Source organism: Zingiber officinale, chromosome 3B (genome assembly GCF_018446385.1).
Source record: "Zingiber officinale cultivar Zhangliang chromosome 3B, Zo_v1.1, whole genome shotgun sequence".
In the NCBI taxonomy this organism is placed as follows: Eukaryota; Viridiplantae; Streptophyta; class Magnoliopsida; order Zingiberales; family Zingiberaceae; genus Zingiber; species Zingiber officinale.
In genome coordinates this window covers 42,950,662-43,094,840 of record NC_055991.1, presented here as the reverse complement: position 1 = coordinate 43,094,840, position 144,179 = coordinate 42,950,662, and the positions used below count along the sequence as shown (strand labels likewise).

The 144,179-nt window shown below is 40.8% G+C and overlaps 4 protein-coding genes across 7 annotated transcripts; 1 reads left to right on the top strand and 3 right to left on the bottom strand.

The window, feature by feature from the left end:
- Positions 1-3,042: 3,042 nt before the first annotated feature.
- Positions 3,043-3,843, bottom strand: LOC121968243 (glutaredoxin-C7-like). The gene has a single exon (XM_042518704.1). The coding sequence runs from the start codon at positions 3,739-3,741 to the stop codon at positions 3,361-3,363; it is 381 nt and encodes a 126-aa protein (XP_042374638.1). The 5' UTR covers positions 3,742-3,843; the 3' UTR covers positions 3,043-3,360.
- A 70,890-nt stretch (positions 3,844-74,733) lies between these two features.
- Positions 74,734-77,387, bottom strand: LOC122056438 (cytochrome P450 711A1-like). Of its 2 annotated transcripts, XM_042618389.1 has the most exons (5): positions 77,054-77,363; positions 76,836-76,988; positions 75,415-76,183; positions 75,226-75,321; positions 74,734-75,121 (listed from the first exon to the last, which is right to left on the bottom strand). In XM_042618389.1, the coding sequence occupies exons 1-5, from the start codon at positions 77,278-77,280 to the stop codon at positions 74,786-74,788; spliced, it is 1,581 nt and encodes a 526-aa protein (XP_042474323.1). In that variant the 5' UTR covers positions 77,281-77,363; the 3' UTR covers positions 74,734-74,785. The 2 variants fall into 2 exon arrangements, with proteins under 2 accessions (XP_042474323.1, XP_042474325.1); XM_042618391.1 differs by lacking the exon at positions 76,836-76,988 and having other exon boundaries at positions 77,054-77,387.
- Positions 77,388-77,627: 240 nt separating this feature from the next.
- LOC122056439 (casein kinase 1-like protein 1) lies at positions 77,628-112,269 on the bottom strand. Of its 2 annotated transcripts, none has more exons than XM_042618393.1 (15): positions 112,075-112,269; positions 111,902-111,979; positions 111,776-111,816; positions 110,680-110,749; positions 110,448-110,596; positions 110,276-110,371; positions 110,125-110,195; positions 106,643-106,704; positions 106,466-106,529; positions 106,295-106,379; positions 99,232-99,358; positions 99,081-99,163; positions 98,935-98,998; positions 84,259-84,398; positions 77,628-78,220 (listed from the first exon to the last, which is right to left on the bottom strand). In XM_042618393.1, exons 2-15 carry the CDS (start codon positions 111,975-111,977, stop codon positions 77,933-77,935), a joined length of 1,416 nt encoding a protein of 471 aa, XP_042474327.1. In that variant the 5' UTR covers positions 111,978-111,979; positions 112,075-112,269; the 3' UTR covers positions 77,628-77,932. The 2 variants fall into 2 exon arrangements, with proteins under 2 accessions (XP_042474327.1, XP_042474326.1); XM_042618392.1 differs by having other exon boundaries at positions 112,112-112,269.
- Positions 112,270-115,641: 3,372 nt separating this feature from the next.
- Positions 115,642-126,075, top strand: LOC122056437 (F-box/LRR-repeat protein At4g29420-like). 2 transcript variants are annotated; one of them, XR_006133160.1, is made up of 3 exons: positions 115,642-116,204; positions 124,421-125,357; positions 125,649-126,075. XR_006133160.1 is itself a non-coding variant. In XM_042618388.1 (2 exons), exons 1-2 carry the CDS (start codon positions 115,742-115,744, stop codon positions 125,263-125,265), a joined length of 1,308 nt encoding a protein of 435 aa, XP_042474322.1. In that variant the 5' UTR covers positions 115,642-115,741; the 3' UTR covers positions 125,266-125,608. The 2 variants fall into 2 exon arrangements, 1 of the variants encoding a protein (XP_042474322.1); XM_042618388.1 differs by lacking the exon at positions 125,649-126,075 and having other exon boundaries at positions 124,421-125,608.
- Positions 126,076-144,179: the final 18,104 nt, after the last annotated feature.

Genomic DNA, 144,179 nt, shown 5'->3' with positions numbered 1-144,179 from the left:
TTCTTCGCTCCGCATTCACCCCATCACCCGATCGACATTCGCTCGATCGCCTACTTAGCATCCGTTCGGTATTCGTCGTTCGGCATTCACCAGTTCAGTATTCACCCATTCAACATTCGCCCATTTGACATTCGCTCGTTCGGCATTCGCCCGCTAGGCATTATCCCAATCGATCGCTCTGCATCTGCTGCTCGCCTGGTTGTTCGCTTGGCCATTCATTTTTGTCGCTTGACATTCCTATGTCTACTTGATCGACATTCTCCCGATTTACCGGTCGATATTTTCTCGGTCATGCGCTTGACATCGCTCGCGCATTATCTTTTTGATCGGTCGCTTGACTCAGCGTCGCTCGATCACTCGCTCGATCTCTCGGTAATCGACTGATTGTTTGCTTAGCATACTCTCAGTACTATTTTTCGTCGCTCGGAGGCACTTGTCTTTTTCATCCTTTTTGCCAGGCTATCGTCATTCGTCGCTATTCATTTGACGTTATGAGAAGCCTAGCAATCTGACTTTGTATTCAGAAGTGATTCCGCTTTACGTTGGGCTTGGTCTAGTCAGTCGGACTTACGCCTCCTTCGACTAGATTTGAAGGGGAGACTTGTGATATGGATATAGGCCATAGGGACATAAGAGGAATTGGAGAGAAAGAGAGGGGCAAATTGATCATTATATATTAGGGCTTTTAGTAGGGAGGAGGGGGGGTGTCTTCTCGTCTCTAGATTTTTCACGCCGTCGTTGCAGGGGGGACAAGGGGATCCACACCTCCACCTCCTCCTCACGCCGACCGCCACTACCTCTCTCCTTCACGCCGAGCGCTGCCTCCTTTGCCCCTTCATGCAAGCTGTCGCCACACCATAAGAAGGAGGGTTGTCTTCCCCGCCGCCACGACGAAGGGAGGAGGAGGAGAGATTTCTTCTTCTTCTCTAGCCATGACCAATGCCATGAGGTCATGACTGGTTCCGACGCCAATGGGAGCCCATCGCTCTCACGCATGCTGTCGGACTCTCCTTCCTCTTCCTTGTGCCCGCTGCGTCATCCAGCCACCAGCACTGACACCGCCTATCCACCAGTGCTTCTGGATTAGTGTCGCTCTTCTCCAATCCGACCACCGCCACCATCATCCCACGCCGGCAGCTACCACGCGTCGCAGCCCCTTCCGTCGCCTATCCACCGACGCCTTTGGATTAGTGTCACTCTTCTCCGATCCGGTCGCTACCGCCATCATCCCATGCATGCAGCCACCACGCGTCGCAACCCCTTTTGTCGGCAGCCCCTACGCGTCGCAACCCCCTTTTCCGGTAGCCCCCACGCGTCACAGCCCCTTCCACCGAAAGCTACCACGCGTTGCATCCCCTTCCGCCGCCTATCCACCAGCGCCTCTGGATTAGTGGCTCTCTTCTCCGATCCGACCGCTACCGCCATCATCCCATGTCTGCAGCTACCACGCGTCGTAACCCCTTCCCCCGCCTATCCACCAGCGCCTCTGGATTAGTGTCGCTCTTCTCCGATCCGGCAGCTACTGCCATCATCCCACGCAAGCAGCTACCAAGCATTGCAGCCCCTTCCGTAGGCAGCCACTATGCGCCGCAGCACCTTTCGCCAACAGCCACTACGCGGCATTGCCCCGTGTCAGTTATCGCCGCAATCCGATCTGATTATACCTCGCTATCATGTTTCGGCTTTCGTGCCGTTGTTGTATTTCGACTTATGTACTTATGTTGTATTCTTGTCTGTGTACTGACGCTGTATTCAGACCTGCGTGTCGATATCTTGTCCAAGGTATGCATGCCGATATCTTATCCCGACTTACGTGCCAATGTCATAACCCGGACTGCGTGTCGAGGTTATATCCGGTTCCGAACCACCGCATTCATCCAGCTCTTCAGCCTGCTCATGGTCGTCTGCTCTTCCAAGGCATAACAACTCGAGCAACGTCCCATCCGAGGGCGCCCCCTGAGTCAGGATACGTTCTCTGTACTCACTCTACATTCATTTCATTATTATGCGTCTTAACTTGTACTTATATGCTCGTTGGATCTGCCTCGAGTCTCGAGACACCAAGGACCGGGACAACTTAGTCGCTGATTGCAGATAGCGTTGACTAGAGGATTTCTGACAACTTAATCAACATAAAAGTCATCTCAATATACCCTTCCTCCAGGACGTCGCGATTCGATCAACATTCCATCTACGTCATCATTCCGACAGTTCCGTATTCTTAGTTTCCAGACATGATCACGTACTCTGAGGACGTCTAGACTTAACATAATCACTTTTTTTTTTATAATTAATTATTAAATTAAAAATCAAATTTATTCATTTACTATCCGAATTAACCTCTTCGTCTAGCATACGTTGGCCTCGTCGACCTTAGAGTTAAGGTCGATGTCTCTGGATCAAAGCAAGCAAATCTGGCTGAAGTTTAAGCCAAACGGGGTTTCTCGTGCATGCAGCCATGCAGGAAATAAGGGCACATGGAATCATCAAGGTGCAATATGTGTGTATCGCAAGTTTTAACAGTACAAACGTTAATTAGCTATCTCCTTCAAGTACATAAAATTGAATACTCAAACTATGCAGTACTCCAAACGCAAAGCACACAGAAAACAAGGGCATCGTGTCTCTACAGTCAACAACTGTAGCTTCGTTTGCCTACAGAACTACAGAAGGCCAGAAGTACTCCGAACGTCATGTTGTAAAGACGCGGCTCAGTTATTAAATAATAAATAAATAATTAAAACTTGATCACAACTCACGAACTCATCGAATCAAACGCCCGTCGTCGTCCATTCCCAACCCATCATTATTTCTCCTATAAACAAGTCAATAATTGCCCCAACTACATCAATTATTAATTGCCGAAAATTAAGCCCCCCGCACCCTCCCCCCACTTCTTCCAAACTCAGCGATATGAGATGACGTTTCCCGCATTATGCTCAGACAGCCAGTGAAAGACAGATAGAACCACGAAGGAAGGCAAGCCAATTGAGGAGCTTAAAGGGATTAACACAACACAAAGTTATGCTGCTTATCGTACTGTAAAAAGAAAAAAGGAGGGTCCTGTCTTTTTCTTGACATGGTCCTTATCTACAATAGAGTTTCCCTTTCGATCCGTGAGTGAGAAGCATGTAGAATTCCTCACCCAAATTAAGCCTAAATTCAAATTCTAGCTTGTAAGAAGTTACATAAAACAGAGACCGAGAGAGAGAGAGAGAGTGAGAAGAAGAGGAAAAAGGTGAAGCGCTCACCCAGCGCCCCGCCAGTCCGCAAAAGAGTGTGAGAAGGAGGATGGAGGAGGCAAATTAACTCTGCATGCATTAATTCAGGTCGCAGGAGAAGCAGGACACGAGTTGGCATCTAGCGCAGGGCGCCGGCCTCCCACAGCATCGGCACGAGGCGGTCCCGGAGATGGAGGCCCATGAGGCCCTCGAGGCCTCCCACGGCGACGCCGCTGACGAAGAGGGCCGGAAGGCCGGAGCTCCCTGCGGCGAGGGCCGCCGCCGTCTCCTCCTCCGCCTCCTGCAGCTCGATGGACGTCGGGTGGGTCCCCACCGCGGCCAGCAACCGCTTCATCACGTGGCTCATGCAGCATCCCTGCCGGCTGAAGATCACGACGGGGTTCTCGCGGATCAGCCGCCCCACCCGCGCCTCCGCCGACTCCTCCTCCGGCCCGTCGATCGACAGCGCCGTCGACCCGCGCCGCTTGCCCCCTCCCGAAACCGCCGCCACCGCCGCCATCCGATCGATCACTCGCCCGCTCCGCTATCCGCTATCCGCTATCCGCTTTACGCCTAGAGAACTGCCGCCAATATAATGAAGCCGATCGATACAAAGACACAGAGAAGGCAGGCCCTTATAAAGACAACCACAGCTCCAGAGCTGCTTCTTTCACATTGCGGTGACGTCACCCTGAAGGCGACCGTAGACGGTGTCGTCACGACCCAGGACACGTGCCGAAGCCAACGTCACACGACTCCAAACTGCCGCGCGGACGGGTCGGATCGCTCGGCGATAAACCTCCCGGGCCCTCTGACGACGCTGCGTTACACGTGGCACCCTCCGCCACCGTTGACGTCGAATTAGTGCCCGGCGCATTTGAGAGACGGAGAGAGTCCTTTTTTCTTCTGGGTTGTGACGTTACCTCGTCACGGGCAGGTGACTGACGGGACCCACGCGAGCGGACGGACAGGATCCGACCCGGCCAGTGCCATTGGCGCAATATATATATAGATTAAAACCTCATATAAAATTTTGGCCTTTTATGCCATTTAGGGTGCACGGGATGTGCGGACCTGAGACGGCAGTTTATTTTATATATATATTTTTTAATATGTCATCCTTCACCTTTAATATTTTAAGATTGGATTATAATATTAACTATAAAAAAATTAAATCAAAATAAAATTTTAGATGTATACGAAATATGCGACGTGAGGTCCATGGTATATCAAACTTCAAATATATTTTGATATGCTGCGCGTCATTTTCATCCGTGAACTCCAATTGATAAATAGTAGTTTTTTTTAAAAAAAATAATTTTAGCTCATGATTAAACTAATAAAATTTTTACCTCTACAATTCAAGGACTATAGTATTCAAATTAAAATAAATTTAAAATGAAAAACATTTAGGTGCTTAAGGAGTGTATAACATTTTGGTATAATATTTAGGATTTAAGAAATTTTTATTAAAAAAAATAACGTACCTAAATAGTGAGTTACTTGGATCACTTTCAAACACCTCAAGCACCCGTCACACATAAGCGTGTAAAAATGAGTCATGCACGTATCACTATTATATATATATATATATATATATATATATATATATATATATATATATTTTGATACGGTACATATTTTGTGGGGTCAGTAGGATGATGGGGTCATGAGTCAAGGCCACGAGAGGGTCAGAAGTCAAGCAGACTTGACGGACAGAAAAGTCAAAAGTTAAGCCTTCGTGGCCGGTCAGAAATTAAGCTGACCTAGCGGACAGGAGAGTCAAAAGTCAAGCCCACGTGGCAGGTCAACAATCATGCCGATGTGGAGATCAAGGGGGTCAAAAGTCCATAGTACGTGGCCAAAGTCAAAGTCACAGCAGACATATGTAGGTCGACGGACAGACCCAGCGTGCAGGTCGGGACGCTCATGCCATGGATAATAGCAGACAGATGTGGGTCGGCGGACAGACTCAGCGTGTAGGTCAAGACGCTCATGTCTTGGATAACAGCAGACAGATGTGGGTCGGCGGACAGACCCAGCGTGCAGGTCGGGACGCTCATGCCATGGATAACAGCAGAAAGAAGTAGGTAAGCAAATGGACCCAGCGTGCAGGTCGGAACATACATGCCCTAGATAGCCATAAGTAAATATGGGTCGGGAATCAGACCTAACGTGCAGGTCGGGACGTACATGCCTTGGATAGCCATAAGTAAATGTAGGACGGGAATCAGACCCAGCGCGCAGGTCGGGACGTACATGCCTTAGATAGCCATAGGTAAATGTGGGTTGGGAATCAGATCCAGCGTGCAGGTCAGGACGTACATGCCTTGGATAGCAAATAAGCGAATATGAGTCGGGAATCAAACCCAGCGTGCAAGTCGGGATATACATGCTTCGGATGACGCAGACGAAGGTGGGTCAGGAGGTCAGATACTACATGACAAATATACCTGCATGGAATCGTAACTATCTATCAGAGAATAATCATCACATGTCAGGGAATATTCTAATAGGGGGAGGCTCACACTCCTCTTGATTCCTCCGCCAGCTTATAAGAGAAAGCTACGTGTCAACCACCGCCAGACAAAGTCTGACATCCAACATTCCCTGACATTCGCCAGGTTCCAGAAGCCTCAGTTGCAGTATAAAAAGGGATGCTTTGTCCCTTACGGAGGGACGCTCACTCGTCATTTCTTACCAGTCTTTTACTTTTCGTCCTTTTTCTGGGTGATTTCTGGGGAAAAAGTACCTGTCTTGAGCGTCGAAGGGCTTGATCCGGGGACTTTTTCCCTGGTTTCTGGTCTCTAACGACTGGTGGACTCGTCTGCGTGTGTGTAGAGCGATAGCGTCAGCATCCTGATCGTTTCGCTCTGTAGGATCGCACGTGCGAACCTTTCCAAGGGGCACTTCGCTTATTAGGCGTCTCAACGATTCTCCGTCAACTTTTCGCACAACAAGGTCCGCCTCCATCCGACTCAGCTTCCGGACGAGATCAAATTTGGCTGCTCGGTCGACTGTCCCAGACTCTTGCCCCAGTCCAAGTTATAAGTGAGCTATGCTCTCACGCCCAACGACCGAGCTACTCGGTCGGCTGTCCCAGACTCTTGCCCCAGTGCAAGTTATAAGTGAGCTCTGCTGTCACGCCCAACGACCGAGTTGTTCGGTCAGATGTCCCAGACTCTTGCCCTAGTGCAAGTTATAAGTGAGCTCTGCTCTCACGCCCAACGACCGAGCTGCTTGGTCGGCTGTCGAGTTATAAGTGAGCTCTGCTCTCACGCCCAACGACTGAGCTGCTCGGTCGGCTATCCCAGACTCTTGCCCCAGTGCAAGTTATAAGTGAGCATGACTCTCACGCCCAACGACCTTCCAGGTCGGCTGTCCCAGACTCTTGCCCCAGTGCAAGTTATAAGTGAACTCTGCTCTCACGCCCAACGACCGAGCTGCTCGGTCGGCTGTCCCAGACTCTTGCCCCAGTGCAAGTTATAAGTGAGCTCTGCTGTCACGCCCAACGACCGAGTTGTTCGGTCAGATGTCCCAGACTCTTGCCCTAGTGCAAGTTATAAGTGAGCTCTGCTCTCACGCCCAACGACCGAGCTGCTCGGTCGGCTGTCCCAGACTCTTGCCCCAGTGCAAGTTATAAGTGAGCTCTGCTCTCACGCCCAACGACCTTTCAGGTCCCAGACTCTTGCCCATTGCAAGTTATAAGTGAGCTCTGCTCTCACGCCCAACGACCGAGCTGCTCGGTCGGCTGTCCCAGACTCTTGCCCCAGTGCAAGTTATAAGTGAGCTCTGCTCTCACGCCCAACGACCGAGCTGCTCGGTCGGCTGTCCCAGACTCTTGCCCCAGTGCAAGTTATAAGTGAGCTCTGCTCTCACGCCCAACGACCGAGCTGCTCGGTCGGCTGTCCCAAACTCTTGCCCTAGTGTAAGTTATAAGTGAGCTCTGCTCTCCCGCCCAACGACCGAGCTGCTCGGTCAGCTGTCCCAGATTCTTGCCTCAGTGAGAGTTATAAGTGAGCAAGGCTCTCACACCCAACGACTTCACCGGTCAATTCAACAAGTGTCTTGATCGGGATCTTCCACATGTATGTGTGGCAAAATACAACGCAACTTATTCTTATGCCTCACTGCTTACTACTATGTTGATGAAGGGTAAGGAGGAAATGAGGTACGCAAGCCGTTTTGTTATTTTTTGCTTTTTCGCTCGGCATGTTAAGAGTTTGCAGGTGTTTTAATGATAAAGACGTACACGAGAATAAAGGAGCGCAGCCACAGAACAGAAAGCGTGTTTTATTTCATTTGAAAAAAGAGCATACAACAGCAGCCTCAATTACTACCAGACTCAGACATTTGATGTGCTCCTTCTAGATGAGTTCTCGCCTGAGCCAGCTCTCTCTGGACATGGTTAAGGGTGGCTCATAGTTGATCAATGGTGGCACCTTCTATTCGATTTTCTTCCTTCAGGGAAGACACCTCATCCTCAGGTTTCAGCTTCAAGTAGAGGATATGGTGGAGTTGAGCGTGAAAGTCTGCCTGCGCTTTCATCTTCAGAGCCACTTCCACTCGAGTCCTGCATTTAGCTGCTTGCGACAGTTCTTCTAGTTCCCTACGAAGGGAGATCTGTAGATCCCGGCTCAGAGTCATGTCATGTAAGGCTTTTTCGGCAATAGCCAACCGATGACGTAGAGCAAACCACTCGGGGGATTCCGTAAGTAAGTTAAGGAGCAGGTACAAAGAGAAAGTGCTAATAAAGGAGTAAAATGACTAAGCCGTTTATAAAGAAGAGGAAGGTGAAAGGACTTCCTCGGAGCCTGAGGAGTTGCTTGGGAACTAGTGTGGCAGTTAAAGACTAACCGAACTCAGAAGTCGAAGAGTCAATGGAAACAGAAAGCGAGCTTGGCTACCTCCCAAGATGGTCGGATATCCTATAGAAATTAGGAGGATGGGTCGACAAAGGAGTTAAGAGCTAGATCAGGTGTTCAGAACCCGTGGGTCTAGTCAGTCGGACTAGAGCCTCCTTCGACTAGACTTGAGGGGGAGGCTTGTGATACGGTGCGTATTTTGTGGGGTCAGTAGGATGATGGGGTCATGAGTCAAGGCCACGAGAGGGTCAGAAGTCAAACCGACTTGGCGGACAGGAAAGTCAAAATTCAAGCCTTCGTGGCCGGTCAGAAGTCAAGCTGACCTGGCGGACAGGAGAGTCAAAAGTCAAGCCCACTTGGCAGGTCAACAGTCATGTCGATGTGAAGATCAAGGGGGTCAAAAGTCCAGACTACGTGGCCAAAGTCAAAGTCACAACAGACATATATAGGTCGGCGGACAGACCCAGCGTGCAGGTCGGGACGCTCATGCCATGGATAACAGCACACAGATGTGGGTCGGCGGACAGACTCAGCGTGCAGGTCGAGACGCTCATGCCTTGGATAACAGCAGACAGATGTGGGTCGGCGGACAGACCCAGCGTACAGGTCGGGATGCTTATGCCATGGATAACCGCAGACAGATGTGGGTCGGCAGACAGACTCAGCGTGCAGGTCGAGACACTCATGCCATGGATAACAGCAGACAGATGTGGGTCGGCGGATAGACCCAGCGTGCAGGTCGGGACGCTCATGCCGTGGATAACAGCAGACAGAAGTAGGTAAGCAAACAGACCCAGCGTGCAGGTCGGAACATACATGCCATGGATAGCCATAAGTAAATATGGGTCGGGAATCAGACCTAACGTGCAAGTCGGGACGTACATGCCTTGGATAGCCATAAGTAAATGTGGGACGGGAATTAGACTAAGCGCGTAGGTCGGGACGTACATTCCTTAGATAGCCATAGATAAATGTGGGTCGGAAATCAGACCCAGCGTGTAGGTCAGGACGTACATGCCTTGGATAGCAAATAAGCGAATATAGGTCGGGAATCAGACCCAACGTGCAAGTCAGGATATACATGTTTCGGATGACGTAGACGAAGGTGGGTCAGGAGGTCAGACACTACATGACAAATATACCTGCAAGGAATTGTAACCACCTGTCAGAGAATAATCATCACATGTCAGGGAATATTCTAACAGGGGGAGGCTCACACTCCTCTTGATTCCTCCGCCAGCTTATAAGAGAAGGCACATGTCAACCACCGCCAGACAAAGCCTGACATCCAACATTCCCTGACATTTGCCAGGTTCCAGAAGCCTCAGTTGCAGTATAAAAAGGGATGCTTTGTCCCTTACGGAGGGACGTTCACTCATCATTTCTTACCCGTCTTTTACTTTTCGTCCTTTTTCTGGGTGATTTCTGTGGAAAAAGTACCTGACTTGAGCGTCGGAGGGCCTAACCCGGGGACTTTTCCCTGGTTTCTGGTCTCTAACGACTGGTGGACTCGTCTGCGTGTGTGCAGAGCGATAGCGTCAGCATCCTGATTGTTTCGCTCTGTAGGATCGCCCGTGCGAACCTTTCCAGGGGGCACTTCGCTGATTAGGCGTCTCAACGACTCTCCGTCAACTTTTCGCACAACAAGGTCCGCCTCCATCCGACTCAGCTTCCGGACGGGATCATATATATATATTGATCCTGTCGAGAATCTGAGAAGACGGACCTGTCGAGGTGTCGTGTCTGGAATGTTGACCGCATCTCCATGACCCGGATGGTGAGCTATCTCCTGTGTTGACCAAGTCATCAGAGGTCCTCTGGTCAATAATCCCTGCAGCCAGCGACCGGGTTGCCCCGGTCTCTGGTACCTCGATGCTCGAGGCGAATCCCGTAAATATATGAGCAGTCGAATAATAGGAAAGTAGTGCAATAAATATAAAATGAATACGATGACATACCCTCAGATGGATCGGTGAGCTGGTCGCAATGCGGGTCGAGCCGTCACAACCCTGATGAGTGGATGTATGCGAGCCAGCTGAGAAGCCGGACCTGAAAGTGACGACAGGGAGTCTACTGCAGCAAGAATCCAAGAAGATGGCACGCATGCCTGATATGATAGAGGCTCGCAGGCCGGCACACGTCACACAGGCCAGATAATACTAGTAACGCCCGAGCATAATAACGGTGCGAATCGTGAAGCACATCGGCTTGATGGTCGGAACCACATCGGCTTGTCGGCCGAACACCCTCTCGGCTCGAAGGTTGGCGTAGAAAATTAGTATGAAGGCTGCGGTGACTTGGAAGGCGACGACATCCACTAGAGACGCAGTCGTGGCCGCAGGAGGAGGCAACGGCGGCTGTCGGCGGCCACTGTGGCAGCAGGAGAAGGCAGTAGCGGCTGCCAGTGGTGAATGTGTCCGTAAGAGGGGGCAGCGGCGGCTGCTAGCGCGAGGAGGTGGCTGCCACACACATAGGCAGTTGGCCCGTGGGCTGCGGCATGAATGGGATGCGGCGGGATGGGCATGCAGGTGTCGGAGTCGGGTGGCTGTCGAAGGATGAAGTCAAGGAGGTCGAGACGACTATGGAGAACACGAGGGAATGCAACAAGAACCTGCTTGGCCCGTCGATGAGGGGAAAGGGGAGGCCACTACGGTCGGTGGTCTCTGTCAGCGAGGGGAGAGGAAGAAGGCCCTATTGGCGGCGGACCAAAAATTCACCCTTTTTGTGCTACAGTGCCCCCTCTTTTAACACCAAACTCTACTCACGCTCAAAAGACTGAAATGCCCCTCTCCTTTCCATTAATTACCTCTGGGCCCCTCAACATATCCGCATCACAAGCCTTCCCTTCAAGTCTAGTCGAAGGAGGCGCAAGTCCGACTGACTAGACCAAGCCCAAAACAAAATCGCTACCGACCGCGAAGTTAGACAATTGGGCTCGTCTTATCACGTCGAACGAGTAGCTGTGGCGATGTCGAGCAAACTACGAGAAATAATACCAAGTCGACAACCGGACCGATGCCGAGCGGGCGACGGAACATCAAGCGAGTGATGAATAAAATGATAGTAGATCGAGCGATACGCGGGATAACGAGCAGACCGAGCGAACGAGCAATGCCGAGTGATGCCGAGCGTGCGACTGCGAAGATGTCAACCGGGCAATCGGAAGGATGTCGATTGGGTGGATAGACGTCGGGCAGACGATGCCGAGCGCATGACAGAGAAAATGTCGGCCAGTCGACCATGAGATGCTGACCAGACCATCGAGAGAATGCCGAGCATTCGATCGAGTAGTTTAAGTGTATGACCGAACGGGCGGCTGAGTGGTACTGGTCGGACAATCATGAGCATGCTAAACGAGTGACCCGGAGAATACCGACAGGGTGATCGTAAAATGTCGATCGGATTGCCGTAAACTGCGATCGGGTGACCTGAAAATGTCAACCAGGTGACCATAAAATGCCGACCTGACGACCACCAGGAAACACAAGCGTGTGGCTAAGTGGACGATCAAGTGGCTACCAAAGTGTCGGCCGAGCGACGAAAAATAGTGCCGAGCGACTGCCAGGCAAGCTCTCGGTCGAACGCCAAGTGAGTGCATAAGCGAATACCGATCGAGAGACGAAGCAGCGCTGGGCAGGAGTGGAGCCCAAAAATTGAGCGAGAGCATAGCCCGTGAAATCGAGTGCGCAGAGAAGATAGTCGTGAGCCGAACGGGTGTATCACATGTGAACTGAACTGGAGTGTAGCTCGTGAGTCGAAGGCGCAAGGACGCGAAAGTCGTGAGCTGAACGGGTGCATAGCATATGAGATATTCTGGTCCGAAACCAGTGGAGATACACTTGTCCACGACCATCGAAGATATCTCGACCCCGAACAGGGGAGATAGATGCTCGTGATGACTGCTCGACCCCGAACGGGGGAGATAGAAGATCTGATATGACGTCGCTCGACCCCAAACGGGGGAGATAGAAGATCTGATAAGATGGTCGGTGAAGACACGGATTTAAGGTCGTCGCTCGACCGTCGGTGGAGACCTGGGTTTAACGTCGCCGCTCGACGGTCTTCAAGGCGGGGTTTTTATAGTCGCCGCTTCCACTCTGGGGTTTAATGTCGCCGCTCGATGGTCTTTAAGGCGGGGTTTTTATAGTCACCGCTTCGACTCTGAGGTTTAACGTCGCCGCTCGACGGTCTTTAAGGCGGGGTTTTTATAGTCGTCGCATCGACTCTGGGGTTTAACGTCGCTGCTCGACAGTCTTCAAGGCAGGGATTTTATAGTTGTCGCTTCGACTTTGGGGTTTAACGTCGCTGCTCGACGGTCTTCTAGCATAACTCAAACCCGGCCGATCGGCACGGGGTCTTCGACATCGAGCCCGTGGCTCCGATAATATATGCCCGGCCGATCGACACAGGGTCTTCCACATCGAGCCCGTGGCTCGGATAATATACGCCCAGGAAATCGGCACAGAGTCTTCGACATCGAGCCCATGGTTCGGATAATATACGCCCGGCCGATTGCCACGAGGTCTTCAACATCGAGCCCGTGGCTCGGATAATATACTCTCGGTTGATCAACACGGGGTCTTCGACATCGAGCCCATGGCTCAGATAATATACGCCTGGTCGATCGGCACGGGATCTTCGACATCGAGCCCGTGACTCAGATAATATAAGCTCCCGGCCGATCGGCACGGGGTCTTCGACATCGAGCCCATGGCTCAGATAATATACGTCCGGCCGATCGGCATGGGGGTCCTCGATCGAGGAACTAGGGCAGATCATATAACTGAAAGAAAAAAGATAACGCAAAAACTGACCGAGGTCATGAGAATGGTAGAATTTTCTGGCACCGTCCATCTTCACGTTCCAGATCAGGTGCGTTACCACAGACGACGCCAATATGATCCTGTCGGGAATCTAAGAAGACAGACCTGCCAGGGTGTTGTTGGTGCGGTTAGCACTAACGGTCTAACTCAGGTTTTGATGAATGATAAATCAGATTAAGTTAGGCTTGTCGTTGTCTAACACTCTGATTGAGTGTGCAGGTGAAATCCAAACAAGTCGACGGGTTGACCAGATGTTTGGCACGAAGACCGGCTAGGTCGACGGGCCGACCGGATAGCTGGCACGAAGTCCAAATGGGTCGAAGGGCTGACTGGACATTGGGAATGAAGTAAAGCTAGGTCGACGGGTTGACCGGATAGCTGGCACGAAGTCCACACGGGTCGAAGGGCTGACCGGACGTCTGGCAGGTAAGTAAAGGTAAGTCACTGGAAGGGAGTGACTGTGAGGACGTGTTCCCGGGAAGGGAACTTAGGCGCTGATCCGACTTAGAACCATTTCAGAATTCTAAGTCGAGATCGTGACAAGATTCCAGTCTCGGAAAGACGGAATCTAAGTCATACTCTTTTCTGTCAAATTATAAACTGTGCTAATACTTTGTTTTGCAGGATATACATTATATATTTGCCTCGGACTAACCTTGTCTTGCAAGAGAAGATGTTTTCTAGAGAAAGGTGGTCCGGGCGCCCGGAGGCAAGTTTTATCCTGATCGCGGCATCGACACGTGGAGCTCGCTGTTTGGGTCAACCACGTCATGATCGAGGCACCCTGAAGGTTCCAGGCGCCCCGAACCCTCCTATATAAGGAGGGTCAAGGCTGAAGCTTCAATACAACTCAGAACTCTTAGACTGCTCTCTTGTGCACTTGCAACGCCGCGAGGCTACTCCGACAAAGCACTGTCTTCATTTTATTTCCTTTCATTTTGTCGGTATTTATTTTCTTATTAGCATTCCTGTAATTCATTATTATAACATTCTTCGAATTGCTAGTGGATTGCCCAATGAAAGCACCCTTGTGTGCGGGCCTTGGAGTAGGAGTCGCCAAAGGCTCCGAACCAAGTAAAATTGGTTTATGTTAGCTTTGTTTCATTTTCATACTTTCCGATGCATACTCATTCGAAATTTTAGATCGATATTCACCCCCCCCCCCCCTCTATCGAAATTCACGATCCAACAAGTGGTATTAGAGCAGGTACCGCTCTGATTTGGTGCAACCACCAATCAGACAAGGGGGTGATCTGTTTTAAATCTTTTTTCTCTTCTTTCGACTTTCAGTTTTTCGTACAATTCCAAACTGGTATTATTACCTTTTTGAAAAAAAATTTCCCATTGCAGTTAATCTAAATTGGTGCGACACCAATTTAGTTTTCCTTATTAATTCTATTTCTTCCCACACTACTAAATCTAAGACCAAGTCTTGGGTTTTTTTTTGTCGCTACTCTCTTGTGTGCAGGATGTCTCAGATCGAAGGCTTCAGCACAGTGCGACCTCCCCTGTTCAAAGGGGATGATTTCCCATACTGGAAGAAGCAGATGGAGGTGTATCTCAAGACGGATTTCGACCAGTGGCTTAGCGTCACAAAAGCCTACAAAGCACCAGTTGACAACTCCGGGAATCTACTGGATCCTAAACAATGGACGTCAGACATAAAGAAGAAGGCATCAACGGAGAACAAAGCGATCAACACACTACAATGCGGATTGACAAGGGAAGAGCTGAACCGAGTCGGACTGCATCAGAACGCGAAAGAGCTATGGGATAAATTGATAGAACTGCATAAAGGAACTGGCGATGCTAAGCTAACAAAAAGGGATTTGTTGTTAAATAAAATTTTTAATATAAAAATACAGGAAGGAGAAACAGTAAGTCAGCTCCACGCGAGGATCAAAAACATCCTCAACGGGCTCCACGCGATAGGCCACTAGATGGACAACAGAGACCTAATTAGGTATGCATTAAACACGTTTCCACGCAACAATTTGTGGGCATCCATCGTGGATGCCTACAAATTTCTAAGAACCTCTCTAAACTTAAATTAGATGAATTATTCTGTGAATTATAGTTACATGAGCAGACTAACGCTGGAGCCGAGAAAGGTATTGCTTTATTTGCAGGTTCCTCCAAAGAAAAGAAGATCAAGCCTGAACCTGAAGAAGACTCTGACAAAGACTCCGAAAATGAAGAGTACCTGGTGAACTTGGTAAAAAAAATGTTCACCAGGAGAAAGAAAAGTTTCAGCAAGAAGGATCTACAAAAGATCAGTTCTCCAACCGAACCGAGGAACGTGACATGCTACGGATGCAACAAGAAGGGGCACTACAAGAATGAGTGTCCGAAATTGAAGATCGACAAAATGAAGCTTACCAAAAAGAAGGCCCTCAAAGCGACGTGGGATGACTCCTCCTCAGACAAATCGGAGGTTAAAGATCAGAAGCACCAGAGTCATCTTGCGCTAATAGCCTATGAAGCTGAGTCGGAAGACGAATCGGAAGATGGGTCCGAACCCGAATCTAGCCACGAGTCCATACTCATTTTTGAAGGTTCCGAAGAGGTATACCTAACTTTAAATCGAAAGTTTTTTAAAATTATTTCTTGCTTAAATAGTGAATTAGATAAATTAGAAAGTGAAAACAAATCACTCCTTGAGGAGAATCAAAACCTCAAGGAACAAATTGTGAATAATAATTGTGAGATCTCGGAAAATTTAATTAAAAGGGTTATTTGGGAAATAGCCTTATAGAATTTTTTCAGAATTTTTAGAAATTTTCTGGGAATTTTTCGGAGCTCGTACGACGGGTTTTGCGGGGACAAAATTATGGGTTCGGATAAAGCCTGTTTGGGATTCCCATTTAAGTGAGGAAAAGTTTTAATTATAAATTCTTTTTCTTATTTCTTTTCCCTAAACGCCGACTCTTCACCCAACCCGAACACCTTCCTCCCCCAATCTCCCCGACTCCTCTCGCTGCCTCTCGCCCGCGGATGAATCGGCGCCAACAGGAACGGAGCTTCGACCTCCGGCGATCTTCCTCTGCCGGCATCGACGCCTAGTAAGCCTAGATCCAGTTGAGGCCCTTCTCCTTCTAGCTCTGATCTCTTCTCCTCGCCACTAGTTCTCTCACGGGGATGAACCGATGCTACTGGATCGAGCCAGATCCACTTGATCGCCGGAGTGGAGGAGGCAGTTAGGGCTCCGGTGGTAAGTAACCGATCCTACTTCTTTCGGTTCTCTCCGACTCACACTGTCGCCAATCCTTTCTTCTTTATTCTCTTGCCTTTGCCCTAGGTCACTGACGCACCATTTCCAGTGATCACTTGAGTTGATCGCGACGGATCTATTTCCTTGGTTGTCTTTATCCCTCTGCCGATGCTAAACAGATCGATCCTTCTTGTAATCTGATCGTCGGGAGAAGGAAATTCAATCGAGGGAGTCAAGATGATGCTGTGGAATTGGCATTGGGGCTTCCAGTAGCAACATTGTCGGATCCTAGGTCATCACAGGTAGTAAGAGGGAGAGGTAAGGTGCACAAATGGTTTTCGGAATTAGGTTGTTGATTGATTAGTGATTTCCATTTCTTGATGTTGTTTTAATCTGGTTGATTCTAGTAGGTGATGAGGTTCTGTTCTGTGGTGTTCTTGATGTCACCTTGGATCGATTGAGTAGGGAGGGATTTTAGCAGGATTGTGTTATGTGAATTCTCTTTAGCTCCAGCAGCAGCTCAGGTTGGTTCGGCAGCCACCCATACCTCAGTGTTCTTTGTTCCGGCATCACTTTCTCCAGTAGCTGGGATTGAGGTAAGGAACAGGGAATTAATACATGATTAGTGTAATTAGTTGTTGATCATGTGTAGATTTGAATTAGGGTTTTGTTGATTGTGATTAGATTTAATTACTTAGATTAATCTAATGGAATAATTAGGGTTAAGACACTTAACCCTAGTCAACTATTAGATTTAATCTAAGTTTAGATTTCTAATCTATTGGTGATTAGGGATTAGGTAACTAACCCTAATTGACCGCTAGACTTAATTAGATAGGTTGAGATTGTATGGATTAGGGTTTTGCCCTAATTTAGTTTAGGGATTTTATTTAGCTATTCATTTGGATTTAGCTAAATAAAATATATATATTGTTTGATACAGGACTTTGATTCGAGACAGGCGTCTCGACGTTGGATTTGGCGTGATACTGTACCTTCTATTTGAGGCGGGTACCCTTTGACTTAGCTTTTGATACTGTCTTATGATATGTATAGTTTATATATAATTACTAGTGGTAGATGGTAGATTTATCTCTTACCTGGTCTTAGCTTAGTTGATACCTATCACATGCTTCTTCTGTTAGTTGCTTTACCTTAGAACTGGATGCTTTTATCTTTTGCCATGTGTATATATGTTTATGGAGATGGATAGGTACATTTAGTGTTACTTTCCACTGGACTAGTTGCTGTAGGTACTTGTTATATGTTGTTGGATTTATGTTGCTTATATCATTGTTATACATATGCGTTTGTTTTATTGGCACCTACGCATATGGAGGAGGATGTGTTCAGGTATGACATACTGTAGCCGCACGCACCATATCGCATGATTGCATGCTGGGTGATTGACGACTCCATTGTTGTTGAGCTCGTCGGTCGGCTACATGGGCCTGCACACAACGTGACCACTACATGGGTAGTGGCACAGCACTCAGGGTGTGTATGGAAGGTTGCTCGTGTAGGACCGTTAGATTCGATAGAGGGGGGGTGAATATCGATTCAAAAAAGACGAGTATAAACGCAGCGGAAAAAGATAAAGTAGACACAAATATTTTTACTTCGTTCGGAGCCTGTGACGACTCCTACTCGAAGGCCCGTGGTCCTTGACCACTTTTGTTGGGCAATCACTAGCAAGTCGAAATATGATTACAGAAAAAGTACAGGAGATGCTAGTAATAATAAAGCAATACCAACAAAGAGAAAATTAAGCAAAAACCGGAAGAGCACTTTTGTCGGAGCGTTGTTGACGTCGCACTTGAACGTCCAGCAGCAAGATCAGCAGAAGAGTTCTCAGTCAAAGTTGATTCTGAAGCTCCTGTCTGGGGCTTCTTTTATATGCTGTTCCAGGCGCCTGGATCCCTTCCGGGCGCCTGGAGTGTGACGTAACTGCTCAAATCAAGATGCTCCACATAGCGACGAGTCGTCTGGATAAAATTCGCCTTCCGGGCGCCCGGATCCCTTCCGGACGCCCGGACCTCCGGGCGCCCGGATCCCTTCCGGACGCCCGGACCTCCGGGCGCCCGGATCCCCTCCGGGCGCCCGGACCACCTTGTTCCAGAAAGACTCCTTTTTCCTGCAAAACAAGGTTAGTCCGAGGCAAATATATATCCTGTTAAACAAATGGTTAGCACAGTTAAAGTTCAACAGATAGATAAAGAGAGTATGACTTAGATTCCGTCTTTCCAAGACCGGAATCTAGTCACGATCTCGACTTAGACATCCGAAATGGATCTAAGCCGGATCGACGCCTAATGTCCCCTTCCCGGGAACGCGTCCTCACAGTCACTCCCCTCCAGTGACTTACCTCACTTACCTGCCAGACGTCCGGTCAGCCCGTCGACCCGTCTGGACTTCTCGCCAAGCGTCCGGTCAGCCCGTCGACCCGCTTGGACTTCTCGCTAGCTATCCGGTCAGCCCGTCGACCTAGCTGGACTTCTTGCCAAGTGTCCGGTCAGCCCGTCGACCCGCTTGGACTTCTCGCTAGCTATCCGGTCAGCCCGTCGACCTAGCTGGACTTTTCCTGCACACTTAATCAAAGTGTCAGACAACAACACAACTAACTTAACCTATTTGTCATTCATCAAAACCTGGGTTAGACCGTTAGTGCTACCCGCACCAACAATCTCCCCCTTTTTGATGGAATGACAACTTGGTTAAGTTAGTGAAAGCATATGTACGAAACAACATGCATTTGTGTGGTTTTAAAGTTAGTTTGTGCTTTCAGATTGGTTTAGCTAACTTAACCACCTAACCCTCCTCCCCCTTTGGCATTCATCAAAAAAAACAAGGGAGATAATCATAGTGTAGAGTTACTGAACACAATAACACTTAATCTTAAAAAAATAACTAAGTTTGGTTCAGAATTCAAGGAAAAAAAATACAATTTTTAAATCCAAGAAAAGATCAAGTTGACTTGGGGGAGTATAAAGTTTTGAAAACTTGTATAAAGCAGTAGCTTTTAGCGTTTAGAAAAATTGCTAAGTTTTAATTTTCAAACATAAGTGTATAAGGTCTAAATTTCAAGATTAAATATTCAAAACAAGTTTCAACTTTGAAACGCTTTTCAAACATAAGTTTTCAAAACCAAAATTCCAAAACTAAGTTTGAAAAAAAATCTATTGTTCAAAACTAATTGAAATTTATTTTTCAACACTAAGTTTGTAAAAGATTCAATTTTCAAAATCAAGGAAAATTAGTTTGAGAAGCTTAGTTTTTTTTTTGTTGTAAAATTTAACCTTCAAATCAAAATGTCAAAATTAAGTAAAATCAAATTTTAAGAACTAGATTCAGGACAATTTTCAAAGTAAAGTTAAATTAAATTTAAATTTTTACTTTTAGTTTTCAAAGGAGTTTGGTAAAAGTAAGATCATATTTTTAGAATGTTTTTGGAAAATTTGTTTTTCAAAATCAAAGTTTCAAAGTTTAAAAGTATTAGATTCAAAACCTTTCAAACTTTCAAATTTTTGTAAAAAATTTCACAATTTTAAACAAGTTGTTTTTAAACTTTGATTTTCAAAATTAAGTTTAAAATTCAATTTGGAAAACTAAAGTAGTTTTATTTCTCCCCCTGAATTTGATACTTAACTTTAACCAGCTGTCTAACCAATTAGGTACTAACTAACTATCAAAAGATAGTAGCTTTCACTTGGTTAGTCAGATTAAGTTAATTATAATCAGTCAGTGTTTGACTTGACTGATGAGCTTTAATCTGATTAATATCTGAATTGTATTTAACGTCCAGACTTATGCTGATGCACTGAAATAAGCATCTTAAGTCCAGACAGTTTGCCTATGCATCTCACCCCTTTCTATGTTTATCAAACACAAGCAAGGTAAACCTAAGGTGTTGGTGAGATGCTCAAAAAACTAGTCCTATGGGTACATGCTTTCTAAGGATGTAAAACTAGTCTAAGGCCAAAACTGTTTTCGAAAGTCTAAAAATGGAAAGTTTGAAAACAAACAAGTTTAGCCTATAAGTTGGTGAAATCAATTTTGAAAGTATTTTTGAAAGATCCTAGTCTATTAAGCACATCCCTAATTTTCGTCGTAAGTTGCTAAATTCACTTTCAGGGAGAGGTTTTGTAAAAATGTCAGCTAAATTTGATTTGGACTCAATGTACTTGAGTTCAATATCGCCTTTAGTAACATGATCCCTGATGAAGTGGTGTCTAATTTCAATATGTTTGGTTCTTGAATGATGCACAGGATTTTTGGTTAAGTTAATTGAACTTATATTGTCAATTAATACTTTTACATTTGTGATATTTAAGTTGAAATCTTTTAGAGTATGCATCATCCATAATATTTGTGCAACACATTCACCTATAGCTATGTATTCTAACTCAGTTGTAGACAGAGCAACACAATGTTGCTTTCTACTAAACCAGCTAACAAGTGATGAACCTAATAATTGGCATCCACCACTTGTGCTTTTGCGGTCTAATTTGCATCCAGCATAATCTGAGTCAGAATACCCTATTAGTTCAAAATTACTTGTCCTAGGATACCAGATTCCTACATTTGTTGTTCCTTTAAGATATCTAAAAATTCTTTTAACCTGTGTCAAATGGGATTCCTTAGCACAAGTTTGGTATCTAGCACACATACTAACTGCAAATAAAATATCAGGTCGGCTTGCAGTTAGGTACAGTAAGCTACCTATTGCACTTCTATAATATTTTAAGTCAACTGGTTTTCCATTTGGGTCACTATCTAAGATTGTGTTTACAGCCATCGGTGTTTTTATTTCTTTCGTATTTTCCATTCCGAATTTTTTAAGTAATTCTTTGGTGTATTTATGTTGAGAGATATAGTTTCCTTCATTTGTCTGTTTGATTTGTAATCCTAAGAAATAGGTTAGTTTTCCCACTAAGCTCATTTCAAACTCTTTTTCCATTAGATTAATAAATTCTTCTAAAAATTCTGAGTTTGTTGAGCCAAATATTATGTCATCCACGTATATTTGTGCAATAAATATGTTTGTATTTAATGATTTGACAAACAAGGTTGGGTCAATTTGACCTTGTTTGAATCCTTTAGATGTTAGGTAAGATGTTAGCCTCTCATACCACGCTCTGGGTGCTTGTTTAAGTCCATATAGGGCTTTCTTTAATTTAAAAACATAATCAGGGTGTTCTAAGCTTTCAAAACCAGGAGGCTGACCTACATAAACTTCTTCTCTGATTAGTCCATTAAGAAAGGCAGACTTAACATCCATTTGGTATAGTTTAAATCCCTTATGGGCTGCATAACTTAGTAACATTCTAATGGATTCTAATCTGGCTACTGGGGCATATGTTTCGTCATAGTCAAGTCCTTCAACTTGACTAAATCCTTTGGCAACCAGTCTAGCCTTATTTCTAGTAATTTCCCCAGTTTCACTTAGTTTGTTTCTGAATACCCATTTTGTTTCTATTATTTTCTTATTCTTAGGTGGTGGGACTAGGTCCCAGACCTCATTACGCTCAAATTGGGCTAGTTCTTCTTGCATAGCTATAATCCAATCTGGGTCTAGTAGGGATTCATCCACAGTTTTAGGTTCAAATTTTTAAATTAATGAGATTTGACTTAGGTTTCTAAAGGATGATCTGGTTTGAACTCTTAAGTCTGGGTCACCAATTATTTGATCAGTTGGATGATTTGGGTTTACCCTTATTGTTTTAGGAGGTTGATTCTCTTGATGTTGTTCCTCGTCTTCATGATTTAGAGTTTGGTTGGTTTCTGGAACAAACTCTGGGGGTTGTGTAGGTTCTAGGTCTTGTTTAGTTTCTTTAAATTTTACATTAGTAGTTTCTTCAATTTTTAAGGTAACTTTATTATAAATTCTGTAGCCTCTACTGTTTAGGGAATATCCTACAAAAATTCTATTTTCAATTTTAGAGGTGAATTTTCCTAAGTGTTCTCTTGTATTTAAGATAAAAATTGGGCACCCAAATACCTTAAAGTATTTTATGTTTGGTTGTTTATTATAAAATATTTCGAAGAAAGTTTTGTTATGAGTTTTATTTATTGTTGTTCTGTTCTGTACATAGCAGGCTGTACTAACGGCTTCTTCCCAAAAGTATTTAGGTAGGTTATACTCATTTAACATTGTTCTAGAAGCTTCAAGTAAGGTTCTATTTTTTCTTTCTACAATTCCATTTTGTTGGGGGGTTTTAGGGCATGAGAACTCATGATGGTAACCGTTTTCTAGACAAAAACTGTTAAAGTTATGATTTTTAAATTCTCCCCCATTGTCACTCCTGATTCTTTTAATTTTAATATCTTTTTCATTTTCAATCTGTTTGCAAAAATTTGTAAGAATTTCAAAAGTTTCATCTTTATGTTTTAAGAATTTTACCCAAGTAAACCTAGAGTAATCGTCTATAATTACTAAACAGTATAAGTTTCCATTAATGGATTTGACTCCATGGGAGTCAAAAAGATCTAAATGTAGAAGTTCTAAGATTGAGTTAGTTTGTGGTTGATTTGTTTGTTTGTGGGTTGATTTAGTTTGTTTTCCTTGTTGACAAGCATTACATATAGTTGAATCTAAGTTAGGTAACTTCGGTAAGCCTTTTACAAGTCCATTTAGTTTACTTATAGTTCTAAAGTTGGTGTGAGACATTCTCCTATGCCATAACCAAGTTTCTTCTTTTTGTGTTAAATAGCACTTAATGGAAGAAATGGTTAAGTTGATGACATAGATGTTGTCTTTTCTAAAACCTTTTAGGCTTATGGTAGGATTATCTAGGTGTTTGATTGAGCATTCTGTAGATAGAAACTTGACCTTATACCTAGTATCACACAATTGACTTATACTTAGAAGATTATATTTAAAGTTTTCAACAAGTAAGACATTTGTAATTATAAAATCTAATTTTAATTCAATATTACCTATACCAATTACCTTGAGCTTGCCATTGTTTCCAAAGGCAACTGTTCCTAGGCTTTTGTAAGTGAGTTGAGTGAACTTGGTGTGATCTCCAGTCATATGTTTGGAGCAACCACTGTCCAAAATCCACTTGGTTTCCTACAGTAAGTAGGATTTAAAGTTAATCTTTTGAGCATGCATTAATTTAAGTTTAAAATTAAGTTTAAAATTAATTTAAGTTTTAAAAATTTTGAAGTTAATTTTTAAGTTTAAAATTAAATTTTGAAATTAATTTAAGTTTTTAAAAATTAAAATTTTGAAGTTAATTTTTTAAGTTTAAAATTAAATTTTGAGATTAATTTAAGTTTTAAAATTAAGATTTTGAAGTTAATTTAAGTTTTAAAATTAAAATTTTGAAGTTAACTTTTTTAAGTTTAAAATTGAATTTAAGTTTTAAAATTAAAATTTTGAAGTTGAATTTTTTTTTTTTTTAAGTTTAAAATTAAATTTTGAAATTAATTTAAGTTTTAAAAATTAAAATGTTGAAATTAATTTAAGTTTTAACAATTAAAATTTTGAAGTTAATTTTAAAAGTTTAAAATTAAAATTTTAAAATTAATTTTTAAGCCTTATTCATCTCACCCGATCTATATTATCAATCAGGGAATCCTATGGTTTTGTGAGATGAAATTGGTTTGATTACAGAGTTTTGGTTTAACTAGTGTTAGATTCAGACTTAGCTTTGGTTTCCACAAATAGGCATTCTTCGGATAAACTTCTAAGCTTGGTGAGTCACAAGGACATCATTAGAAGTAACCAACCTTTCGAGGTTTTCCGAATAGTCCTATCCACGGAACTTAGTACTAAATCTTGGTCTAACTGGTTAGGATTCATTTAAGGGTAGCTTCGGTCAGTTCCTCTTGGCCAAATGCACCAGATCGAAACCATATCTTTCTAGACATGCGATGCCCAAGTTTCCCTAACGTACTATCATCCAAAAATTTCACCAATACCATTTTTCAAGTTAAACTTGGTCTCTTTTTACCTAATCCTAATTACCCTGTCGGGTTGGTAAATTTTGGGTTACCCTATCAGGTAAGTTAGTTTTGGAGGTGCCAGCTATTTTGGAGCCTCCCCCTGAATTATTGGCCATTAATTTAAGTTTTGATTTTAGGCTTGTGTCGATTCTTTTTATAGTTATAGTTAACTTGGTGATAATTCTGTTTAGATTTTGAATTTGATTTAGGTTTGTATTTTGGATTTTGGTTTGGTTTATTTAATTTTATATAATGTATTTTTTCTTTAGGTATATAATATTGATTAAGTCCTACTTGCGTGGTCAGACACGCTTTCGGAGCCCAAGCTAGATTGGTTGACTTGTATTGGGTTATTAATGATTTGAAGGTTTTATTTGAATTCGACTTATATCCTAGTCCGGTTTTATTATAACATGCTTTTTGATTATTTAGGATTAAATCTAAATTTTTTGATCTTGTTGTAAATTTTTCTAACATCTCTTTTAAGTTGTTTATTTCATTTTTTAATGATAAATTCTCCTCCTCAAGTGTTAGATCTTGAGTTGGATTTGAATTCTTTAATTGTTCCTTGAGGTTTTGATTTTCCTCAAGAAGTGATTTGTTTTCATTTTCTAATTTAGTTAATTTACTATTTAGACAGGAAATAATTCTAAAAAAATTTTGTTTAAATTAAAGTATACCTCATTCGGGCCTTCGGAAACGAGTACGGACTCGTGGCTTGTTTCGGGTTCAGACCCGTCATCATCTTCCGACTTGTTATCTGTTTCGGCTTCGCGGGCCATCAGTGCGAGGTGGCTTTGATGTTTCTGCTCTTCTTCCTCCGATTCGTCCGAGGAGTCGTCCCACGTTGCTTTGAGTGCCTTCTTTTTGGTTGGCTTTGGTTTGTCGAACTTTAGTTTTGGACATTCGTTCTTGTAATGTCCCTTTTTGTTGCAGCCGTAGCAAGTCACGTTCTTTTGTTCTGAGGGAGAGCTGATCTTTTGAAGATCCTTTTTGCTGAAGCTCCTCTTTTTCCTGGTGAACATTTTTCTTACCAAGTTCACCAGGTGTTCTTCGTCTTCGGAGTCTTCTTCAAGTTCAAGCTTGCCTTTCTTTTCTTTGGAGGAACCTGCAAATAGTGCTATACCTTTCTCGGCTCCGGCATTAGTTTGTTCGTGTAATTCTAATTCACAAAACAACTCGTCTAATTTTAAGTTAGAAAGATTCTTAGAAATTTTGTAGGCATCCACTATTGATGCCCACAAACTATTACGTGGAAAAGCGTTTAAAGCGTACCTTATTAGGTCTCTGTTCTCCATTTGGTGGCCTATTGCATGAAGCCCGTTGAGGATGTCCTTGATCCTCGCGTGTAGTTGATTCGCTGTTTCTCCTTCCTGCATTTTTATATTAAAGATTTTGTTTAGAAGCAGGTCTCGTTTTGTTACCTTAGCGTCGCTCGTTCCCTCGTGCAGTTCGATCAGCTTGTCCCATAGCTCTTTAGCGTTTTTGTGTGGACCGACTCTGTTCAGTTCTTCTCTTGTCAATCCACACTGTAGAGTGTTGATCGCTTTATTTTCTGTTGATGCTTTTTTCTTGAGATCTGCTGTCCAGTCTTCAGGATCCACTAGATTCCCGGCGTTGTCCACTGGAATTTTGTAAGGTTTCGTAATACTCATCCACTGGTCGAAGTCTGTTTTGAGGTAGACCTCCATGCGCTTCTTCCAGTAAGGGAAGTCGTCCCCGTTGAAGAGTGGAGGTCGCACTGTGCTGAATCCTTCTTGTTGGGACATTCTGTGCACAGGTAAATAACCAAAAAATATCCCAAGACTTGGTCTTGGATTAGTAGTGCGGGAAGAAAAAGATAGAAAAAGAAATCTAAATTCGTGTTGAACTAATTTAAATTGATTAGTGAAATATTAAGTTAACGAAACACCAGTTTTTAAAATTAATTAAAATAATTCACCCCCTGTCTGATTGGTGGTTGCACCAAATCAGAGCGGTACCTGCTCTGATACCACTTGTAGGACCGTTAGATTCGATAGAGGGGGGGTGAATATCGATTCGAAAAAGACGAGTATAAATGCAGCGGAAAAAGATAAAGTAGACACAAATATTTTTACTTCGTTCGGAGCCTGTGACGACTCCTACTCGAAGGCCCGTGGTCCTTGACCACTTTCGTTGGGCAATCACTAGCAAGTCGAAATATGATTACAGAAAAAGTACCGGAGATGCTAGTAATAATAAAGCAATACCGACAAAGAGAAAATTAAGCAAAAACCGGAAGAGCACTTTTGTCGGAGCGTTGTTGACGTCGCACTTGAACGTCGAGCAGCAAGATCAGCAGAAGAGTTCTTAGTCAAAGTTAATTCTGAAGCTCCTGTCTGGGGCTTCATAGGAGGTTTGGGGTGCCTGGAACCTTCATGGCGCCCTGGTGGTGACGTAGCCGAGCCAACCAGTGAGCTCCACGTACCTCTGTGACGTTGGAGATAAAAGTTCGCCTCCGGGCGCCTGGGTACCTCCCGAGCGCTCGGACCATGTTTTTCAGCAGACTTCTTCCTGCAAAAAAAATGTTAGTCCGAGGCACTTATATATCCTGCAAAATAGATTATTAGCATATTTTATAATTCTATAGAAAGAGTATGACTTAGATTCCGTCTTTCCGAGACTGGAATCTAGTCACGATCTCAACTTAGAGTTCTGAAATGGTTCTAAGTCGGATCAGCGCCTAAGTTCCCTTCCCGGAACGCGTCCTCTTACTTACCTGCCAGACGTCCGGTCAGCCCGTCGACCCGTCTGGACTTCTCGCCAAGCGTCCGGTCAGCCCGTCGACCCGCTTGGACTTCTCGCCAGCTATCCGATCAGCCCGTCGACCTAGCTGGACTTCTTGCCAAGCGTCCGGTCAGCCCGTCGACCCGCTTGGACTTCTCGCTAGCTATCCGGTCAGCCCGTCGACCTAGCTGGACTTTTCCTGCACACTTGATCAAAGTGTCAGACAACAACACAACTAACTTAACCTATTTGTCATTCATCAAAACCTGGGTTAGACCGTTAGTGCTACCCGCACCAACAGCTCGGTGGTGCACCGCCGGGGTGCTCATGGGTAGCACGATACAGCGGGGTTGCAGCCGGGATCCCTCCCCGTCATCGCGTACCGGGAGTTGAGAGCATTGCGCTCCCTCACTATGTCTGAGGTAGGAGGATAGGTGTACTCCGACAGCATCCCGTCCACTCGGTCACTCTTCAGGGGCAGTGATGGCAGAGTGCACGGTGTCACAGCCCTACCCACTCGGTCTCACCATTGTGTGTGAGATGGATGACTGGTTGACAGGGGTGACCATGTCATATTGCATCATATGCACGGATTGCATTTGTTATGATTGATGCATTTTGGTGATTGCATATGATTGACATGCATACAGGATACATGCTTTTGCTCTGACTATTTTTATCTCTGTATGTTGACAGTCAGTTGCCTAAGCCTCGCAGGTGAGTACAGTTTATTTCAGTTATGCAGTTTCTTATTATTCTTGCTATAGACTGTACTTTATTCCTATTGCTGGTTATTACAGTTTTTTCAGCTATGCATATCTGTTATACTGTTAGGAGACCGTACCGTTGGTTGTACTGTTAGGAGACTGTACTGTAGGCTCTATGGTTTAGTGTACTGTACCATAGGTGTTACTGGTGGTTATATGTTGCTGTACATATCTATTGGATTACCTGCTGAGTTCTTTGAACTCACCCCGTTGTTACTATTTTTCAGGTTGAGGCCGTCAGGAGAGATTCCAGTCGCTAGCCCCTTGGTCGCGAGGATTTCTAGATATCATTTTCTTTCTTCGCTTTTATTCGTATACTTGTGATGTGGGTTTGTATTGTGGACTTTATGACGCACATTGGGTTTACTACTTTTGTTTTCCGCTGCGAATATTTCATTACTTCGTGGATTTCATTTCTTCGTTGTAGTAGAGTAGGATGTGTACGTATATCTTCGTTGATTTCTATATCATCTTTTCTTTATATAACTGCGTGGATTGTTCATATTATATCTTTGTAGAAATGTTGAATATAACTGCGTGGATTGTTTACTATTTGTATGTATTGTTCCGGTCGAGTGTGGCCGAGGTATAGATATATGTATACTGAGTTTCATATTGTCACCCGTACAGGGGAGATGCTGCCGAAATTTCTTCGGACAGGGACTACCTGGGGCGTGACAATAATTCAACTCAAACACTTGAGAAGGAGAATCTAACACTAAAATCAGAAATTAATAATTTAAAAGAAATGTTAGAAAAATTTATAACAAGATCAAAAAACTTAGATCTAATTTTAAATAATCAAAAGACATGTTATAACAAAACTGGACTCGGATATAAGTCAAACTAAAACAAAACTTTTAAATCATTAATAACCCAACACAAACCAACAAGTAAAGCCTGGGTTCCGAAAGCATGTTTGATCACACAAGTAGGACTTAACCAATACTATATACCTAAAGAAAAAATATATTATATAAATTTGAATAAACCAAATCAAAACCCAAAATACAAACCTAAACCAAAAAATTCAAAATCTAAATATTTTAAAACTCACCAAAACTTAGACTATCACCAAGTAAAGTATAACTATAAAAGAAATAGACATAAACCTAAAATTAAAAATTAAATTAATGACCAATAATTCAGGGGGAGGCTCCATAATAGCTGGCACCTCCAAAACTAACCTACCCGGAAGGGTAACCCAAACTAATCTACCCGGCAGGGTACTTAGGATTAATTAGAAAAGAGGACTCAAGTTTAACTTGAAAAATGGTACTGGTGAAGTTTTGGATGATAGTACGTTAGGGAAGCTTAGTCTATGCATGTCTAGGAAGATATGACTTCGACCTGGTGCATTTGGCTAAGTGGAACTGACCGAAGCTACCCTTTATGGATCCTAACCAGTTAGATCAAGGTTTTGTACTAAGTCCAGTGGATAGGACTATTTGGAAAACCTCGAAGGCATGGTTACACTAATGATGTCCAAGTGACTCACCATAGCCCAGAAGTTTATCTAGAGAATGTCTATCTATTGAACCCAAAGCTAAACCCGAATCTAACACAAGTTAAAACCAAACCATAAAATTGAATCTAATTCATCTCACAAAATTATAGGATTCCCTGATTGAAAACATAGATCGGGTGAGATGACTAAGGATTTAAAATTAAAATTAAAACTAAATTCAACTTAAAAATTCATTTTAAAATTAAACTTAATTTTTTTAAAAAATCATTTTAAAATTAAACTTAATTTTTTTTCTTAAAAATTTATTTAAAAATTAAACATAATTTTTTTTAAAAAAAATCATCTTAAAATTAAACTTAAAAATTCATTTTAAAATTAAACTTAATTTTTTTAAAAATTCATTTTAAAATTAAACTATTTTTTTTTCTTCTTAAAAATTTATTTTAAAATTAAACTTATTTTTTTTTAAAAAATCATCTTAAAATTAAACTTAAAAATTCATTTTAAATTTAAACTTAATTTTTTTAAAAATTCATTTTAAAATTAAACTTAATTTTTTTCTTCTTAAAAATTTATTTTAAAATTAAACTTAATTTTTTAAAAAAAATCATTTTAAAATTAAACTTAATTTTTTTAAAAAAAAATTATTTTAAAATTAAACTTAATTCTTTTTAAAAATTCATTTTTTTTCTTAAAAATTTATTTTAAAATTAAACTTAATTTTTTTAAAAAATTCATCTTAAAATTAAACTTAAAAATTAATTTTAAAATTAAACTTAATTTTTAAAAAAAATCATTTTAAAATTAAACTTAATTTTTTTTTCTTCTTAAAAATTAATTTTAAATTTAAATTTAATTTGTTTTCTTCTTAAAAATTTATTTTAAAATTAAACTTATTTTTTTTAAAAAAATTCATTTTAAAATTAAACTCAATTTTTTTTAAAAAAAATTTTAAATTAAACTTTATTTTAAAAAAAAATTAATTTTAAAAATAAACTTTTTTAAAATTCATTTTAAAATTAAACTTAATTTTTTTTAAATTTATTTTAAAATTAAACCTTTTTTTTAAAAAAAACATTTCAACATTAAACTTAATTTTTTAAAAAAAATCATTTAAAAAAATCATTTTAAAATTAAACTTAATTTTTTAAAAAAATCTTTTAAAATCAAACTTAATTTCTTTTTTTAAAAAAAAAATTCACACTCTCACATAGAATGATCAACCTTAAAAATGACTTTAAAAGAATAAAATTAAACTAACTTTAACTCCTACCTATTGTAGGAAACCAGGTGGATTTTGGACAATGGGTGCTCCAAGCATATGATTGGAGATCACACCAAGTTCACCTAACTTACCTACAAGAGTCTAGGAACAGTTGCCTTTGGAAACTGATCCTATCTGAGAAGCTGGACAAAACGGAGAGCCGGGAGAAAAAACCTACTGCTGATGGAGAATAATACCTATAGAGCGCCGATCCGAGAAACCCAAAGCGGATCCAAGAAGATGAAGCCACCAGAGTGTCCTCTTGATGCAAGATACCAATGGCGATGAAGAGATCCGATCGAAGAACACCCAGATTCGGAGCTCCCAAGGCTTCCTGCGCACAAGAGACCAACCAACACTACCGTCAGTGACCTAAGACCGGGGTGAGAATCCCTGGCTAGGCCCTCCGACGCTCAAGTCAGTGATCTCTCTTGGTGTGGAAGAAGGAGAAAGAAGATGAACAGTAGTTGAAAAATTAGGATTATGAATGTGCGCAATGATGTGAACTTACCTAGCCAACGGAGAGGATTCCCCTTTTTATACCACTTCATATAACCTCCGTAGTCATGAAGTGGACCCCGGTTTGTTAAAGTTTTTTATGAGATGGCGTAAGCTGCGTACTTGTGGTAAATAACTTTTAAGGAATCTTTTTTGTACCCCAGATGTACCTTCTTTATCGTCTAGTACCTGCAAAATAGTCTAAAAACATATTTTCCGCCAAAGTATATAACACCTGTTATACAATCATGTACTGCAAATATCTTCATTAACTATTTTATTTAAAGTATTTACTTCTATACTGTTTCACAGGTCCTTTAAAGTGTTTCTATCGTTCTTACTTACCCCTCCTGTTTTTGCTATATCATGGATAGCTTAATGTACCAATGTTTCTTGTATCAGTCGGAACTGGACCTAGCTAGGTTTGATCAATTATTATCACCTCTCATGAGGCTCCTGGGGCAATACCCGTCCGAGCTCCTTTATTTATTATTCTAGCTAACATTGGGCTATATTTTATCAAATATCTTTTTCAAGGTATTAGTCAACCCGGCCGATATTGACCTTCCTTCTTGAAGGCATGTCTCGGTCGATACTAGTCTACTCACTCGAAAGTATATCCCGGTCGATATTGGCCTTCCTTCTTAAAGGTATGTTTCGATTGATACTAGTCTACTCATTCGGAAGTATATCCCGGCCGATATTGACCTTCCTTCTTAAAAGTATGTCTCGGTCGACACTGATCTACTCCCTCGGAAGTATATCCCAGCTGATATTGGTCTACTTCCTTTGAGACATATCCCGGCCGATATTGACCTGCCCCCTTTGAGGCATATGCTGATCGATATGGGTCTTCCTCCTTGGAGGCATATCTCGGCCGATATCGACCTACCTCTTTTGAGGTATATCCCGGTCGATATTGACCTTCCTTCTTAAAGGCATGTCTCGGTCGATACTAGTCTACTCACTCGAAAGTATATCCCGGTCGATATTGGCCTTCCTTCTTAAAGGTATGTTTCGATTGATACTAGTCTACTCATTCGAAAGTATATCCCGGCCGATATTGACCTATCTTCTCCGTTTGGTTATATCCTTTCCCTTTCTTATCGGGGACCCATGAAACTTAGCCCATATCAGAAACAATGGCAAACTCAAGGTAATCGGTATATGTAACATTGAATTAAAAATAGATTTCATTATTACAAATGTTTTACTTGTTGAAAATTTTGAATATAATCTTCTAAGTATAAGTCAATTGTGTGACACTAGGTATAAGGTTAAATTCTTATCAACAGAATACTTAATCAAACATTTAGATAATCCCACCATCAGTCTAAAAGGATTTAGAAAAGACAACATCTATGCAATCAACGTAACCACTTCTTCAGTTAAGTTTTATTTAACACAAAAAGAAGAAACTTAGTTATGGCATAGAAGAATGTCACACACAAATTTCAGAAACATAAACAAATTAAATGGATTAGTTAGAGGCTTACCAAAATTACCTAACTTAGACTCAACCATATGTAATGCTTGTCAACAAGGTAAACAAACAAAATCTACTCACAAACCAACTAATCAATCACAAACCAACTCAATTTTAGAACTTCTACACCTAGACCTATTTGACTCCGATGGAGTCAAATCAATAAATGGAAGTCTATACTGTCTAGTCATAATAGACGACTACTCTAGGTTCACATGGGTCAAATTCTTAAAAAAATAAAGATGAAACTTTTGAAATATTTACAAACTTCTGTAAACAAGTTGAAAATGAAAAAGACATTAAAATTAAAAGAATTAGAAGTGACAATGGGGGAGAATTTAAAAATCATAACTTTAATAAATTTTGCCTTGAAAATGGCTATCATCACGAATTTTCATGCCCTAAAACTCCCCAACAAAATGGAATTGTAGAAAGAAAAAATAGAACTCTACTTGAAGCATCTAGGATAATGCTAAATGAATACAACCTACCTAAATATTTCTGGGCAGAAGCTGTTAGTACAGCCTGCTACGTACAAAATAGAATAACATTAAATAGAACACATAATAAAACCCTCTTCGAGCTTTATTATAACAAACAACCCAATATAAAATATTTTAAAGTTTTGGATGCCCAGCCTTCATCCTAAACACAAGAGAACACTTAGGAAAGTTCACCTCTAAAGTAGAAAATGAAATCTTTGTAGGCTACTCCTTAAACAGTAGAGGTTACAGAGTGTATAATAAAGTGACATTAAGAACTGAAGAGACTACCAATGTGAAATTTGAAGAATCCAAACAAAACCTAGAACAAACTCAACTACAACCAATTGAATTTGTTCAAGAAAACAATAATTCTGAAGGAACCAACCAACCTCTAAGTCATGAAGAAGAAGAACAACCTCAAGAGAGTCAACCTCCTAGAACTATAAGAGGCAACCCTAATCATCCAACTGATCAAATAATTGGTGACCCAGACCTAAGGGTTGAAACTAGGTTATCTTTTAGAAATCTAAGTCAAATATCTTTAATCTCAAAAATTGAACCCAAAACCATAGTTGAATCCCTACTTGACCCAGACTGGGTCATAGCTATGTAAGAAGAACTAGCTCAATTTGAGCGTAATGAAGTCTGGAAATTAGTACCACCACCCAAAAACAAAAAGGTAATAGAAACAAAATGGGTATTTAGAAACAAATTAAGTGAAACTGGGGGAAATTATCAGAAATAAAGCCAGGCTAGTTGCTAAAGGATTTAGTCAAGTAGAAGAACTTGACTATGATGAGACTTACGCCTTGGTAGCCAGATTAGAGTCCATTAGAATGTTACTTAGTTATGCAACCCACAAAGGGTTCAGATTATATCAGATGGACGTTAAATCCGCATTCCTATGGACTAATAAAAGAAGAAGTCTACGTAGGATAACCACCTGGGTTTGAAAATCTAGAACGCCCTGACCATGTCTATAAATTAAAAAAGGCTTTATATGGACTTAAGTAAGCACCTAGGGCATGGTATGAAAGACTTACTTCGTACCTAATCTCTAAAGGGTTCAACCATGGTCAAATTGACTCAACCCTATTCATTAAGTTAATAAAAGAAGATATTGTTATAGCCCAAATCTACATAGATGATATAATCTTTGGTTCAACAAATTCAGAATTTTTAGATGAATTTACAAGTCTAATGGAGCACGAGTTTGAAATGAGTCTAGTAGGTAAATTAACCTATTTTTTAGGATTACAAATCAAACAAACGAATGAAGGAAATTATATTTATCAACAAAAATATACTAAGGAGCTACTTAAGAAATTTGGAATGGAAAACACTAAAGAGATAAAAACACCCATGGCAGTGAACACAATCTTAGATAATGACCCTAATGGAAAATCAGTTGATTTAAAATACTATCGGAGTGTCATAGGTAGCCTACTATACTTAACTGCAAGTCGACCAGATATTTTATTTGCAGTTAGTATGTGTGTTCGATACCAAATCTGTGCTAAAGAATCTCATTTGACTCAAGTCAAAAGAATCTTTAGATACCTTAAAGGAACAACAAATGTAGGAATTTGGTATCCTAGAACCAATAACTTTGAATTGATAGGGTATTCTGACTCAGATTATGTCGGGTACAAATTAGACCATAAAAGCACAAGTGGTGGATGTCAACTACTGGGTCCATCACTTGTCAGCTGGTTTAGTAGAGGCAACACTGTGTTGCTTTATCCACAACTGAGTCAAAATATATAGCTATAGGAGAGTGCGTTGCACAAATATTATGGATGATACACACCCTAAAAGATTTTAACTTGAACCTTACAAATGTAAAAGTTTTAATTGATAATATTAGTTCAATTAACATAACAAAAAATCTAGTGCATCATTCCCGAACCAAACATATTGAAATTAGGCATCACTTTATCAGGGATCATGTCACTAAAGGAGACATTGAGCTCAAGTACATTGAGTCAAAGTCTAATTTAACTAACATATTCACTAAACCACTCCCTGAAAGTGAATTTAGCAATCTACGTAGAAAGTTAGGGATGTGTCTAATAGATTAGAAATTTCAAAAATGTTTTCAAAATCGCCATTTTCAAAATTCTAAGGTAAAATACTTGCATGTTTTCAAAATTTATTATTTTTAGAATTTCAAAACAGTTTTTAGCCTTAGACTAGAAATATTCCCTAGAAATCATGTTCCCCTAGGACTAGTAATTGAGCATCTCACCAACACCCTAGGATTCCCTTGTTTGTGATTGTCAAACGTAGAAAGGGGTGAGATGCATAGGCAGATTGCCTGGACTTAAGATGCTTATTTCAGTGCATCGACATAAGTCTGGCCGTTAAATACCAAATAGACATTGATCAAGTTAAGTTATTCAGTTTAGTCAAACACTAACTGATTACAATGCACTTAACTTGACTAACCAAGTGAAAACTACTATCTTCTGATAGTTAGTAAGTAACTAACTGGTTAGATAGATTTTGAATATCAGGTTCAGGGGAGAATTAAATCAACCTATTCTCATACTTAGTGCCAAAACTATTTTCTCAGATTTAAATTATTTTTAAATCTGATCTTTGAAAATCTAATTTGGTAAAATCCATTTTTTATGACTAGCTTGTATAAAACTAAGCTTTTAAATTGGATCTTATAAACTAAGGATTTGAAAATAGAATCTTTTACAAACTTAGATTTGAAAAATATCCCTTAATTAGTTTTGAAAAGTATATTTTTCAAACTTAGTTTTGAAATTTTGGTTTTGAAAACTTATGCTTAAAAAGTGTTTCAAAGTTGAAACTTACTTTTAAAACTTGATCTTGAAATTTGGAACTTATACACTTATGCTTTGAAAATATGAAATTTTAAAAACTTGATTATGTTGCAAAAATTATCTTTTGAAAATAATCAATACTAAGTTATGTTGCTAAATTAGCTATCTTTCAAAAACTTAGTCATTTTACAAAAGTTAAGAAACAAAAATTAAATTCACTATGTTTTAAAATTTAAACTTCCCCAAGTCAACTTGACCTTATTTCGTGCAATGTTTACATTAGTTGTATTCTTTTATTTTGCATGTTCTCTCTATGTTCATGTTTGATGAATGCCAAAGGGGGAGGGATAGGTGGTTAAGTTAGTGCAACAAAAATATCAAATTTAAAATCTAACTTAAACCCTATAAATGCTTGTTTTACTTGCATATTTTCACTAACTTAACCAGGTTGTCATTCCATCAAAAAGGGGGAGATTGTTAGTGCGGTTAGCACTAACGGTCTAACTTAGGTTTTGATGAATGACAAATCAGGTTAAGTTAGGCTTGTCGTTGTCTAACACTCTGATTAAGTGTGCAGGAGAAGTCCAGACAGGTCGACGGGCTGACCGGATAGCTGGTACGAAGTCCAAATGGGTCGAAGGGCTGACCGAACATTTGGCACGAAGTCCAGCTAGGTCGACGGACTGACCGGATAGCTGGCACGAAGTCCAGACAGGTCGAAGGGCTGACCGGACGTCTGGCAGGAAAGTAAAGGTAAGTCACTGGAAGGGAGTGAATGCGAGGACGCATTCTCGAGAAGGGAACTTAGGCACCGATCCGACTTAGAACCATTTCGGAACTCTAAGTTAAGATCGTGACTAGATTTCGGTCTCGGAAGGACGGAATCTAAGTCATACTCTTTTTTGTCAAATTATAAACTGTGTTAATACTTTGTTTTGCAGGATATACATTATATATTTGCCTCGAACTAACCTTGTCTTGAAGGAGAAGATGTTTTCTGGAGAAAGGTTGTCTGGGCGCCCAGAGGGGATCCGAGCGCGCCCCAAGGTAAGTTTTATCCTGATCGCGGCGTCGACACGTGGAGCTCGCTGGTTGGGTCAGCCACATCATGATCGAGGCGCCCTGAAGGTTCCAGGTGCCCCGAACCCTCCTATATAAGGAGGGTCAAGGCTGAAGCTTCAATACAACTCAAAACTCTCAGACTGCTCTCTTGTGCTCTTGCGACGCCGCGAGGCTACTCCGACAAAGCACTGTCTTCAGTTTATTTCCTTTCATTTTGTCGATATTTATTTTCTTATTAGCATTCTTGTAATTCATTATTGTAACATTCTTCGAATTGCTAGTGGATTGCCCAACGAAAGCACCCTTGTATGCGGGCCTTGGAGTAGGAGTCGCCAAAGGCTCCGAACCAAGTAAAATTAGTTTGTGTTAGCTTTGTCTCATTTTTATACTTTCCGCTGCATACTCGTTCGAAATTTTAGATCGATATTCACCCCCCCCCCCCCTCTATCGAAATTCACGATCCAATAGGTGGCGTGTCTAAAATGTTGACCGCATCTCCATGACCTGGATGGTGAGCTGTCTCCTGTGTTGACCAAGTCATCAGAGGTCCTCTGGTCAACAATCCCTGCAGCCAGTGACCGGGTTGCCCTGGGGTCTGGTACCTCGGTGCTTGAGGCGAATCCCGTAAATATATGAGCAGTCGAATAATAGTAGAACAGTGCAATAAATATGAAATGAATACGGTGACATACCTTGGCCCCGGGGGGGCGCCCTCAGATGGATTGGTGACTTAGTCGCGATACGGGTCGAGCCGTCGCAACCCTGACGAGTGGATGTATGTGAGCTAGCTGAGAAGCCGAACCTAAAAGCGATGACAGGGAGTCTAGTGCAGCAAGAATCCAAGAAGACAGCACGCAGGCTTGATATGATAGCGACTCGCAGGCCGGCACACGGCACACAGGCCGGATAATACTAGTAATGGCCAAGCATAATAACGGTGCGAATCACGAAGCACAACGGCTCGATGGCCGGAACCACATCGGCTTGTCGGCCGAACACCCTCTCGACTCGAAGGCCAGCGTAGACAAATAGTATAAAGGCTGCGGCGACTCGGAAGGCGACGACATCCACTAGAGACGCGGCCGTGGCCGCAGGAGGAGGCAACGGTGGCTGCCGGCGACCACTGTGGCAGCGGGAGAAGGCAGTAGCAGTTGCCAACGGTGAATGTGGCTACGGGAGGGGGCAGCGGCGGCTGCCAACGCGAGGAGGTGGCTGCTACGCACATAGGCAGCTGGCCCGTGGGCTACGGCATGAATGGGATGCGGCGGGATGGACGTGCAGGTGTCGGAGCCGGGTGGCTATCGAAGGGTGAAGTCGACGAGGTCGGGACAACTATGGAGAACACGAGGGCGTGCAACAGGAACCTGCTCAGCCCGCCGATGAGGGGAAAGGGGAGGCCACTACGACCGGTGGTTTCTGCCGATGAGGGGAGAGGAAGAAGGTCCTATTGGCTGCGGACCAAAAATGCGTCCTTTTTGTGCTACAATGCCCCCTCTTTTAACATCAAACCGTACTCACGCCCAAAAGACTGAAATGCCCCTCTCCTTTCCATTAATTCCGTCTGGGCCCCTCAACATATCCGTGTATATATATATATATATATATACACACACGAACCACCCTTGTGGACTTGTCTACGGACCTAAGATGGCAGTTTTTTTATTTTTTTTTTAGTTTACGATTATGTCATTTAGAGTTTTATCTTTAGGGTTTAAATCTTGAATTATAGTATTAAATAAAAAAATCAAACCGAAACAAAATTTTAGATGTGTACTGGGTGTGTGGTCCGCAGCACAGAGCTGGTCCTTGTTTAAAGACTCTAGCTGAAACTATAAATAATGGTCCAATTTTATCTTTTGAGCACTACTTCTAAATAGAAACTTTTATATTATCCATCATAGAATATATGTACCTACAAAAAAAACACAAGGTAACTCACTTAAAGTATCTTGATGATGCACTTTTAAAGGCAAAATCATCAATATTAACATCATATTCAATATTTTCCAATAAAATTCTTTTCAATGCATAAAATTGCTAATCCATTTAGCTCATCTTGAGTCATTGTGGTACATAAATAAGATTTTATTAATTTAAATTTTGAAAAACTTCTTTCGGCATATGCCACTATTACGAATATTGTTAATAATATCCTATAAGCAATCATCACATTTAGAAATATATCTATTGTTTTTAAAAACTCTAATATTTGAATGGAAGATCATTTTTTATTTGTTTCATAAGATTCACTTGGTAACATTATTTACAAAACTTGTAGCTCTAAAAATATATACTTTACATCAGTATCAAAAGTGTCCCATTTCTTAAAGTGTTTTCAAGATTTACACAAGAACTCATCAATTCATCATCATCCAATGAAACTAATTTTGCAACATCATACAAGAACCCAAATATAGATTCTAAATATTACAATTATTCAAAATTATTCTTCAATTGTCCAAGAGCAATATCGATCACTAAGATAAAATAATCTATTCGAAAGGATTCTACTAGTGATTGATTTTCCCTTTTAGTGTTAGCAATCTCATCAAAATGCCTCTTTCAAAAACTTACTTTTTGGTTTTGAAATCAAAGTGCGCAGTGAAAAACTAAGTAAGAAAGTGAAATAGACAAGCAAGTAAAAGAGCACGCGTTCGGTTTTTACTTGGTTCAGAGTCTTCGGTGACTCTTACTCCAAGACCCAGGTCCCACGAACCTATTGATGGGTAATCCACTAAAAACCTCTTTTAAATCTTTGAAAGAAGGAATCAAATACAAAAATAGTCAGAGAAATATAACATGCTACACTTCCCATTTGCAGAAATTAAGTACAATAATTAACTTTGTTACCAAACACTGTTTGTAGTCGGTCAGCTCAAGCTCGGTGTTTGGAAGACTTCTTGGTGGCAGTTGGGCGTAGTAGAGTCGCAGCAGCAACAAGCTAGAGCAGTCAGAAAGTCAATTAGACGCGTATAAGCTCGTATGGAAGTTATATGTTTAATGCTCCTCGAGATACCCATTTAAAAGATATGGAAGGCACCTTCTATACCCTTGAAGGCGCCTTCCATAGGCCAAATCCTATCATGCGTTCACTGCTCCTTATCTATGACAAAGTCTGAATTTTATCCCTTAGAAGGTGCCTTCCATAATATCGAAGGCACCTTCCGTGAACAGTACGAAGGCACCTTCAGATGCTTGAAGGTGCCTCACCCGAGGCCTTGTTGTTTCTTTTGCCCTGGAAGTTAGGTTAGTCCAACACAATAATAATTTAACCTACAAAACAAAATTAGCATAACAATAATATGATTAATTTATGACTTAGACCCTATCTTCCAGACTACGATCTAGTCAGAATCTTAATTTAGGTTTTTGAAATGGACCTAAATTGGATCGACGCCTATAGTCCCCTCAATTGCGACCCATCCTCACTTAGTCATTCTCCTCTTGTGACTTACCTTTACTTATCGTATGTCAAATTACCTCCTTGATGTCAATCTAACCCACTAGGTCTTCCTTCCAGAATCGCACATCCGAACTTCACCACTCGAGAATCGCACATCCCTATCTCCTATCGGAATCACACATCCGGACTTCACCACTCAAGAATCGCACATCCTGACTAGACTTCCTGCCTGGTGTCAGGTCCTCTTGACTCATCAAGTTAATCAACACTGCACACTCAATAACAAGGTTAGATTATAATGACAACTTAACTCACTTGTCATTCATCAAAATTTGAGTTAGATTGTTAGTGCAAATTGTACCAACAAAAGCTTCTTTAAATAGAGAGGAAAGAGTTGATTCTAAATCAACTCATTTCCTACACCAGTCGACTGGTCCATGTATCAGTTGACTGGTGTAGCCATTAGACACAACTAACAGTACGCCGCAGAATCCGGGATTCTGCCAATGACTACCAATGACTTTCTACTAGTCAACTGGTGTCATTACCAGTCAATTGGTCTTTATAACAGCCTGACACAAAACCATTATATGCTCTCGTGAATTTGGACCAGTCGACTGGTCTTAGTACCAGTTGATTGATACTTTATATTCACTCACACTCATCCTCTCCAAAGTCATCCTTGAAGCCCTCTTCCTCAGCCTTCGTCACTTAGATACACTTGAGCCCGCCGCTCCTCTCCGTGCTATCCTTCGCGCTACCTTGAAGTTCCTTCAGTCCACTCCTTTGCTCCTTGTCTAGCAATCCCTTGAATGCACCAGCCTTTACTAATCTCAAGTACCTGAGCTATAGGATGAGATTTTGTTCATGTGTTTCACTAAGTCCTTCATGACTTAAACACATATCAAAATAATATGAAAACTTAACTTAAGCTCTTTAACACACACATCAAAACTATGATCATACCCGATCAAACCTTGGTTGATTGCACCCACACTTTCATTGTTCCTCTGGTGGTCTACCATCAAGGCTAATCCGACATACTCTTCTAACTCTAATTCTGATAACGATAATGCGTCCCATGTCACCTTCAAGATTTTGTGCTTTGATCTTGTTGGTCCTTTTGTCCTTATCTTTCTCTTTCTTCTTTAATTTAGGATAGTCATTCTTAATGTACCCTTCTTCTTGGCAGTTATAGCATCAAACTTTCATTTGCTCCGAAGGTGCGTCTTTACCCGCGACTTATTAAACTTATTAGCTTTAAGAAATTTACTAAAATTTCTTACCATTAAGGTTGCCTCGTCTTCGTCAATTGATGCTTCGTAGTCTGGATCATCCTTTCTTGCCTTCAGGGCAATTGTCTGACTTGGCTCCTTATTTAATTCTATACATCTAGATTCATGAAGTTCTAACGATGAAAATAAACTTTCTAATGAATTTACCTCTAGATCCTTATAAATATAGTAGGAGTCAACTATGGGCATCCATTCTTGTGTTCTAGGAAAAGTATTCAAAGTGTATCTTAGTGAATCTCAGTTTGTTACCTTTTCTTCAAAATTCATGAGTCTGGTGATCAGTTCCTTTAGTTTGGCGTGTAGTTGCTCTATTGACTCTCCTTTGGAGGTTCGTCGGTTGGTTTCTGAATAGGTCCCATCTCATGAGCTTTGCTTTGGATGTTCCTTCGTGTAGCTCCAGGAACTTCTCCCAAAGTTCCTTTGCTAATTCATAGGCGTTGATCCTGCTGACTTCTCGAGGTGATAACACACTTAGTAGGTGGAATTCCGTTCATCCATTTGTTACAAAGTTTGTTTGCTCCTTCTTTGTCCAAAGATACTATCCTTTTTCTTTGCCTTTTTAATTTTTTGGACCTACAAAACTATATTTAATTATTAATAAAATCTCAAAGTTGGTTTTAAAAAATACCTTCATTCGCTTTTTCTATAGGGAAAACTGTTGGGATGTATACTATAAGCCTAGCTTTTGTATGAACATCTGTTTTGAAATATTTTGAAATGAGAATCACTTTGGTCAAATGTTTGTATTTTATATTTATATATATATGTCAATGCAGTTGTCCATTTAATTTATATTTTAAATAACATGGTGTGTGGTGTCACACAGAAGATCATATTATCGGTTCCTTATAAATTATAAATAGTAGCTCACAACCAAGATGGATTGGGACAAACCATTGGAACAGTTGTAGTATAATTTGGTATTAGTCTGTCTTGACTATAAAAGTACACTAGTACACTATGTGTGTATTGAGCAGGACCATTTAAGGTTGTTCAATTTATACTGACTACATAAAAAAATAGAACCTCTGTTATTATGGGCATGCGTCCTCTTGATCCCTATATAATAACAAACATGTATACTTAGTATTTATTTCTTTAACTTATCAATGAGTGAGATTTATTCGTTAAATCAATAGGCCCGATGAGTTGAGAAATAGTACTACTTATATGGTGTATTGTTGATTATCGAAGGAATCTGTGTCCTAATTATTTAGGTTAATGATATCCCCTTGAGGAGCTCATAAGGATTATCATGTAAACCCTGCAAGTGGACTTAGTCCGACATGATAATAAAGTTGAGTGGTACTACTCTTGGAATCAGATGTTAATTAATTGAGTTGTCAGTAACTCAATTAATTAACGGGCATACGATATTTTAAACACGAGGAGATTAACACACTCATGATAAGAAGGAGCCCATTTGTAATATGGGATTGGTGCGGTAGTTCAATAATAACCCTTTAGTGGTATGAGTTATTATTGATGGACTTGGGTTGGATGTTCAGGCCGAACACAGGAAGCCCAAGCCCATCAGGAGGCCTAAACTAATTCCTCCTCTAGGTCCCTGTTATAGCCTCTATATAAAGCCTCGCATCCACCCATCCGGTTTGGTTTAACTTGGTTTGGTTTAACTTGGTTATAGAAAGGGAGATTTTTTTTCTAAACAGAATTCTATTATTTTTCTTTTTTTATAACCGACGATAAAGATTATAAAAAGAGTAGGTGGTGCCCCCTAAAACCCAATTTCCATAATTCTCTTCTCTCCTCCTAGGGTCGGCGACACACATCCTCCTCCTTATGGACGGCGCCCCTCACCTCCTCCCTCCTTGTGGCCGGCGACCCTCCCCTCCTCCTTGCTAGGATCTTTTGGTGGGCGACGGCTTGAAGAAGAGGAAGAAGAAGAGAAGGAAGAAGATTAGAAGGTGCCCCATCCTAGAGCCTCCTTTTGTAGTCGGCGGTTTGGAAACTGAGAAGAGAAGGAGGGTGGTGTTGTCTTGGTAGATCGTCGCCCACACGACATCCAAGAAGAGGAGAGGAATACGATAAAAGATCAAGAGGTCTTTAGCTACAAAGAAATGTACAACTAGTTCTTTAATTCCGCTGCGTAATTAGTTAGTTTTCTTTGTATCGATTTTGAAAACCAACACAAGAGGCCAGCGATCTTGTACTTCAATCAAGGTGTGCTTTGATCCGTTAAGAACTTGCTTGATTCATTAAACACATGTCTGATCGAACATGCGGGTTGCTAGAAAATGTTCTGTACTTGTACAATTTTTGTATAGGGAAATTTAAACAGAACGGAATTCCAGCGCTTTCATAAACTTCCCCTCAAACTTCGACAGGTAGATGCCTGATCTGGCCATCATCTTGTTTGCTCCAATTAGGGGGTAGTCCTTATGAATCATCCTTGCTCTGATATCACTCGTTGGTCTCGGTACAACCAGCAAGAAGGGGTGAATTCCCTGTAGAAATAAAATAATACTTTTTTCATTCTTTGGACTTTAATTAGTAAGTATACTTAATTTAAATAAAAATAACGTGAACAATTAAAATAAAGAAGAGATGAGGAATTACTTGGTTATGACCTAGGTGGTTGTTAATCCAAGGCTTTGAAAATGTTCTACTAGAAAAACTCCTTTGTTGAAGGTAAAGTACCCTCTCACAGATGTTGACAACTCACAAGAAAGACTAGAAAGTGATTATAAGACTTGTAGTTCAGTTGTTGTTTAATCTCTAGTTCGAGGGGTCTTTTTATAGGCCTTGAAAAAACCTATCTGTTGCTTGGAGGCTCCTCCAAGTGGATTCAGGGCGCTTCCAAGAGGATAAACTTTTATCCTCAACTCAATAGTCGCTACTAACAAATATGCTCGCTTGAAGGTGTTGGAACCCCAAGGTTGTTTTGATGTGATCAACAAGTTAAGTTAGGCAATGTGGTGTTTTAACCTTGTGTCTAAGTGTGTAGGAGCTTAGGAGCACAGGAAGTCGAGCGGAAGATGCAGCTAGCGAGAAGGACGGAATGGGAGAGTGCGTCTGAGGGACGAGGCGCTACGGAAGAGTACATCGGCGAACGAGAAGGAAGCGTGTGATGTTCCCGAGGGATGAGAAGCCGAAGCAGAAGATTGCTCAGGGAGCAAGAGACGCAACTAGCGAGAAGGTCGGCACGGGGTGCGACCATGGGACGAAGAGCTGCGGATGAGTACGCTAGAGGACGAGAAGGAAGCACGCAACGATTCCGAGGGACGAGAAGTCGAAGCGGAAGCCTGCTCGAGAAGGCCAAAATTAGGTTTGGGTGAGCCTTATTTCGGTTGACTGAAATCACCCAAGCGAGTGAAGCCGGACCGGAAGACCCAGACCGAGGCGAGCAACACTGGAGCAGAGGGCCCAGACCAAAAGTCAACTTGGTTGACTTTAGTGGTTCGGGCGCTCGGAGCCATTCCGAGTGCCCAGAGTCAAGTTTTGACCGAATCACGGTCAAACACGATCCGTTGCGAAGGGGATAAAATTTTATCCCTTCCCAAGCGCCTGGACCCCTTCCAGGCGCCCTGACCAAGGCTATAAATACAATCTTGATCCAGAAGCTTTTCATCAATTCAAGAATTGTGTCCTCAACACTTGTGAGCTTCATTTCTAGTTTAGCTTCTTCATTTTCTACGCTTCACTGCTGTAAGAGGCTTCTCCGCCTGTTGTAACCAAGTAAAAATACTTGTGCCTCTTCTTTTAGTTTCTTTCTATTTATTTAATCTATTTTATGCAAGTGTTATTTTGAAAGATCGAGAAGGGTTGTGTTTTGTTTTTATAGGGATATTCAATCTCCCCTTCTAGCCATCTCAATGCGGTCCAATACGTGGTATCAGAGCAAGGACGCCTCAGGAGGACTAACCGTCAACTGAAGCAACGAGATGACCAGAACGAACATCTACCCACCAACGTTCGAGCGGGAGTTCAATTTTTGGAAGTGACGAATGCAGGTTTATTTTAAAACTGATTTTAATATGTTATTAATAATGACGTATGGTTATCAAGCTCCAAAGGATACAAAAGAAGAAGAACTTGAGGAGCATCAATGGACTGACGAGCAGCGCAATGAATTCATGACAAACGGTAAGGCTGAATCTCGCCTTCTGAGTGTACTACCTACCTAGGATCTCGAAAGAGTCAGAAAATACAAAAGCGTAAAAGAACTTTGGGAAAAGTTCTTGAAGCTCTATGAAGAACCATTAGAAGCCGACTCTTCAATGGACACCGAGCCGTCGTCAGAAGAATCCGAGATGGAGGAAATTGCTGGGGTAGCCCTAACAACCGAATTCCATCCCGAGGACACAGAAAATTCATCCCAGATGAGCATCGATGAAGGGGGAGAGTCTTCGGAAGAAAGTTGCTCAAAGGGGGAGCATCAAAAGTCGACAAGGTAAGCCAGGTACGGTCTCCACCTCTTGACCAATTGCTTAATTCGGTTAAAATACTGTCGAAAGATTTTTGCAAGTTAAAAATTATACTATCGAAATATTTTTATGGATTAGAAATTAAAAATAAAACAAAGAATAGTGAGATTAAATAAACTCTAGTAACAGATTGTCGATTAAAGATCTCGACAAACTAACAAGAGAAAATGACATGTTAAAGGAACAAATATAATTTTCTGCATGTTCAAAATTCCCTACTTAAATTTGAGAAATTGTGAGAAACTAAAATGGAAATTTAAACATCACTAACCCAAATTGTGATTAAACTTAGTTTAGCAAGAAAATTAAACAACTAATTTTCTTATGAGGCTTTGTCTAAGAAAGTTATTGTTGCTCTAATAACCAAGAAGGCTTAGTACCTCGCCACTACCTGGAAGCCAAAATATTGAAATGAAATATTTAATTAACTTTTTGATAAAGCATTAAAGTTAAAAATAATGCTTTAGAAAGTCTTTCAAATTTTTTAAATTAAAAAAAAATTGAAAATTTTTCTTATTTAATGATCCTGTCTGAGAAGCTGAACAAGACGGAGATCCGGAAGAAGAAAACCCACTGCGCTGATGAAGAATAATACTCATAGAACACCGATCCGAGAAACCCAAAGCGGATCGGGAAAAACAGAGTCACCGAAGGTCCTCCTCGCACAAAGACCCGATGACGAGGAATAAATCCAAATCTGACTGAAGAAAACCGAGATCTGAAGCTTCCAAGGTTTCATGCGCACAAGAGACCAACCAACACTACCGTCAGTGACCTAAGACCGGGGTGGGAATCCCTGGCTAGGCCCTCCAACGCTCAAGTCAGTGATCTCTCTCGGTGTGGAAGAAGGAGGAAGAAGATGAACAGTAGTTGAAAATTAGGGTTATCAATGTACACAATGATATGAACTTACCTGGCCAACGGAGAGGATTCCCCTTTTTATACCACTTCATATAACCTCCGTAGTCATGAAGTGGACCCCGGTTTGTTAGAGTTCGTTATGAGATGACCTCAGCGGCGTACTTGTGGTAAATGACTTTTAGGGAATCTTTTTTGTACCCCAGATGTACCTTCTTTGTCATTTAGTACCTGTAAAATAATCTGGGAGCATATTTCCCGCCAAAATATATATAACACCTGTCATGCATTTACATATTACAAATATCTTCGTTAATTATCTTCTTTGAAATATTCATTTATGATCCTTTCTCATGCAGCTTCATGCAGTTTCTATTTGCATTCTTTTTATATTAATAAACTGCATTTTATCTAGTATCTCTCTAAGGTATTGATCGACCGACCCGTACTAGCTCTCCCCTTGAAGGTATGTCCCGGCCGATATTAGCCTATCTTCGTCCTGAAGTTAGGTCCCGGCCGATATTAGCCTACTCCACTTAGAGTATATATCTTTCCCTTGGGAGGCGTATTTCGGTCGATATAGGCTTACCTCCTATCGGGGTATGTCCCGGCCGATATTAGCCTATCTTCGTCCTGAAGTTAGGTCCTGGCCGATATTAGCCTACTCCACTTAGAGTATATATCTTTCCCTTGGGAGGCGTATTTCGGTCGATATAGGCTTACCTCCTATCTGCGTATGTCCTGACCGATATTAGCCTACCTCCTTCCTGAAGTTATGTCCCGGCCGATATTACCCTACCTTCATCATGAAGGTATGTCCCGATCGATATTAGCCTATCTCTCTTGCTTTTCCTTCCTCCTTTTCTTTCCTCATCAGGAGACCCACAAAACCTAACCCATATCACTAGCCTTCCCTTCAAGTCTAGTCGAAGGAGGTGTAGACGACTGACTAGACATAAGTATGGTCTTGTCTTTTCCTACCCGTGACTCTGCTCCAGATATTGAAATGACCTCACAGATTTTGTGTACCACTGTCTCTTTAAACCAAGTATAGTGATCCTGTGAGCCTTTTGCTTCTTTAAATAGGCTTACAACCTTCTCTTCATCCACCACCCATTTCAGTTCTTTTCCTTCCTTGTCATCTCTTATTGCTAAGGTTATGGTCTCAGATCCTCCCCTTTGGGGGCGACTTTTGTTGGACCAGGTGAGATCTATATATGAGTTTATTGGGATTTTTGCTACGGCTATCTCTGGGGTTCAAGGGATTGTCTTAAGAGATGGAGCTTCACATCTCAGATTTTTCATCCAAAGATGCTGATGCTCTGAAGGACTCAGGGAACTTCAGAGAGATTTTTGCTACTCATAGAGGGGCAGCCAAATGACCCAAGGGTGGTATGTGAAGGGCATAGCACATGTTGCCCTTGGGCTATACTTGGTTGCTTCACTTGCCGAGCTCAGATGGCTTGAGAGGGGAAGTGGTTTTTACATTTATTTTTCCATCATGGAATGAATAAATGTTTCCATGTCCCATTGCCTCTGAGCTTTTCTGTTTTTGTTGCTTTCTTCGTCCTAGGCAGCATATTGCCACTTATGAGTCTTGACAAGCTTGGACGAAGTGAGCTATCTCTATCTCCGCTCCGTGGTAAGTTTGAATCCAGTGGGATTGAAATTTTCTGAACATTCTAAGAGTTTATGTTTGTAATATTTGTTATCTAGCTGAGGTTTTACTGTTCTGAGAGAAAATGTAATGTTGTGTATCCTGATCAGATTCTGAGTGTAAAAACAAACTTTTGTGTCGAATTAATTGGTTTTATTGAATCCTTCTGTAATTTACCAGATTAACTGTGATGTGGCATTCATCGTTCCTTGGTATATCTTGTGTGTCATTTATTATAGCTAAGGCTATCTTAACTGCCGGAACATCTTCACATTATAACTAATGTTATACCAGCCAATATTGTCTTATTGATTACAGTCAACACTATACTTATCTAGCATAATCATAGTTATATCAGTATAAAACTATTTTGATAAATATTAGTTTGTATTTTATAAAGATATTAATTTAAAAGTTGTCACTCGTCTAAATCTCCATCCTTAAATGTTTTTGTCTTTAGCCTGAGTTTAGTCAAAAGTTTAGTCCTTTTTATTTTATTATACCCAGTTATTCACGTCTTCTTTCGAAGCTTCCTAGCTAGTGATTGGTTCTTCTTCAGGTGAGAGAATGTTGAAAATGTACCCCGAGGCGCTACCAACCCCAGCGTGATCCGACCTGTCACTTCTGATATAAATGTTTTTATGATGGTATGACACACACTTTTTCTGACCGCCACGTCACGTGGGTCTTCTGCCTTTCTATTGTGATCCTCCGCGCCTGCTGCAAAAATGTTTTGATCTAACGACGGTTGTGTGTCTTCAAACCCTAAACCCTTCGTCTCCTTTTAAACCTTGTCCTTTCTTTTTCCTTCTTTAGAGTTCTTTTCTTGTTGCTGCCTTCAACCATATCCCGGGCTCACCGTTTCTCGACGATCTCTTCTCTTGTCTTCAGTAAGTAATCTGTTGCTTCACTAGCCTATACTTTTGTTCATGGCTGCGGAAGCAATTGCTCCTTGGTATGTTCATATGTCTTCTTCCTTTGATAAGAACGCTAGAGTATCCATCCGACGCCAATATGAAATTCCCAAGGAATATAGCATCATAATCCCAACACCGAATGATCGGCCTCATCGTCCCCCTGATGACTGCGTGACTTTTTTCAGGGATCAGTTGATAGGGGGCTTAAGGTTCCCCATTCCTCCTTTCTTGATTGAAATAAGTCGGTACTTTGATATTCCTTTGCAGCAGTTCGCCCCTAATGCATTTCGTTATCTATGCGATACTTACATGTTGTTTCGTCTATGGGATATTCCTCCTACTCCTCAAAATTTCTTCATGTTTTCTTATCCCAAGTGCTCAGAACTGGGTGTTTTCCTGTTTCATTCACGAACTAAAATGGTTCTTTTTGAGGGTATGCCTTCATCTCTCAAAGCTTGGAAATCTCGTTTTTTCTTCCTAAAGTTTCCAGGACCTATTCCTTAGTCTAATGCTTGGAAATCTTTTTTGCCCCCCTTGCCCGACGTCAAGGAGTTTCATCTTCATCCTTCTTTCCCCCTCTATTGTGAGAAATTGTTAAATCAGTGGCTTTCCATTCTTAAGTGGCTACGGGTTGATCTCCTATACTTGTTTGGTTTAAGCCCTGTCAGACCTGATACTCGAGTTCCTTTAGGTAATACCCTATTTCTTTCTCCTTATTTTTAACTGACTGAACTGTTGTTCTTTTTTCTGTAGTGGATAGCTTTTATGATGCTTTGATTGACAAAGAACTACGTGTGGAAGAGGGCATACTTCGCGCCAAGGAGGCTGAACTTCTGGCTGCAATTGCTCTTCCTCCTCCAATCGAAGAGCCAGCTCCTTTGGCTGAAGTGTCTAGTTCTTTGGGTGCTCTTGAAGCTCTTGGAGCTCCTAGAGACCCTTCTGCGGAGATCCTTCCCAATCCTGTACCCACTGTTACTTCTCCAGCAGCTGCTGCCGTTTCTTCTTCTACTGCTCTCCCTGTAATCGAACTCACATCTCCTGATAGCCCGAGTAAATTGATAACTGAAATTTCCACGGGCAAGCGTCCAAGGCGTAAACTAACTAGGGCTCCTCCTTCAAAAAGGAGGCTTATTCTTCCTACTGATGAGTTGGTTTCAGAAGGCTTTGCTTCGGCTGACTTTCCTTCCGATGAGCCGACGCTGGCGGAGCTTTATCCTTCTCTCAATTTTCCTGCCTCGCCTTTCTCCAGTGCCAGCGCTTCTGGGGATGTTTCTTTCACTTTTCCTCTATCTATACCAACTTCTGGATCTTTACCTTCCTCGTCTTCTTCCTATTTAGTCTTTGCTCCCCCTTCTATTCCTACTTCTTCCTTCTCGACTGGTTCCTCCAATATTCCTGTTCTCCCCATATTATTAGGGGGTTCTTTTGCCAATTCTTGGGACGAAGTTCGTCCCCTTTTTGAAGAGCTCTCTATTCCTGAGGCAATTGATCGCTTCTCTCATAAGGAGAATCAGGTATATGCTTGTTAACGCCTATTTTCTATTTTTCAACTAATATCTTATGGCTTTCCGTTGTACTTCCAGCGATGGATAGAAAATATGGGTTTTTCTCGACTATTACACAACCTATACACTGAGAATAAGAGGCTGAGATCTGAAAATGATAAGCTGAAACAAGAGGTTGCTGAGTTATCTTCTGCTGCATTTTCTGCTATCGCCAAGAAACAGCTTGAGGCTCAGATGGAAAGTCTTGAAGCACAATTTAAACTGGCTACGGACCTCAACCAGGAACTGACTTCAAAACTTGGCGAGCTAAAAGATAATTATGAAGCAGAATTGGCTGAGAAGCTCAAAGCCTTGCAACTGAAAGAGGATGAGGTAGCATCTCTGACCACCTCCCTTGATTCAGCTAAAGCCGAGGCTTCTGCCAAAGAAGATGAATTAAAGACCTCTCAGATGGTGTTGGTAGTCTACAAGGGGAACGAGGATGTTCGTTACAAGGAACGAGCCACGGCCATGATTGAGTCTCCCGAATTCAACAGACCGATCGTGAGATCCATCCTATCTGCTTTTACTGCAGGAGCTCAAGGGGTAATTCATCAATTAAGAGAAGAGAGTTACTTATCTCGTGACCCTCCTCCTAATTTCTTAAATAGGCGTAGACTGATTGAGAACAAACCCCCTGATCTGTACCCTAGGCTGACTCTAACTTAAATTCAAGTTGTTGAGATTCTGTAATGATGATCCGATAAGCTCGTGTGACTTTGATTATCCCCTTTGGGTTGTTAATCTTACTCTTTCTCTAGATAACTATCTGTTTTATGTAAATGCATCTAATGCTATTTGGTTTATCATAACGCGACATTTCCCCACGGGTCGTTTCTTGATGATCGATTGGTATATATTAAGATTGATAAATACCGCCCGATATTTTATAGCTTAGTTATGTCTCGCCCGATTGGACATATTTCTACCATGGTATTCCTAATATTGGTCGATGTATTTTACTCGACCGGTTTACCCTTGTGTCTTCATGTCTTTTTTTTTCACATAGTAATTGAGTCTCATGGGGTTCTATTATAGTGTATATTATTGGCCTTATTATAATGAGCTTTTGGTCAATATATTTTGAGAGATCTTTATCTCGGCCGATTCATCAAAACCGTCCGATTTTTATCTATGGATCTCGTCTATTAACTAATATCTGACACTCAACTTCCATTTTATTACACCCACGCCTTAAACTTATAGTTATTGTACAAATTTCTATCTGTCCTTGTCAGGGTTTCCTAAGAATACTTCTAAGGAAACTCACACCTTTTCCGAGGTAGCTTTTTTAACTTTACTTCTTTCTCTTGATTTTATTATTTAATATTATTACCCATTTATGACGATTGATATTCCAAGCACCTTTTACTCTTCTTTTTCCCTTTTGTCGTTTCAGCTTAGGGGCTTTAGCACAGGGCCAAAATAGAGATAAGGGTTTACACAGTTTTCTCCTGTTTTTCTCTATCTTTCGTCTTCTTTCTTGATTCCTTTTTCTGTGATTGCCTCTCCCTATGGCGGTTTCTTCTCCTGCGTGGTTTCTCTCATGCTCTTCCGACCTAACAGATACAGAAGAAGTGGACTTACAGGCAACCTATGGTTTTCCTTCCTATATCATCCGCCCCACTCCTCATGAGGGTCCACACCTTCCCCCCTTAGGATGTATCTCTATCTTCAGGGACCAAGTCTTACAGGGTTTTAGATTTCCCCTTCACCCTTTTTTCTGCAATGTCAGCCGTTATTTTGATATCCTGCTCAACCAGTTTGTCCCTCAATCTTTTTCTATTCTAATGGGTTTCATTGGGGGTATCAAAACTGTTAGATTTCCCCTTGTCTCCCCGTCTTTTTCATCACTTCTTCACTCCTCGCCGAGTAGATGTTGGCGTTTTCAAGTTCTAGTCTCGTCCCAAGGCCATTCTATTTAACCGCATTCCTCCTCAAGGTGAATGGCATCGTAAATTTTTCTACATGCATCTCCCTTCTCCCCCTCCGTTTCCTATCCAATGGATACATGATTTACCTCCGCTTCCTGACACCCACAATCTTCTTAACGATCCCTCTGTTGCTTCTGCTCTACCCAAACTGCGAGGAGCAAAATTCAGTTTGCCGCATTTAATCGAAGAGGGCTTGATGTTTCCCTTCGGGATAGGCAACATTGACACTCCTTTGGATAGTTCCTTTGGTGGGTATAATTATTTCACTTTGCCTTTACTGATTAGCATACCTCTTTGACAATGGTGTTTATCCTCTGTATTTCAGCTGATGCTCTTCTTCCAGCTTTTATGTACAAGAATTCTGCTATGACTAAGTCTTTTGTCAATAATCTTGGAGAAAAATGGTTGTTTGCTTGGCGGTCCAATTCCAATCCCTCTACTTTGGGCTTGCTTTCCGAAGAAGAACGACAGGCAGAGGGTGTCGTACTCATGGAAGAGGAGGAAGAAGAGTCTTTTGTTACCTTAGTTAAAAAGCCAAATCTCACTAAGGACTCTCCCTTTGGCGATTTCTTTGGCGCTTTTGTGCAAGCTCCTCTTGTCCTGGCGCCTATTTCTTTTGAGAGAGGTAAGGCACCGATAACTCCCACCCACATTATCTACAATCTTGCTCTTAGGATGATGAGGCCCGGTCTACTTATCCCTTCTTCTTCTATTATTTCAGCTCCTTCTGCTTCTGAGATGGCCATCATCCCTCCTGTGTCTTCTGCATCCTTGGCATTGGCCTTGCCTCCCTTGGCTTCTAGGCCTCGAGCAAAACGAACACCCTGTCGGCGATCTTATCCAAGTGTCAGTCCTTCAACTGTTAGTGTTCCCACATTTGCTACAACCCCTCCTACACTGCTACCTTCTACTCCATCTAGTTCCTCCCCTGCTCCTCTTGCTTCTACTATCCCTTTTCCTTCTATTGCATCCTCTTCTTCTCCACCTCTTGCTTCCTCTCTTCACCGTCCTTTATTTAAACTGGCTGCGGGCTTACCTTCTCAATTGGGACAACCCTCTAGTCCACCCGGCTATGGCACTTTGCAACTACAAGGTTTATTGGCCGAATCTTGGATGCAGGGTTACGAGCAACTAAGAGGTCTTAGTCTCCCACATCGAGCTGATCGCCACAGTCGTCAGGTAGTGGCTGTAAGTATTTCTAGTTATATGTTATCAACTTTGTATTTTCATTTTTAACTTACATTATCCTTTTGTTTAGTTTCTTGCCACAAGTCTACATATCGACCAACTACTCACAGCTAAGGATCATGAGAACAATAAGTTGAAAGCTCAACTGAAGACATTGAAGGCTGCTTCACCTTCTTCTAACAGTGATATGGCTCAGTTGCAAGAGAAGGTGACCTTACAAAATCAACAGTTGGGGACCTTGAAACAAGAATTGGAGGAGTGTCAACAACTATTGAAAGATAAAGAGCTGGCCAGAAGGATGTTAGAATTACAGGTGGATAGGCTACATTTTGGTCTTCGACTACAGGTGGCCTTAAAAGAGAAAGCTCTCTCGGACGTTTCTCATAAAAGTCTCCTTTTAGAGAAAGTAGAGAAGCTTCATAATGCCTGTCTTTATGACCAAGCTCAAGACCTAGCCTCTCATGATTTCACTATCCTACAGGAACAAGAACAAAAGAAAGCTCAAGATGTCGAATTGTCATTGCTTCAAAAGGAATTGGAGCAGCTTAAATCAGAGAAGGATGCTTTGAAAAATCAGAACACAAAACTACAAGCTGATTTTCAAAGTTACAAGGAGCAAGAGAAGAGCCAGTGGGAAGAATGGCGTCAGACTTATTTAAAGTCTTCAGCCTTTGCTCGGGAATTTGTCCGTAGGATAGTAGGCGCTCTAAACCATTCTGTATCGGGAGTTCTTCAACAATTAAGAGAGGGTGGTTACCTACCCAAAGAACCTCCCCTTTCTTTCATAAATCACCGCAGGCTTAATGAAGAACTGCCCGCGGATTTAAAAGGCCCTTTTCCAGATGTTTAAGGAGATCATTCATCAAAGACTTGTATTATAAGAACTACTAATGGAAAAAAGAGCGATTAAAGCTGTGTATATAAGAAATTTTTGATACTTACTTGCTTCTTTATCATGCTGATTTGAGAATACTCCTTCTGAAATACTTTTGAGTATTGAGTATAAACTTTATTCGAGAATTCCTGGCTTATCTCTTGAAGTTAATCCTTGTCCTGATGAATTCTTCTGCAGATAACATCCGGTATACTTCATAATTCCAAAAGAATGCATAATTTCAATTGATCTCTAGATAAAGAGTTGTGTAAAATTCCTGAGTTCCGAGCTGAATATATTATTCCAGGCAAATTTTAAATAAAGACTTCCAAATGGATAGACCTCCAAATGAATAACGTATCATATGTATAGCATCCCTTTTGAATTCTAGCTTCATGTCCGCATAATCTCGATTGATTGGGTCTTGAAATTATAAGATTTCTTACTTGTGATTTGTGATGGTTTAGAAGACCCGTTCGAGTTACTTCATAGAATTTCCCGATCGATTTTTGCCCCCGAGATGGTTTAGAGTCTCCGGTTCCTCCTATGAAGACCCGACGGAGTTACTTCATAGAATTTCCCGATCGACTTTTGCTATGAGATGGTTTAGAGTCTCCGGTTCCTCCTATGAAGACCCGACCGAGTTACTTCATAGAATTTCCCGATCGACTTTTGCTTCCGAGATGGTTTAGAGTCTCCGGTTCCTCCTATGAAAACCCGACCGAGTTATTTCATAGAATTTCCCGATCGACTTTGCTTCCGAGATGGTTTTCGGTTCCTCCTATGAAGACCCGACCGAGTTACTTCATAGAATTTCCCGATCGACTTTTGCTATGAGATGGTTTAGAGTCTCCGGTTCCTCCTATGAAGACCCGACCGAGTTACTTCATAGAATTTCCCGATCGACTTTTGCTATGAGATGGTTTAGAGTCTCCGGTTCCTCCTATGAAGACCCGACCGAGTTACTTCATAGAATTTCCCGATCGACTTTTGCTATGAGATGGTTTAGAGTCTCCGGTTCCTCCTATGAAGACCCGACCGAGTTACTTCATAGAATTTCCCGATCGACTTTTGCTATGAGATGGTTTAGAGTCTCCAGTTCCTCCTATGAAGACCCGACCGAGTTACTTCATAGAATTTCCCGATCGACTTTTGCTCTGAGATGGTTTAGAGTCTCTGGTTCTTCCTATGAAGACCCGACCGAGTTACTTCATAGAATTTCCCGATCGACTTTTGCTCTGAGATGGATTAGAGTCTCCGGTTCCTCCTATGAAAACCCGACCGAGTTACTTCATAGAATTTCCCGATCGACTTTTGCTATGAGATGGTTTAGAGTCTCCGGTTCCTCCTATGAAGACCCGACCGAGTTACTTCATAGAATTTCCCGATCGACTTTTGCTCTGAGATGGTTTAGAGTCTCCGGTTCTTTCTATGAAGACCCGACCGAGTTACTTCATAGAATTTCCAGATCGACTTTTGCTCTGAGATGGTTTAGAGTCTCCGGTTCCTCCTATGAAAACCCGACCAAGTTACTTCATAGAATTTCTCGATCGACTTTTGCTCTGAGATGGTTTAGAGTCTCCGGTTCTTCCTATGAAGACCCGACCGAGTTACTTCATAGAATTTCCCGATCGACTTTTGCTATGAGATGGTTTAGAGTCTCCGGTTCCTCCTATGAAGACCCGACCGAGTTACTTCATAGAATTTCCCGATCGACTTTTGCTATGAGATGGTTTAGAGTCTCGGGTTCCTCTTATGAAGACCCGACCGAGTTACTTCATAGAATTTCCCGATCGACTTTTGCTATGAGATGGTTTAGAGTCTCCGGTTCCTCCTATGAAGACCCGACCGAGTTACTTCATAGAATTTCTCGATCGACTTTTGCTATGAGATGGTTTAGAGTCTCCGGTTCCTTCTATGAAGACCCGACCGAGTTACTTCATAGAATTTCCCGATTGACTTTTGCTATGAGATGGTTTAGAGTCTCCGGTTCCTCTTATGAAGACCCGACCGAGTTACTTCATAGAATTTCCCGATCGACTTTTGCTATGAGATGGTTTAGAGTCTCCAGTTCCTCCTATGAAGACCCAACCGAGTTACTTCATAGAATTTCCCGATCGACTTTTGCTATGAGATGGTTTAGAGTCTCCGGTTCCTCTTATGAAGACCCGACCGAGTTACTTCATAGAATTTCCCAATCGACTTTTGCTATGAGATGGTTTAGAGTCTCCGGTTCCTCCTATGAAGACCCGACCGAGTTACTTCATAGAATTTCCCGATCGACTTTTGCTCTGAGATGGTTTAGAGTATCCGGTTCCTCCTATGAGAACCCGCCCAAGTTACTTCATAGAATTTCCCAATCGACTTTTGCTCTGATATGGTTTAGAGTCTCCGGTTCCTCCTATGAAGACCCGACCGAGTTACTTCATAGAATTTCCCGATCGACTTCTAGCCTATGCAAAAACATGACTCTTGTACTAACCTCGTGACAGTTTTTAAGGTTTCTTGACTTCAAGGGGAGCTAAATTGGCCTTTAGGATTTCCTCCTATTGATTGCTCGAAAATAGATAATGAAGGTTCTCTTGATATTTATCAATCTGTATGAACCATACTTATTTCCAATGATGATATTTGTCTTGCCTGGTTTTCATTAAAAGAAGTAGGGTACATAAACTGTAGGTATACTTGTCCTCAGTTCACCAGGGACCCCAAATAATTGTGAACACCTTCTTAAATAGCATGATCTAGTCAGGTTCGATAAGGCTGTAAATGATTAGCGCTCCAGGGGCGCTCCAAAATTCTCCCTTCAGCATCTTGAAGATAGTATGAGCCTGATGCGAGATTTTCTACCACTTTGTAAGGTCCTCCCCATTGTGGTGCCAGCTTACTGACATCTCCCACAGGTTTAATTCGTTTCCATACCAAATCCCCTACTTGGAAAAATCTGGGGATCACTCTTTTGTTATAGTTTTGCCTCATCCACTGTCGATATGATACAAGACGGGTAGCAGCTTTATCTCTTATTTCCTCTATCAAATCTAGCTCCATAAGTCGTCGATCTCCATTGTCCTCATCATACAATCGCCTTCTATCATACTCTACCCCCACCTCGATGGGAATTATTGCTTCTCCTCCATATACTAACTGAAAAAGCGTGATTCCCGTAGCTTCCCGGGGTGTAGTGCGGTAAGCCCAAAGAACGCTGGGTAATTCATCTACCCAGCTACCTCCAACATGATCCAATTTGGTTTTTAGACCTCTAATAATCTCCCTATTAGTTACCTCTTCTTGGCCATTGCTTTGTGGGTAAGCTACAGAGGTGAAAGCCTGAATAATGCCGTAACTGTTGCACCAATCTAAAATCCTATCCCCTTGGAATTGCCTCCCATTATCGGAGACCAATTTATGCGGAATGCCAAATCTGCAGATTATATTTTTCCATAAAAATTTAATAACTGCATCTTCAGTAATTCGAGCAAGTGGTTCTGCCTCCACCCATTTAGAAAAATAATCCACCGCTACCAATAAGAATTTTCTCTGTGCAGCTACCATAGGAAACGGACCTACTATGTTCATGCCCCACTGATCAAAGGGACATGCAACTATAGAGGTTCTCAATAACTGTGTAGGATGATGTGAGATATTTTGATGTTTTTGACAAGAAACACATGTTCTTACCAGCTTGTTAGCATCTTCATGTAAAGTGAGCCAAAAATATCCTGCTAACAGAATTTTACGAGCCAAAGATCTTCCTCCTATATGACTACCACACGAACCTTGATGAACTTCTCGTAAAATAAACTGTATATCTTCTGTGCCAATACACTTAAGCAAAGGTCTGGAAAAAGCCCTTATATATAACTGTTCTCCCACCATAGTGTATTGAGCGGCCCTCTTCTTAAATACTCTTGCTTGTTCTATATCACTAGGAAGAATACCTTGCTGCAAGTATAATATGATCTGAGCCCTCCAATCACTTTGAATCTCTGCTTCAGCATGTCTTTCAATACAAGATACTAACAGAGTTTGTTCCACGGGCTTATCTAAACTCCATGGTACTATAGCAGAAGCCAATTTAGCCAACTCATCTGCTACTTGATTTTCAGATCTAGGAACCTTTTGTATATTTACTTCTTGAAACTGGGACTTCAACTTATCAGATGCTTCAGCATATAACATAAGCCTATCATTATTGATTTTAAAATTACCTGATAGTTGTTGAGCTGCTAATTGAGAATCGGAATAGATAAGGACTCGAGCTGCCCCTATATGCCGAGCAGCTTGCAATCCGGCTATTAAGGCTTCATATTCTGCTTCGTTGTTGGTAGCTCTGTAATTCAACCTGATGGAGAGTTGTAGTCTGTCTTCCCTTGGAGATATAAGAAGAACACCAATTCCGCTACCTTGTCTAGTTGAAGAACCATCTACATAAACCTTCCAGGTGTTTTCTTCCTCGGGGCCTTGAACTTCTATGATGAAGTCTGCTAGAGCTTGTGACTTGATGGCCGAGCGAGGTTGATATTAGATGTCATATTCCCCAAGTTCAGTTGTCCATTTGATCAGCCGTCATGATGCCTCTGGGTTGAGTAACACTCGCCCAAGAGTGTTGTTAGTTAATACAATAATCTCATGTGCTAAGAAATAGGGGCGTAGCCTCTGAGCAGTCAGTACTAGGGCATAAGCTAATTTTTCTAGTATAGTGTATCTACACTCAGCTCCTTTTAATAGGTGGCTAAAAAAATATACAGGTTGTTGCTCCTTTCTCTCTTGTCTGACTAATATCGAGCCCACGGCGTTTTTATTAGCCGACAAATATACCCACAAAGTCTCTCCTACTATAGGTTTAGCCAACACAGGGAGAGTAACCAAATAGTCTTTTAATTCTTGGAAAGCCTTATCACACTCTTCATTCCACTGAAATTTATTAGCCTTTCTGAGTATTTTAAAGAAATGAAAACTACGATCAGCCGATCTAGAGATAAATCACGACAGGGTTGTGATTCGGCCTGTCAGCCTTTGAGCCTCCCTCATGTTGCGCGGTGGCTCCATGTTCTGCAGCGCCTTGACCTTGCTCGGGTTGGCCTCTATTCCTCATTCGGACACCATATATCCCAGGAATTTTCCTCCCTTCACGTCGAACAAGCATTTGCTTGGGTTTAACTTGAGCCCGTATTGTCTTAATGTCTCGCAAGTTTCCTCTACGTCCTTTTCTTGATCCTCTTTAGCCAAAGGAACTTGATGATATCCTTGATAAGCATCCAGCATAGAGATATATTCGCATCCAGCAGTGGAGTCAACAAGCTGATCAATCCTGGGTAATGGATAATAGTCCTTCGGGCAAGCTTTGTTGAGATCCCGAAAGTCAATGCACACTCGTCACTTATTTCCTGGTTTAGAGACTAACACTACATTGGTCAACCAGCTTGGAAACTGTACTTCCCTAATGTATCCTGCCTCCATAAGTTTGGTTATTTCTTCTTTGATGATCTGATTTTGTTCCTCGCTAAAACTTCTTTTTCTTTGCATAACCGGGCGGGCATCTGGGAAGACATGCAAGGAATGTTCCATGACGGTAGGGGAAACGCCCGAGACTTCTTTGGGAGTCCAAGCAAATACATCATTATTCTTCTTCAGGCATTGTACTAATTCAGCCTTCAGAGCAGGCTCAAGATCGGCCACAATATACGTAGTAGCCTCAGGTCGACCTGCCTGGATCTGAACTTCTTCCTTCTCTTCATAAACCAGGACGGGCTATTTTTCCCTAATGGCATTAACCTCCATTCTTTGAATCTTTCGGGCGGTGTTAGCTTCAGCTCGAATTATCTCTACATAACATTTTCGGGCTGTCTTCTGATCGCCTCGTACCTCTCCAACTTGATCATCCACAGGAAACTTGATCTTCTGACAAAAAGTAGAAACGACTGCCCTAAACTCGTTTAAGGCAGGTCGACCCAATATAACATTGTAAAAGGACGGAGCGTCTACCACCATAAAATAAGATCTCCTGGTTCTCATCAGAGGCTCTTCTCCCAGCGAAATGGTCAACTTTATTTGACCTAAAGGTTGTACTCCATTGCCTGTGAATCCATACAGAGGAGTAACGATTTGTTGAAGTTCACTTGGATCAATTTGTAGTTGATCGAAAGCCTTCTTGAATATAATATTGACGGAACTACCCGTGTCTATGAAGGTACGAGCAATGGCGTAGTTGGCTATCACAGCTTTGATGATCAGGGCATCATCATGGGGTATTTCTACCCCCTCAAGATCTCTAGGCCCGAAACTTATTTCAGGACCAGCTGCTCGTTCCATGCTGCACCCTACTGCATGAATCTCCAATCTTCGGGCGTGTGCTTTTTTGGCTCTATTAGAATCCCCATCAGTGGGTCCGCCCGCAATCATATTGATATTGCCTCGAGCATCATTGTTTCTGTTTTCTTCCTGTCGGGTCATCACAACTTCAGAAGGTGCTTTTTCTGACACTTGACTGGTACCGGCCGGGACTGGTATTGCCTCCTACCGAGTCTCGATCGGGCGATATTCCAGTTTGGGTGGACTTTGCTGCCTGGGGAATTGCTGTCGGTAGTAGTTCTGCCTTTGATATCGCTCCCTATTGACTCGTCTATTTCTTAAAACAAAACAGTCTTCAGTATGATGATTGCTAGTTTTATGATAAGTGCACCACCTCCTTGGTGCCTCTGGCTGTATCTCCACATGTTGTACAGCTTGTGGACGATACTCTGGTTGTCGATGGGGTGGATGAGTTACTCTAGGACCTCTTGGTGGAGGCACAGGGGCTGGAGCTTTCTCCTTAATTTGGGTAGGAGAAGAGGTGACACCCTCCTTTCTACGAGCAGCTTGAGCTTCTTCTACATTAATAAACTCAGTAGCCCGCTCAATCAAGGAATCAAAATTAACAGGGGGATTTCTTACCAAATCTTTAAATAAATCATTATCATTCAAACCTTGAGAGAAAGCGCTTACTAATATTTCAGTAGTAGCATTAGGCACATCAATAGCTACCTGATTGAACCTTTTGATGTATGCTTGGATAGATTCTTTAGACGCCTGCTTGATTGAAAACAAACTCCAAGGAGTCTTATGATACCTCTTATTGCTAGAGAAATGGTGTAAAAAGACTTTCTTGAAGTCCTTAAATTTTCGAATAGATTTTTCTGGTAATCTCTTGAACCAGCGCTGTGTAGCTCCTCCGAGGGTAGTGAGAAACATCTGAGACTTCACTCCATCAGAGAATTGTTGTAATAATGCTACGTTCTCGAATTTCAACAGATGATCTTCTGGATCTGTTGTTCCAGTATATTCTCCGATCTGCAGATTTTGATACCGCTTAGGAAGCGAATCATCCAGTACACTTTGAGAGAATGGGGAGATGACTTTCTCAGGTGAGCTATCACTAGTTATCATTTTGATCTTACGCTTTTCTTTATCAGGTGCTTCACCAGAGGATTCTTGGAACACAGGCCTTCTACCCCCCTGCTCTATAGGAGTGCGAAGGAAAGCTCGGGGACGTCTCGTCGGAGAAACAGCAGTTGGAGGAAAATACACATGTTCCTCTTCTTCTAGTTCCTTTCCTCTCCGATGCTCGGTAGTTGATATTGCCGGATTATGAGCTGTTGGCAGAGTAGCTCCAGTGTGAGCTTGAAGTTGTTGTTGCTGTTGCTGCAAGGCTTTCTGGACATGGGAGTTAATGAGAAAATCCAAATCCTCACGACTGATAGTAAGTAGGTTTGATTTTCTGGCCTCTTCCATCATGTAGTCTCATATTCAGGTGAGATTCCCACAGACGGCGCCAAATTTGATCCTGTCTGAGAAGCTGAACAAGACGGAGATTCGGAAGAAGAAAACCCACTGCACTGATGAAGAATAATACTCGTAGAACACCGATCCGAGAAACCCAAAGCGGATCGGGAAAAACAGAGTCACCGAAGGTCCTCCTCGCACAAAGACCCAATGACGAGGAAGAAATCCAAATCTGACTGAAGAAAACCGAGATCTGAAGCTTCCAAGGTTTCCTGCGCACAAGAGACCAACCAACACTACCGTCAGTGACCTAAGACCGGGGTGGGAATCCTTGGCTAGGTCGTCCAACGCTCAAGTCGGTGATCTCTCTCGGTGTGGAAGAAGGAGGAAGAAGATGAACAGTAGTTGAAAATTAGGGTTATCAATGTACACAATGATATGAACTTACCTGGCCAACGGAGAGGATTCCCCTTTTTATACCATTTCATATAACCTCCGTAGTCATGAAGTGGACCCCGGTTTGTTAGAGTTCGTTATGAGATGACCTCAGCGGCGTACTTGTGGTAAATGATTTTTAAGGAATCTTTTTTGTACCCCAGATGTACCTTCTTTGTCATTTAGTACCTGCAAAATAATCTGAGAGCATATTTCCTGCCAAAATATATATAACACCTGTCATGCATTTACATATTACAAATATCTTCGTTAATTATCTTCTTTGAAATATTCATTTATGATCCTTTCTCATGCAGTTTCTATTTGCATTCTTTTTATATTAATAAACTGCATTTTATCTAGTATCTCTCCAAGGTATTGATCGATCGACCCGTACTGGCTCTCCCCTTGAAGGTATGTCCCGGTCGATATTAGCCTATCTTCGTCCTGAAGTTAGGTCCCGGCCGATATTAGCCTACTCCACTTAGAGTATATATCTTTCCCTTGGGAGGCGTATTTCGGTCGATATAGGCTTACCTCCTATCGGGGTATGTCCCGACCGATATTAGCCTATCTTCGTCCTGAAGTTAGGTCCCGGCCGATATTAGCCTACTCCACTTAGAGTATATATCTTTCCCTTGGGAGGCGTATTTCGGTCAATATAGGCTTACCTCCTATCGGGGTATGTCCCGACCGATATTAGCCTACCTCCTTCCTGAAGTTATGTCCCGGCCGATATTACCCTACCTTCATCATGAAGGTATGTCCCGACCGATATTAGCCTATCTCTCTTGCTTTTACTTCCTCCTTTTCTTTCCTCATCAGGAGACCCACAAAACCTAACCCATATCACTTAAGTTTTCTGCTTAGAAAATTCTCAAAAATAATTTTGATTGCAAAAAACTTAGAAAGTTTTCATGCAAAATTGTCTAACTTAGAAATTTTCTTTGAGATTTTCTTTCACTTAGAAATATTTTTTAAAAATCATTGAAATAATTTTCAAAATTTTCTAAGTTTTAACCCTTAGATTTTTCTTTAACCCCATTTTTTATGTGATCAAAGGGGGAGAAGGAAGAGTATAAGTCTAGGGGAAGGTAGACTACAATTTTTCTTTCTTTTTACACTTTATTGTAATATTAGTTATTTCATTTTTATGTCTATTTACCCTAACTTAACTTGGGTTACTCACATCAAAAAGGGGAGATTGTTGGAACCCCAAGGTTGTTTTGATGTGATCAACAAGTTAAGTTAGGTCCTGTGGTGTTTTAACCTTGTGTTTAAGTGTGCAGGAGCTTAGGAGCAGAGGGAGTCGAGCGAAAGACGCAGCTAGTGAGAAGGACAGCACGGGAGAGTGTGTTTGAGGGACGAGGCACTGCGGAAGAGTACACCGGCGGACGAGAAGGAAGCGTGCGGTGTTTCCGAGGGACGAGAAGCCGGAGCGGAAGATTGCTCGGGGAACAAGAGACGCAGCTAGCGAGAAGGTCGGCACGGGGTATGACCGAGGGACGAAGAGCTGCGAATGAGTATGCTGGCAGACAGGAAGGAAGCACACGATGATTCCAAGGGACGAGAAGCCGAAGCGGAAGCCTGCTCGAGAAGGTCGAAATTGGGTTCGGGTGAGCATTATTTCGGTTGGCTGAAATCACCCAAGCGAGCGGAGCCGGAGCGGAAGACCTGGACTGAGGCGAGCAACACCAGAGCAGAGGGCCAGGATCAAAAGTCAATTTGGTTGACTTTAGTGGTCCGAGCGCCCGGACCGTCCGAGCGCCCGGAACCATTCTGGGCGCTCGGAGTCAAGTTTTGATCAGATCACGGTTAAACGCGATCCATTGCAAAGGGGATAAAATTTTATCCCCTCCCAGACACCTGGACCCTTTCCAGGCACCCCAACCAAGGCTATAAATACAACCTTGGTCTAGAAGCTTTTCATCAATTCAAGAATTATGTCCTCAACACTTGTGAGCTTCATTTCTAGTTTAGCTTCTTCATTTTTTGCGCTTCACTACTGTAAGAGGCTTCTCCGCCTGAAGGAGATATTCTAGTGCACGACTCATTCCTTCGATTAACAACTTCCCCGGTTGTAACTAAGTAAAATACTTGTGCCTCTTCTTTTAGTTTCTTTCTGTTTATTTAATCTATTTTATGCAAGTGTTATTTTGAAAGATCGAGAATGGTTGTGTTTTGTTTTTACAGGGCTATTCAACCCCCCCCCCCTTCTAGCCGGCCCAATGCGGTCTAATAGAAGGCACCTTCAATGAGCTCGAAGGCACCTTCGCACTATTCATACGAGGTGCCTCCCAAGTCATTGGAGGCACCCTCTATAAAGCAAATAAGCCTTCCTTGCGAAGGCGCCTTCCATGAAGCAGATCATCCTTTGAGTTTATCTTCTTCGTGTAGGTGATGCTCAGGTTAACCGGAGTTGAGTTCATTCGAACCCAACTCCAACTTTATTCTCGAGCAGACTTCCTTCTAGTTTCTTATCTTTCGAATGTTGCGCATATTTTTCTAATTCACCGGTGTACTCTTCCGTAACTTCTCATCCCTCAGATGTACCGAGCTTGTAGACTCACTTTCCACACCATTATTCTTGTCTGCTACATCTTTCGCTCGACTTCTTATGCTCCTAAGTTCCTGCATACTTAGACACAAAGCATAAAATACAAATAGGACCTAACTTAACTTGATTGATTATATCAAAACTACCACAGGATACTTACAGTTAGGATCTTATTCATGCAATTAAAGACAAAAGTACATCAACTTTATTAAAGAAATCAAAATATGAATATACCTAAAAACAATAGTGATAAGATGAAATCAACAAAAAGTAGATGTGTTTTCCTTCTCCTTAAGATTTAAGGGTTCCTTGAGTTGATATAACTGAAAGCAAATGGTTCATAATTATGTAATTTATAAAAATAATAAACAGGAAAAAAACAAGAATTATAACACAGAATGTCAAAAACAAAATATGATTATTAAGAAAATGAAAAGCATGAATGTTTACCGACAAGGGAGCTTCATCACGATGAGGGAAGGCAGGGCACAGTGGGGAAAATCAACAGGGGAAGCAATTTTTCGATTTGTAAGTTTAAATTCAGAGAAAACTTGTTGATCAAAATTTAGCTAGTTCTGTCCATTAAAAGTTTTTCCTATCTAAAATTTAAGTTTACTGGTAATGGAGCTTCTTCACGACGAGGGAGGGAGTCAGGAGGTGCAAGGAAATCCTAGCTTTATCACAGCAAGGGACGGTGTGACAAGTGGGGGCCAGAAAACCTAGATTCGTGGGAGATTAGGCAGAGAGAGCTAGAGAAGGCTCGTCTTGTTGATGCCTCAAGGTGTTTTGATGTAATCACACAAGTTAAGTTAAGTCCTGTTGTGTTTAACCCTGTGTCTAAGTGTGCAGGAACTTAGGAGCACAGGAAGTCGAGCAAAAGACGTAGCTAGCGAGAAGGACAGTACAGGAGAGAGTCGACGGGCTCAGTACATCTGAGGGATGAGGTGTTGCGGAAGAGTCTACGAAGCGCCCAACATTTTCGAGGGACGAGAAGCCAGAGCGGAAGGTTGCTCGAGAAGGCCGGAAGTTGGGTTCGGGTGAGCCTAATTCTGGATGGCCGAAATCACTAAAGCGAGCAGAGTCAGAGTGGAAGACCCGGACCGAGGTGAGCAGAATTGGAGCAAAGGGCCCAGACCGAAAAAGTCAACAATGTTGACTTTGTGGGTCCAAGCGCCCGGAACCTGATTTTTATCATGTTCGACATGGACATTGACCGACGCATCGAGGAAGTTCGCTAGCTGGAAAAAGCGAATGCAGATATTCGTTAAAACCAACTTTGAATTACTTTTAGTAATGAAGTTCGATTTTGTAGTACCTGAGGGTAAGGAAGAATACCAGTGGATGAAAAAGGAGCAGGTCGACTACGTTGCAAGCGGCAAAGCAGAATTCCATCTGCTGAGTGTCCTTCCATCATAAGAAGTTAACCAGATCGGCACCTACAGCTCAACAAAGGAGCTTTGGGAGAAGTTCCTTGAGCTACACGAAGGGACGTCGGAAGCCAAGCTCATGAGATGGGACTTACTTCGCAACCATCTCACTAACCTACGATTTGAAGAAGATGAAATGATTACGCAACTTCACTCGAGGATCAAAGAGCTCATCACCAGACTTTTGAATCTTGGAGAAAAGGTAAGCAACTGAGATTCACTAAGGTACGCTCTTAATGCCTTCCCTAGAAATACAAAATGGGCATCACTAGTAGATGCCTTCTATATCTTTAAGGACTTAGAATCTATTACCTTAGAAGAACTATTTTCAACTTTTGAAGTGCATGAGTCGAGATGTGCAGGTACGAAGGAGTCGAAGCACAACATCGCCTTCAAGGCAACGAGAGATGAACATGAGTCAGAATCCTCTCTTGACGACGAGGAAATGGTAATGATGGTAAGACATTTTTAAAAATTATTTAAATCAAGAAAAGCTAACATCCGCAGGGTAGAAAGAAAAGGATAATCAGATGCTACCACTGTAATGAAGAAGGGCACGTTAACGACAACTGCCCTAAGCTAAGGAACAAGGATAAGGCCAAAGGAAAGAAGCCTGTCCAAACGAACAAGTGCAAGACTTTAAAGGCGACGTGTGATGAAACATCGTCCGAATCGGAAGTTGAGGCTTTCTCTGGGCTTCCGTTGATGGCAAGTCATCAAGATGAATACGAACAAAGCTCTTCCAAAATGAGCATCGAAAGCATCGATGAAGGGAGAGCGATATCGAAAGAAAACAACAGTTCAGGGGGAGCCACGGACAACGAGATCGACAAGGTAAGTCAAGTATGATCTCTTCATCCTGATAAAATGTTTAAATTCATAAAATTATTATCTAAAGATTGTTATAAGTTAGAAAAAGAAATTAAAGAATTAAAAGTAATTTTAGCAAAATCTTGTCCATTACAAAATTTTGATAAATTAAAGTTAGAAAATGATAATTTACAAAAAGAAATAAAAAACTTGAAAAATCTTATATGTAAATATAGTACAAGTTTTAGAAGATATAATTTGAACTGGTATTTTAAATATCACAAAGGACAAATTAAAAAAAATAAGGAAATATGTTCCAAAAAAATATTTAATTAATCCAGTTGGCTGGAACCTATATTGGGTTCCAAAGTCTTGTTTAACTTGCACTTTAATTTGACTTAGCACTTTCAGTGAGAAAATTAGACGTTTAATTTCCTTATAAGGTTTTGTCTAAAGGTAGCTGATGATCCAATAACTAAGAAAACTTAATGCCTCGCCACAGCCTGAAAGTCAAATATTGAAATAAAATGTTTAATTGAGTAACTGATAAAGTATTAAAATTGAAATTAAATAATGCTTTGAATAGTTATTCAATTTTTTTTTTGAAAAATTCTAAATTTTTCTATGCAAAAATATTTTAACTTCTTTTTTTTAACTTAAAGTTTTTTTTACTTGTGCTTTACCAAAAACTTATTTTAACTTAGAAAATTTTCCTTAGAATTTTTTTTTTACTTAGAATTTTTTTTTTTAGTTTTTTTATTTACTTTACCAAACCTTCTACAAAAATTAATTCTTGAAAATTTGTTTAACTCAGGAAATTTTTCATTTTTACTTAGAAAATGATTTTTTTTACTTAAAAAATGTTTCTAAAATTATTGCATTATTAGCGCTATCAAAATTGTTATCAATATTTTCAAAATCATAGTTTCTTAGAAATTTTTTTCATACTTGAAATTTATTTTTTGGAAATTCAGAGTTTTATAATAGTTACCCTTAGATTTTTTTTTACCATATTTTTTATGTGATCAAAGGAAGAGAAGTGGAGAATTAAGTCTAGGGAGAGGTAGCTAAAATTTTTATATTTTACACTTTATTGCAAAACTTATTATTCTAAATTTATAGTTCTTTTTACCCTAGTTTAACTTGGATTGCTCATATCATAAAGGGGGGAGATTGTTGATGCCCCAAGGTGTTTTGATGTGATCAAACAAGTTAAGTTAGGTCCTGTTGTGTTTAACCCTGTGTCTAAGTGTGCAGGAGCTTAGGAATACAAGAAGTCGAGCAAAAGACGCAACTAGCGAAAAGGACGACACGGGAGAGAGCCGATGAGTTCGGTGCGTCTGAGGGACGGGGTGCTGCGGAAGAGTACGCGGGCAGACGAGAAGGAAGCGCGCGACGTTTCTGAGAAACGAGAAGCCGGAGCGGAAGGTTGCTTGAGAAGGCCGGAAGTTGGGCTCGGGTGAGCCCTATTCTGGATGGCTGAAATCACCCAAGCGAGTGAAGCTAGAGCGGAAGACCCGGACCGAGGCGAGCAGAACCGGAGCAAAGGGCCCAAAACCCTTCTTGGTGTCCAGAACTTGATTTTTATCATGTTCAACGTGGACGTTGACCGACGCGTCGAGGATAGAATTCTATCCCACTCCAGACATCTGGAACCCTTCTAGGTGCCCCGACCAAGGCTATAAATATAGTCTTGGTCCAGAAGCTGAAATATAACAAGCATTCTTGAATCAACACTTATACACACTTTAGTTTCTATTTAGCTTCTCATTTTATGTACTTCATTGCTGTACTGAGGCTTCTCCACCTGAAGAAGATATTCAGTGCACATTCACTTCCTTGGATTAACAACCTCCCCGGTTGTAACCAAGTAAATCTCCGAGCTTCAGTCTTTCAGTTTATTTCTTATTTTATTTAATGCAAGTGTTTCTTTAAGTCCGAGAATGATTTGTTTTTGATTTTGTGCAGGGCTATTCAACCCCCTTCTAGCCTGCCAATGGATCCCAACATGTCTCACCGAGGGAGGGTGCCTTTGAGAGAGGGCTCATAGTTGTCACAACGAGAGAGGGAAGGCATGGCGAGGGAGGGCTTCAGCAAGAAGAATCGTGAGGGCGAGAGAGGGCTAGGGCTTCGACGAGGAGAATAGCGAGGGCTTCAGCGAGGAAATTATTTTAAGGAAAAAACGGCTTTATATATATATATATATATATATATATATATATATATATATAGATATATGTATATATATATATATATATATATATATATATATATATACTATATCCCGTAAATGTATTACTATACCCCGTAAATGCCTAAATTTATATATATATATATATATATATATATATACTATATCCCGTAAATGTATTACTATACCCCGTAAATGCCTAAATTTATATATATATATATATATATATATATAATATTTCTTGGAATATATATCCCAAATACATTACTATATCCCGTAAATGTATTACTATACCCCGTAAATGCCTAAATTTTTTTTCTTTTAACTGAATACTATAATCCAATTGGAAAACCTAAGCCTTAGAGATGAAATCTTAAAAAAAAATTAACTTGAAAATTATAACCTAATTAGAAAATCTAAACCCTAGGGATAGAGAGTTATAGGTGTACAAAATATTAATGCCCTCTATATAAGGGTTGACCTTAGATTTTGATGAGTCGGGTAAAAAAAACCTTTTATTCATATAAAAATAATAAAATTGATGATATAGAAATAATTTCATTAATAAAACATATAAATTAAATTTATATTTAGGGATTTTAAGATTTAAGGAGATGGAAAAAGAAAAATGTGAATGAGGAAGAAAAAGTCTACTCAACTGCTTTAGGCATATTTTTGTTTTTTATTAGATACTTTTACAAAAATAAATCCATCTTGTTTTAAATTTATGTTTAGATTTTTTTAATTTAATTTTTTTCCGACATTGTTCTGTTGGCATTTACTTGAAAAAATAAAATAAAAAATATTTTAAAAAAAAGTGGATTCTACCTTTTTAATTTAATTTGTATTCAAAGAACACAATTTTTAGCATTTACTTAAAAAAAATATTAAAAAAATACAAAATTAAAAGTGGGCCTCGCTAGAGGTGGGGTCTTATGAAGTAGCCCACTATATGGTCGGATATATATATATATATATATATATATAGACTTTGGCTGCACAACTTTGTTGATGACATGTCCATTTGAATATTTTTTTATTACTTTTTTTTAGCTTGTGGTATGATATTTAGGGTTCTATTTTTAAGGTTCAAAGGTTGAATTATAGTATTAAACATAAAAATTTTCAAATTGAAAAAAAAAAATGATTACGGGATATGCGACATAAGATACTTATATATAGAGAGATGTTACCTTAAGGATTTTACACCGCATACCTCGTGTATACCTAAAAAAATATTTTGATTTGAATACTATAACTTAACCCATAAACCCTAAAGATAAAATCTTATTGACATAACCGGTAGCTTAAAAAAATATTAAAAAATAAAAAATAATAAAAAATTACATTGTCACGGATGACATCCATTGCAACAAGTCCATAATAGATAAATTCTCTCTCTATATATTTAGGATTTTGTTACCCTAAGGGCCTTATGTCGCATACTTCATGCAAACTAAATTTTTTTTTTTGTGCTAATGCTATAACTCAATTTTTGAACCCTAAAAGTAAAATTATATATATATAAACATTGGCCTGCACATTCATTCGGTCTATATTCTTTGGTGACCCTCACAACTCTAAGCGCCCGGGGGTATATCTATAAACACACACACACAAAAAATTATGCTACGAATGAGTCTGTGTGAACAAGTCCACGTTGAACATGAATTTCTTTTTTTTTTGTTTTATTTTTTGTAAGTTTTTAATTATGCTAATAAGATTTTGTCTTTAGGATTTAGAAGTTGAGTTATAATATTAAGCATGCAAAAATTTTCAAATCAAAAGTTTTTTCGAGTGTGTATGGGTATGCGACATAAGGTCCTTAGGATAAAATAAAACCCTAGATATATATTAAAATTAATTGAAAAAAAATATTAGATATAGACGATGTATGATGTGCAGGATATTAAAATTCTATATATATATATATATATATATATATATATGCTAACGTCCAACAGGACCCAACTGGTGTAAAAGAAAGTTATGCGATTAATCGATAAGTAACTCAGTTCAATTAATTTCAAAATTTTTTTATTTTTAATGAAAACATCAGTTATTTCAATTAAATTAAAAGTTAGAATTCGATTAAACCAAATAATTCGAATTCAATTCATGATTTCCAACAATAGATGGATGGAAATGCAAATCGAACAGATGCTTTGTAATTGATGGTTTGATTCAACTGTCCCTCATTAATTGATTGCAGTCAATTGACGATGGAAAAACTAATTTGGTTTATTTATTTATTTATTTATTTTGAAAGGTTCGATTGGTAAAAAAAACAAAGAAAAAGTTCAATTTGTCTGATTTCAATTAAATCGGTCCCGTTATTAACTGATTGTCAGGCCTAGCGTTGACATGGAGTGCTTAGGTGGTAAAGTAACACAACCGCTGCACACTCCCAGGCAAAGACAAATGGAGATAGGGGCACATGGTAGGCTCAAGGACTTAATCAATGCATTTAGGTCGAATCTGTTAATTGGCTCAGGACTTGATTAATGCATTAAAGTCGAATTAGTCAATTCACAATCCAACTTGAGTCAAGTCAACTGACTTATGGTCGAGTCCAACTTAAGTTAATCTGAGTCATGTCCGAATTAAGTCCAAATAGCAAGACCTAGGATTGGGCTCAGATCAAAACGCTCTCAAGGGTGCATGCACCCTTTGATAAAGAGAAAAGAGATGCATTCTTTAAGTACCCTTGGCCTCTCTCCTAAATCTTTTTCAATCTTTTGAGTCATCGTCACCGTCAAAGATTTTCACCACCAGAGTCCTAAAAGGACTATGATGCTAGATGAGCCAATCTGATGCGCATCTATCAACATATTGAGGAGTCCGTCTATCAATCATTTGACCTTGGCAGGATGAATGATGGAGATGATGATGATGATGATGATAAAAAAAAGAAAAAGAAAAAAAATTATATATTCATGTCTGCCATGTACTTGAAAAAGGGCCGTGCGTCTCCTTCCAAAGTGCGTGACCCACCCCAGGTTAAACACATCCAATCGCGCGGAGGAGGACGACTGCTCAGTTTCCAGTACGCACACTGATGAGGTCAAACTGGTGGGGTCGATAATTGTGTTGGAATCCTGGAGTTGCTAATAAAATACGAATACGACAACGTACCTGAAAGGATTGCTTGGATTATATAAAATTCACATGTTTTTAGACTTTAGTGAAACGATCAACTGGTAGAATTGGATTATTAAATTCATACTATTTCTTTCAATCTAAAATTCCACCGTCGTCTGCATCCACTCTAATAATATTTCCCCGTGCAGAGACGTACGTACGTACGTGCTGCACTCTATGTCTTGGCGGTCAAGTTTAAATTTTCCTGTCTCGTTGGCCTTCTATTAAAATAAGATGCTTATCGCTCCTATTTAACTTCTTATTAAATAAAAGTACAAAGAGTACAAAATAGTTACTTTTTTTTTCCCCCTCGGCTATACAAGTAATTTATATTTTGTTAATTATAGTGTTAAATTGGTACATCAAGTGTACTTTCTCGTGCCAAAATAAAGATTAAAAATCAAGCTTCGTACAATGGACATCTTGGATCAAGTGAGGAGCTTTGAATCAAATTTGAAGATGGACTCAAAGATTCTATCAATGTATTATATTGATTGTTGCTCCCGGGTAATGGTATAGCGTTAAGATGTCTTTTTATATTTAAGGATCGAAATTCAACTTTAACGAATTAATGGATAAATTGTTCTTACTAGGCTCGGCGGTTGACTTAAGAATATTAAATTGATTGACGGTTCACTGTGAATGATTTTCAATTTATCTTGGTGGTCGGTGAAAAATTTTCGTGGACCGAGCTGATCACCTCTAAAATTAGTAGGCGTAAGCTTGATAAATGGAAAATGTATTGTATTGATTGCTATATTGTGTAATTTTGGATTTATTATGAGTAGAATTGATTATATTAATAGGATTTAAATTTTAAGTATAATTTATTATTTATGAAGTTTTACCATAGCCTGAGTGTTTAATAGGCCGTTTTGAATTTAGAATGGATTCCTAATGATTGAAGGGTTAGGTTAAATCAACAAGTTCAAAATGAGCTATAAGATAACAGCTCTGGTCAATCAAATAACCTCTTTCGTCGACCAAACAAAGTAAACATATCTGGTCGACTAAAGTAAAGTAGGGAGGCAACTGCATGCTTGCACAGATTGGTGATCTAACTCCTCCCAACAAAACATCACTCCGATCAAGAAGCAAAGCATGATATGATTGTCTATTTTAATACCATCTATTTAGGCTAGAGTAAGTGTGGTTTTACATTTTAACAACCATAGCTATGCAATGCATCCGAACTTCAGGAGATTATAATTTTTAACTTGGGTTTGGGTTGAATTATAAGATGCATAATATATTAAATCTAAGCACATTCAAAGATTTTCAATTGATTAGAGGATGTAACTGATAACAACTCAGTCTTGAACCTAACAAATGTCATTTAAATTTTTTCTAAAACTTCGACTAAGTTAGTATGATGTTATTTTCATCTTTTTTTTAAGACAATTTAAATATTTATTTAGTTGATATTAGAGCATTATTTTTGTTATTTTCATATTATTGCATTGTTAGTGTTTTGAGACGATTTAAATATTTTTTTAGTTGATATTAGGGTATTATTTTGTTTTGGATTAATATTTTCGTAAACCTATTGACGGCTCTCTACGTTTGACAATCTTTTATGGTTTCCTTGAAATTCTCTATTAAAATTAATCAATAGGATAATCGTTCTTCTATCCGGCGTCACATAGCGGGCAGTTAACGTAAAGTAATTTATATTGAGAAGTTGAGATTACATAATCAGCGTACACTAAGCTAAAGATCTGGATATGACATTTAGCTTGATGCCATGCTTGAAATTGAGCACAATGCCGTATTGAAACTCCAAGGGGGATTCCATCAGAGGAGAGTGTCTAAAAACATAATGGCGATAAAGGTGTATGACACTCAATTTGATCTCTTGAAGTGAAAACTTCTGCCCAATGCACGCCCTCGGTCCAATTCCGAACGGAATGTGCGCATATGGATGCCTTCGTCTTTCTTCATCGCCGTCGGGGTCGAATCTCTCCGGCCGAAACAAGTGGGGCTCAGGGAAGCACTTTGGATCATTGGCCAGAACTCCAGGTGCCAACCAAACCCATGCACCCTGTGTTCCCAAAGTCACAAACCCACTCGTTACATTATTATACATACCCCTTTGAAACAACTAATTTGAAATTAAATCGAATGAGCAAATGAACTGATTCATACCTTTGGGAGGAGGTAGCCTCCAATTTCGATATCCTGAGACGTTTCTCTTGCTATAAGTGGTGACACTGTGTAAAATCTCATGGCCTCTTTAATCACCTGTGATCAAAGGATGGAGTTTTGTGAAATCTACTGATCACCAATTAATAACAACATCAGTAATCATATGAAGAACATATATAACATGAAAACCTGATCAAGGTAGGGAAACTTGTGCTGAAGATCATCAGCACTTGGAAGCAGAGTTGGAGGCCCGAATCCATCGATTTCCTGGAGCAGCTTTTGCTCCACTGCCGGATGCTTGGCGACCAGGTAAACGATGGAAGACAAGGTGAAGGAAGTGGTGGCTGAGCCAGCAAGGAGGTGCTCGTACGTGAGAGCACTGATGTAATCAGACGTGAAGAGGCTCCTTGATGCTCCTCCATCTCTATCCCTGGCATTCAATATGGCTGACAAGAAGTCCTTGGAGCCCCTGTCCTTCTCAGAGGCCCGTTTGGACACTATCTCCCCAACTCTCTTGCTCAGCTTCACGTTGGTCTGCTCCATCTTCCGGTCCGCCGTCCCCGGAATCCTCTTCAGGAGTTGCCTCCATGGCTCTTGGAGCACTGGCAAAATGAGTCCGAGGATGATGGAGAAGGAGCCTGAGAGATCCATCTTGAGGGAGGTGGTGGAGTAAATGTGCTCTCTGATGAACTCGGAGACTTGAGCATCTTTGCTGCTCCGGTCAGCCGGCGCTGTGAGGCCAAAGTCGACACCAAAGGCAGCTTCCCCGATCACATCAGTAGCAAGTTTGAGGGACAGACTGGAAAAGTCGACGCCTTGTTGTTCATTTTCATTTTCTGAAGAGAGCCGTTGTGCTGCACAGGCAATGTAAGATTGCATGGTGGGGATCAAGCTGGCTAAGTGACTGGGTTGGTACAGGGAGATTATAGTGTTTCTCATGGCAGACCACCTTGAATCCCTAAATAAATTATGTAGAGTAAAAATCAAAATGCGCCCCATGAATCATCAAAAGGCAAGGCGTCTCTTTACCCACAAAAAAAAATAAAATAAAATAAAATAAAATAAAATAAAAGAGCATTCCATGAAAAATTTTATTACCAGGATACCCCTTATTTTACGATATTATGATAGTTATCAGTAACTGTTACAACATATAAAAATTACTAAACACTTATTATAGTATGTAGAAACTATTGAGTAGCTTAATATTAAATTATTCCTTACTTTCAATGCTATTGTAACAACTAGTCCTAGCTGTTAGGGTGTGTAGAAGTTACTCTATAATTATTATAACGTGTAGAAACTATCAAATAGTTGCTATAATTATTTTAAAATGATTTTAATGAAGTTTAAATAATTTTGATCAAGTTGATTTATATTAGTTAAATCAAAATCTAGATATAATTAAATTTTAAATTCTAAAATCACTTACCGGTGGTTGTTACAACAGCGCTGGATAAGGGATACTCTAAGAATAAAATTTCTCATGGAACACCTTTTCATTTGCATAATTTGAAACGCGCTTTTAGTTTTTGACCAATAATTTTCTTAGAAGCTAAGCATTGCGTTTTGTGAGAATTTCTTTGATAGGTTTGCGAATAGGGTTTTACTTGGTAAAAAATAGACCCTTTTGGTGTAGAGGTGATCCTGAGATTGGAGAGGGCAAGCTTCTGTTGGAGATGCTTTTGAACTTTTTAATTCCAACCTCTTTGCAAAGTTCTGGATCAGCAACGACTATTATAGGTTGTCTCCCCATATGAAACCTGAGACCAATTGAACTTGCTTGTTCATTGTACGTAAACTCATGGAAGAAGAACAATCCACAAACCTGAAGATTGGGCCATAAGTCTTGGCGAGAACACCAAACACATCTGGTCCGTGCTTTGCAAGCAAGGGGAGGTGGCCGACGAGCGGGATCACCGGCGGCCCCGGCACTTTCCTCACTCCCCAATACGGTGCGTAGAGGTACACGAAGAAGCCGATCAGTAAGGCCACCACAATGAAGAGGGAACCTTTTCCGGACTCCGGCCATCCAAGTCCGAGGCTCATGTCCATGTCCTCTCTACTCTTATTGTGGACAAATCAAGAACTTGACGATGGATGATTATATACTGCACACTCTTCTTGTTAGCGGAGCAATCCTCAACATGCAATTTCCAAACATCGATGATGGTGTTTGATGAATTAGTTGAAAGGTCTTCTAACTAATGGCACGATTGGAGATAGCAGACAAGGACGAGATGTGCAGCATGACTTGACTGGGGATGGAATTTCCACCCACTTGCCTTTCCTCCAAAGATCCTTTCAGGACCGTTCTTTGTGAAGTGGGTTATGCTCTGTGTCGCCTAGTGGAAGGAATAGCAGCAGCCTGAGATAACCATCAAATCTTTTCTTTCAATTCATTTTGATCATCCACAATGCCTAAGCAACAGTTTGTTGATCTATTATGCAATTGAAAACAAGTAGATTGATAGTGATCTCCTCATATATCACAAATATATACACCCACATACAATAGCAAGAACCACACCCCTTTCCCTGGCTTCCACATAAAGCTAGGCTTTTTTTGCAAGTCCCTGGATCCTTTAATTGAATAAGAAACAGGGAGTTTCTCTGAATCCATAGCAATGCATTGCTTAGAATTATGGTAGTTTAGGGTTTCTATTTACAATGGATGAGGAGGTGAATATCAACTCCAAGGAGAATGCTAATACGCGGGCCTTCCATCATTGTCAAGGTTAAGGCCGTGAAGGTCTCTGAGTGTAGATTCGTAGTCCATAGCTCGATGCCTGCCGGCTGATGAATATTTGGGGTCTGTCAATATAGCTTGGGAACCTCGCTGTGCTGAAACTTTAGTAAAGACTGCAGGGCTTGCTTCTTTTGTGCGGGTATGTGATATATTTGAGTCGCTGCTCGGCATTACATCACGGTTGCTAGAAGCCAAGGCTCGGCTTGAAGACCCACCTGACCGCCTCACAAATGCTGAGCTCGATGGCTGCAAATGTTGAGAAATTTCACCGTGAGGGATAGATGAAAATTAAATTGTGCTTTATTTCTGTTTTTTTTTTCTGGTCATAAATACTGACAGAATCGCAGCAACTAATTCTAAATCATGAACCTCTCTAAGAGAATATGCAATTAAATTCATCATCATGAAATCATTAAGATGCAATACATAATAACATAGATCATCATGATTGAGATGGCAATGTTATGATAAAAATTTAACAAGGATTACTCTATAAAAGACCACGGCAATTTCCAAAGGGCACACTTCAAGTTTGGTTTTGCCCAAAAGGGGCATCCAAGTTTCATTCTTCTCAAAAGGCACTCTTAATTTCAATTGTACCCCTATGACAATTAATGACTTTTCCTCTACACTTTCCACTCTCATTTGCCTACAACATTTAATCTCTTATCTTTCCTCTCTCCTAATTTCCCTCTAAAATTAATTTAAACTTTCATCGACATTCTAAATTTATTTTTTAATTTAATTTTAAAACTTTAAAAAATTAAAAAAATATATAAAAAAAATGATAAAACATCAAAAATATTTTTCTATCTTCTATTTTTAATATCTAATTATTAAAAATAATAAAATAAAATTAATAAAGCTAATTTTATTAATAAAAATAATAAATAAAAAAAATAAAAATTACTTTGGTGACAGTTGTGGTGCTGGTTTTCGAAGATCAGCACCACAATGTCATGAAAGTTCAAATCATTTTAAGAACTATTGGGAGAGCCTTAAAACAATAAATAATGGTTTATTTGGCCTTAAGTTCACCTAATAAACACATCGGAGTTCGAAGGAGTCCAATCAGAACTTTGTAGTTACATCAATGGATTTTTTTATAAAAACTTGAAATGAGATGAAAGAGTGTAAAAGGGAGATGTGGTGAGAAATCCTGGTCCTGAGTCTCCTACACGAAGTTATAGACCTGTGTCAATTGGCACAAATTCTGAAACTTTCTAAACCTTCTAAGTAATGATGGGACTCTTTTACGATGATAAAGGAGGGCACCCTTCGACTCTAGAGAATGACAGAAACTTACTGGAGTTGGAATGAGTCCGATCAGAGCTCTCTAAGTGCATGAATGAGTTTTAACCAAAACTCATTGATAGACCTAGATGATTTGGATTTATGAATTTTTGTAATGAGATGGAAGTCTAGTGTGTAGAAGGTAGATATGATGAGAAATCTTGGTTCTAAATATCCTACATGAAGTTATAGGTCTGTGTCGACACAAAGTCTGAAACTTTCTAAACCTTCTGAGCAATGCTGAAAATATTTTACGATGACAACGGAGGACCTTGGACTCTAGGGGGTTGTAGAAACCTAAAGGAGTTGGAATGAGTCCGATCAGAGTTCTCTAAGTCCATCAATAGGTTTTTACCAAATCTCATTAATGGACATTTAGGAAGACTTAGATTTCTAAAATTTTACAATGAGATGGAAATACATATATGTTGTCTAATCCTAATTTTAATACATGTAGGTGAAGTTATGATCACGTGCCAACTAGTGCTGGTTTTTGAAAAACGGCACAACTAGATCTTCAGAAACCAACACCACAGTGTTGGTCAGAACCAACATCATCACAATATTTTGACAAAATAGCATCATCTTAGTTGCTAGTTTAGTATAATAATTTTCTTTTCATTATTATTCTGATTTTCAATGTGAAAAGATTAAGTGGTAATGACATAAATCCATGGGGACACTGTAGATGAGTGTCGGTTATAAGTAGTATTCCTTTTTTCTGTTTGCTTTTTTTAGAAACAGATATACCTCTCATATTTTTTAACTAGAGAAATTGACTGCATTTCTCCGTTTCTTGCCTGATTTAATGCAAAGATTTTCCATTTTTAATGTTTTTATTTGGTGCTTTAACCTGGAAAAGACTTCTCCAAACCTCTAAGTTTCACATAAACACTTAAAAAATTTAACAGAATATATTGTCAATACCAATAGTTGTTGTGGTCAAATTTAGAAAGAAATGAGTGTCTAATACTTATATCAATGTAATACTTGACATACGTTATAATATAGTTTCTTGTAATAGAACTATTCAATTGTTAAACCAATGGACTTTCTGCATCAATTGTTATCTCTAAGTCCATACATTTTTATATTGATACTAGATTAACTTGTCATATTCAAATAAAACTCCACATTATATGCTACTTCTTATTCATATTATGCTAGTCAATTGATTAACTCTATTATGTTAATTAATGAGAGTTTAGTGAAGATAAATAAAACTTTGAATTATGAGCTGAAAGTTTCAGAAACTAAGATATTGAGTCGAACTAAAATTGAATTATGGTGTTGGTCGATAGTGTTGGTTCTGACCAACACTATGGTGTTGGTTTCTGAAGACCAGCAGAAACCAGCACCACAAGCTAGTTGGCACACGATCACAACTCAGTAGGAATCCTCTAGTCCGTAAATTGTGGACTAGAGGATGGTCCATTGTATGAGGACCCTTGATTTGGATACACTCCACCTTTAAATAGGTGGGGTCCATCCAAATCAAGGGTCTAAAAAAGTGGATCATCCTTTGGTCCGCAATCCGTCCTCATCATAACTATGCCTACATGCATTAGAGCCAGGATTGGACAGTATATATATCTTCCACACACTCAACAATTCCATCTCTTTGTAAAATTTCAAAAATTCAAGGGGGGTGTATTGTTAGACTTTTAATTATTTTGAATGTTTTTTATGAATTTTAAAAATCTAGGTGTATTCAATCTAGACTTTTATAAACTTTATAGAAATCTAGTGGTATTCAAATTAGATTTTTATAGAGTTTTAAAAAATCATATGGTATTAAAACTTGACTTTTTAAAACTCTATGAAAATCTTTTGGTATCCAAAGTTTCAAAAGATTTTCATGGATTCTTTTAGAATTCCTTGGATATAAATTTTATCCAATAAGAGCTCTCCAAAACACTTGGTACAACTTTAAAAATAAAATAAAAAGTCTTCTCCTCACCGATAGAAATTCAAATCACCTTAATTTTTTTATGAATAAGTCCTTTCTCTTCCCACTCCTCAATTTTGATTATTTCGTGATCTAAAAGGCATTGTCCTTGTTCAACCTATCGGCGGCCTGCATCAACCTCTCAACATGCATTTCATGCGAAGTTGAGAGTCCTCTGAAACACCTTTTTCCGACGTTATAACGACAAAATAATGGATCAAAACGGCCGGAACGGAACGACAACCGCTTGCAGCCTTTTCTTCGGCGGCGGCTCACGACGGCAGGCTACAGGCGGAGAATTTTCTCCGGTTGATTGTGATGGGAAACAATGAGTGTCATTAGGTGAAGTTTGCGGTGCGTCGGAAAGGAGAAAAATAAACAGAAAAATTGTTTGAGGCGGTCGGTAATGCTTCCGTCGGCTACTTGCTAGCGGGTCAAAATCGAAGTCGATTTGGACGGTGGCGTTGTGCGTACAGGGAAGAGAAACTGGATACATTAGGTTTTAATATAAAATATATATTACTAAATCAAATTAATTCTCAACTTAATTAATAGATAATTTAATAAAATCTAATGAAATGAGACCCTAAAAACATTCTATAAAATTTATTTAAATCTTAAAAATTCCTAAATAAATTTTATATATTTATATTTATTTATTTTAATAATATTATTACTAATCAAAATAGTAATATTATTATGAATTTTATTACTAATCAAATTTATTAATTCAACACTTTATTAAAAATTTGACCAAATTAAAGGGTTGCCAACATTTCATAATAATTTGGATTAAATTTGTAAATAAAAACATTTAAAATTATTATAATATTGTTGGATTTAAAATTATATTATTGAAGTTTTTTTTTAAATTACAAATTGAGACGTTCTTTGTTTTTAGCCAAAACAAGATAAAAGTATAAAAAAATTTTAAAAAAAATATGGATAAATATACTATTTATTATTTTATTAAAAAAATAAATTTAATTAGGTATTTTAGGTTTTATTCGAAAATAAATATCGTGCGAGACCATGACCACCTACGCTTTTCCAAGATTGAATACACCCCCTTAAATCTACAAGTTTCATAAAATTTATAAATGTATGTAAAAATCTTGGAAAAAAGTCTATAGAACTCCATGGAATTCTTTTCACAACTATATGAGATTCTAGAAAAGTCAATAGAAATCTATCAACTCCATAAAAATCTATCATTAAAAAAAAAGTCAATGAAAGTCATTCAATCTCTTGATTGAATGCACCCCTCCAAGTCATCTAGGTTCATCAACGGATTTCGGTCAAAACTCATTGATGGACTTAGAGAATTCTGATCGGAATCCTTTATTATCATAAAAGATTCTCAATATTGATCAAGAAGTTTAGAAAGTTCCAGACTTTGTGCTAACTGACACGAGCCTATAACTTCACGTAAGAGACTCAGAACTAAGATTTCTCACCATATCTACCTTCTATACACTCCACATTTCTCTTTACAAAAATTTAGAAATTCAAGTCATCTTCCAACTCCTGTAGATTTCTACAATGCTGTAGAGTCGAAAGGTGTCCTCCGTTATAATCATAAAAGATTCCCAACATTGTTCAGAAAGTTTAAAAAGTTTCAGACTGTGTTAATTGGCACGGGTCTATAACTTCATATAAGAGACTCAGGACCTACACACTCACCTCTTCCATCTTATTTCAAATTTTTAAAAATCCGTCCACTAGGTCTATCAATCAGTTTTGGTCAAAACTCATGGATTTAGAGAGCTCTGATCAGACTCATTTCAACTTCTATGTGTTTGTTAGGTGAGCTTGAGTCCAAATAAATCCTTAAAGGTTCTCCCAGTGCTCAAAACGATTTGAAACTTTCACGACACTATGGTGTTGGTCTTCGAAAACCAACATCGCAACGATGTTGGTATTTAAGCTGTGGTGCTGGTTTACAAAGGGCAGCACCAAAGTAATTTTTATTTTATTTATTATTTTTATTAATAAAATCATCTTTAGTAATTTTATTTTATTATTCTTTTATAATTAGATATTAAAAATAGAATATATTTTAAAATATAAAAAATATTTTTGATGTTTTATTAATTTTTTTATTAAAGTTTTAAAAATAAAAATAAACAAATTTAGAGTGTTGATCAAAGTTTAAATTAATTTTAAAGGAAAGATAAGAGAGGAAAATTAGGAGATAGGAAAGACAAGAAATTAAATGTTGCATGTAAGTGAGAGAGGTAAAAAGAAGATATGAAAAGTCATTAATTGTGGGTAAAATTGAAATTAAGTGAGCCTTTGGAGAAGAATGAAACTTTGGTGTGCCTTTTAGGCAAAACCAAACTTAAAGTACGCCCTTTGGGAATTTGCTGAAAAGATGACCATCTTATTTACTCTAGCACATTTTCTTCGAATACCAAAAGAATTGGTCATGATGCCTGATAAAAGTCATATCCAGAGCTTGAAGGCGTCTCCACAACCCCTAAACCCGTCACCAATACCTGGATAGGTGAGGACCAAGGAAATCATCCTTGGCTTTGAGTGAGAGGCTCACTCAGCTGAACACCAATCACACTTAAGTTGTGACAGGTTTCAAATCAGTCAAAATGACATCAGTTTTATTAAAGGAATGCCAAGGCCTTAACCTCAGACTGTCAACTAAATTTATAATTACTCACAGAAATGTTAGAAATATTTCCAACCTTAGTTTGCTCCTTGAAGTAAAAAATTATAACTTCAAATTATCCTTATAGTTTTTTTGGCGTGAAATCTCCTTGAGCATAGATACAATGATCTAACTGAAGTTTAACATATATCTAAAATTGGTCTAAAAGATGATATATCAGCTCTACATCACAGTAGGTATGCACAATGAATGTTTTTAAATCAACAAATGGTATTTGTTACCTTAAGTTCACACAATATGCTGGGCAATCCCAGTGGATTAGTACTACTACACCATAAAGAAAATATAGTCTAGTAGAAAATAAATCGTACTCAAGAACGGCAAAAAAGCACAATTTTGAGCAATATAAGAACATCTCACAGTAGTTTCTCTTGGGACAGCTGGATCATTTATTGCTGGACTCTTCTCATTGTATATGTTACCAGCATTTGCAATTGGTGCAGAGAATTGCAAACGCGACTGATCCCCTGCCCAACCATTTGTTCTTGCTCCTTCAACACCTGCAATGCAATTATAGTTGCATAAAGAACTATATTGTCTCAGAAAACAAAAATAAGAAAATTGGTTAAAGCTAGAGAAAAATGTTTTTACATGCTAAAAAAAGACAAACATTTTACAAAAAACTAGGAGACACATCAGGCTAGAAATCCCACAAATATTGAATGGAGGTGTAACGTCCCTAAAATAAATAAAAAAAAAATCCACGTAAACCACATGCATGAAGAATTTAAATGTACTAAAATAATTTCTATAAATGATTTAAATAAACATTTATTTAATGGCTCGAAAATATGTTTATTTAAGTATGAAATTTTCTAAAAATTTATAGGTTTGCTTATTTTATTTTAAGAACTGATTTTCAATAAATTAAGCAACTTCTTGTAGAGTAGTCAAATAATTTTGAAAACTTTAATATTATTAACTTTTTTGCAAGTTGTATATGACTTTAGTTGGGCCTAATTAGCTAAAGTTTAGTAGACTTAATTAACCCTAAGTTTAAATACCCAAAACCCTGGTCTCCTTGGGTATTATTTTCGAAAAACTCACAATCAAACCTAGGGGCTGTAGCCATGGAAAATAGCAGCAAATAACAGTGAGAAAAATGTGATTTTCAGAGGAAAAGTGAAGCTAAGTCATCCTCCAATCGTGCACTCCGACTCCTCTCGCCGGTATTCGAAATTTGAGCATTTTAAATGCAAAGGCATGATTTTTTAATCCTTTCTTTTGCACCATTCAATCCATATTATGTATGTTTTATGTAATTATGCATGCAAAATGATTATGTTAAAGTTTTATAAGCATTCAATGTATTTTTACAAAGTTTTGATGTTTTTATCAAAGTTTGAGATTTGTTGCGGATTACTAGGGACAAGGGCTGTCATTAAGGAGTAAGGAGATGATGTCTAGTGGTCCTAGAAGTGTTTCATGTATGCTGGAGGAGTCTGGATTTATAGGGAAGTGGCCAAACCCATGGCTAGGGTTTTTGAGCCATGAGGTCGCAAGTTAAGGGGAGAAAGGGGAGGGGCCGTGCATGGCTAGGTGCAGCGGTAATTGTGAGTCATGTCAGGGTCCAGAGGAGTCCTAGGAGAGGTCCTAACTGGTCTGGAGTCGAGGGAACCATGGAGGGCTTGGATATGGGCTTGTTCTCCACCTAGGAACGATTTGAAGGAAAAAGGACTAGGACTATGCATGGGTTGTGTGGAGGCTGGTTGCTGGTTTGTCGTGGTCTAGGAGGATCCAAGGATGATTGTAAGGGTCTAGTCGAGTCGTGGTTCGAGTTGGGAAGCAAGTTTTTAAGGTTTGAGTTGAAGTTTATGGTAAAAAGTCGAAAGGGTAAAGTTTAGGAGTTTATGGGTATGATAAAGGGTAAAATGGGATAGTTATGTTTGAGGGGAAAAAAATAGAAGTCCTAGCAGTGTCCTGAGTAACCATAATAAATGCTTGAACAAGTATATGAAAAGTTTTATAAGTTTCTAGACTTTATGTTAAATGTATGAAATTTTCGGATGCATGCTTATTGTATGAAAATGAGAAAAAGATCATTTATTTTTAAAAGAAAAAGAAAGGAAAAATGTTTTTGAGGAATGTGATTTGACTGTGACAGAGGATGTGTGAGAAATCCGTCGAAAACGTAAGCGGTGAACTTACAAATGATTGATGGGAATGCCGCGAGGGAAAAGACCCCAGAGGGAGTCCGTTTATAAGCAAAAGGCCCCAAAACCAAACATCGGATTTTCATATTTAGGCCAAAGAGATGTGATAAAGAAGTGGCCGCAGAAATCCGTCGTCTGATACCATGATTTTTTTTTATAGATTGATCAATCGAACAGAGGATAAAGGAGTCACTTTCAATGAACAAATTTCACCTAAAATGTTTATGATTAATGATGAGGAAAAAATTATATGATGCCTAAAGTATTTTAAAGATTTATGTAAATGTAAATGCAAATGATTGTAAAGTTAAATGTATTTTTCTTAAAAGTATTTTTAAATGCTTATATTTATGTATTAGTTATCATGGTTTGAATGTGTTGATTCATTAGACTCACTAAGTTTGAATGGTTGTAGGCGAGGATGAGATTTAGGCAGGAAGCTCTGACTCTTGATTGGACTAAGTTGGGCAGTACACTCCCAAAGATCTTGTATTTCCGCATAAAACTATGAATTATGATTTTATAAGAGGTTTCATGAGAGAATTAAATATTTTTAAGTTAAATGTTGGATTTTCATTTACCGGTTGGTTTTAAATAATTTTGGATAATATGGGTTAGATTGATGTTGGATGGTAAATTCAGATTTTTATTGCCGTTGAGATTTATTTTTAAAATGATAGTCAATTCTCTCTCTCTCTCTCTCTATATATATATATATATATATATATAATCCTGTCTGAAATTTATGAAGAATGCTAGCTGGGGATGTGACTCCTCGGTTGACCGTGCGAAGACTCCGTTTCAATCTACAACACAAGAAACGTCAGTGCCGGGCCAGAGAAGAGATCCCGATATTAACCCTCCGACGCTCAAGTCAATCATCGGAACAATAGAAAAAAGGCAGAGCAATCTAGCAGCAATGAGAGGACAAGCACAAATAACAGATATCATATACCTCCGCCGATGTATGCCCCCCTTTATATAGTGCTACAGTAGGCGATGTGCACGCTCCTCAAGGCGCGGGCATGTTTTCTCAACCGTCTTATGAAAAGATATGTCAGAAAAGTGTCTTTGATACCATACCTTAACAGAGCATACAAATCCTTGACATGATAGTAGAAGCTTCCGTCGTACGATTTGCATGTCGTGTTGTCAACATTACCTCCTAGAGGGATATTACGAGTTATGGGAGGAGTCCCACTATTTTGGCGAAGCAAGATAATCACTAGACGGAGACTCCCCGCCCGGTCAATCCCAGCAGCCGCTCTCCTCCATAGTACCTTGGTTCAATAGGCTGTCTTGCCCGATCAGCTGAGCAATCTACTTGGATGAGCTTCCTAGCCTATTAGACCCTTCAAGCCCGATCGACAGTTGAAGTCAACCTCCGCTCAGCCTACTTTTGGTGAGCCCATTAGTTCCCTAGCATCAACTTTGACATCCAAGTCGGTTGCTGGTCCCACCTTTAACTTATATACTTGATAGGTATCTTTTACCACCGCATCATAAGCATTTCTCTCAAGTCTAGTCGAAGGAGGCTTACAATTGACTGGACCAAGAGTGTCCCCAGCGACCTTCATGGTTGATCGGATATTCTAGGCTTTATAGCCGCCGCTCGACTACCATTTGCTGTCATGGGTTTAGAGTCGCCGCTCAGCTATCATGGGTGTTAACAATGTCTCTGCTCGACCGCTTCTCAATCAGGGATCTTTGCCTGTCGGGATGCTTGGCGCTAATACTTAACAATTTTTCCACTTCTAGTCGCTTCCTTGGACAAGTCCTTTTATTGGTTGTTGACATTATCCTCATTTATGGAAGACTGTGTATATTTCTGGTCATTATTACCGAGCATGCCGCCCATGTCTTTTAATTAAATCTCATTAATGCACCCCTATTGTCAGGCGTCACGTGTCCCACTTTTCTACCGTCGCACGCTTGATGTGACAGGAGAATATCCGAGGTTGATGTGACAGGTGTTGTTTCGAATTCAACGGCCAGATCTTGGCTCCGTTTTCTGTAATCCTAAATCGGACGGCTCAAAGCGAACGTCCGCAGAATTTATAAGCCCTTACTCGTCGTCGTCTTCCTACTTCCCTGAGTTTTCTTCTTGCTCGTGTAGATGCAGTCTTCTTTGATAAAATGTTGTCCTCTATTAAGCACCGAAAGGAGCATTATTTTTTTGTTCGTTTTCCCGCTCAGCCCAACTTTCCAACTGGCTAGCAGATGGAAGTGATGACGGCTCCATCACTTGGAAGATATCGAGATCGATCGGACTACTTTCAAGCAGCCTCCAGTCTAACTGGCCTGCAGTACCACATACACTGGTTACTATTAGAGAGTATCTTATATGTGTTCAGATTGAGCCCAATTCGAACGTGATTGCCTCTCACCCTAGGTATGCTCTTTCTTCTCCCCATCATTGAATCTAATTGATTTCTCCTAATTTCTTACAACTCAAATCATATTAAGGGCACGACGAGCAGCAAAAGTAGGTTCGCCGACAGGGAAATTAACGCCCAAGGCGTTGCCGAGCTAGAAAGTCATGGCTTACTGCCAGTTGACCAATCGGACGAACCGACCGACGAAGCAAGAAGAAGCCACACAGCGGCCAACGAGGCAGGAGGAAGCCACATGACGGCTAGCGATGCTGCGACGGCCACAGCCGAACTCCATCCTGAGTGACCATCAATGGCGCCAATTGTGGTGCCCTCGAAGTCAGCCACCTCGAGTGAGCCATTGATTCAACAACGCAAGAGGCACCGAGGGAAAGCCTCGTCCCGTTCGGCTACCTCTGCACTACAAACCTCCACTTCCACTACCTCACGTCCGCCTTCCAAGTGGGGCGAGACTCCATCTCTTGCCTTTCCCGAGCGAAAGGTGGTCGTTGTTACCACTCCCCTTTCATCCGACCGGACACCCTCGCTCTCCGAGCTGCCACCAGGGACCATATGCGCACTGCCCGTCGCGTTCATTCCACCTCGATCGTCTTTGTCAGCAGCCCAGGTGTCCACTATCCGCTCTTCCCCTATGCCCAGGTCCACAAGATAAGCCCCCTCCGAGCCATCAGGTCCGAGTGGCCGGAGACACATAACGGTCATCATTCACCTACCAACGGACGAGTGGTGACATTCGGACGACGCTGAGTCGCGCTCCCCCGAACACCAAATTAAGATTCAAGGGCTGTTGGCTCAAGTTTGGGTTGATGCATAGAGCTGTCATAAGGGTCAACCCGTGGCGGAGCGGGTCAACCCGTCAACTTGGTGAGTTGAGAAATTTCCAATCCAACCAAATCTAAGGTGGGTTGCAGGTTTGACGGGCTAACCCGCGGGCCCATCAATTTTTAAAAAAAAATTAAAAAAATATTTCATTTCTTCAATGTTTTACTTCGAAAAGATTTTATCAATTAAATATATCCATAAATATGTATTTTAAATATAAATTGACATAAACGAGTACTTATGTGGAGGAAAAATACTATTTTTAACTCAAAATTATAACAAAGAAAGATAATAAATTGATATAAAACTTAGCTTACAAGTATTTCTCAACTCGCGGGCCAACCCAAGTCCATCGCGGGCCGACCCGCACGGGTCGCGGGCCTAGGCGGGTCGGCCCGCGATGGGCTTGGATTGATAAAATTCCATCCCGACCCGCTTAAATTGTTTAGCGGGGCAGGTCAACTTGACAGGCCCAATCTAAATTGACGGCTTTACTAATGCACGAGCATATGCGGCGACCATTTCTCCTAGAGAGCTCGCGAACGTATATACTCAGAAGTCCACTGGGTATGTATATTATCGTTATACTTACTTGCGTATTTCCTGACCGACAATCATTAACTTATTTTTATTGCAGTTCTGGGTCGAAAGCCTAACCATGTGCCAGAGGTTGGCCTTCCTGAAACATGAGCTACAGCAGCTGTGCGCTTCGGGCGGACCATTAGAGGCCTCTCGAGCTCATTTTGAGCAGCTGACTATGGAGGTGGCTCAGTTGAAGGCCGACCTGGAAAGGAGCTCTGAGTAGCTAATGGGCTCTGAGCGAGCGCTCAATGCAGAGAGGAGCAAGAATAATGATCAGGCCCTCCAAATTGAGTAGCTCACCAAGCAGGCTAACAACTTTAAATCTAAGATTCAATTCCGCCAACGCCAGAAAACTCCGAGGCATAGAAGACTTAGACATTAAAAACAAAGAGGCTCGAATTTTGACCTAGAATCTCAAGGAGGCGGAGGTCGCTTTGGCAACCGAACGGGAGAGCCGATCTGTAGAGCAAGCGGCTACGAAGCTCTAGCTTGATGCCAAAGATGTCGAACTTGCCTCGCTGAAAGCTGAATTGGAGGCGTCTCAAGAGACCTTCAAAACGTACCAAGAGGAAGAGCCCGGACGACTTAATGTTTTCAAGTGCAACTATCTCCGTTCTGACCCTTTCAATGACAGGCTCATCGATCGGACTTTTCGCCTCTTCAATTGTGGCATTGATGGGATTCTTCAACAGCTGAAGGACGGCGGCTATCTCTCTCCCGTGCTGACCAACAAGATTATAAACAAGGAGAAGCTCATCGAGTCGCTGCCGAACGATATGCTTAACTACCTTGACTAACATTCTTTTTAGTTTTTTAGACTGCCTCTTGTAATTCCCCTGTTAGTTTGTAAAAACTTTTAAGTATCAATGAAAGGGCATTGTTAAATATTCCAAGTGTCCTTCCATGCACCGCCGCTCGGCTCCGTAAGGCTGTCCGACTTTTTACAATCTTATAACGCTTGTGAAAATCTTCCAAGTATGCTCTTCTTAGTGATTTTGTTTAATCACTTCAGCGTAGGTCGAACGACCTGTTTGCCTTCTTAATCGAATATCTTATCCGTCACTCGGCGGTTGAACCAGGGTTTTAATCGCCGCTCAACTTTCCCATAACTTTCTTCTCGAGTTTATAGTCGCCGTAAGACCATTGATTTCGTCGACTCTCAAGTTTATAGTCGCCGCTCGACTTTAGTTAGCGTAGACTCTCGGATTTATAGCCGTCGCTCGGCTATTGATTCGTCGACTCTCGAGTTTATAGTCGCCGCTCGACTTTAGTTGGCGTAGACTCTTAGGTTTATAGCCACCGCTCGATAGTTGATTCATCGACTCTTGGTTTATAGTCCCCGCTTGACTGTTGATTCGTCAATTTTCAGGTTTATAGTTGCCGCTCAACTTTAGTTTGTGTAGACTCTCGGGTTTATAGTCGTCATTCGAATGTTGATTCGTCGACTTTCAAGTTTATAGTCGTTGCTCGACTGTTGATTCGTCGACTTTTGGATTTATAGTCACCGCTTGACTTTAGTTTTTCGTAGACTCTCAGGTTTATAGCCGTCACTCGACTGTTGATTCGTCGACTCTTGGATTTATAGTTGTCACTCGACTGCTGATATCCATTGCTCAAGGGTTTATAATTGTTGTTCGACTGTTGACTTCGTCGACTCTTGGGTTTATAGTTGTTGCTCAACTTTTGATTCATCGACTCTCGGGTTTATAGTCGTCACTCGACTGTTGATTCATCGACTTTCGAGTTTATAGTCGCCGCTCGATTTTAGTTGGTGTAGACTCTCGGTTTTATAGCCGTCGTTCGATTGTTGATTCGTCGACTCTCGGATTTATAGTCGCTGCTCGATTGTTGATTCGTCGACTTTCGAGTTTATAGTCGTCGTTCGACTTTAATTGGCGTAAACTCTCGGATTTATAGCCACCGCTCGACTGTTGATTCGTCAACTCTCGAATTTATAGTCGTTCCTTGATTGTTGATTTTCTCAGGAGTTTATAATCGTCGCTCGACTATTAACTTCGTCGACTCTTAGGTTTATAGTCGTCGCTCGACTTTAGTTGGCGTAGACTCTCGGATTTATAGTCGCTGCTCGACTGTTGATTCGTCTACTCTCAGGTTTATAGTCGCCGCTCGAATTTATAGTCGCCTCTCGGATACTTAGGATTTTTATTTATCGTTCCCTAGAATATACGCTTATACAAGTGTATCTGAATTTAACCATGCACCTCTCACCCAGCCTTATAGGGCTGGAGATGGTTTGTGCTCCAAGGTCGCTCAAGATCTCTCTCATTCTCATCTTATAAATAGTAATCTCCCGAGCGAAGCTTCTGAGTGACCTTATACGGTTCTTCCCATGGGGCTTCTAACTTGGTGACGTCGCCGACCGACTTCACTCTCTTCCATATAAAATCGCTGACCTGGAATGACCTCGGGATCACTCTCCGATTGTAGTTTTGCTTCATGCGCTGCCGATAAGCCATTAGTCAGACGACGACCTTATCTCATATTTCGTCCACCAAGTTGAGCTCCATGAGCCTCCGATCGGCGTCCCCATCGTCGTAGAACTGCACCCGGTAGGACTCTAGTCCAACTTCTACTGGAACCATGGTTTCACCCCCTAGACCAGATGGATCTGGGTTATACCGGTCGCCTCTCTTGGTGTGGTGCGATAAGCTCACAATACGCTCAGATCTCATCGACCCAGTTGCCCCTGGCATGGTTAAGCCGAGCCTGCAACCCTCTAAGGATCTCTCTGTTGATGACTTCAGCATGACCGCTACTTTGGGGGTAGGCCACCGACGTGAAGACTTGTAAGATGCCATAACCCATGCACCATTCCCTGAGCCTCTGCCCTGTGAATTGTCTTTTATTGTCTGAACAAGCTTGCGAGGGATGCCAAACCGACACAAGATATTTTGCCATATAAACTTGATAACCATATACTCGGTTATCTTAGCGAGCGGCTCGGCCTCCACCCATTTAGAGAAATAATCGACCGCAACAAGTAGAAATCATTGTTGCCCGGTTGCCATAGGAAATAGTCCAACAATGTCCATGCCTATTGATCGAACGGAGAAGACAGGACGGATGTTTTCAACTCTTCAGTAGGTCGGTGTGGGATGTTCTGGTACTTTTGGCAGGACAGGCAAGTGGCCACCGTCCGAGCGGCGTTATCTTGCAGTGTGAGCCAGAAGAACTAAGCCAGCAGGATCTTGCGGGCCAGTATCTACCGCCCCGAATGACTGCCACATGAGCTTTGATAAACCTCTTACAAGATGTACTCCACGTCATCTGATCCGATGCACTTGAGTAGCAGCCTCGAGAAAGCTCTTAATTGATCTCTAATTAGGGTGAACCGCCCAACACTCTTTTTTAACAAACGAGCTTCCTCTTAGTCGGCCAGTGTGGCGCCCGATCGGAGGAACTTTATCAACGACGCCTTCCAATCACTCCGGAAGGTCATTCCAGCCGTCCGATCGATATATGCCACCAGCAAGACCTGTTTGACCGACTTATCTATTATGATCGGCGATAAAGAACTTACTTAGCAACTCGTCTGCATATTAGTTGTTCGACCAGGGGATCTTTTGTATAATCACTTCTTATAAACTTATCTTCAACTTCACGAAAGCTTCGGCATACAACTTGAGCCAAGCGCTATTCACTTAGAACGTTCCAATAGCTGCAAAATTGCTAATTGAGAATCCGAATGAATGAACTCTTGTGGCTCCCACATACCGAGCTGCCTGCAGACCAGCTATCACGACCTCATATTCTGCCTTGTTATTTGTTGCCTGATAATCAAGTCGTATAGATTAGTGCATCTGATCCTCTCGCAACGATATTAAAAGGATGTCGATTCCACTACCTTGATGATTGGATGAACCGTCCACATATATCTTCCAAATCGCGTCCGGCTCGGTGTTCTGGACCTCAGTGACAAAATCAGCTAAGGCTTGGGCCTTAATCGCTGTCCGCAGCTACTACTATATGTCAAACCCACTCAGCTCGGTAGTCCATTTGATCAGCCGTCCGAATACTTCTAGGTTAAGGAGGACTCTCTCCAGTGCACTGTTAGTTATCACCACGATGGGATGTAAGAGAAAATACGGGCGAAACCTCCGAGCGACAAGTACTAGTGCATACGCTAATTTTTCAAAACTGGTGTATCGGGATTCTGCATCTTTCAATATATGGCTAAGAAAGTACACTGACTGCTGTTTAGAGTCGTTCTGCTGCACTAACGCTGAGCCAATCGCATGCTCTGTGGATGACAAATAAATCTAGAGCGGCTCACCGACATTGGACTTTGTACTGTAAAGAGGTAAGGTATTTCTTAAGTTCCTCCAGTGCCTTGTCACATTCCGCGTCCCACTAGAATTTCGTCACGCGATGTAGTATCTTGAAGAACAGGTGACACCGGTTAGAGGATTTGGAGATGAATTTTGATAATGCGGTGATCCGTCCGGTCAACCGTTGGACCTCCTTCAAGTTGTGGGGCGGGGGCATGTCCTGCAACACCTTCACTTTACTCGGATTTACCTCGATTCCTCGTTCAGTGACGATATAACTAAGGAAGCGACCACTTTTTGCTCCGAATAGGCACTTGTTCAGGTTCAGCTTAATTCCGTACGTCCTCAGGGTTTGACAAGTTTTTTCGACGTCTATACAAAGGTAAGTGGCTCGGAGAGATTTTATTAAGATATCATCGACATATACCTCCATGTTACGGTCGATCTACCATCAGAACATCTTGTTCATCAGTTTTTGATAAGTGGCACCGACGTTCTTTAATCCGAACAACATTACGTTATAGCAGTAGGTCCCGTCGGCCGTAATGAAGTTGACCTTCTCTTGATCTTCCTTGGCGAGCGGCACCTGATGGTATCATTGATACGCATCGAGCATGCAGATTAGCTCGTAGCCCGCTATAAAGTCCACCATTTAATCTATCCAACGCAAGAGATAAAAGTGTTTTGGGCAAGCTTTGTTTAAATTGCGGAAGTCAATGCAAGCTCGTCACTTGTTGCGCGGCTTAGAGACCAGCACGACGTTGGCCAGCCAACTCAGAAATTGTACTTCACGGATGTGATCGGTTTCCGTCTTTCCAACAATTTTTCTATCTCCGCTCGGATGATTTGATTCTTCTTCAAGCTGAAGTCCCTCTTCCTTTATTTCACAGGCCGAGCGTCTGATCGGACGTGGAGCTCGTGCTGAGCCACGCTTGGCGAGATACTCGGGAGTTCATGAGTTGACAAGGCGAACACGTCGTGGTTTCGCCTAAGGCGGGCCACCAACTTTGCCTTTTCTCGTCTGTCAAGTCGGCGACGACAAATGTCGTGGCTTCCGACCGACTAGGATGGATTTGAACTTCATCCTTCTCATCATAGACCAGAGCAGGCGATTCTTCCATGATGGTGTTCACCTCCAAACGCTGGATCTTCCGCGCGGCCCTCGCCTCTAATTTAACCATCTCGATGTAGAAGCACCATAGAGTGGCCAATTTATCGCCTTTGACTTCGCCTACCTCATTGTCCACCGGGAACTTTATCTTCTGGTAGAAAGCGGACACTACGACTCAAAACTCATTTATGATCGGTCGGCCCAATATTACATTGTAGGCGGATGACGCATCCATCACAATGACATTTGTGGTTCTGGTCCTCTTGAGAGGCTCCTCTCCGAGCGATATGTCCAACCGAGCCTAGCCAATCGCCAATACCTTATTGCCTATGAACCCATGCAATAGGGTTGTCATGGGCTGCAATTCACTTCATCGATTTATAGCTGATAGAATGCTTTCTTGAAGATGATATTCACCAAACTGTCTATATCTACAAAAGTTTGGTGAATAGTGTAATTAGCTATTACCGCTCGGATAATTAAGGCGTTGTCGTGAGAGATTTCTACTCCCTTTTGGTCTCGAGAGTCAAAGCTGATCTTTGATCCCTCGACTTTCTCCTTGCTGCATCCCACAACATGTATCTCCAGTCACCGAGCGTGCGAAATCCTGACTCTGTTGGAATCACCGTCAATTGGTCCTCCAGCGACCATTCCAATTTCGCCCCGGGCGGCATTACTTCGATTTTCTTCCTCCCGAGCCGAGGGTATAGTCCGCTTAGCCGAAGGTCGGGCGGAACTTACATTTTCCCTTCGCTAAGGCTGGCGATGGCGCTACTCGGCCACCGATCTCTCTTCTTCTCTTTGCCCGTCTGACCGGCGTTGATGACGTCGATCAGGAGTTGGTGAGCGATGACAGTATCCTGGAGGAATCGGTCGGCCTGAGACTATTCTTAAGTCATAGCAGTCTCGTGTGTTATGCGTCGTCGATTGATGGAAAGAGCAAAACAACGGTGTCCATGGCCTGCCTATCGCAACTTTCGGTCGGTCTGCTGCTACATGCTGCACGACATGGGTTCGGAGCTCCTAGTGCGACTATGCTGCTCCCGATTGGGGGCCCTTTGGTGGCTGACTATTATTGGCTAACTGTCATTCAAGAGGAGCAGTCTGCTCAGCGGGCACTTCTTGCCGCTTGGGCCTCCTCTACGTTTATGTACTCAGTGGCGCGCCTGAGCAGGTTATCGAAATCCTTTGTCGGGCTCTAAATAAGTGAGTGAAAGGATTCCCCTTCGATAAGCCCCTACGAAAAGGCATTCACTATTACCTCCAGGGTGACCAATGGGATATCTATGACCACCTGGTTGAACCGCTTGATGTAGGCTCTTAATGCCTCCTTGGGCCCTTGCCTCACCACGAACAAATTAACACTCATCTTCTGGTGGCAGCGACTACTGGAAAAATGAAGCAGAAACACCGCTCGGAAATCCTTGAAGCTATGAATTGATCGATCGGCAGTGGTTTGAACCACTATTACGCTGATCCCGAGAGATGGTGAGGAAAACCCGACACTTCACTCCATCGGTGTACTAATGGAGTGTGACCGTATTATCAAACCAGATCAAATGGCCCTCTGAATTGGTTGTCCCATTGTATTGCCCGATCGTCAATGGAGTAAAATGTAGAGGTAGTGGGTCGTCAAGGATCATGAGAGAACTGCCGGTTGATCCGTTCGAGAGAATCATCAGTCCTTGGCGCTTTCCAATTCCGCCCATCTCGAAAAAGCGTGGCGTTCGAGGAGGATCCTTACTCCCTATCCGCTCAGCCTTGTTCCTCTTAAAGAGTATGGAACAATACCCGATGAAAGGGATCGACGCATTCGGCACATCCCCGTATGTGCCTGTCGACTTCTTGTTTTTCCCTCGAACGGATATGTTTTTCGCTCGGTCTCTATAGCCGGCTTGCGGTTCTACTGTTGAAGCCACGGGTTCATTTACTTGGTGCTCGGTCATCGCCTGTTGTTGCTGCTCCACCATTTTGGCAGCTCAAGCTTGTATCAACATGTCCAGCTCCTCCTTTGTCAGGGTTATCGTCGTGAGTCGTCCAATGTCCTTCGTCTCCACGTCTTGGATACAAGCTACGTTCCCAGGCTAGCTGGGGATGTGGCTCCTCGATTGACTACGCGAAGACTCCACTCCGATCTACAACACAAGAAATGTCAGTGCCGGGCTAGGGAAGGGGTCCCGGCATTGGTCCTCCGACGCTCAAGTCAATCACCGGAGCAGTAGAAAGAAGGCGAAGTAATCTAGTAGCAACGAGAGCACAAGCACAAATAACAGAAATCACATACCTCCGCCAGTGCATGGACCTCCCTTTATATAGTGTTACAGTAGGCGATTTGCACGCTCCTCAAGGTGCGGGCACATTTTCCCAACCATCCTATGAAAGACATGTTAGAAAAGAGGGCATGCAAATCCTTGACATGACAGTAAAAACTTCCATCATACAACTTACTTTGACCATGCCCTGTTGTTAACCGCATTATCTCCCAGAAGGATATTACAAGATATGGAAGGGGTCCCACTATTTTGGCCGAGCAAGATAGTCGCTCGACCGGGACTCCCGGTCGATCCCAACAGTTGCTCTCCTCCATGGTACCGTTTCAATAGGTTGTGTCTTGCCCAACCGACTGAGCGATCTACTTGGATGAGCTTCTTGGTCGATCAGACCCTTCAGGCCTGATCGACAATTGAAATCGACCTCCGCTTGACCTACTTTTAGTGATCCCATTGGTTCCCTAGCGTTGACCGCCTTGACTTTAACATCCACGTCGACTGCTGGTCCCGCCTTTGACTTTTACTTGATAGACATCTTTTACCACCGCATCAAAATATATATATACACACCCACACATAGTATTTCTCCGCCATTTTTTTTTCTTAAAAATAATTTAAATAAAGTGGAAGTTAGAGCAGTTTCATGATGACAAAAGGCGAATACGCTCGCCCGAGTGCCCCTTCCAACCCATCCCAGGGCCAACACGGAAGAGGTAAATTACAGACGGCTACTAGCCTTGGAATAGTGACTAGCACATAAGGGAGGCATTTACCTCGATTTTGACGAGATTCGAACCCTAGACCTCATGGTGGCAACATCTCATGCACTAGTCACTAGACCATCCCGAGGGGACAAGTTAGGGCAGTTTCATGAGTCATATAAGAATACGATGCAAAACAGAAGTGCATCAAATGTCATATCAATTTCTTATAACACTTGAGGCATCACACAAGGTAAATAATCACAAAAAGGAAGAGACTAACTTACACAGATAATAAAAACCAATGAAAAAGAATTTTATTATGCAAAAGATGATTAACATACCGGAATTAAGGTCCTTCTTAAAAAGAATTCAACCCGAATAAAACGAAAAACAAAATTAAAAATACTCGAGGAGAAAAAAAACAATTGTATACCTAAATGGACTCAATAAACTGGGAAACAATCCAAATTACATAATTAGCATTCTACCAACACTTACCTATAATTCAAAATAAAACAATTATCAATTTGGAGACTTACTTTCCTAAAGAGGGGAACCTACCAAAATGAATTCTTACAAACCTACAAACTATTCCAAAAATCCAATTCCTAATTTGCATTAGAATGATAAAAGATTCACTATTAGTTTTACACCATAATTAAAATTTTTTAACTAAAATAGGTTAAGAAAAAACAAGTGCACTAGACATTACCAGACTTCCTATCAACATTAGTAGTGGCAGGGGCCAAACCAGAGCTAGGTCCATCTGCAAGAGCCTAAAACAGAGAGACATCTTCTTAACTAACCAATCAAACAACAAAGACAAAGGATAGGAGCAATCATAATTTTACAACATACCACAGCTCGTGGCGGAACACCTGCAATTTGTGCCTGCTGGTATTTCAAAATGGTCCAATCAAACACATAGTCAAATTGAAAACCTGTAAGGAAGAAAGGCATAAAGAATCTGCTCTGATACCCATTGGTTTACGTAGATGAGAGAGCGCACCTTCACGGATAAAGAGTTCACGAAGTATTCTCTTAAGATATGCATAATCAGGTTTATCATCAAAACGTAGTGACCGACAATAGTGGAAATATGATGCAAATTCTGATGGATAACCACGACATAAGGCCTGTAAATGCAATCTTTTAGCAATTCAGTTTTGAGGAAATGCAGAAAATTTGGAAATTTGATATTCCTATCTGTTATATGCAGTATACTTCAATAAATAGTGGACGTATGATGCAAACTCTGATGGATAACCATGACATAAGTCCTGTCAATGTGATCTTTAGCAGTTGTCTTGAAGAAATGCCGATATTTTGGAATTTGATATTCCTATCTGTTATATGAGTTTACTTCAATAAATGTGCAATGTGTTGCTGAAAAGATAAAATGCTGCTGTTGTCGTCAATAGACAACTATTACACAATTTTTGTATAAGGACTCAAAAGTAATAACCTATAACTAGAATATCCTATGTCACTACACTCACAACACATAAACTCTATGCCCATTAACTCTAACAATCCTCTCAGGCTAGAGTATATATCTATATATATCAATACACACACTAGACGATGCTTCGTGTGTGACTGTGAGTGATGCGCAGACGTGGTGTTGTCAGCTCGATTTCTTTGAAAAAAAATATTCCTTCCCCTTCCGCCTTCTATTCAAATCGAGGGCAAGAGAAATTTCCCAAATTCTAAATTTCCCTCGCCGCTCTCTCGCTCTCGCCTCTTCCTTCGCAGCGGGCTCCTGCCGGACAAGCAAAAGCAAAGACACTGCAAGCTACTTGGACAACTTACAGTCACATGCTTGTTCTCGAGCTAGCTGGAAGCTCGAGAAACTGTCACCGAACACATATCCTACACTGGTTTGCTTACCACCCCTCTTCATTCTCTATCGTAAGTTTTTTTCCACTCCACTGTCTAATTTTCAGCTTGTACAATGATATATCCTATAATGTACAAGTCCTAGCTGCTTTCTTACCAACTTTTGCTATATGATTTGCAGGAACTACCCAATCATCAATTCCCATATTTCAAAACCAATGGTAATTCGTTTTATTTTAATTTGTAATTCCCGACCGTGATCCTAATGTATATTAGAAGGATTTATGCTACAACGTACAAGGTCGACGCCTGCTACAACGTTTGCAGCCACTTTCCACATATGTTCTCTTTATTGGAGGTATTGCTGCTACAACGTTGTAGCAGCTACTTGAAATGTTAGTTGCTACAGAGTTGTAGCAGCTACTTGGAATGTTAACTGCTACAACGGTGTAGCAGCTACTTCTACGGCTAGATGCTACAATGTTGTAGCAGAATGCTAACTGTTGCAACAGTGTAGCAGCTACTTCGATAGCTAACTGCTACAACGTTGTAGCAACTACTTCAACAGGTAACTGCAAGTAGCTACTTCGACAGCTAGCTGCTACAACGTTATAGCAGTTACTTGGAATGTTAACTGCTACAACGATGTAGCAGTTACTTCGACGGCTAACTGCTACAATGTTGTTGTAGCTACTACTTCGACATGTAACTACTACAATGGTGTAGCAACTACTTCGACGGCTAACTGCTACATAGGTCAGTTTGTCTTAATCTTGTGATGCTCAATCATTTCAATATGGTTGATAAGTAACTCATTATGTTTTAAGTGTCGCAATGCCCTATTGAAATCGTGATAAAATCCATCAATGAGTTCTTATTTGAGACATACTCCTTAAAAAATGAATGTAAGCTTTTAGATCGCTGACTACTTGACATTTCAGCAGAACAGACATGGCTGAAATATAATGGAACCCACCTTTGTTGTAATTCATACATCAATGACAACCAATCATTTTTCTCCAAGCTAGAACACTTGATAACTTCTTCCCATGACTTCTCAAATTCATCGGGTGTTGAGGAGTTCACAATGATATCCTTTATGGTTTGATAATAGTTGCGAAAGTCAAAGGGGTAATTTATCTGGAAATTCATTGAGTATGTGCCACAAATAATATCGATGCACTGTTTGAGGGAAAACTTGGGCAATGACCTTCGTCAACACGGGATCCTGATCAGTGATGATCACAATTGGTGGACCTTTAGGCATCGCTTCTATGAAATTCTTAAGCAACCAAACAAAAGACTCAATTCTCTCATCACAAGCCACAACCAAACACAATGCTCTAATGATAATGATTAATTCCTACAAAGGGTGCAAAAATCAACCCATATTTGTTGGTGTTATATATCGTATCAAATACAACTACATCACTAAAAACGTTGTACGCCGTCCTTGATATATGATCCGCCCCAAAACACCTAGTGAATTTTTCAGTTGAATCAGTTTCATAATCAAGGAAAAAGGATGAATTCTTCTCTTTCTCAACTGCAAATAACTCAATCAGTATTTCGACATCAATACCCTTTTGTTCATCTCTTAGCTCTTTCTCAAAATTTTTAATATCTCTTTCTGTGCAACCTAGATGCTCAGGCCCTCCATAATCTATCTCCAATATTCGAATTTGTTGACAAGTTGACACATTAGCATCCGAAAACTGTTGAATTAATACTTTATTGGCTTTAGAAACATGACGATGTGAGCGTAGCAAATGCACCTTTAAAAGAGTGGATGATTACGACTTTCCATTAAGTTTGTGACAATCCAATTTGGCCAGGTCTATTCTTTTACAAGTGAAATTTTTTACTTACATCCAGTCTTTACTTCGCCACGTGCTCTTTCCATTTACTGTCTTCTTTTTTCTATTTATCATTTTTATGACCTTCTTTAAAACATGCAAATTGTTTCCATCCAACTTCATTTGTCCTCTTATTTTTCTTACTGTTGCCTAATCTAGCAGTAAATCTGGCTCCTCGTGAATATTTGTTATAGAACGAAAATATCTCCTCCATTGATGCAAATTCCATCCTAATTCATGGTTTTTGATCTTCAGCAACTTGGGGAATGTATAGCTGATTAGTAAAACAGGTTTCTTCCATTGCTAGAGAATAACATATTTAGCTCAAAATAAATTTAAAAATTTCAATGATACATGAAGAATAATTAGAAGAAAATATTTAAATGCTCGTAGAGGTAACTACGCTATTCTAGAAGGCGATTCAAAAACCATATAAAGCCTAAAAGTCTAAACCCTAATCGCTAGGTGAAGAGTCAAATTAAAATAACTTACGACAAGGACAAAGATTCGAAGGCAAAAACCAGGCGTCACGGTGAGGTTGATAGATGAAGCAACAATGGCTACTCACGAACTTAGTATGGGTTAGTAGTGGTCGTGGAAGCGTCGACAAAAGGGTAATTAGTCTCTCGCTTTCACGTTTTAGCAAATTACATGGGAGTAGCAGCAACTGCTAACTAGCTGCTACAACGTGCAGCAGTAGCTGCTACAACGTGCAGCAACAACTGCTACATATTGTAGCAATAACAACCGACTAGCTACTACAACGTGCACTAGACAACTTAACAATACATTTGCAGGTGATTTACAATTGATTAATCCAGTTTTTATTTGTCCCTTATAGCAGCTACTGCCGATAAGCTGTTGCACGTTGTAACAGCTACTGATTAGCTGCTATAATGTGTAACAACTACTCGATATTAGTTGCTACACCGTGTAGCAACTACTCGAGAGTAACTGCTACACCATGTAGTAGGATCTATCAAGGCTAAAATTGTACAAAGCTGACAGACAGTGGAGTGGAAAGACTTACGATTGAGAATGGAGAGGGGTACTAAGCAAACCGACGTCGGCTATGTGTTCGGTGGCAGTTTGGGGAGCTACCAGCCAGCTAGTGAACAAGCAAGCGACTGTAACGTGGGTTTAGCTTGCTTTGCTTTCCCGGCAGGAACACGAGGTCCGACGAACGACGATGAAGAAGGAAGGAGCGAGAGCGCGAGAGGGAGAGAAAGAGAGAGCAAGGGAGGTGCTTTACTTTCCCGGCAGGAGCGCAAGGTCCGACGGACGACGGCGAAGGAGCGAGAGAGAGAGAGAGAGAGAGAGAGACAAAGAGCGAGAGAAATTTAGATTTGGCCAAATTCCTTCGCCGTTTTGAATAGAAGGCGGAAGGGGTGAGAGAACAAAAGGAATATTTTTTTGCAATGAAATCGAGCTAGCAACGTCACGTATGTGCATCGCTCACGGTCACGCACAAAGCGTCGCCTAGCATATCATTTCTATATATACCCAACTTGTTATATAAGCAAGAATAAAAAACTAAATAAAAGAAAATAACTGACAAAAAACCTAACAATCATGGAGATGAAGATGTGATACTAGCACAGGGTTTGAAATTGTGACTATCTAGATTGATCTTCAAATAACTGACAGCTGGATTCAAGTTGATGGCATCTTTAATAGAAATATTCAAAAGACAAAGTCGATGGCCTTCATAGAACTCATAAAAGCTTACTGTAACTGCCCATCAAATTCAAACTGAAGATATTGCAGGTTTCTGAAGTTTGTGAGAATGAAATGATAATTTGTCATTGCAAAGTAAAATAGATAGACAAAGGTTCTAATATCTACTTTGGAGATGAGAAGTTAATATTAGTAGAGGAACTGGATAAAAGCTAATATTACTCTGAGAAACGAGTCTGAAAGAAGATTGTATAATATTTGACATCTAATTGGGAAAAGAGGAAACTAGAAGAGAGAGAGACAAATCTATCATTTCAAAGTTGCAGGTGAAGGACATAGAGCTGTTGCTTGCAAACAGAAATGGTCTTTGGGCTCCAATCATCTACTTTGAAAGGTGAGAAATGCTGGTAGGAGAAAACTCAGTTGTGATCATTTTACTCTGAGAGGAATAAGGAAATTAGCGATGAAGAGATACTGAAAATGACCACAATAACAAAGCTCATCTTAAATCATACGTACAAAACAGATGAAAAATGATGAAACATAAACTAGCGTTACATCAAGACATAAAGAAGAAAAAAGAATTGTGAAAAATAGATGTATTACTTTTTTGTTTCTCTTAACTTTGTTAAAACTCATGTTAATTCCCTTTTTGCAATTATATTTCTTTTTAAAGCCTAACTCCCGGGAGTAGATCCTCTAGTCCACAAAAAAGTGGACCAAGGGATGACCCACTTGTAATTGTGGCCGGATCGTGTCCGCGATTCGCTGCAATTGGTTGTCATCCCTCCCTGGGTTTACCGTCCCCTCCAGGTTATAATTTGGGTGAAGGTGGGTGGCCGGAGGCTGCCGACAGTGGACAAGTGGCTAGGTAGGCGCCGAGCGGGGGTGGCCTCCGGCCATTTGCCTGGATCCAAACTATAACCTGGAGGAGACGGTGAACCCATGGAGGGATTGCGACCAATTGCAACTAGATCGCAGCCATGATTCGGCCGCAATTGAAAATGATCCATCCCCTGGTCCACAAAAATGTGGACTAGGAGATCTAGGCTCCTAACTCCCACCCTTTTATCCTCTTTAGCACTACCCATTTTATTAGTTTCCGTCATTTCCTCAATCAGCTCTTTTGCAGCCTCTCTTTACACACCCCCTCCCTTTTTTTGAGTGGACCCTCCTCTCTCATCTTGGACCAAGACTCATTAGTTTTGTTTGGGTATGTGTCACCCTTATCTATTGTGTATAACCTCACCTATGCCTCTGAGATCAAGATACAATGAGGATTGCAAAAGAAATTGTGGATTAAAAAGGATATAGCGAAAGGATTGGCTGCCACTATTGAGTGAGATAAACTGTGCCCTTCTATTGTGATGGGAGACCAAGGGAAGCTTGTAGATCTTCAGTCACCCTACTAGAAGCTGCTTCAACCGTAAGTTGAATATGCAAAATGATATCCTGTCACTAAGTTCTGTGGAAGAGATCCACCCACTAGATTTTCACCTGGTCTTGTGGAAGAGATCAGTTGTTGGTTTTGTGTAAGGAGAACAAAGCCATTCTAGAATCAGGGAACAAATCTTGAGGTTGTTGATGGAGGCAAGTGAAATCGAACTAGAAAGAATGTGGGCAAAGGCACCAATAGTGAGGACGAAGGAGGACTATGCAAATTCGTCAAACAAGCTTAGAAATTATTTGATCAGTTAGCAACTATTGTCTGCCTCTTAGGAGGAAGAGGTTGTTAGGTCTTATGCCAGCAGGGAAACAAAGAGGCAAAACATTGGTAAGGTGGGGTCAAGAACAACTTCACCAAATGGGGGGTGTAACCAAAGGATGCTGGGCTTCTGGACTGGCCACCACGTGCACTTCCCGATTTACCCTGATGGCCGGTGGGAAACTTCTATAGAAACTTCCGTGGGGCCGGACCGGTCACTCCAGGAATAGTTAATAAGGCTAACTGGGATTATCATTTTCTTTTTTTTTTCAAGGAGCTGATAGGAGGGGTTAATCAGTAGAAACCTCAGTGTTGGCTGGGTTACATTGCTACCTTGTGTAAGCTCGCCCTCCCACCCTCTAACCACTTGGCGGTCGGGTATAAGTTGATCTCGTGATTTATTTCCCTTCATATAACCTAAGGACGGGCTGTGAGGGGGCGCTTGGGATGTGCTTAATCACCTTTTGCTACAACTAATGGTCTAGCTACTAAAGCCCCCATGATTTACCTGCCTATATCTAACGGGGGGCGACGATATTGACCGCCTAGGGTTAGCATTATCACCTTTTGCTGCAGACTGATGGTTTAGCCAGAAACCACAACAATAATATAAGTTTTGGAGATACAGGGAGGTACAGATTTATGGCAACAATAAATGAGGGAGAATTAAGATTTTATGATGATGGAATGAGGGAATGTTGCACCATTAAATTAAATTGTGGCTTCCTCCTAGAGGTATTAAATAAGTAAAATAAACTGTCTGGTAAAGTCTACTCTAGTACCAAACTGATAGGGATGAAATATTGCATTGTTGTTGTTAGAAGATAACTATTACAAGATATATATAGACTCTAAATAACTAATAACTAAAATATCCAACATACGACTAAACTCAGAACGCATAACAGTTCAAGCAACCTAATAACTCTAATATATTTAAGTGAGATTCACAAAATTTGGAAATTTCATGTTTATATCTCTTATATGCAATTTACCTCAATAGATGTGGAAACTTTTCTTTCACTAATTCTTTCATACTTCTGCTTCTTATTTCCAGCCTTTAAACCCTGCCATGGGAGGCTACCAATGGAACAAGTACAATCAGTAATAGAAAGAACATGCAACAGAGTGCATTCATATTAGAATTAATGTCAAAGAGAACTAACCTTCCTCTCAAGAAATACATGAAAACATATCCAAGAGACTCCAAATCATCCCTCCTGCTTTGCTCTAATAGCCACAAAAGTAAAGCAGTCAGAACTCAGAAGGGAAATGGAATAAGGCAGGTCGTTAATAGTGAATTAAAATGAAGTGCAAAAATAATGTCAGCATAATGCATATACCAACTCCAAGGTGAGTGTTTATGCTAGCATATCTTGCTGTTCCAGTCAAATTCTTGTTCTCCCTGTAGTATGGGCAAAAGTACGAGGATAATAAAGGTATTTTTACAATTGTGTCCCGAATATGCTTAATTGACATAAATCAAGTACTATCAGGTACAGGAGTACAAAAAGAAAAAAGAAAAAAATGGCACTTTTGGTCTTATTCGAGTTGGATCCCAATGAACAAAAGGCACTTCTATGCTGCCAGTCTTAAAATCATGTCCAAAACATGGGTGGTAATGTAGAATCGAGTAGTGTCTGGTAGAAGATGGTTAACGAAAAAATGGCACTTTTGATCTTATTTGGTTGGGTTAAAATGAGCATTACATCTGTTAAAAGATAAGCACCCAATTAGTCTCTCTCTTTCCTTGCTTAATAATCCTTTTCTATAAATTATGCCACTGGTTTACATTCACTCACTTGCTAATTACTACTGCAGAAGTTCTTTGCTCATATTTACTCAGATTTGTACACTCTTCACTCACATGTATTATTTTCCTTTGATTAATCTTGATTAATTAAGACTCTGTACTTTTCTTCACCTCCAAGTTGTTCAATGATCTATTTAAAATTTTACTTTTGTACCCACCTCAGGTCATTCACATACAACTCCTGAATCTCCAAAGAGAAGGGTATTATCCTCATGGCTGCTTTACTTTCTGCCTTACTTCCACCTCCCTGGTCCACATTTGTTTACTTTCAATCTACCTAGTTCTGATCTTCGAAACACTCTTACTTCCTCCCTGGTCCACATTTGTTTACCATCAATCTACCTACTTATGATTTCCAAAACACTCTTGTCCCTCTTCCTAGGATGTGAAAGCTCAGCCCACCCTTCATAAATTTCATACCTACCTCTCAAATCATCCATCACTCCCATCCATGTCCTTTAGCACTTCTTCCTTTCCCCTCATAAGATCAGGAAATATTATTCCCATCGTGTCTGTCATAACCTTCAAATGAGCAAACTACCTACCATGTCCACTCATCTCCTACCTTTGCATCAAAAGGGACCTCTAAACTTGTGGTCCCAGCATTAAGCAGTTTTTTAAAGAGGAAACTACAAACATGATCGCCTTGCCTTGTTGTAGTGGAGTTTAATACAGTTGAACTGCTTGGAGTTTTGTTGAAGTGGGTTGGTTTGGCCAAGTCATAGACAACTAGACAGAGGTGAGTTGAAGTGGAATTACTTTAAATGGCTCAGATTTAACCAATATTGGATCGTAAGATATAGTAGAACAGGGTTAATAGCTGAAGTGTCAAATTTTTAGGTGATCGGTATGAAGTGATGAGTAGTTATCACCCAAAGATCAGTTGGAGCACTGTGAGCTATGGTAGTGGGTCTATCTGGGAGTCTCTTTCCATGCAGCCTTGGTTCTCATTCTATTGGCATCAAAGCCTATGCCTAGTCAATAACATAACTCTATGTAGCTTGAGCACCCAAGTGAATCCATCTGGTCTCTTTGGTGGATTTTGGCATGAACTCCCTTGACCAACCATGTATATCCTTCTAACTTCTCTTTGGTGGATTTTGGCGTTGACTCCCTTTACCAACCATGTGTATCCTTCCAACTCATCCTTGAGACACAGGAATTGAATCATACACAGTATTGATCACCTAGTTCACACATGTCACCAGTGATTGAAATGTCGTTTGGTGCCACTTGACACGGACAATTTTTACCATTCCAACGGCGGAGCGAAACCAACACAATACGCATTACAGTTTCGTCGTGTGTCACACGCATGTGGTATGCGCCATAAGGAGGGTTGATTTCAATCGCAGGATGCCTCCGACGCCGCTAGAAGCGTTGCGGGACGCTTCTATGCCAGAAGCATCTCGGGACGCTTTTGGCTGTGTCGGAGGCGTCGAAGGATGTCTCCAACGACGCCAGAGGCATAGCGGGTCACCTCCGGCGTGGCCGGCTGCGTCCCACGCGCGCACGAGCTTCTGTTCGCCGAAAATGGAAAATAAATTTAATTAATTAAAACAATTCCCAACTCAAGTGTGATATTTCGAAGAGTCTTTCATAAACCCTAATTAAATTATCCTAATAAAATATATATATAATTTTTAAAAAATTAATAAATTTTATTAATTGATATTTTAAATTTTTCTTTACCAATTTAAATTCTGTTTAAAAATTATAAAAAATTATAATAAATCAAATTTATATTTTGATAATTTATTTATTTATTTTACTATTTTAATATTTAATTGATATTCTAATATTTTTTACTATTTTAAATATATATTATTTAAATTAATTATTAATTAAATGAATAAATAGTTAATTTATAAAATTACTATAGAAAATAGCATCTTTGTATTAATTTATATAATTATGATTATTTAATCTCGAGAACCAATGCTTTCATATCAATTTTAATTCAAGTTATTGCATTTTCTTTAAAGAAAACTATATTTAATTATTTTTTAATAATATTAAGTTGTTCAATAATGGAGAACTTATATAAAAGCAATATACAATTTATTTTTAAATTATACACCATAAACATATTTATCTAATAGTTACTATATATAAATAAAAAATACCTAAACCGTATCAACAAGGCACAATACAATACTGAAAGTGTATCGTTCCGATCTAGGACTGAAACCTCGACACGGATCGAGATTTTAAACTTTGCGTGTCACCCATCCAATGACTCAAAATTAGTGGCAAATTGCCCATATCACTTGTTTTCTCAGGTATTTATTAGATAATTTTCAACAAAGGTTAATATTCATAAAGCAATCCTTCAAGCAAAAATGGAGAGTCAAAACATATTTACCCATTTAGTAGAGAAGGTTTGAGATTCTGCAAATTTGGTTTCAGATTTGGTATGAGATCTCTTGATTAACCAAGAGAATTCAAACTTTAAGTTTCATTTGTAAAGTCGTCTATAATAGCACAAGTTGGAGATAGGTAATCAGGGGGTGTTTGGTTGATGGGTTTGGGAATGAGGGAATGAAATGATAATAAAATATAGTGTTTGGTTTGTGGGTTTGGGAATGACAATTTGGGAATGATTTCTAAATTTTTTGGAATCAACAAAACCCATATAACTAGGTGGGTTTCATTTCCATTTCCATTCCCATTCTCATTCCACCTTACTATCAAACCTATACCCATAATCATTTCCATCAGTTAACCAAACGCCACCTCAATTTAGATATCTAAGTTAACCAAACGCCACCTCAATTTAGATATCTAAGCTAACATGAAATGCAGTAACACATATCAAGCACAAAAAAATTCCTTTGCCATGCACTCAGATAAGGATTTTGATCTAATAATAAAACTAAGGTAGGTTTAAGTGATCAAGCAATGAGAAAACATTCAATAAGATCACATCAAATACAAAACATAAATCAAGAATAAACAAGTTTCTTTAACCATGTAATTAAATTAAAATTTTAGTCTGCTAATATAATTTACCTATAAGGAATGTGCTGATGGGTTGTGGTGTCCCTGTACTTCTTGGCTAATCCGAAATCAATAATGTAGACCTAGAAAAAAAACACGTCATGTGATGTACAAGCAATGGAAGTTTGGAACAGGAATACCATAAGTACACTTGGTGAAACACCTGATTTGCTCGCCTCCCCAAGCCCATCAAAAAGTTATCTGGTTTGATATCTCGATGCAGGAAAGATTTAGAGTGAAGATATTCAACACGGTTGATCTAGTAAAAAAATCAGAAAATGTTAGAAAATATCATAAAGAAAACAAGTATCACTTCCATAAAAAGCTAGAAATACCATCTGATCAGCTAGCATCAGGACAGACTTCAGAGAGAGTTTTCGGCTACAAAAATTAAACAAATCTTCAAGGCTTGGGCCCAACAAATCCATAACAAGAACATTATAATCTCCTTCTATGCCAAACCATCGCACATTTGGAATGCCAGCTACCATAATAGGAGAAAATAATTATGAAGCCAACAATGACCGTGCATTTATTTATCATGAAGAAGTATTAAATTTTAATTACTTCCTCCTTGTAAGATCCTGTAAAGTTTTGATTCATATTGCAGCTGCGGATGCTTTGTTTTGACATTTTCCTGAAAACCAAACGGCATCATCATAACCTTTCGATGCACCAAAAAGGAAAAACAAACACTGTGCAGGATGATAATGGTTTATAATGATCAAAGTCACTCGAGTGGAATTATCAAATAGATGATATGCTATTCTTGTGAGAACGCACAAGACCCCACATGATTGTCATGTTACTCCATATGTCACTTAACATTAACTTAAATTTGAAACAAACAAAGTAGATATTTATTGGAGCATCTCACATAAATGAGCTACTAGTGATTCGTACAGAAACCAGGAGAGGAGAAAAAGAAGACCATAAGAGCACATACATACAACCAAAAATGATCAACTAACATTAAATGGAAATTTTTTACATAAAAAAAGAGTTCAAGCAAAATAGTCCATCCTCAATACATACCACTCTTCTACCATCTCGATTATTGTTTTATTGTGAAACACATTCATCATAGGCATTAATTTGGAGACTCCTAACTTCACAATATTATGAATTAATCAGCAATATTAAATCTTCAAATCCTACAATTTGAGATAATCTGACCTATCATCATCATCAAGCCATGTTTGTCCAAATAATTTTAAGTCAACTACATGAATTGTATCCTTCATTGAGTTCAATGCAAGGCTATAATAATTGTAATGTTCAAATAAATTAAATAATTTTTTACTACATTGATTAAAGTGATCTCCGTCTACCCCTCACACCTTCCTCTCCAAGCCTTATGCCATGAAAATTGTCAAACCTTAAGCACCTATTGAATATACCAAATTCATGTCAAAAACAAAAAGATGATGCCATAATTTCGTTGGTACAGCCTATGATCCAACTGGGTCAAGGATTACCAATCTCAACCATATTAAGTTCCTCAACTTTCTTGTAGGCCATAGATCATCATACCAAAGTGATGCTAAACACAACATACATCATTAATTCAAACGCAACTCCTAGTACACAATGAACTTTCACTGGAATTTCTCTGTAAATTAAGTATGAGAACGACAAATAAAAGCCACATAGAATTGCTTACTAGTTTGATGGCTATTTCTTCATTAGTTTGAGCATTAGTACCTAGAAAAAGTTATCAAAAGAGCAACAATTAATGGTTAGACTAAGAGCAAAATAATTTTTCAGACAAGGTTTGATAAATCCAAACCTAAAAAAATCTCGCCGAAGGAACCGCTCCCAATCTTACGACCCAGGCGAAACTTGTTGCCAACTCGTGGTTCCATAACTGGTACACAAACCGGAAAGGAAGAAGAAAAAAAAAACTGAACTTTTTTTTTTTGCCGAATTCAAACCCTAATGAAATCTAAGCACCAAAAGAACCTCAAACAACAAACGCAAAAAGTGAAGGGAGATGTGCCTGAGGCAATCAACAAGAAACACTGCGGAATTAAAGAGAAAGGCTTGATCTGATGGTTTGGTGCTGCTGTTGGATTAGTTGAGAAGCGGAGAGGGGATGGAAGGAAAAGGGGCGCAGAAATATCTTAAAGTGCCGCAGTTGGATGAACAGGGACGTGGGGCAATTATAATGCGCCTTGCGATCCTCGCCATCGCCATTCGCTTGTACGCGTACGCGGTCGCGGTGCTTGTTTGTTAACTATTTCTTTGCTTTTGAGGGAAATTTTACCAAATTGGGACAGTAATTTTGTCTACAGTAATCTGGTAGAATCTGACCCGCTAAAAATTTTTATCTCCCAATCATAATATATACATGTACATACATGTAATTAATATATACATATGATATTACTAAATTATCCATACATACACATGTATGTATATATTCTGGATGACCAAATTTTGACCATTTAATATTACCCTTTTATCTATCTACTTGCACCAAACAGCATTTTTTTTTCTTTCTTTCAATTTTAGAAAAAGATTTCACGATAAAATAATTGATTTCCTCCCTTGTTTAGGTGTGTGGAAAAAATATATTTCCCAAATAGATCTCATGAAAAATTAATATGACACGCAAATCACACGGTAGGCACGGAACTATTTCATTTGGTGAATTCGAAGGTTGTGAGAGGTTCAAGTGGTATTTTGATCATTTTAAAAATTTAAGGGATATTTTACTAAATTAAAAGATTAATGTTCCGTTTAACATTCACCATCTCATAAAAAAATATAAAATCCTTATGTCACTTATTAACATATTCATTTTCTCACATTCGTTTAACATTAACTTTAATTATTTAGGAGGTCTGAGGCTATGTTCAATTCAATATTTTGATGGGTCTCATATGTTGTACCCCGTGGTAATTTTGATGTGATCAACCAAGTTGGTTAGATCCTGTTGTGTTTGATCCCTGTGTCTAAGTGTGTAGGAGCTTAGGAGCACAGGAAGTCGAGCGGAAGACGCAGCTAGCGAGAAGGACGGCACGGGAAGGGAGCCGACGGGCTCGATGCGTCCGAAGGACGAGAGAGCTGCGGAAGAGTACTCCGGTGGGCGTGAAGAGCGTGCGCGGCGTTCGAGGGACGTTAAGCCGGGATGGAAGGCTGCTCGAGGAGAAGGCCGGGAATTGGATTCGGGTGAGCCCTATTCATCGGCGAATCACCCAAAGAATGAGCTAAGCCAAGAAGAAAAGGAGTCAAAGAAGCCGGAAAATATTGTAGCGAAAGTTATCAGAGGTTACCGTAGCAAGGCGCCTGCTCAAGGCGCCTGAGCATTTGATTGGATAAAGTTTTATCCGCAGATCGAGTTGGAGGCGCCTTGAACCCTGTTGGAGGCACCTTGGACTCTCGGGATAAGATTTCCAGGGCCTATATAAAGGCCCCTGGAGCTAGGAATTCAACAACAACTTTGACAATCAACTCTGTACTTAATTCCTAGCAATAGTTCTGAGCCGTTAGTGTGTAAAAGGCTTCTCCGCCTTCAGAGAAGGAGAATTTTTCTACTGTGTTTTTTCTACTGCCCTGGATTAACAACCTTCTTGGTTGTAACCAGGTTAAAATCCTGATCTTCTCTATATTTCTTTATTTAGTTTTTATTGCTTTATTAATTTATCACTATTGTACTAATTGAGTTGAAAGTACGAGGAGGGTATAGTTTAAATTTTGTTTTCAGCAATTCACCCCCCTCTTGCCGACCTCCGTTGCACCAACATCATACATGTTGTAACCATCCTTACATTGATTTTAGTGTCCTAAAAATACAGTTACTTTATAGAATGCAATAATTGTAGTAAAAGATGAATACACTCGTCCCAAGCGTTCTCGTTAATACGGAGGAGGTAAATCATGGACGGCTATAAATTTTTAGAATAGTGATCAGTTTATCTCAACTTTATCAAAATTCAAACCCCAAAACCTTATTATGATAATACCTTACACGCTAACCACTAGAATCAACTTAGGAGACTTATAGAATACAATAATAAACTATGCAAAGATTTCCATGATAATTTTTTTCCTTATTTACTTCATACGAAAAGATGAATTACTTTCTTTCTTTTTTGAAACCTAATGGTTTGATGAATTTTCAAGGATGAATTATTTTTTGATATTTTTTTCCTTTAATCCAACGGAAAGTAATCCCCATTGAATTTCTTCCATGATTGGCCTCACGTGATCGCGGATGACAGCTGCCCCCGCAAGACAATGCAGGGGCAACCACCCCTCTAGATCATGGTCGGCGGCCCCGTACGATTACCTGGAGAAGTGGCTTGGTCGGCGGTCACGCACGATTCCCATTGAATTTCTTATTGATGTTTTTTCCACCTTCTCTCTGCTTGCGCATCTTTTCCTATGTTTTTTTTTTTATTTCTTTTGAATTCCTTCTCCTCTCTCTTTCCATCTGAAATTCTGAAATTCAGAGTATGGAGTTTAAATTTTGCTCCAGATGATTTTTTATAATTACGATCAGATCTGATCGTGATTAATTACGAATCCTATTAAATTTAATATCTCTTAAATTATAATTTAGATTAAAACGGATGAATAAAAATTATCTAGACCCGGTGCTCCGCTCGGTGCCAGATAGCTTGGCCATTTGTCTATCGTCGATAGTCTTTGGTCATATGTCCCGACTAAAATTATAATTTGGAGGACGATGAATCCGGAGAGATAATAAATCTTAATCAATTATAGTTGGATCATAACTACGATCTAATTATAATTACAAATGATTCATCTTTGATCGATTTATTTTTCTGACTAAGGATATAATTTCCTATGGACATAGTACAGTGATAAAAGGATTTCCGATATAAAATTTATTAAATTGAAAAGTCTTTAAAAAAACTTAAATGGCTATGAAGATAAGATTTAGGATGAAAAATTAAATCTATTTTTTGTTGTGAATGAAAAATTAATAAATAAAGATACATAGTTGGTTCGTAATATCGTAAAAGGAAGATCATAATATCATAAAAGATAGAATCTGTCATCCATGATGGATTGACTTCACAACTTTTTGTGAGGAGATATATTGATTAGGGAGAAAATAATAAATTTTATACTTGTGATGTAGAACCTCATTAAATATTTAATTATTGGTGAGCCCTTGATGTCAATCAAGAAGTCTACCGTTTGATCTCATACTGGAGCATGAGTTGGTATTGAATTTGTATGCTTGATTGCCCGGATCGAAGTACCCAGGCCATGTGCGGAACAAAAAATTAGGAGATTGCTTTCTCAGGCTGAGTAGGCAATTCAGCGTCGGACGACTTTATAAGACGAGGTGACTGAAGGCAAGGGATGATCGTCAATGTATTTCTGGATGTAGCCGATGGGTAAATCAGGGGAGGAACGAAGCCTGGACACGTGCATTAGAAAAAAAAAGAGGCTAAATTAAAATTTTATATGCAAAAGCTGGTGGGAAATTTTACGGAAAAATTCGAGTGTTAAATGTGAAAATTTGCCTTTTGTTAAAATGGACCCTGAGAATTATTGTAATGACAAATTGAGCTTGGGAGGGTGGGTAGCCAGTTTCCATGGTTCCTTTTTGAAAGAAAACGCCGGAATAGTCGTCCGTCGTTCGTCGTCGATGGGGTTGGAAGATTTCCCATCTCCGATCTTGGTGGATATACTGAGTCGGGTGGGCGATTCCACTGATTTGGCCAGGTGCCGCCTCACCTGCCGAACCCTCCGCTCCCTCTCGTACGAAGCCCGATCCATCCGCCTCTTCTGCTCTCGCGAACGTGCCCTCCGCTCCAGTGTCCCAGGCACCGTTGACCTCCATCCAGCATTCAAGTCGGTGGTATGCAACCTTGCTTCTCTCCTTTCTTCCGTCCACAGCCCGCTCTCACTCTCCCTCGCCGCCGAGCGGCCCGACTGCGTCCCAGCGGGCGAGATCGACGACGGCGACGAACTCTATTTCACGGATTCTCCCTTCCTCAGTCGATGGATTCCTCTTATTTCCGCTCGCCTCCAATCCCTTTCCATTCACGATTATTGGCTTCAGTCTTGCTGGCGTCCCTCTCGGGCGTTGCCTCTGATCTCGATCTTTTGTGAGCATATTCTCCTCATTTTTCTTTTTTTATTACTTTCATCGCTACTTACATGGATTTAATACTTAAAATTTACTTAATTTGTGACTTTTCTGCATACTAACAATTCAACCTTCCTGAGTCCTGAAACACCTATGTTGCGGGAACAGACGAGGCAAAGTTTAATTTTTATGTTATACAAACGTCACTTCGATCAAAGAAGAACTCTTCTTATCTCCTGATCATTAGTTGTGCCATACAGTATTATAGCGAGGAGTCACATTTCTTTTTAGTTGAACATTGCCTTCAATCGCATCTTCTAGTTGCAGGTAATCATAAATTAGATGGAGAAACCACTGTTCTTTTTCCTGCATGATCTCTCTTTCACCTAATTTTTGCATTAAAGAGTGGACCCAACGGTCATTGTTGATGACTACTCGAACTTTACACTATGCATCATTATTTTCACTACATTATCCATCAAGGAAGACATGTGCAGTCTATTTTGATGTTTTGTGCATCTTCCTATTTATGGGATGAGGACATTGATGATGCTCATCCGCCCTATTCAAGTTTTGGATATCATCTTGAGAGATGCAAAATCCCCATAGCTTCTTGAATGAATGAGTCTTGGTCTCCCTTGTCGCCTTCTTTTCATAAGGTACTTGTCTGCTATTTCATTGGGGTTGGGATATAATGGTAGGATCTATTGTTATCTGGTGGGCACCATTATTTGGTGGTAGGTATTATTTCTTGCACATGGAGGGATCTGAACAAACTGGAATCACTTAGAGAGGGCCTTGTTGATTGACGTCATTTTTCCTCCTCTGTGAAGGAGTTATTTTTTTCTTGTTTGCTTACTTTGAGATGCCAATGGGAAGAACATTGAATATTGGGACATCAATTGTTGACCTCTTGTCCTGTGAAGGGAAGAAGCTAAGAAGTAAAACTCTACCTTGAACTTGAGATGGAGAAATTGTCATTAACTATTGCTGTTGGCACCAATTTTGGAGGCTGACAGTCTTGTCTCTTGATAAGCATGTTTGGCAATATAGCACAACTACCAATCTTGCTATTCTACATCTCAGATGTGGGCCTCAGGAGCTTGTAGTAATGAAGCGTGTAGGCAGCTATTAGCTGAGTTGTGTGGCATGTCATCTCTGTGACTCCTGAATCTATCATGGATGGGTTGCTTGGATGCCTTATTGAATCCTTTTATATTCCTGTATTTTTTTGGTGTTGCCAACCTTTTTCATTAAATTTTTCCCTCATTGCATGTTGAGTTTCTTGTGAAACTTTGGGACACTTCCATAACTAAAATCGTGGGCAAGTGTCCAGGTGACTTTGCCACAATGATATCATACTGCTTGCAATGTCAATGGTGTTGCCTTTTTAATCATCATGCATAATCACAAATAGGATATTCACCTTCTTGTTTTGGCATTTGACCACCTCAATGTGATTTGATAATTATCATACTAATTCAACACAATTATCTTAACAGAAAGGAAACTAATTGGATAGGTAAATTAATGTATAACACATTCATGTATAACAAACTTATCCATTGGGAAGTTTTCTTTTACAGGAAAGTCTCCAAGAAGAGAGATTAGCAGAAAAATTAAAGGGAGAATAAAAGAGTTTGAACTTATGTGGCTAGTTAGAACTTGAAAGCTAAGAAGCATAGGCTAGTTTCAAAGGATAAGAGAGAATTTCAGTAAGGAAGAGGGAAGTTAGTGAAAGAAGAGGGGGATTAGTGCAGATATTATTGAGATGAAAGGATAAAAAGATCCCGAAAAAAGGGCTAGTAGTCATTGGTGTTGGATCAAAAGCGCTAGAGGGGGGGGGGGGGGGGGGGGGGAATAGCGCTCGTGGCTATTTCGTTCGTTTCGTAAAACACTAATCGAGTAAAGCAGCGGAAATATAAAAAGAACACAACGCAAACACAAGGTATTTACCTAGTTCGGAGCCTTGAGCGACTCCTACTCCAAGGCCCACGCTCGTTGAGCGTTTACGTTGGGCAACACTTATAATCTCGAAAATATATTACAAGCTAAGTATAGAGAAAAATAGTAATTAACTTGATACCGACAACAAAGAAATGAAAGCTGAAGCTCCGGGTCGTCGGAATGATGGTGCAGCACTTTGGGATCATCTCGTTAGCAGCTTGTAGCGTTAGGATTGCTCGGAAGTTGTTGTTTTGAGCTGCTGCCTCGACCCCCTTTTTATATAGTGCTGGAGGCGCCTCCAAGCCTGGCCGAGGCGCCTCCAGGCCGCCGAGTCGCACGCGTGGTTCAACTTTGATCTGGTCGCGCCTTATCCCACTGAAGGTGCCTCCAAGGCTGGTCCAAGGCGCCTTCATCCTGGTCCGAGGCGCCTCAGCTCTGTTGCGTTGGCTTTTTCTGGCTCGCACCCGAGGCGCCTCCAAGCCCCATGGAGGCGCCTCGGACACTGTTCATCCGAGGTCAAATGTGCTTCTTTGTTCCTACAAAATGTGTTAGTCCCAAACACAAACCCTGCAAAACAAAGTTAGCGCAGAAATATGATAAATGATATAATCGACAGTCATTGGACTGTCCGGGTCTGACTTCAGATTTCCAATCGGAAACCCTAGGTCGACCCGACGTCTACTGTTCCCTCTACGGGGAACGCGTCCTCACCTACTCCACTCAGGAGGTTTACCTGTTGCCAGTGCGATCCTCCAGATCGACTGGACTTTTGCTTAGCGTTCGAAGCTTCCGTACTTTCTGCTGGACTTCCGCTTCCCGGCCCGTCCAGTCTTGAAGCAAACTTCAGGTAAGTTGAAATACTTTGAAAGTCTTAGCTAAATTTTGAAAATCTGTTAGAAAAATGCTTAGCTAGATTTTGGAAATTTGTTAGAGGAAAAAATACTTAGTTAAATTTTGAAAATATGTTAGAGAAAAAAATACTTAGCTAAATTTTCAAAATAAATTCGAAAGGTTTTGTTTGGTAAATATTTTCTTAATTTTGAGAAAGCTTTTTGAACAATAATTAAGAAAGACTAGGGTCATTTAACAAAATATTTAACCGAATAAAGAATTTCGAAATACTTAAAGGCAAGGGAGGATAGGCTTAAAACCTTAATGTCCAAGCATGAGCTGAGTTAATGAGATTAATTTCTTTTGGTAAGGTATCAGAACCCTAATGTCTAGGCATGAGAGGTTAAAACAAAATATTTATTTGCCTAACTTTCCATCTCACTCATTCTAGATTAACAAGTATGTTCAGCTTATTAGTGATCGTGAGATGGAGTTGTCTTTGCATTTGATATAAAACATAAGTTTTGAATTTCAAATAATTTTAAAAATGATTTTCAAATATCTTTTTAAAATTATTTTCAAATAATTTCAAAAATTTTCAAAATGATTTTTCAAATAAGTTTAAAATGATTTTCAAATATTTTTAAAATGATTTTCAAATATTTTAAAATGATTTTCAAATATTTTTAAAATTATTTTTCAAATAATTTTTAAAATATTTTTTAAATAATTTTTCAAATAATTTTTTAAATAATTTTTCAAATAATTTTTAAAATGATTTTTCAAATAATTTTTAAAATGATTTTTCAAATAATTTTTAAAATAATTTTTCAAACAATTTTTAAATAGTTTTTCAAATAATTTTTAAAACAAATTTTTAAATAATTTTTAAAATAATTTTTTAAATAATTTTTTAAATAATTTTTCAAATAATTTTTAAAATGATTTTTCAAATGATTTTTAAAACAAATTTTTTTTAAATAATTTTTCAAATAATTTTTAAAATAATTTTTCAAATGATTTTTAAAACAATTTTTGTTAAAATAATTTTTCAAATAATTTTTAAAATAATTTTTTAAATGTTTTTTTAAAGATTTTTTAAAGGATTTTTAAAAGATTTTTTTTTAAAAGGATTTTTAAAAAATTATTAATTATTTATTTGATTTTAAATTTGATTTAATTTTAATTCTTAGTCATCTCACCCTATCTAAATTTCAAATCAGGGAATCCTATAATATTGTGAGATGAATTAGGTTCAATTTTAGGTTTTGGTTTAACTTTGTGTTAGATTTAGTTAGCTTTGGGTTCAACAAATAGGCATTCTTTGGATAAACTTCTGGGCTATGGTGAGTCACAAGAACATCATTAAAGTAATCATGCCTTCGAGGTTTTCCAAATAGTCCTACCCATTGAACTTAGTACAAAACCTTGGTCTAACTGGTTAGGATCCATACAGGGTAGCTTCGGTCAGTTCCACTTAGCCAAATGCACCAGGTCGAAGTCATATCTTCCTAGACATGCGATGACTAAGCTTCCCCAACGTACTATCATCCAATACTTCACTAGTACCGTGAATTAAGTTAAATCTAGCCTCTTTTTATTCTAACCTTAATTACCCTGCCGGGTAGTCTACTCTTGGTTACCCTTGTCGGGTAGATTAAGTTTTGGAGGTGTCAGCTATTCTGGAACCTACCCTTGGATTTTGTAAGAATTTAATTTATAAATTTGATTTAAATTTTGAATTAATCTGAATTTTGTTTAATTTAATTTAATTTTTAATTATATTCTTTTAATGGTTTATCTTTTTATTAAGATAGTTTTTCTTTTGGCTCCCCCTGGATCATAGCCTCGATATGGTCTATCAAGGTAATAGACTTGATCCTTGGGGACTCAATATTGACCAAGTCCAACTTGATTGATCAGGTTGGACTTAGGTATCCATGCTTGGACTACCTTTCTATTTGATCTATTAACGAGCGATAAATATGAGTGGTATTTCCTTTTAGTCTTGAATCCAAGTCCGAATCGGTTGTAAACGGTTTTTTGTTTTCCGAGAATCAGATCAAGATTCTTGGAACCCAAAGTAAACCGTTCCAACATGTTCTTGAGTTCTTTAACTTAAATTTTCAAATTGGAATTTTCTTCCTCAAGTTGTTGGACTTGGGTTGAATTTTCAATTTGAACTGGCTCAGTTAAAGGACTCGAGTTAGTCACTTCCTTAAGGGTTATTACCTCCTTTTGGAGTAACTTGACTCGGACGTTGGATTTAGCCAACTTCTTTAGTAAGTAAGGAACTAAATTTTCTGAATCATCTAAGTTAATACTAGAAATTAAAGAACTTACAGTGGGTTTAGAACCTTCGGAAACGGATACGGATCCGTGGCTTCGCTCGAACTCGGTTCCAGGTTCGCTCTTGGTATCTGTCTCGTATTCGGATTCAGTTTCCGCCACAGATGCTAGTATTGGTAGTGCGAGGAAGCGTAATACTTTCCTCGGCCGAAGTAGTATCATACTGTTCATCTAATTCAAATAAACCGTCTATTAAATTATGCTTACTTACTTAGGTACCTTTGTGTAACTGAATCAGATTCTCCCACAACTCCTTAGCGCTTGAGAATGGGCCGGCACGATTCAGCTCCTTATTCGTTAAGCCGCACTGAAGTGTATACGTTGCTTTTGCGTTTACTTCTACCTTTTTGATAAGGTTTGCGTCCCAGTTCTCATACGGTAGTGGCTTGCCGGCGCCGTCAGTTGGTAGTTCGAGCCCGGTCCTAGTGATCATCCAGACTTCGAACTTAGTTTGCAGGTACGACTCCATTTGGCCTTTCCAGTGGCTGAAGTCTTCGCCGGAGAAGAGCGGTGGACGAGTGGTGCTATAGCCTTCTTGGATGCCATTGAATCTTGCACGAAAAAGTTAACAAAAAACTTGTCCCAGGACTTAATCCTGGATTAGTAGTGTGGTAGAAGGATAGAAATAGAAATTCACGAATTTCGAGAAAAAATAATAAAATAATAATAAAATATTATTAAAAAATATTAAAAAATTATTATTTCAAATTTTTCCAAATTCGATATTTTATCAATATTAATAAACTGTGAAAAGATGAAAATGAATTTTTCGAAAATAATTTTGGAGGGAAAAAACGAAAGGCGTACCAATTCAGAGCGAAAAAAAAATGCTCGAATGGTAGTTGTACCAATTCAGAACAACCCCACTCTGATACTAATTGTTGGATCGAAAGCGCTAGAGGGGGGGTGAATAGCGCTCGTGGCTATTTCATTCATTTCGTATAACACTAATCGAGTAAAGCAGCGGAAATATAAAAAGAACACAATGCAAACACAAGATATTTACTTGGTTCGGAGCCTTGAGCGACTCCTACTCCAAGACCCACGCTCGTTGAGCGTTTACGTTGGACAACACTTATAATCTCGAAAATATATTACAAGCTAAGTACAGAGAAAAATAGTAATTAACTTGATACCGACAACAAAGAAATGAAAGCTGAAGCTCCGGGTCGTCGGGATGATGTTGCAGCACTTTGGGATCGTCTCGTTAGCAGTTTGTAGCGTTAGGATTGTTCGGAAGTTGTTGTTTTGAGCTGCTGCCTCGACCCCCTTTTTATATAGTGCTGGAGGCGCCTCCAAGCCTGTCCGAGGCGCCTCCAGGCCGTCGAGTCGCACGCGTGGATCAGCTTTGATCTGGTCGCGCCTTATCCCACTGAAGGTGCCTCCAAGGCTGGTCCAAGGCGCCTCCAACGCCTGGTCCAAGGCGCCTTCACCCTGGTCCGAGGTGCCTCAGCTCTGCTGCGCTGGCTTTTTCTGGCTCGCACCCGAGGCGCCTCCAAGCCCCATGGAGGCGCCTCGGACACACCCTGCAAAACAAAGTTAGCACACATAATATGATAAAAATAATCGACAGTCTTGGATTATCCGGGTCCGACTTCGATTTCCAACCGGAAACCCTAGGTCGACCCGACGCCAACTACGGAAACGCGTCCTCACCGATCCTCCAAATCGACTGAACTTTTGCTCGGCGTTCGAAGCTTCCGGACTTTCTGCTGGACTTCCGCTTCCCGGCCCGTCCAGTCTTCCACCTGGTTCGCGATACCAGGATTTTTCATCTAGGGTTACCACCCCCTAGGACTTTTGCCTGAAGCTCTCGACCCGCCAAGACTTTCCGCATAAGGTTACCACCCCCTATGACCTAGGGTTACCACCCCCTAGGGTTTTCCACCTGCCTAACCGCAGTTAGGACTTTTGCCTAAGTACCACTTAGGACTTTCCTGCAAGCTCCATGAACTTATTAGATCACAAGACGACTTAACTTTGAACCCTTTGTCATTATCAAAACTTGGATTCGATCGTTTGATGCTTCTCGCACCAACAATTGGTGGTTCTTATAGCACAGTATATGGTAAGGCTTGCTTATTAGAATGGGAAAAACAACTTTGTACATCTAAAAACACTTGGTTGGACTAGTATGGCAAAAAAATAAAAAAATTGTAAACCTTGATTCCAAGGAACAGATAATGAATGAATTTTAATAAAGTTCAATGTTTTACCTAGTCCCCAGGCCACCTTCCGTATATGGATGAGCTCTAAAAGTCATGTCTATGAATCTCTTTCTGAGAATGCCTTCCCTGGAATTAAGAACACACATTCTTGTGCCATCCAACAATTTATGAGATATCTTACTCCACGAATAATTTTAGGAATCATGACATTGGAGTCTGTAGCACATTCCGAAATGGAACGTATGACACTAACTGTTATTATGGCTTGATCTTAGATTTTAGATTTCCTGAGTATAATGATAGTTATGTTCTTCTAGTATGACTTATAAAACTACCTCTTACATCAGGTTTCCACTAAATATGTGTTTACTCACTCACTACCAGAACAACATTAGTTAATAAGTGTTAGGGGCATTGGTATGATTCATCGATTTGTGAAAAGTTACCTAAATTTAAAGTATCTGAGCAGCAGTGTTACAAATATACTAAAACAGTTGAGGAGATAAAGCATCTGGATAATTGATACTAATTTTTTGAACTAAATAACATATACCAGGAGATCATGATGTTAGTCTTTGAATTCAAGAAATTTCCCATGAGACGGATGTATTACATTGAATTTAACCTGTCTTCCAAGTAGGATCAATGTTCTCCTTGTGGTGACAAAATATGGAAAGAGTAGTTGACTGTATCATGTTTATGAATTTGAACTCTTAGCACAGATTGAGAAATTGGACAAGAGTTAAATTTTCAGTATGGATATGATAGTCGCTCGACTTTAATATCTCATGTCCATTCATCCTGTGAGCCCCTTTCTGTTCACAAGCTTTTGGTACACAAGCACAGAAGTTTATGATCTCTAATAAGTAAAGAAACCCTTACAAATGCATTTTATTTTGTTGCTTCTTGGAATCATAAACTTGAAGTTTCATATGTTCAGGCTCTGAGCTTCTTAACTTGGAGATCAGAAATGCCTGGCTGTCGGTCAAGGAGCTCATGCCAATGCAAACGTTGACTTCACTAAACCTCAACTACATAAGACTAGATGATGAAAATCTTGAAAAGGTGAATGAGTGTTTCCCATCTCTCCAAGTTCTTAATTTGATTGACGTAGGAGGGCTCAAGGAACCCAAGATTCAACTTCTGCAACTAAGGACCTTTACCTGGACTGTTTCCAACTTTGTGGTATCTCTAACAGTGGATGCACCCAAATTGGTTGAGCTGAAACTTACGTGTGTTGAACCAAAGGCTGTTCATCTTCAGACTCCTTTACTGCTTAATCTTGATATTACCATTAAAAAGGTTGAAGTGATCAAAGTGGATAAGCTTCATAATTTGAGAGTTCTCAGGGTAGAATCCTCACAGCTAGGCAACTTATCACAAGTGTTTGCAGAGAGCAGAACCATTAAGCGGCTAGAGATGGAACTGTATGATCCTGCCTGTGTTATTAATACCGAACAGTGTTCTGTCAGTCTATCAGATACATTCCCTGACATAGAAGAATTAACCATAGGAGAAAAGGCCTGGTTCCTCCTCCCACAAATTGTCAGGATCAAAGGTGAACTTGTAAGCTTGAAGAAATTGGTGGTACATGAATCAACCACCGAATTGGATGGGGCAATTATATCCTCAAAGTTGTCTATACTGGCACACTCCCATGTTTGTCAAGTTGTGATGGTTATTCCAGCTACTGCTCCCATTGAAGGTAGAGTATGTGCCATTTCCAAATGCATCAATGATTTTCCAAACATAAGGTGGGAATATGTTACGAAGGAAATTAAGTGAGCGAAAATACCAACAGATACATTCCGAGTGCAACTTCTTTGAATTGGTGTGGCATCACTTCTCATCACAATTATTTCACCGGACAACAGATGGTATGCTCACGCTCGAACCACAAGGCTGAATAATGGTCTTTGTATGTATGAGAACCGACTGCTTATTTCTTGATATGCTGGAATCAATGTTCTATCTTGATTAGTATCTAAATAAATTATTGTTTATGTATAGATTATTATGATGAAAAAGAATAATATTTTAGACATTTGAACGTGTTATAATATTGTTATAGTTATTATACTTTGTATTGCTCGTTTAGTTCTTACACTGCTCTACCCTTTTGGACTAAATCTTTAATCAGAATTAGAATGAAGTATTCATATTTGTAGAAATGTGCTATGGAGTATGAAGATTCTACCCAAAGTTCACATGTAATATGCTTGCCAAAATCAAGAAGGTAGACTTTGCCCGACAAAAAAAATGGAATTTGTGAGCATATAATGCGAACAAGAATGTACGTAGGAGCTTCAACAAGCCTTGAGCCATGTCCTTCAGACTGCAATCGGATATAAAGTGCATAACAACTTCCCTAGAGGCTAGAACCAGCCACACCCTTCCAAATTGCCTCTGAATTCGTTGTCGAAGAGCAATCGCCGGAGCAAAGTGTCTAACTGCCTTCACAATGAACAAGCATAATGAAGGTGGCGTGTGCAAAGGTAGACCATCAGAAAGTAGAGCCCAGGCACAAGTCTTGAAAACATCGATCCTGTAGCACAAAATGAAATGTATTGCAAAAGCCCCGGGGCTATAGTTATTATCTAAATGCTCAGGTTGCCTATAGAATTTTATTAATTATTTAGTTACAGTTGTATTGTACAGATCTCTCTAGATTGAAGTTAATTAAAATTTATTTTCGATTAATTATCTCACAGGAAAAATTGAATACATTAACTATTTTATCTATTGAAGAAAAGACAGTTGAATATAAAATTTTAGTTAATATTTTTGGATGAGTAATATTTAAAAATTTATTTAAATTATTTTTATTATATTATTTAATTATTTGGCATACATTTTAAATATTATATGTTATTTTATATTTTAGAGTTTTATTTTATAAAAACAACTCATTAATAAAAAAAATACATTTTATTATTTGAGGGTCATTTCTTAAAAATTCACCTTAGAATTAAAAACATATATTAAGTGCATCCTTCTTACCCATTAACATTCATATGATAACTTAATCTTGACATTGGATTTTCTATCTCCAAAATTCTCTGTTCCCATATTTCACTCATCGTCTTAGCTCATCATCGATGGTCTCCGGCCACTGGCCCAATCAAAACTATACCATGGGGGAAGATGAATCCAAAGGGATTGCTACCGGCACGATCGACACTGAAATCCGACCGGATCTGAGCAAGCTTTCCTCTGTCATCGATCTGAGCTCCTGCTCAGATCCTGCTAGATTCTAGCATTGATCACGCCAACGACGATCACTCTGGGTTTACTTTAATTCCAACGTATAATTTTGACTGGTTTGATGGCTAGAGGCCATCAACAATAAGCTAGAGATGATGAATAAGGTACGGGGACAAAAAAAAAAAGGGACATAGAATTTGATACAATAAATATAAACATAGTTAAGATCCCTTCTTAATCCATTACTTATTTTCTCTTTAAATTTTAAATCTCAATAAAAAATTTAATTTGTGAGACTATTGAGATTCACTAATATATTTAAAAATATCAAATAACTAAAAAAAAATGATCATTTGTAATAGTAGTTGCTTAAATTACTATAGACTTAAAAATAATCATATAATCGCTTTGAAAAATGCACTTAAGAATTACATTGAAATCCATCCATTTTCTTTTAAAGGGATCAAAAGTGTGAAATGTTGGTGCAATATTTTCTAGATTAGGTTGATCAGGTTGATTAAATTTGAGTTAGTTCAAGTTTGAGTTTTGATATTTGACAATACATGGAGATTGCAGATGTAATTGTCCGATTGGGGAGATTTTTGATACAATTCCCCTTTGGTCAAGCAATGACCAGTTTATGTGAAGGAGAGTCAAGTAGGTCAAGGTTGACTGAATACTTGACTGGGAAAGTCATAACTGGATGTTAGGTAAGAAAAAATCCTGGTAAGTGAAGTAGGTGAAAGACCCGGTGAGTGAAGCCGGACAGTGGAAAATTCCCGGTGAGTGAGGTCGGGCAGTGGTGAAAAATCCTAGTGAGTGAAGCTAGGTAAAAATCTTGGTGAGTGAAGCTGGGTAATGGAAAAATCCTGGTGAGTGAAGCCAAGTGAAAATCCTAGTGAGTGAAGCTAGATGAAAGTCCTGGTCAGTGAAGCCAGGTAGATGGGAAACTCTAGTGAGTGAAGCTAGGTAAAAGGAAAGACCTAGTGAGTGAAGTTAGGTGAATGCCCTAGTGAGTGAAGCCAGGTAGATGAAAAGCCCTAGTGAGTGAAGCTAGGCGGATGGAAAGACCTAGTGAGTGAAGCCAGGCACGTGGAGATCCAGGTGGATCAAGGTTGACCGGACACCTGGTGTTGGGAAGCCCAAGTAGGTCAAAGGATTGTCCGGATACTTGGCACGAGGAAATCCAGATGGGTCAAGGGTGACCGGACATCTGGTGGAAGTCCAAGTGGGTCATGGAGGACCGTACACTTGACACGAGACGATAAGTCCAAGTGGGTCAAGGTTGATCAGACACTTGGCACAAGGAGAAAAGTCTAAGTGGGTCAAAGGATTGATTGGACACTTGGTTAAGAAGTCACAACAGGTCAAGGTTGACCAGATGCTAGGCAGAAGGAGTCCCAACAGATCATGGTTAACCGGATGTTAGGTTTGGGAACCTTGGACTTGATTTAAGCAAGTCAAGGTTGGGGCAATCGATCGACTAATCGATTGACCCAAGGCCAAACGTTCAGCCGATCGATTGGGAGAGTGCTACGACAAGCAGCGACCCAATCGATTGGTCGATCGATTGGGAGCAAGTGTCACGAGCACAAAGAGCTGCCTAATCGATCAACCCATCGATCAGGCAAGGCCAATTGATCGGTCGATCAATTAGCAACTGGTTTTCTCGTGCGATCACGAGAAAGCCTGAATTGATTGGTCGATCGATTCAGGCAACTTCCAGCGAGTACAGAGGTACTCTAAATCGATCAACCAATCGATCCAAGCCTCCTCAATCGATCACCGATTGATTAGGATGTGACTGTTGCGCAGGTAGCGAGAGATGGACGGCTTGGATGGCGCGAATCTGATGTGGCAATCGATTGGGAGCATGCCCAATCAATTGGAAGCCCTAAAAGAGTGAAGTATATAGCCATTAGCGAGCTTCTTCTTTGCAACTGTCCTTCCCGATCTTCACGCAATTTCTCCGAGCACTCACCGCCAGTTCTTGGAAGCTCTTGGGAACAAGTGTTGTTGCACTTCCAAGGTTCAAGAGGCGTTCTTCAACAACAAGGTCAAGCAAGAAGAGGTTTTACTTTGTATTCTTGTATTTTTCTTCTTGCGTGTGTTGTATCTTGTTGTGTGGGTTTGTACAAGGCTTCTCCGCCTTCGGTAGTTATTGAAAATGAGTGTTTTTCTTAGTGGAGAGTGTGTCATGTGTGGGTCCTTGGATTAGTCACCTCTTCTTGAGGTGGATACCAAGTAAATCCTAATGTTAGCAGTTGTGAGTGTGCTTTGTGTGTATTTCCGCTGCATATCATCATCACGAATTAAGCAGATGGAGCGCGACGAGCTATTCACCCCCCCTTTAGCTACAAATCGACTCTAACAAGTGGTATCAGAGTGAGGTCACTCTTCATCGGAATCATCGCTGGAAGGGGCAACGAGCTAGAGGGAGAAGAAGTTGAAGCAAATTTCAACAAGTCGAAGACTTCATCAAAGGCTCAATTTCAATTGGAATTCCAAGATGGTCTTGGATTCGACACGAGGGTACCTCCACTGTTCATATCAATGAGCTTCAATTCTTGGAAATCAAGGATTAAAAATTTCCTCATTGATGGAGATAGAGCAATGGTTTGCTTTAATGGAAGACTTTGAAGTTCCAAAAGATTTAAAGGGCAAAATTCTCAAGAGGAGCAAGTAGAGCCAAGAGCAAATCCAAAGATGTGAGGTCAATGATAAAGTGACCAAGCTATTGGTCAATCTATTGTCTAGCAACATCTTGAAGCAAGTGGGAGAATTTAAAGATGCCAAGGAGCTTTGGAGCAAATTAGCAAAGATCCATGAGATCTCCTCCACTGTACAAAATCAAGAAGGATCCAAAGAGGGTGACTCATTGGATCAAGATCAAGAGGACTCCGAAGTTGAGAGATGCTCAACATTCAAAGAAAAAGTCCAAGAAGCTTCATCTTCAAAAGAATGCAACCAAAAGGGAAAAGAGGGAGCATACTATTTGTTCCATGTACAAGATGAAGAGGAAGAGGCCTCCACCTCTAGGATTGACAGGGAGCGACACTCGATGATGCCGGACCAAGAAGAAGGAGAAGCTTCAACTTCTGGGTCAAGTGAAGAAGAAGATGGGGCATCCTCCAAAAATCAAGAGACATCAAATGGAGGATCAAGTGTCATCCCTACATGCGAAGGTATAAGTAGTTCAACCAAAAATAAAAATCATATTATATGTTTTGAGTGTAGGGAACATGGGCACTACAAGAGTAAGTGCCCTAAATTAGCCGAGAAGAAGGCCCAAATGACATCAAAGGGCAAGGATAATCCCAAGGATGTTGGGATTTTCGAGCCGCAAAAACCACTTTTTGCATTGCAGAAACCTCGAAATCTCATGTCACCGGATCCGTACGAAGAAAATAATTTCAAAAACATTACGTGTATGAGTTTCTAAACCTAGATCTACTCTAGATCTACATGGTAGAGAGATTACCCTTGATGCGAAGCCCTTCGCTTATCCCGCTCGTCCAAGTTTGCCGGATCTCGAGAGTGTTCAAGTGGACACTCCTCTATACGTATCCACACGAACGATTAGGTGGAGAAAACACAAACAAAAGGTGTGCTAGCACCTTTGAAGGTTCGACCAAGGTGGAGGAGAGGGAGAAGAAGATGAGAGGAGGAAAAAAAAGGAGGTTACAAAACCAAAATGAAACTCACACAAGAGTGTTAAAGTGGCCGGCCACTTCAAGGAAGGCTTTTAAACCTCCATGGGATATCAAGAGTCACAACTCTTGATCTCCCTCATGAGGTGGCACACACATGTGTTACCCTTGATGATGTGGCACATCATAATTAGCTCACTCAATGCTAACTCACAAATGAGGTGGCAATGGTCAAGTCAAACTTGACCTTTCATCTTCCTCTTAAGTCAAGTCAAACTTAACCACTTCTCTCCCATGGTTGATCAAATCTAACCATTGTTCAAATCAATTTCAATTTAATGAATCTCTATTCATTGAATTAAATTGGCTTAATGAGTCTAAGTCCAAATTAGACTCATTTAACACATGAACCAAATTGAGTCCAACTCAATTAGTTTACTTTGGATTACTCTTAATCCAATTTGGTTCATCACATGAACCTAATCCTCTTGGTTCATCAAATGAACCTAATATCCATCTAATTGCCCTTTGTGTGTGACCCTATAGGTTCTTGTAACGTTGGCAATGCTCCTAAACCCATTTAGAAGCATAAGTAATGAGCGGTATCTAGCAACACATCATTACTACCCAAGTTACAAGAATGTTGAGATCCAACATCACCTTGTGACTACTAATTGTGACTCTTCACAATATGTGACAATGTCCTTCTATCTTAGACATCTAGATTGATCAATGTGAGGCATAGACCATGTCATCCTCTAATCAATCTAAATCTTGAACTCCAAGTAGACTCACTGAATCAAATGAGCTCAACATCTCATATTGACTCATTTGGGCATGGTCATGCACTTAGTGGTCTCACTCTATCAAAAATAATGATGTCACTCCCGTTATATAGGAGGGATAGATCCCATCTACATCACTCACATCCCTCCGCATAATTTGTTACATACACAGTAATCGCTAGGGTGACGTTTGACGAAGCCAAAGTATGCAACTCATTATGTAGGGAACCATGGTGACTTCAGGTCCAAGGACTAATAGTCATACTAATAGCCACATGAGAAAGTATATGACACTCATATAACGATCCATGATATTTTCTCATGGCGGGTCATTCAGTATACATTCTCCAATGCATACTCATGTGTCAACTTGATATCTCTATATCCATGACTTGTGAGATCAAGTCATCGAGTTGACCTACATGCTAGTCTCGTCATATTAACATTGTCCCTGAATGTTAATACTTAACTAGGAATGATTAAGAGTAGTGTTCCCTATATCATCTCACTATCGATTCAACTAATCGATTAATATAGGTAAGAACCTTCTACTCAAGGACGCTATTATACTTAGTTATTTATCATCAATACAAGTAAGTATAATAACCATAAACAAATGCCTTTATATACATAAGAAATATGATACAATGAGTCCATACAACAATCATCAAATGATTGTCTCTAGGGCTCTAACTAACAATCTCCCACTAGCACTAGTGCTAATCAGTGTAGGCTCTAAGGCCTAATGACCTAGTGTGACCCTCATGCTTTCTCTGTGCCAAAGTCTTGGTTAAGGGATCTGCGATGTTAGCCTCTATGGGTACTCTGCAAATATTCACATCTCCTCTATCGATAATCTCTCGAATGAGATGGAAGCGCCGTAGTATGTATTTGGTCCGCTGGTGTGAGCGAGGTTCCTTAGCCTGCACAATTGCTCCATTGTTGTCACAATAGAGCTCTACAGGATCAGCTATGCTAGGAACCACCCCAAGCTTAGTAATGAACTTGCGGATCCAAATTGCCTCCTTTGCCGCTTCTGATGCAGCAATATACTCGGCCTCTGTTGTAGAATCACCACCATTTATGCAAAACACGAACCCTGACTGCGATCGATAGTCATCCTGATCGATTTGGAAGCTAGCATCACTGTAACCCTTTACAGCTAGCTCGTTATCGCCTCCATATATCAAGAAATATTCTTTAGTCCTTCTCAAGTACTTAAGAATATTCTTGACTGCTATCCAGTGACTTTCACATGGATCTGACTGGTATCTGCTCGTCATGCTCAAAGCATACGAGACATCAGGACGAGTACATAGCATGGCGTACATGATAAATCCTATGGCTGAGGCATAAGGGATCATATCCATGCGGTCTCTCTCCTCTCTAGAAGAGGGACTTTGAGTCTTCGAAAGACTCACACCATGTGACATCGGCAGAAATCCCTTCTTGGAGTTCTGCATGGCAAACCGTAGTAATACCTTGTCAATATATGTGCTCTGACTTAGGCCAAGCAATCTCTTAGATCTATCTCTATAGATCTGTATGCCTAGAATACGGGTTGCTTCACCTAAGTCCTTCATTGAAAAATAATTCCCTAGCCAAGTCTTGACAGACTGCAGCAAAGGGATGTCGTTCCCAATGAGTAGTATGTCATCCACATACAATACAAGGAAGACAACTGTGTTCCCTACAACCTTCTTGTAGACACAAGATTCATCTTCATTCTTGATGAAACTAAACTATTTGATTGCATTATCGAATCGAAGATTCCAGCTCCGAGAAGCTTGCTTTAGTCCATAAATGGACCTATGCAGCTTGCATACTCTGCCAGTATGCTGTGGATCTACAAAACCCTCAGGTTGTGTCATGTACACATCCTCGAGCAGGTTTTCATTCAGAAATATGGTTTTGCCATCCATCTGCCAGATCTCATAATCGTGGTATGCTGCAATAGCAAGCATGATCCGAATGGACTTAAACATCGCTACTGGAGAACATGTTTCATCATAGTCAATACCATGAATTTGCTCGAAATCTTTTGCTACTAGACGACCCTTATATATAAGTCCATCCATGTCAGTATTTCTCTTAAAGACCCACTTACACCAATGGCTTTAACCCCTTCAGGTGGATCAACCAAAGTCCATACTTGGTTGGTGTACATGGATTCCATCTCGGATCTCATGGCTTCTAGCCATGACTCAGAATCTGGTCTCATCACAGCTTCCTGATAAGAGGTAGGCTCATCCTCAATGAGCACAACGTCATCATGGTCAGATAAGAGAAATGAGTATCTCTCAGGCTGACGACGTACCCTATCAGACTTGCGAAGAGGTAGGTCTACCTGAACTATTTGTTGTTCCTCAATTCTTTGTGGAACAACATCATCCACAACACTTTATGGTTCCAGTTCAACTTCCATCAAGGCTTCAGTGCTATGGTCCACATCTTGAACTTCTTCAAGATCGAACGTACTCCCACTAGTCTTTCTAGAAACAAAGTCTCTTTCTAGAAATACCCCAGTCTTTGCCACAACTACCTTGTGTTGACTGGGAATGTAGAAGTAATATCCCTTTGTTTCCTTGGGATATCCAATAAAATAGCACTTATCATATTTGGATCCCAGTTTGTCTGAGACTTGACATCGAACGTAAGCCTTACAACCCCAAATCCTCATAAAAGACACCTGGGCATCTCTCCCAGTCCATATCCTATATGGTGTCTTTATCACAGCCTTGGATGGAACTTGGTTGAGTATGAAGGCTGCTGTGTCTAGAGCATAGCCCCAAAGTGATATAGGAAGATCTGTGTGACTCATCATAGATCGTACCATATCTAATAAGGTACGATTCCTTCTTTTCGGATAAACCATTCCACTGTGGTGTTTCAGGATGAGTGAGTTGGGATAGAATCCCACACTCAGCTAGATAGTCACGAAACTCATGGCTAAGGTATTCACCACCTCGATCTGATCGAAGTATTTTAATACTCTTGCCAAGCTGGTTTTATACTTCATTCTTGAATTATTTGAACTTTTCAAAGGATTCTGACTTATGTGTCATCAGATACACATAACCATATCTACTGGAGTTATCAGTAAATGTAATGAAGTACCTATAACCACCCCTGGCAGCGACATTGAAAGGGCCACATACATCACTATGTATAAGTCCTAACAAGTCAGTCGCTCTCTCGCTATGTCCACTAAAGGGAGTCTTGGTCATCTTGCCTAGCAGGCATGACTCGCATATCTCATATGATTCAAAATCAAATGAGTCCAACAAACCATCTTTATGGAGCTGGGATAAGCGTTTGTCATTTATATGACCTAAGCGACAGTGCCATATATAGGTTTGGTTCATGTCATTTGACTTGAACCTCTTGGTACTTATGTTATAGATAGAGTTCTCAAGGTCTAGAATATAGAGTCCGTTCATCAGAGGTGCACTACAATAGAACATATCATTTAAATAAAATGAACAACATTTGTTCTTTATTATAAATGAAAAGCCTTTTTTGTCTAAACAAGAAACTGATATAATGTTCTTAGTCAGAGCAGGCACATAACAACAATCATCCAATTCTAGTACAAGCCCAGAGGGTAGAGATAGAGAATAAGTTCCTACAGCAAAAGCAGCAACCCGTGCTCCATTGCCTACGCGTAGGTCCACCTCGCCCTTCGTCAATGCTCTGCTATTTCTCAGCGCCTGCACATTAGTACAAATGTGAGAAGCACATCCGGTATCTAATACCCATGATGAAGAAATAGATAGATTGACTTCTATAACATATACTCCTGAAGTGGAAGTCTCACTTCTCTTCTTCTTAAGATCTTCCAAGTACACTTTGCAGTTTCTCTTCCAGTGCTCGGTCTGACCGTAGTGGAAGCAGGTAGCATCCTTGGCAACCCCTTCTTTGGGTTTCAGTGCCTTGCCTTTACCCTTGGCTTGGGACTTTCCTTTACCTTTGGGCTTGCCCTTACCCTTATGTTTCTGAACCATCAGAATAGAGTTGGGCTTAACCTTCTTAAGGTTGAGCTCAACAGTTCTTAACATGCTAAGCAGCTCGGGCAGTGGCTTGTCAATTTCGTTCATGTTGTAATTTAGAACAAATTGACTATAGCTATTTGGCAAGGATTGCAAGATCAGGTTAGTGGCCAGCTCTTAGCCAAGTGGGAATCCCAACCTCTGTGGGTTTTCTATGTACCCAATTATCTTGAGTACATATGGGCCTACGAGAGTCTCGTCTTGCATTTTGCACTGAAACAGTGCCTTAGAGATCTCGAATCTCTCGTGCCTCGCTTGTCCTTGATATAGTTGACGAAGATGTTCAACCATATCATATGCACCCATCAACTCATGTTGCTTCTGAAGCTCAGAGTTCATGGTCGCGAGCATTAGACATGACACATCTAATGCGTCATCTTGATGCTTCTTGTAAGCATCTCGGTTAGCTCGTGTGGCAGTGGCAGGAGGTGCCTCGGGAATGGGCTGCTTCAGGACGTACAATTCTCGTTCCTGTGTGAGAATGATTCTCAGGTTCCTGTACCAGTCCAGGAAGTTAGCTCCATTGAGCTTGTCCTTATCAAGGACAGAATGCAGGGAGAAGGAGTTCGTGTTTGAGGACATGACAATCTACAACAAAAAAATGTAGAAAATAAATATCATTTTCTATTAATCATTTAATTAGGCCTTTAACTAAATGATGCTCCCACTGAATTATAGAACTTTTGTAGAATCAAGTCATGGATGTGGTCAAACCACACCTACTAGATTCTAACCAACTATAATTCGTGCGGGACAAGATTCACATCATACTACGCCTTGAGTTAGCTTTGGCTAAATCGCCCAAGACTTAGTATGATCGGTAGGTAACTAATTACCAATTACATCTCTATGCTACTCTTGTTTATAGGATCAAGATCCGTATGTATATTAAAACTTGAGTTAGCTTTGGCTAAATCACCCAAGAGTTAATATAAATGTGATTTTGACCTATCTACCAACCATTGGAAAATGTCTATAGTTAAACTCGATCTAATTGAGTTAACTAGTTACTCAATCTAATTGAGTTGTACTCACCTATGCGTTGATAGGCGGGACCAAAATTGTCCCTCCGCACCCTACCAAGATAATATGCGTTGCTCTGCTTTGGCAGATTCAACAACAACATGTGATCGAGGTAGCGATGGGTATCACGACATGATAGGCATTTCGAGTTGACGTGATTGAGATCTAATCTAATCGACGATGTGTATCAAGTACGTGATTTAGATCGAATCTAATAGTTAAGGCACTAATTAATTACTAATCTAGCATGCATCACATACACACACACAATCAATTAATTAAATTTTGTGATTAGTCATGGCCCTACAACGATCTTCTCAAGCCAATGAGAAGATCGGTTGGTCAACCTAGGGTCAATAGCTTCTCCAAGCTCCTCCCTTTGACCGCCATGTGTTGCTCGCACCCTCCTCGTAACTCCTCCTCGAGTGGACCTTCCACCGCCTCATTTTGTACATTACAAAAAGTGAAACTCGAGTTACATTCGAGTCTAAAATTATTTTACAACAGGAATATAAATAAAAGGGCACGACGCGCAAGTCGCGAATCAAGTACAACACGCACAAACACACAAAATGACGCGCAAACCATATTATGAATTACAACACATATTTCCAATCAAATTGGGTTCTTTGGGTCATGACCATCAGAAAATGATACATAATTCTAAATTATGTGATTTCCATAAATTTCTGTAATTTTTCTAATATTTTTACAATTTTATGAGTCGCAACTTCCCGGCGGTCCCGATTAGCGATTTTCGGGTGCAATCGCGGAACAAAGCCCCTTGCGGAGTTAGGGGCAGCACCCCTACTTGCGATATAACCATCGCGAGTGTTCCTAAGCGATCCTACAACACCTTAAGTCGCTGTCCCAAACAAAAATAAATTTGTTTGGGCGAGACCTTACCGTTTCAGAAGGTTTTTCTCGATCGTCGAAGCATACAAGTGTCCAAACACTTGTTGCTTCGCTTCTATGAGAAAAATACTCATAAATACATAAAAATCACAAACTTACAAAAAGTTACAGATCTATAATTTTTCATAAAAATACAAATGAAACTCATACACGCTTCGTACGTGGCTCTGATACCACTGTTGGGATTTTCGAGCCGCAAAAACCGCTTTTTGCGTTGCGGAAACCTCGAAATCCCATGCCACCGGATCCGTGCGAAGAAAATAATTTCAAAAACATTACGTGTACGAGTTTCTAAACCTAGATCTACTCTAGATCTACATGGTAGAGAGATTACCCTTGATGCGAAGGCCTTCGCTTATCCCGCTCGTCCAAGTTTACCGGATCTCGAGAGTGTTCAAGTGGACACTCCTCTATACGTATTGATCACCAGTTTGAATCGGCGGATAATGTCGGCGCTCTCCTCTATCTCAGCCGGTGCCACGGACCTCCGCGAACACCTGAAGTCGGGCGGGAGGGGTCCCGGCGACCCTCCGGCGCTCAAGTCGTGCAAGAAGAAGGCGATGAAATAGTTCAAGATCGAGTTTTCATACCTCCGTGAAGTCTGCGGGCTCTTATATAGAGCTCGAGGGTGCACACATGCCGAGCACACGTGTCCTCGGCCCATACCAGATGGGCTTGTCGAGCTTGCGACCCCTGATCGCGCGTCTACGATGTGACCGCATAATATTCGATGAGATAGCATAATCTTGATGAGGCGCATAATCTTGTCTTGTCATTCTAGCCCACATTGGCGGCATGCTTCGGCGATCTATCATAGGACTAAAGTATCGTCCGTTCGGGTATTCTGGACATGTGCTGCGGTATTCGCGGTGTTGATACTTTATTCCTTGGCGGCGGGCCATCCGCTCGGCACTACTATCATGAGCCCGTCGGGGTGTATTGCTTCCGCTCGGAAGCTTCAGCCGGTCGTCACCATCATTATCCGCTCAGCCAAGCTTCTGGTTGGCCTTTTACCTTTCGACCTCCACGTGGCGTTGACTCTACTAAATGGGGACTCCCATTCTTACTGCCGGATCACTTGCCTCCCCTTCAAGTCTAGTCAAAGGAGGCGATTAGTCCGACTGACTGGACTATTGTTTCGCCGAACAGCTCTTCCAGGAAATCCTTCTCCGCTCGGCTGATGAGGCGGTAATTACGGCCTCCGTTAACGCCATCGTCCCTCCTTTCTTGTGCTCGAAAGGGGATTTCTATCGAAGTATTTTTGATAAGCGAGTCGAACGACCATACGTTGCCTTATCCTTCCGCTCGGACGTTTATAGACGCCGGCTCGTTTCTCGATTTTTAACGTCGGAGCTCGACGGCGCGGATATTTATAGCCGGTCGGCGCTGCTCTCGATCTTTAACGACGGGGCTCGTCGGCGCGGAAATTTATAGCCGGTCGGCGCGGCTCTCGATCTTTAACGACGGAGCTCGTCGGTCTTCCGCTCGGACGTTTATAGACGCCGGCTCGTCTCTCGATTTTTAACGTCGGAGCTCGACGGCGCGGATATTTATAGCCGGTCGGCGCGGCTCTCGATCTTTAACGATGGGGCTCGTCGGCGCGGATATTTCTGACCGGTCGGTAGCGGCTCGATCTTCAGCGGGGCTCGTCGGCGCGGATATTATAGCGGTCGGTGCGGCTCGATCTTTAATAGGGCTCGTCCGTCTTCCTTCGGACGTTTATAGGCGCCTCGTCTCGATTTTAACGTCGGAGCTCGGCGCGGATATTATAGCCGGTCGGTGCGGCCTCGATCTTTAGCGGCGGGGCTCGTCGGCTTTCCGCTTGGACGATAGACGCGGCTCGTCTCTCGATATTGCGTCGAGCTCGGCGCGCGGTATTATAGCCGGTCGGCGGCTCGATCTTACGCGGGGCTCGTCGGCTTTCCTTCGGGCGTTTATAGGCGGCTCGTCTCGATATTGCGTCCGGGCTCGGCGGCGCGGTATTTATAGCGGTCGGCGCGGCTCTCGATCTTTAACGACGGGGCTCGTCGGCCTTTCAGGCTGACGCCGGCTCGTCTCGATATTTAACGTCGAGCTCGGCGGTATTTATAGCGTCGGTGCGGCTCTCGATCTTTAATAGCGGGGCTCGTCGGCGCGGATATTTATAGCGGTCGGCGCGGCTCTCGATCTTTACGGCGCCAGTCTGGTCCTTCCGGATGCTGAATCGGCTCGTCTCGATTTTTAACGTCGGGCTCGGCGTGCGGTATTTATAGCCGGTCGGCGCGGCTCTCGATCTTTAACGGGGCTCACTTTCGCTCGGGCGTTTATAAACGCGGCTCGTCTCGATATTTAACGTCGGAGCGCGCGGTATTTATAGCGGTCGGCGCGGCTCTCGATCTTAACGACGAGGCTCGTCGGCGCTCGGGCGTTTATAAGGCGGCTCGTCTCGATATTGCGTCGGAGCTCGGCGGCGCGGTATTTATAGCCGGTCGGCGCGGCTCTCGATCTTTAACGACGGGCTCGTCGGCTTTCCTTCGGGCGTTTATAAGCGGCTCGTCTCGATATTTAACGTCGGAGCTCGGCAGCGCGGTATTATAGCGGTCGGCGCGGCTCTCGATCTTCTCGGCCGGGCTCGTCGGCTTCCTTCGGACGTTTAGACGCCGGCTCGTCTCGATATTTAACGTCGGAGTGCGGTATTTATAGCCGGTCGGCGCGGCTCTCGATCTTTAACGACGGGGCTCGTCGGCTTTCCGCTCGGACGTTTATAGACGCCGGCTCGTCTCTCGATATTTAACGTCGGAGCTCGACGGCGCGGTATTTATAGCCGGTCGGCGCGGCTCTCGATCTTTAACGACGGGGCTCGTCGACCTTTTAAGCCTAATTTGGACAACGTTTACCTGGCCGAACGACACAGGGTATTCGGAATTGAGCTTTTGGCTCGTACAATATACCTCTGGCTGAGCAGCTCGGGGCCTTCGTCGTCGAGCGCTTGGCTCAGATAATTTACCTCCGGCCGAGCGGCACGGGGCCTTCAGATACTATACCTCCTGCTGAGCAGCTCGGGGCCTTTGTCGTCGAGCGCTTGGCTCAGATAATTTACCTCCTGCCGAGCGGCACGGGATTTATCCCATCGAGCCTTTGGCTCGGCTAATACACTCCCGGCCGAGCGGCACGGGCTTCCCATCGAGCCTTGGGCTCGGTTTATTTACTCCCGGCCGAGTGGCACGGGATTTATCCCATCGAGCCTTTGGCTCGGCTAATACACTCCCGGCCGAGCGGCACGGGCTTCCCATCGAGCCTTGGGCTCGGCTAATACACTCCCGGCCGAGCGGCACGGGCTTCCCATCGAGCCTTGGGCTCGGCTGATACACTCCCGGCTGAGCGGCACGGGAGTTTTTACTCAAGAAACTACAAATTCATGAGCAACAGAAATGATTGAAGAACTGACCTGCCGACCAGCAGGGGATCGACAATTTCTTGACTCTACCCGTGGAGTGAGAAGAATATATATACTCGTCGAAACTCATCAAGGCTTCCTCGTCGGACCGATATCGCAGGCGTTGCTCCCCAATTCGGTCGGACCCCAATTTCGCCCATTTCGCTGTTGCTCGGTCGGTCCGCTCGGTGTGCTATCCGGTTTGAGCCTTACATTTCTGTTGCTCCAGCTTGCTCTTGCCTCAATTAGGCGTCGGGCCTCTCACGGGAGAGCATCACGGTGAGGTCATCGGCCTCGTCCATCTATTCCGCTCGGATATGGGCGCGTTCAGACGGGCGTTTGATCTGTCCGTTGAATCGAGATATTTGGCACGTGGCGCTCTCCTCTAACCGGTGCCGGACCTCGTGAACACTGCACGAAGTCGGGCGGGAGGGTCGGCGGCGACCCTCCGGCGCTCAAGTCGAGGCAAGAAGCGATGAAATAGCTCAGAAGATCGAGTTTTCATACCTCCCGTGTCTGCGGGCTCTTATATAGAGCTCGAGGAGGCGATGCACATACAAGAGACACACGTGTCCTCGGCCCATACCGGTATGGGCTTGTCGGAGCTTGCGACCCCTTCACTTTCTGATCCGCGTCTCGATGTGACATAATATTCGATGAGATAGCATAATCTTACGATGAGGCAGCGTAATCTTACATCTTGTCATTCTAGCCCTTGTTTCCGCCGGCGGCATCGCTCGGTCCATCACGTCCGACCGACTAAAGTATCGTCCGTTCGGGTATTCTGATCGTGCGGATTCGCGGTGTTGATACTTTATTCCTTGGCGGCGGGCCATCGCTCTACTATTCTTGTTCATCATGGCGTGAACCCCAACTTCCCGTCGGTGTATTGCTTCCGCTCGGAAGCTTGACGATCGTCACCATCATTATCCGCTCGGCCAAGCTTCGGTTGGCCTTTTACCTTCGACCTCCACGTGGCGTTGACTCTACTAAATGGGGACTCCCATTCTTGTCGAAGGAGGCGATTAGTCCGATTGACTGGACTATTGTTTCACCGAACGACTCTTCAGAAATCCTTCTCCGCTCGGCCGATGAGGCGGTAATTACGGCCTCCGTCAACGCCATCGTCCCTCCTTTCTTGTGCTCGAAAGGGATTTCTATCGAAGTATTTTGATAAGCGAGTCGAACGGCCATACGTTGCCTTATCCTATAGACGCCGGCTCGTTTCTCGATTTTTAACGTCGGAGCTCGGCGCGGATATTATAGCGGTCGGCCTCTCGATCTTTAGCGGGGCTCGTCGGTAGCGGATATTATGGGTCGGTGGCTCTCGATCTTTAATCGTCGGTCCTTCCGGGCGTTTATAGCCGCTCGTCTCGATTTTTAACTTTGGAGCTCGACGGATTTTAGACCTCTCGATCTTCTAACGGGCTCTTCTAACCTCGGACGTTGTGTGGGCAACGATCTTCCGAGATGAGAACCACCAAGCACCTTCTTCTTCCTTCTAGGTTTCGGCCACCACAATTCTCCAAGAGAAGTAGAGGTCCGGCCACCACCACCAAGCTCTAAGGGATGCATGAAACAAAACCTCCTTTCTCTTCTTCTTCTCCTAGATAGAACCAACCACCATCAAGAGCTCCAAGAGGGGTTGCCTGTAACGCCCAAAAATTCTCAAAACTATTTTAGAAATATTCTATGATTTTTCTGGAATTTTAGGATATTTTTACAGAATTTTTAGAGTAACGGAGGTAGCAAAAATAATTAGAACAGTAAATCGAACCCGGGACCTCTCGGATCCGATAACTTTTAGTTAGCCTTAGTAACAGATGAACCCAGCAGGAAAGGAAAGGGAAATGATTTAATTTATATTGAAGTTGGGCGAACTAATTCCTAAATATAAATAGGAAAATTATTAAGTGAGGATATTATTTTTTTTATCGTGACTTTTCCTCCTCAAACCCTCACCTCCCTCTCCTTCCTCACCTCTCGGCGCAAGCAAGCCTAGGGTTCCATCCCTAGGGCCATAGGAGCATCTTCCGGCAACATCAAGGATACGAGGACACTCCTCTCAGAAGAGCCGAAGAAGATCGAAGAGATCTCTTCTCGGAAACCTAGTGCTTAGATCATAAGAAAATCCAAGCAGGGTAAGAAACCCTCACTGCGGTATAAGTATCTTTTGTTTGATTACATGCCTTTAGTTTAGCTATATGCAGATTTTTCGGCACCCAAGGTGTGTTTAAACCCTCCTCGCAGATTAGGGATCTAGTTGAGCACCTCTAGATGGGCTAGACACGTTGTTCTCCTTCAGTTGGCGTTGGGTGCCTAGAGGTGGTCTCCCTATTAGAGGGAGAGTTGGAGCACACCAAGTTCGGCAAAATGATTAGTGTAGCTAAATATTACCTCGGATATTTTTAACTCGATTAAATGCATTAGTAGCATTTAAATCGGTATATTAGTCTAGTTTCAGCTAACATGGGACTACGGTCCAATGGGTGGGCTCAATCGCCTCTAGGTTTAGATAACCTAGCTCTAGGTTCAGATAACCTAGAAACAACAAAATAAACAATTAGTAGCTATATTCAGTATTTTATTACTGTACTGGGTTAGATATCCATTGGGTTGGGCTCCCGATCGTCCCTAGGTTTAGATAACCTAGTAAACCCTACTAAATCGGGACTTGTAAACCCGGGTCTAGCTAGGGATGCGCGCATGACAGCAGCATGATTACTATTTTCACTTATTATGATAATAGCTTTCAAATTCGTAACCTAGTTATGTGAATATAGTTTAAGCTCAGTTTTAGTTTCAGTTTCAGTTTAGTTCTCCTAGTTGATACCATGAGATAGCTCTATGCTTAGATTTTATTATGCATGCCATGTTTCAGTATTTATGCCATGTAACTTCAGTATGACATGCTTTAACAAATTCAGTGCATGTTTTTAAATAGCATTTCTTTAAAAACATGTTTGCATCGTTGCATGTTTTAGTGAGGTAGCTGGTTTCTTACTAAGCTTAAAGCTTACAGATACTATTTTCCCTTATACTGCAGATAAAGGTAAAGGGAAGATGGACTAGCAGAGGAAGCTGGAGGTCAATGCAGAGATGGTGTGTGTGGCAGGAACTTGGAATGAAGATCCTGAGGAAGTTTAGCAAATTAAGAACTTAGTTTCTTTTCTTAAGACACTTTTATGCATTTCTAGTGGTTTAAATGCTATGAATTAATAAACCTTGCACTATGTCATGTTAGAATGTTAGTTAGTGGATATTAGAATATTTTCCATGCATTGTATAATTGTGGTGTGAGGTTTTGGCACGAACCATTGGTGAGTTCTGGTGTGAAATCGAAACCCGGATCGATCTACGGATCGATCGAAGTAAATGTAGTGCCCTTTGGATCGGTCGGTGGCCGATCCAGGTAACAGAGTTAGCGTCATGGATTGGTCGGCCGGCTGATGATCTGACTCATGATCGGTCGACCGTCGGTGAGCCCGCTGAATCGATCGCGATCGATCGGTGTACTCTGGATCGGTCAGCCGATCGACAGCGGTGTAGCTTATGGATCGGTCGGTAGACCGATCCGGAGTTTTCTCCGTGTCGGTATCACTGGATCGATCCGACAGCCCAATCGATTCATGGATCGATTGAAATGCCTGATTACAGC

Coding starts and splice junctions, on each gene's coding strand:
- LOC122056438 (XM_042618389.1), bottom strand. CDS start 77,280: ATGGACATGAGCCTCGGACTTGGATGGCCGGAGTCCGGAAAAGGTTCC. Junction 76,184..76,835: donor AAGGGTCTATTTTTTACCAA/GTAAAACCCTAT, acceptor TAATTTATTTAG/GGATTCAAGGTGGTCTGCCA. Junction 75,322..75,414: donor AGTTTCCCTACCTTGATCAG/GTTTTCATGTTA, acceptor CTTTGATCACAG/GTGATTAAAGAGGCCATGAG.
- LOC121968243 (XM_042518704.1), bottom strand. CDS start 3,741: ATGGCGGCGGTGGCGGCGGTTTCGGGAGGGGGCAAGCGGCGCGGGTCG.
- LOC122056439 (XM_042618393.1), bottom strand. CDS start 111,977: ATGGAACCACGAGTTGGCAACAAGTTTCGCCTGGGTCGTAAGATTGGG. Junction 84,399..98,934: donor TAATGTTGATAGGAAGTCTG/GTAATGTCTAGT, acceptor ATTGCATTGCAG/GTGTTGAAGGAGCAAGAACA. Junction 78,221..84,258: donor CTGTCCCAAGAGAAACTACT/GTGAGATGTTCT, acceptor CAACATTTGCAG/CCATCGAGCTCAGCATTTGT.
- LOC122056437 (XM_042618388.1), top strand. CDS start 115,742: ATGGGGTTGGAAGATTTCCCATCTCCGATCTTGGTGGATATACTGAGT. Junction 116,205..124,420: donor GCCTCTGATCTCGATCTTTT/GTGAGCATATTC, acceptor TCATATGTTCAG/GCTCTGAGCTTCTTAACTTG.